This window comes from Pangasianodon hypophthalmus, chromosome 1 (genome assembly GCF_027358585.1).
Source record: "Pangasianodon hypophthalmus isolate fPanHyp1 chromosome 1, fPanHyp1.pri, whole genome shotgun sequence".
Lineage (NCBI taxonomy): Eukaryota > Metazoa > Chordata > Actinopteri > Siluriformes > Pangasiidae > Pangasianodon > Pangasianodon hypophthalmus.
The window spans coordinates 31,114,876-31,259,054 of record NC_069710.1 but is presented as its reverse complement, the minus strand read 5'-3'; the positions used below and the strand labels follow the sequence as shown (position 1 = coordinate 31,259,054).

General features: G+C 38.4%; 3 protein-coding genes across 4 annotated transcripts in view; 2 read left to right on the top strand and 1 right to left on the bottom strand.

The window, feature by feature from the left end:
• The window catches only part of galnt11 (UDP-N-acetyl-alpha-D-galactosamine:polypeptide N-acetylgalactosaminyltransferase 11 (GalNAc-T11)), a 29,484-nt gene extending 26,214 nt beyond the window's left edge, over window positions 1–3,270 (bottom strand). Inside the window, exon 1 of the mRNA XM_034305851.2 lies at window positions 3,124–3,270. The gene's annotated coding sequence lies outside the window, so the exon portion shown is untranslated. The remainder of the gene's footprint in view (window positions 1–3,123) is intronic.
• Window positions 3,271–21,859: 18,589 nt separating this feature from the next.
• ptchd3a (patched domain containing 3a) lies at window positions 21,860–27,621 on the top strand. The gene is made up of 4 exons (XM_026944739.3): window positions 21,860–22,576; window positions 23,769–23,890; window positions 24,732–24,877; window positions 25,961–27,621. The coding sequence occupies exons 1-4, from the start codon at window positions 21,860–21,862 to the stop codon at window positions 27,619–27,621; spliced, it is 2,646 nt and encodes an 881-aa protein (XP_026800540.2).
• Window positions 27,622–33,349: 5,728 nt separating this feature from the next.
• Window positions 33,350–135,527, top strand: gpr158a (G protein-coupled receptor 158a). 2 transcript variants are annotated; one of them, XM_026944884.3, is made up of 12 exons: window positions 33,350–34,572; window positions 58,666–58,771; window positions 79,169–79,271; window positions 84,297–84,499; window positions 88,705–88,773; window positions 117,872–117,981; window positions 123,173–123,411; window positions 123,852–123,990; window positions 130,728–130,833; window positions 131,152–131,298; window positions 131,427–131,510; window positions 131,942–135,527. In XM_026944884.3, exons 1-12 carry the CDS (start codon window positions 33,767–33,769, stop codon window positions 133,859–133,861), a joined length of 4,032 nt encoding a protein of 1,343 aa, XP_026800685.3. In that variant the 5' UTR covers window positions 33,350–33,766; the 3' UTR covers window positions 133,862–135,527. The 2 variants fall into 2 exon arrangements, with proteins under 2 accessions (XP_026800685.3, XP_026800686.3); XM_026944885.3 differs by lacking the exon at window positions 131,427–131,510 and having other exon boundaries at window positions 33,351–34,572.
• The last annotated feature ends 8,652 nt before the right edge of the window (window positions 135,528–144,179 follow it).

Sequence of the window (144,179 nt, the reverse complement as noted above, 5' to 3'; positions counted from 1 at the left end):
TGAGAGGATAGTGAGAAGAAGGCGAGAGGAAGGCGAGAGGATAGTGAGAGGAAGGCGAGAGGATAGTGAGAGGAAGGCGAGAAGAAGGCGAGAGGATAGTGAGAGGAAGGCGAGAGGAAGGCGAGAGGATAGTGAGAAGAAGGCGAGAGGATAGTGAGAGGATAGTGAGAGGATAGTGAGAGGAAGGCGAGAGGATAGTGAGAGGATAGTGAGAAGAAGGCGAGAGGATAGTGAGAAGAAGGCGAGAGGAAGGCGAGAGGAAGGCGAGAGGATAGTGAGAGGATAGTGAGAAGAAGGCGAGAGGAAGGCGAGAGGATAGTGAGAAGAAGGCGAGAGGAAGGCGAGAGGATAGTGAGAGGATAGTGAGAGGATAGTGAGAGGATAGTGAGAAGAAGGCGAGAGGAAGGCGAGAGGATAGTGAGAGGAAGGCGAGAGGATAGTGAGAGGAAGGCGAGAAGAAGGCGAGAGGATAGTGAGAGGAAGGCGAGAAGAAGGCGAGAGGATAGTGAGAGGAAGGCGAGAGGAAGGCGAGAGGATAGTGAGAGGAAGGCGAGAGGAAGGCGAGAGGATAGTGAGAAGAAGGCGAGAGGATAGTGAGAGGATAGTGAGAGGAAGGCGAGAGGATAGTGAGAGGAAGGCGAGAGGATAGTGAGAGGATAGTGAGAAGAAGGCGAGAGGAAGGCGAGAGGATAGTGAGAAGAAGGCGAGAGGAAGGCGAGAGGATAGTGAGAGGATAGTGAGAGGATAGTGAGAAGAAGGCGAGAGGAAGGCGAGAGGATAGTGAGAGGAAGGCGAGAGGATAGTGAGAGGAAGGCGAGAAGAAGGCGAGAGGATAGTGAGAGGAAGGCGAGAGGAAGGCGAGAGGATAGTGAGAAGAAGGCGAGAGGATAGTGAGAGGATAGTGAGAGGAAGGCGAGAGGATAGTGAGAGGAAGGCGAGAGGATAGTGAGAGGATAGTGAGAAGAAGGCAAGAGGATAGTGAGAAGAAGGCGAGAGGAAGGCGAGAGGATAGTGAGAGGATAGTGAGAAGAAGGCGAGAGGATAGTGAGAAGAAGGCAAGAGTGGTTTTGTAACTCAGTAGTTGATCTACGATAAAGAGCAGCGGGGCTGTGGAGCCGGAAACACACAGGACACACCACACACACTGCTGAAATAATCTTCTCCTCCGTCTTTGTGTTTACGGTTTTGAGTAAAATGTCACTGATTTATATAGAGACACATTTTCTAAACTGAGACCAGAGACGTTCTTGCACATGTGTCTGATCTACAAACCTACAATTCTGCCTGGTGTGATGGGGAGACCGAGAGACCGAGAGACCGAGAGAGTCGTTTCTGTTAATTAAAGCAGCGAGTTTACAATGTGACAGCTATAAAAGAGTCAATCTGACTCGCTGGAATAAATACGGTGCAAAACAAACCCATATGTTAACTGCACACTGGTCTGAATCCTGAATACTGAATTAAATCCCACTTCAGGCGAGACATTACAGACAGAAATAAGGCTTTTGGTCATTTTTCCAGATTTTTAAAAGATAAATTGCATCTGCAGAATGTCTTCTGTTAAACTGTAATAATAAAATAAACAAAATTCAACAGTAATATGTTTATTTAACTGTTTTTCCAACTTTGAAAAAGTTTTTAAGCCCCGCCCACTTCACAATCACCTAATCACGTCCTACAGTATATCTCTGAAAAGCTTGTTTTCTGATAGACTTGTCAATTCTCATGTCGTTATGATGTACTGTACATCATAATTTCATTTATAAAGTTCATAAAATCACACTAACTGCAGTGGAAACGCATGGAAGCACATTTGTAAAATGTTTTCCTGAAAATCATTTTTTTAAAAATATATATTCAGAAACGAAAATCTCAAATTTTACATGTTCATCCCTATCCATTAAGTAGAAATTTATTACACGAGAATTTATCAAAATATTTGGATTTATAAAAGATTTTATACTGAAAAAAAGAGAAAGGTTTAAAAACTATTTTAACAACAATGTCTGTTTCTTTTTTCCTCCTTTCTGCATCATGCTGTTAGAATAAGACAAAATATTTCAAACTTCAGTTTGGTTTTTTTAGGTTTTCTTGGATAAATCATAAAATTTAGAAAATTAGTGATATCAATTTTCATAATAAAGCAGGCAGAATTATGCCTATTTAATTAGATGAACCTTCATTTGCATAAATAAGTTCAAATACTGATCATAAACTCTAAAAATGCATAAAAAATATTTTCCCATGATTATGATCTTCTTTCTTAAACAATAAAAAAGAGATAACATTTTTGGCTTTGTAAGGTATGCAAATATAATTTAAAAATGATATTTTAAAGTCCATATTCAGAAGGATATTGCAGAGGGATTTGTTAACTTTGATAATAGTTGGAAAATAAACCATTACTATTATTAATATTATTAAAAAGATTTTCATTAGTAAACAATAAATTAAGAGTATATTCTAACAATGTATTACTAAAAAAAAGCCTTTTCCTGGAGAGTTTATTTATAGAGAGAAGAAAAATAATTTATTCTGTTTTTTTTTGTTGTTGTTTTTTCTTCCGCTGTTTTAATAGCTATGCAAATTTATGCATTTTTAATTGAACTCTCATTTGCATAAATATATTTTTTTAATCCCAGTCCAGAAATACTTGTAAGAATTGCAGCAACCATCTGGCAAAGACTGTGATATCTATACTTAATAATAATAATAATAATAAAAAAAAAAATAATAATAATAAATTGTCCTAGGGTCTTTATTCAAGCAAAATAAACCTAATTAATTAGACTACACTCCTAAAAACATATTTACAAACCTCTAAAATAGGAGTAACCTCAAAACAGTTGCTACTCGAAAGCTAAATAAACTAATAAATGAAGTAATTTGAACATTTTCTTTGAAACAGCACATTAATAACCATGATGATCTCCATAACAACCAAACACTGCCTCGCTAGCTAGCTCGCTAAGTCGCACCTACACCCTTTATATTTCATTTATTTATTTATCACACGCGTGCCAACGTCTATCAAGCGTCTGCATTAGTTACTACAAGCATGAAAATGTCGCTGAAGCCTGCTGCAGTGAAGTTTAAATATCTCTAACACATATAAACACTTACTTGGTAATGGACATGGTGTGTTTTGGCCTCTCCGCGCAGGCACACTGCGGCTCCTTCTTCTCCACATCAAAGCACCTCTCCGATTTCTGTATTCGTCCACCACGGACCAATCAGAGCTCAGAGATTACAGACAAGGCGGGGCCAAAACCCGGAAACGTGCTAGGGCAACATGCGTGCGTTCCTCTACGTGACCTCTCTTCCCAAGGCCCACGTTGGTAGCTGTCGTAACCGCCTGATTAAAAAGTCACGCTGGACGTACACTGAGTGGGTTTAAAGTAATGTCCCTTACCTGAAAAATACTAAAAAGGTTCTTTAATGCTTCTTTGATAATTAAGGGTTTTACTTGGGACACTTTCTTATAGGAAAAAACGTTTTCTACATAGAACCTTTAAGGGTTCCTCCACCCTTGCTGAAAATGTGATCAGCTACTAGCTGCTAAAACTGGACAAACTGTTAGAAAAGAAACCAGTACTAATGCTACACCATAGACAAGACAATTTTAAGAAAATAACACAACAATAAGGCAATTAGCACAGTATTTCCAAACATTTATTTATCATTTTAGTTAGTTGATACTAGTTGATTTTCTTAATATGTTAAAAACTGTTGGATTTATGTTAAATTTTATGATGAAAAATTATGTTCTTTGTTAAATAATAAAACAAGAGGATATTCTAACCACCCTTTCTCTGAAGAGACCACATCTAAATACTAGATTTTTGGTTTTCTTAGGTATGTAAATGTGTGCAACTATACATTTGCATGTTCTGCCCGTTCTTCAGGGGTTTCCTTCGGGTACTCCGGTTTCCTCCCCTGGTCCAAACACATGTGTTGTAGGCTGATTGTCGTTTCCAAATTGTCTATAATGTGTGTGTGATTGTGCCCTGCGATGGGTTGGCACCCCGTCCAGGGTGACCCCTGCCTTGTGCCCCAGGTCCCCTGGGATAGTCTCCAGGTTCCCCACGACCCTGTGTAGGATAAGCGATACAGAGAGTGGAAGGATGGATGTGTGCATATTTAATTAGCTGAAGCCTCATTTGCATAAAATAAATAAGTATTTTAGTACAAACAATTCTTGTAAGAAAACAGTAAAGATTAATTGTAATATCTGTTTTTTTAAAAACCTTATTCTAATGTCGCGTCTTGATGTAGGATGCCAGAGGAAGAACATGTCTGAACTCGGAAGATTATATCTATTTATACTCAGACCTTATCAGTAATTTAGTTACTTTAGCAACCCCTGCTTCTCAGTAATGAATAATTAGACAGGGCTGTATATTAACTCTCAATGTTGACCATTACAAATTATTCAAACGCCCTCTACCCACGGGTCTCTCCCCTCTCTTCCAGGAGAGAACCATGGCCTTGGACTTGGAGGTGGTGATTTGCAAACATGTGATCTACAGACTCAGTGTTATTATATGTACAATATGCGTACAGGTTTTCTGTTTTGCTTTTAAAAATAGAAAAGAAAGACAAGCCTCATTACTGTTCAGTTTAATTATTTAAGCTACCAGATTAATTATATGTAAACTCATATGTAGGTTCATCTCAGCTGGTGAAAAACAGAGAAGTAATAAAATACTGTCATGTTGTGGGACATCTGATACAAAGAACAAAGCATTTTAAAAGCAAAACTTCTTAACTTTTATCACCAGAGTTTCAGCTGTTCTTTAAGTAGCGCTGTACAGTAAAAGTTCATCTTGTCCTCGTAATCCTTTGTGTCTGAGACTCAGAACAGATCATAATGTCCTGAACCTGTAAAAAGGAGATTAGGGCAGGATAATCATATGCTAATCACACTCAGTCATCACACTCCTCACAAAAACAATCCGTGTGAACAAGTGTGTGAGTGTAAAATCTTTCCCATATATTCTGTGTATAGACAATAAAGATTCTATACTCACACTTACTGGCCACTTTTCTAGGAATACCTACTAATACTGGGTCTGACCCCCCTCTGGTCTCAGAAGAGCCTTAGATCTTCATGGTATGGATTGCACAAAGTGTTAGAAACTTTTGCTCCATGTTGACATGACTGCATCACACAATTGCAGCAAATTTGTCAGCTGTACATTCATTCTGGGACTCTCTCATTTTACCACATCCCTAAGATGCGCTCAAATCTGGGGAGTTCAAGGAACCAGTCTGAGATGACTTGTGCTTTGTGACTGGTCCATTTTCATGCTGGAAGTAGCCATTAAAAGATGGGTAAATTGTGGCCATTAAGGGATGCACATGATCAGCAATAATACTCAGAGAGCCTGAGGCATTCAAACAATTGAGGTGTCCAGTGTGTGCCAAGAAATCATTCCCCACACCATTACACCACCACCGGCAACCTGAACTCTTGATAAAAGGCAGGTTGGGTCCAGAGATTCATGCTATTAATGCCAAACGCTGACCCTAACATCTGCAGCAGAAATCGAGATTCATCAGACCAGGCAATGTTTTTCCAAACTGGAGAAACAGAAATACAGAAAACTGTGCAGTTTCTGTGAACCTCTACCCACTATATCCTCAGATTCCTGTCCTTGGTTGACAGGAGTGGAACCCAATGTGGTCTTCTGTTGTTGTAGCTCATCCACCTGAGTTATGGTGTGTTCTGAGATGCTTTTCTGCTCACTATAGCCTTCCTGTTAGCTCAAAACAGTCTGGCCATTCTCCTCTGGCCTCTTCCATAAAGAGAGAACTGTGGCTAACTGGATTTTTTTAATTTATTTTTTTTTATTATTTTGCACTATCCTGAGTAAACTCTAGAGGATCTTTAACTGAGGCTCTTGACCTGCACCTGCATGATTGTAGACATTGCATTGCTGCCAGGTGACTGGTTGGATAATCGCATGAATGTGAAAGTGTGCAGGTGTTCCTACTAAAGTGGCTGGTTTTATATGCAGGATACTGTACAAAATCTCACTGTAGTGTCTGCAGTTTAAAGTGTGGATCTTTAAGTAGATCAGAGAGCAGTTTCACTCCTGATGCTTCTGTTTTATTATATTTAAGATTTAGATGCAATTCTATTTCACCCTTCCTAACAGCGAGGGATTGGTGTTTAACAATTAGATACAAGTCATCCACAAGTCATCCATTGTCAATGGCTGTCTGTTCCTTTATACTTCTTGCCTTGTACACAGGCCAGAACTTTTTGTATGTCTCTCTGCACCACAGCTGTGCATTTCTGCCTCTAAAACTCAACAACTGATTCTGCCAACATTGCACAGAATTCAGCTATCAGACCAAGCAGAGTCTTGCTTTTGGCACCAAATGCCTTCTCAGCTTCTTCCTCGCTCAGATCTGTTGTCCCAATCAGACAGGATGATATGGCACCCTCAGCAGCGTTACCAACACCTGTGGGTTTGGCCTCTAAAGAAGAATTGCAGGCTCAGGACTGTGACCCAACAGTTTGAGAGATGCTCCTGAATGCGGAGACCCCAGTACATTGTATGTACATAGTACATTTTCTTAAGAGGAAACTGTTCAATTAATGGACCCAGTGCACTCTCCAGCAATAATACTAGTTTTCTGTAGGGAATCTATTGACCTCATAGTTCTCCATGAAGGGAAACCTGATGGGAGTTCCTTGTTATGCCCAGTGCATGCGCTCTTATGTGGAGTGGACAGTGGCAATTCAGTCATCAGATCAATTGTATGTCTATGGGGGAAGGCATGGGAAGTACCCCTCTCTAAGCAGAAACTGGCCCACTTGGTGGTGGATGTCATCATATCAGCCTATAATCAGTGTCGTTGCACGAGGAGCTTCTCCTCATCATATGTAGCATAGCATGCATAGTTAACATTGCCTCTTCCAGGCCCTTCTAGTGCAATGAGTATGGTGCTCATATCCAAACCTTGCCAGTCAGTCGTAAGTTAAGTCAGTTCCTTGTGACATTGTGTTATAGGTTATACAGGTGGTATACCCATCCCTGGCAATTAGGAGGGGTGAAGTTTAATGCAAGTTACATCTGTTACTGTGGTTATGTCAACAACAAATAACCATTTGGGTGTCTTGTCTCCTATAACTAGGTTTCAGGGCCAGATAGTTATTGACAGTGGTATTTTACGTTGATGACTTTCACCTCATGTTTTTGGGGTAAGGTCTTGGTGCACACACAAAAACACACACATACATATTATGCTCCTTAGTCCATGAAGTGTATGTAAGAATGCAAATAATAATGATAATAATAATAATAATAATAATCATCATAATAAAATAAAATCCAGAATGCTGTACTTCTATTTCATTGTTTGTCACTTTTGAATTATGTAAAGCAAAAACACAGAACGCAGATTTAAACTGTCTGGATAACTATTACAATAACTGCTATGTTATTAAAATTATACTACAGGTCAGATAATATTTTATTTATCCATGTAAAAGCCATATAACAGAAATGCACAATGTAAATGTTTGAAGATGATCTCCAGTTTACAGTGTGGATTCTCCAGTCCAGCAGAGAGCAGCAGCACTCCTGTGATGTCCAGTTCTCTCACATTGGAGGAGTCTGAGCTGAGAACTGAAGACAGTATTCTGTAAGATTACGACCACACATACTGGGAAAGAAATGATGATATATCAGAACAGTAACATCTGAATGAGTGTGTGTGTGTGTTGGGGGGTGTGTGTCATGGTAAAGTTTTTATATCATGATGGTAACCAAATGTCCCCACAAGGATAGGAATGTCTGATAGTCTTTACCTCGTGGCGACATTTAGCCGGTCACCAAGAGGGAAACTGCTTTTCTACAGTTTTTATTTAAAAACCTTTCTAATTACTGATATACAACTTTTCTTATTTACTTACTCTCTGAAAGTCTTGGGGATCTCTCCACTCTCTGCTTCACATGTGTGTGATTATTTTATTGGGCACGGTCTGATCAACTCTTCTTTCTGAGGATCACTGAACCCTCGTACCTGTATTACCTGGTCTACACACTCAGGAGGCATCTGATTGGCTGCTCCTGGTCGAAAGGTTATCCAGAGGAGAGCAGAGGGAAGCAGATTCCCCTTGATGAAGTTCATCAGGAGCACATCTACTGAGGCTGACTTTGTTACATCTCATAAACTTGCATTGTTCTGGAAAACTAGAGAAAGCTGAAATTCATCTAGACCATTGCATTAAATTAAATTAAATGGAAGTGGAAACATGAAGGTGATGTCCTGTTTCGCTTTTCCTTCAGTCCAGTCCAGAATGAACTTCTGCACAGAGATGATTTTTCCAACTCCAGAAATTCCTTTAGTCTCCTCAAGACAGTCGAAATACAGATTTGGTTAATAGTTATGGTTATGGTTAATTAGCGGAATTAACCACATTAAATCTGTGATTCCTACAGGTTACCCATAATTAACCATAACGCTGATGCAAGTAGATAAAGTAGATAAAGCAAAAATACAACCTTCATCCTTTTACTATGTTGTCTACTTTTTGGACATTCATTAGACATTCATTAGGTTATATTACAACATATAACCACCTTAAATACAGACTCTAACTGACGTGTTCAGATTTTACTTCTTTAGGGGTCTGAAAACAAAGAGAGCCTTCAGAAATCTATATTGTTTAATCACAACTGCACAAATCACACCAATACATGTACAAACAGATGTTTAACTCCATCATATTATAATTAAAATATGTTGCCAATTAATTATTATTTCAAGTCAAGTCGAGTGGGTTTTTATTGTCATTCCTCTATAAAGCTTGCATACTCCAGGACCACAAGGACTACATAAAGTGCAAATACACAACAGAGACGAGTGCAGGACAAAAAATACAAAGGACAGAACAATAAATACACAAGACAATAAATACACAGGACATGGGCTGTAAATTGTAACCTATTTGTAGGGTAGTGTTCCATAAAGTGACTGATGCAGCTGTGTAAAGTGCAGGTGTGCAATGTTGTTGAGTCGTACTGGGTTAGGGGTTTGACTAGCCCAGGTGAGCGCTGGGAGGCAGCGGGGTGTTGAGTAATCTGACTGTCTCAGGGAAGAAACTGTTGTGGAGTCTGCTGCTGGTGGTGGTAGCATGGATGCTCCTGAAGCTTCTGCTAGATGGCAGGAGGGTGAAGAGTCCTCGAGAGGGGTGAGAGAGATTGTCCGCAATACTGGTGGCTTTGAGGATGCAGCAATTGTTGTATGGGGTGTCAAACTACAAAAGTCTCCATACATAAAGGAAATTAACACTTTTTAGCAAAACGTAACTTTATTTACAAACCATCCTCTACATGATTGGCATTTCTTTGTAAACACACGGAGTCGTCTCTCCCATTCATGATGAACTCGTGTTCACACATCTGATGTAATGTATGTAACTGCATGTCCATTGCACCTTGCGACAGCTTCCTGATCCAGCCATGAGAATGATTTCAATACCTTCTTCTTTTGTCAAAGGCATTCTGAAAGGCTAGCTGAAAAAATATATATAATATAAACTAAGTATGAAGAATCTTGGAAGACATTTTGGTAAAGTGTTAATTTCTCTTGTGTATGCAGACTTTTGGGACACCCTGTAATTTGTTCACAGATATGATCACACATCTTATATAAATTGTTTGGAAGCATTTACAAAAGAATAGGATTAAGTGTCTCATGTCTCCCTCTACTGGCAGGAATAATCAGTGCACTTTTGGATCCCAACATTTTTAGTGGTTCAAATCTTCAAAATGTCAGTGTAACCTCCAGAAACTGCCAAAAAAGACAAAGCAGTCTTAAAATAAAAAGAGTTTATTGCATGACAGAATTGAAGCACACAGCAGGGCAAAATCATTGGCTGAGATACATTATCATATATTATTCAGTTAATGATGGTACAGGCTACAACCCTGTAATGAATATTCATGAAATTAGATAAGACACATCATCTTGTTTTTAGTATTTTGTCCAAGTGAAAGATTCAAATCTTCCACAGACCCAGCACAATTGAAGGGGTGTACTCATATTTACATTGTTTTTACGCACTCAAACCTTTAGTAAATCTGGGAAAGTCCAGAGATCTTAAGTCAGTAATGTTGATCTTGATGAAGAAGCTGGACGCAATCATGTGAGATTGGCACTGATTTTAATATCACAGAGTCACTGTTTGAGGCATTGGTCATAACAAAGGCAGACAGGGTTAACACAGGCATACCCATGATCAAAACCTGGAACTAGGAAAAACCAGGGGAAAAAACTCAGACTTATTGGACATAAAGCACTATAAGACTTCATGAAGGAACTAGGACATGTGAGGATATAAATATTGTATGCAAACTGATCAGAAACTAATACAAAAAAAAAAAAAAAACATAGCAGCACTGATTTGTGCCGGAAGCCGGGCAGCGTGCAGGGGAATTACATGGCAGGAGCTTGTCTAGACTTCTCACTTGTCTTGTAAAGATTTTTTCCTCAATAATCTTTCATCACTTCCCTCATGATCCTCTACATTTTACAATACTTAACAATGTGGCATGGATTGCTACCTTCCTGATTTTCCTTAATTTCTTCACCAGTTTTATCTCTTTCTTTCTTCTTGGTCACACCTCCAGTTGTTCAGTTATTACCTCAGTCTATCGTGTGCCATTGAAAAGAGGCTGGTTGTCCTTTTTTTTATGTTTTCTAGCTCCTAACTCTAATTCATCATCCTCTGTGTTTTAGGAATTGACCCAAGTCGACTTTGAAGTAAGGAATAAAACACTCTGTGTCATGTTGTTACAGGAAAAAATTCAACTATGGTATAGTAGGATGAAGTGGAAGCACCACCCTGAAGCTGATTATTTTCTTTTAACAGCACATCCTGAAGTGTTTTATTCGTTTTATGCTACAGCTGTATATCTTTTCAGGCTAAAATGGCAGAAAGGAGTGATGCAGCAAATAAACGCTTCGATGGCCAGCACGATCACGCTTTTTACTTAATTTATTCTTACTTTCTCAGTGAATAAATTATACAGGTTAATTAAACATCATCAGTTAAAGAATACTTCCAAAGAGTCCATCATTTCGTGATTACCTTAAGCATTTAGAAAACTCGTATGCTGTAGCTTTAGCTGTATCTTTTCCATGGGATGTGCTTGATAAAATTTTATTGCCATCATCATTCATATGCCTGAGGGGATTTAGAAGATGATCAATTGTTCACACTTTAAACAGGCATTGTTGCTTGATATGCTAAAAACTATCCAGTTTTCTTGCCTTGTTATGATTTTAACTTGTCTAAGTTTCTCTCTGTACTGATTTTCCTCAATTTCTTTTTTAGACTCTGCTGGAAATCTATTCAATGCACCTCTCTGTCCTTCTCCCGCTCTACATCAGAGAGATATTCTCAGGTGTGTATCGATGTTCTCACTAATGAGGCAGGAGGGTTTCAGTGAACAGGATGTTCAGATGTGTGATGTGTCTGTTCAACTGTTTCTCTTAGTCACCATCTTCCACATCATCAGACACAGAATCAGATCCAAAAGAACATTACCGTTTAGTGTGTATGTGTGTGTGTGTGTGTGTGTGTGTAAACAGGTGGAAAGGAAGGTCAAGAAAACTCAAACTGATTTCTCTCTCTCTCTCTCTCTCTCTCTGTCTCTCTCTGTAAGTAAATGTGAGTTTATTCCTCACACCGTGCATCTCTTCTGGATGTGTGAAAGGAGAAGTGAATGATGCTCCAACCTGACAGGTGAGTGACAGCTCTGAGAAATGCAGAGCAGCGCTGCGTCCTGTTCCGGGAGGAAAAACAACTCGACTCAAACTTCACTACAACTCAGAGATGAAATATTTGTGTGCAGTGGAGAAATACATGTGGCGTTCTTTGTGGATAACACTTAATATCAGGATTTATCTCTAACAGGTGAGAAATCATCAGTATGATCCCATTTTTACAAAAGTTTAACCAGCAGTGACTCTCAGACAGTCCTGGGATTTGAACTGAAATCCTAATGGTTACAGAGAAAAGTGCAATAATAATCATTTTACATTTCTTATATGTGATCTGAGTAAAATCCACCATAATGAAGTTGGACGGAATCCCTAATAACTTCCTTTTTGTTTTGGCTTGGTAAAAATTTGCCTTCAAAGTTCCCTGTAGTTTCACAATAAAGTATTGGCACCCTTGGCTGTGTTGGGGGATGCAAGCAACCATTAATGCAAGTTTGCTCTTTATAGTTTCTGTCAAACATTAAACTGCATTGCACACACAGTGGCACTGTACAGTAATACAGACTGCAGTCAACACTTTACATAAACTTTACGTTTGCTGTCAATTTATTTAAGGTTTACATTGCTAGTATGAACATATTTATTTACTGTATCTATGACTATATAGCAACATGTAGTTAAATACAGTAATAATAGTAACATAGCATATTTATCACACACACACACATGAACACACCTTCAGAGCCGCTCTTTTGACCAGACTGCTTTAAAGTTGGAATGCACCTTTTATAGGTTTTGTGGTTGCTAAACTGTGTACACTGATGTGACAATGAAGTCTAAAGTCTGGTCATGTCTGTGTTTGGGTCATGCCTCACCATTAAAACAAATTTGCTGTTTCATGTTTAATATCGAATTTTTTTCAATCAATTTGTCAGTGTTTAATATGTTTTATGATACTTCATTACATATGATCTTATTTTATAAGTACCTTTATTGTTTAATGTGTTTGAGATTTAGTAAGTCATGTGAAATATTGTGATTTGTCAAGTATTGTGGAGCACTTTGTAAATAATAAGTAGAAAAGTGCTACACAAATGAAGACTATTTAATTAATTAATAGAAATGCTGCAGCATCTCACATGCATTATTCCAATTAAAATAATAATTAAAAAAAGAATAAAACGAGCCCCTCATTAGTCACCAACCACTATTCCCTAGAGAAACTCCTACTTTCACAGGTAGTGTTACTGTTAGTGGTACTGTTAGCAAGCCGAGTCACGCTTTTTGGTTGAAAACTGCTCAGTGTTTCTACTTTGTGTAAGTAATTATCAGGCCTTTTCATTTTGTCACTCAGGATATGAGCATCTGCCAAATGACTGAATGTAAATTTAATCTTCTTTATTGGACTCAACAGATGGTGCTTTACCATCAACAGTTAACGCCATAATGGCGTAAAGCAGGGATGAGGAGTGTCCAGCACTGATCCTGAGAAAAGAACAGAAATCCTCCTCACATGGAACTTGATAACCATTTATGCAAAATGTATTTCAGCATGCTATAAAACACTTAATTGGATTCTTCAGGCAAAGGTGTTTGTCTATAGGGATTGTTTGAGGATTTAATCCTCTGAAAACCTTGAATAATTGTAGGCAAATGGTTAAAATCATGTATTGATTTTATTACATAAATATCTGACTGCAATGCACAATTTCAGTTGACTGAATTATCTGATACCAGTAAGGCACCTTATTCCAATCAATGAACTTTAGATAAAAAGTTGGAAAGGTAATTTGTTGATCTGTTGATTACTACTAATTTGTAATAAAGCTTTTCACGAAAATGTGACTTAACGATTTCAGAGTCTTTTTATTCTAAGCGTGTAATGTAAGACAAAGTTACTCGGCTAGCTCAGAGATTTATTTGAAACCTGCCTTTAAAGTTTCTTGTCAGAGGTTAATTTAAACATTTAAAGTTCAAGAGTATTATTTGATTTTCTCTGGGAATTTTTCTAACTTACTAATTTCTAGAACAGCCGAGTACTAGGAAAGAAATCAGTTAAACAATTTATTAATCCATTATGAAAAAATGCAATAAGTTAAATATAAAAACAACTCAGATCTCCCTTCAGATCAGATGATAGATTCCCCCAGTGACTTAAGCAGCTGAAGTGAACACCACCTCCATCATCAACAGTATATAAAGAAAGGTAACATTAGGTGGCTTAACCAAGTACAGTTGATTGTTACATATTATCCTGAATGTTACCTATAGACTGTAGCAGCACGTTATATTTAAAAATGCTAATAGCTGCTACTAAACTTTCCATGCTGTAAAACTTCAAGAGATCTGGCTAGCTAGTTTAGATCACTGATCTAGCTAATGGCTAACCTGTACATGTTTCCGCAGGTTGGATGTTGAGCTGTGAAATGCTCATTGGCTTGCACAATTTTCAGATCATCACGCTATTACTTTTGAAGCAATAAAAACTGAGGATATCGGATTAATTGGGTCAGGGATACTCATCTACCTCCACTGAGTCAGACTGAACAATTGGCATGTAGACTTCAGGCAGGATAATAATTATTTTAAATGTGAACATATTGTCTTCTGGGGTTAAATGTATTATTATTTTTTACACTAACAGTGATGATCAAAAATAAATGTAACAACGTTGAATAGTTTCTTTTTAACAAACTCAAGTAACAGAACTACTATTTAATTCAACTCAAAGAAGTACCTTTACATTTACCACATACTCATGTTCTGTAAGAAATGTACATGTAGCTCCTTCTTTTGCAACTAACTCCATCAGGGTATAATGACAGGTATCAGTAGTAGAGGCAGATGCAAATGCAGGCAGGTTTATTACAGGAAGCAAGACAGAAACAGACAAAGATGAAAGACAAGAACTATAAAGATAAGATATGAACACAAGGCAAGGAATATAAGGACTATAGACACAAGGGCACAAGCACCTGACAATGAGAGGCACAGAGTCCAGAATTTAAACAGTCATACTAATTAGGTGAAACAGGAAACAGGTGTACGTAATCAGTAAGGCATGTGACTTGGTCATGTGATGTGGCCCTAACCCTAACACTGTCATAATAATTAGGTGAAAAAGGAAACAGGTGTACGTAATCAGTAAGGCATGTGACTTGGTCATGTGATGTGGCCCTAACCCTAACACTGGGGATGATGGGTAGCATAATTCTGCACCATACAGGCACAAACATGACACATCATTAGTTGTAAATATTTATTTTATATTTATATTTCTGTAAAGCTGCTTTGTGACAATGTCCATTGTTAAAAGCGTTATACAAATAAAATTGAATGTAACTGAATTGAATTATTTATTATTTATACATGAGACTGCTTTTTCAGAACTAAGAACTTGTGTTTAAATATGGAGGCGCAAAACATTTGGGAAATTGCAAGGAACGAGAGTTATTTATTTATTTATTTATTTTACTGTATCGCTCCTTTGAAAGTTTCAGCAAGAAATATAAAACTCCTTAAGAAGTGATATAAGTAAGTAACTTGGTAAGACTTTCTCTACAGAGTTGCTAAAACCTTTATCATTAGAACTAATGAGTTGTATTTTGGAATTTGTTATTCTGATTTGAATGTTGTTTATCAGTACAGGGAAGCATGTCAATATTCTCCTTTCACTTATTCTACATATCTGCTACAGTAGACTGAGTTTAGGTTGAAATATGCTGGAGTATTTCCTTAATGTCTTTTACTAGAACGTCATTACTTTTTGACTCAATGACCAGTGCTAGATGTGTTAATCTAAAATAAACACCACATTTCATCACACATTTATTGTTTAACACTATAAAATAGGACATTAAACACAGACCGATTTGTCTGCCATGCTGTTTATTGCATTCTCGTTACTATTTATAGCATTCCATTACGTACGATCATAAAGAAGAGCAATAAAACAAGGGTAATTTAAATATCAAATTGCTCAAATTGCTCATTACAAAATTTTCCTGCACCCTGGAACTGAATTGGACTTAACTGGGATCTTATGTCATGAATCTAAAAAAAATAGTTGTGATTGCATAAGTATTCACCACGTGTTGCTGTGAAACAGAGTCACATAGTTAGTTGAATGGAGTCGATACACCGGTGTGCAATACACCTGTTCCCAGAGTTTGTTAGAAAACAAACACATTCCTGACTTAGAAAAGTCCAGGACAAGGTTCTGGAAAAGTATCAATCATGGTTTGGTTATACTAAAATATCCCAAACTTTGAAAACCCCACAGAGTGACATTATTAAAAATGAAAATAATATAGTACAACTGTGACTCTTCCTAGAGAAGACCGTCCACCAAAAGTCAGCAAGCAGGTAAAGAGGGGATTGGTCAGAGAAACAACCAAGTCAAACGATAACACTGAAGGAGCTTCACAGGACAACCGTAGCCTCAACAAGTGGAACTCAACACCAAGGACATCGACAAGAATGCCTCAACCACCAACAAGTCTAGTCCTTTCAGACATTAGAGCTCATGCTATGGAGCTGCTTTTCTTCAGCTGCGACTAGGGCTCTAGTCAAGATAAATACCAACTATCAGATACCAAATTTATTTTAGCACAAAACCCGCAGGCCTCTGTTAGACAGCTGAAGAGGCAGAAAAATTTCACCTTCCAGCACGATAACGACCCAAAGCACAAATCCAAGTCAACAAGGAAATGGCTTCAGAAGAAGAAGATCAACATTTTGGAATGACACATTCAGAGTCCAGATCTAAATCCTTTTAAAAACCTGTGGAATGACTTGAAGAGGGCTGTGCACAGGAGATCCTCTCACAATCTGATAGATCTGGAGCATTTTTGAAAGGAAGAGTGGAATAAAATTCCTAAAAAAAAAGGTATATCTTCTCTTATCTTATCTTATTAAATCAAGATGTGCTAAGTTGGTAGAATCTTACCCAAAAACACTGAGAGCTGAATTACAAGCAAAAGGTGCTTTAACAAAGTAATAGTTAAAGGTTGTACACACTTATAAAACCAGGTTTTTCCCCCTAAAACTTTCAGTTTTTCACTTGAACTTTGTTGGTTGCTATATCACATTAAAGCTGTTAAAAGATCTGATGTCTTGGATTTACCTTGTTATTATTTACAACACAAAACCCTGCAGTTTTAACAGGGGTGTGTAAAGGTTTTATATCCACTGCAGTCTATTATATGGCTATAAAGAGCTTTTTTAAATTTAAGCTGTTCCTAGTCAGCTAAAGTTATATATGTGTAAAATATACAGTAAGTGTCAGTAACCATGTCAGTGTCATTGCAGTCGTGAGAATAGTGTACCACCACCATATGTTAGATCGGGTCCTCAGTGATCCTAGGATGGTCCACATAGATTGGGTGATAAGCTGTAAATAGCGACTGATGGGCTAATCAATATTTATATACCTACAAAGTGACCTATGTGGTAGTTAGACCTGATAAAACGGCCAGTGAGACGATATACACTGATCAGTCATAACATTAAATCCATCTACCTAATATTGTGCAAGTCCTAATTGACCAGTCGAGGCATGGACTCCACAAAACCTCTGAAGGTGTGCTGTGGTTTCTGGCACCAAGGCGTTAGCAGAAGATCCTTTAAGTCCTGTAAGTTGCGAGGTGAGGCATCCATGGATCGGACTTGATCAGCTTCTTCCATTGCTCCATGGTCCACTTCTGATGCTCACGTGCCCATTGTAGGAGCTTTTGGCAGTGGACAGAGGTCAGCTTGGGCATTCTGACCGGTCTGCTGCTACGCAGCCCCATATACAGCAAGCTGCAATGCACTGTGTTCGGACACCTTTCTATCAGCCCATATAGACAGCCACCTAGGGTGGCACGTGCTCGGGGCGGCATGCGGCGCTGCCCACACACGCAGCTTTCAGACATGCTCTTCACTTCTTTCTAGTTCATTTGAAGCAGTTTTCCACAGGATTGCGTCCGCTCTCTGTTTGGCGTGGTGCGCAGGGCCCCACTCATTGAAAATTAATTCTTTAGAGGCCCCTTGTGGTACACCTCCCCTTTCTGCTGCCCCTCAAACCTCTGCTGCTGTCTGTCTGCTCATGAAAAGTCACCTGCAGGAAGCCTCAAATAGGGGAGGGATGAGATTTTAATAGTGCAACACAAAAAAAATTACTAAGTGAAATCGCAAAATAAAATGCTTTTCTACCTCTGATGTACATCCAGTGATGTACAGTTACAATTTTCTTGGATTTTTGCGAAAGAATAAATGACAACAAGAGACTGACACACTGTACACCACAAATGTGAAAAGGTTTTCCTTTGATTGATTGACAGGGCAGAACGGGATGGGTGATGTTTACAAGCGTGTGTGACCTGATGAGAAGAGAAACTCTGAATGAGAATAAAACATCTGAGAATGAAAAGATCAAAGCCATCAGGATTTCAATTTCAGAAAAAGAGAAAGGAGGACGATGAGAAAGGGAACAAAGATAAAGGTATGCTATGTATGTCATCCCATACAATGTTTTGCATTAACTTTATTAATGTGTAATTTTGCAGTGCTAGCTATGCTAATGCCATAATAGTCAGCAATATGTATAAGACCAGATCACATGAAAGTTTGGACTGTGCATTATAACAATTTTAATAACCTAAATTGCCGAATCAGTAAATGCATTATTATTTTAATGTTATATTCTCATATTGTAACAAGCTCTTTTTTGTCCATGTCATTTGCACTGCAGTGGCACTCCATTATATCACAATCTTATTGCTAGTATCATACCTCATGCACTGTGCCACCTTTTTGCACATTTCTGACTCTGAGTAGAAGCAAGGTGACTTTATTCAGCCATTTCTCTATTTATTTATTTATTTAATTGTTATTTGAGTTAAGTTGAATTGATTATTGTAAATAGTTCTGTATTCAATTGTTGTATTTATTGTATTCGTATTTTAATTTATACTTTATTTATTATACTGGGGGGAGAGGGTATTGAGGGGCATCTAATTTTGCCTTGGGCACCAAGTAAGCCAGAACCGCCACAGGTGCCACTGTAACGAGATAATCAATGTTATTCACTTCACCTCTTCAAGTCTGCTACTCTAACCATTAGGCCACGACTGTCTGTGGGGATTGTTTGAGGATTTAATCCTCTGAAAACCTTGAATAATTGTAGGCAAATGGTTAAAATCATGTATTGATTTTATTACATAAATATCTGACTGCAATGCACAATTTCAGTTGACTGAATTATCTGATACCAGTAAGGCACCTTATTCCAATCAATAAACTTTAGATAAAAAGTTGGAAAGATAATTTGTTGATCTGTTGATTACTACTAATTTGTAATAAATCTTTTCACGAAAATGTGACTTAACGATTTCAGTGTCTTTTTATTCTAAGCGTGTAATGTAAGACAAAGTTACTCGGCTAGCTCAGCGGTTTATTTGAAACCTGCCTTTAAAGTTTCTTGTCAGAGGTTAATTTAAACATTTAAAGTTCAAGAGTATTATTTGATTTTCTCTGGGAATTTTTCTAACTTACTAATTTCTAGAACAGCCGAGTACTAGGAAAGAAATCAGTTAAACAATTTATTAATCCATTATGAAAAAATGCAATAAGTTAAATATAAAAACAACTCAGATCTCCCTTCAGATCAGATGATAGATTCCCCCAGTGACTTAAGCAGCTGAAGTGAACACCACCTTCATCATCAACAGTATATAAAGAAAGGTAACATTAGGTGGCTTAACCAAGTACAGTTGATTGTTACATATTATCCTGAATGTTACCTATAGACTGTAGCAGCACGTTATATTTAAAAATGCTAATAGCTGCTACTAAACTTTCCATGCTGTAAAACTTCAAGAGATCTGGCTAGCTAGTTTAGATCACTGATCTAGCTAATGGCTAACCTGTACATGTTTCCGCAGGTTGGATGTAGAGCTGTGAAATGCTGATATCATTGGCTTGCACAATTTTCAGATCATCACGCTATTACTTTTGAAGCAATAAAAACTGAGGATATCGGATTAATTGGGTCAGGGATACTCATCTACCTCCACTCATTACTTTTTGACTCAATGACCAGTGCTAGATGTGTTAATCTAAAATAAACACCACATTTCATCACACATTTATTGTTTAACACTATCAAATAGGACATTAAACACAGACCGTTTTTTCTGCCATGCTGTTTATTGCATTCTCGTTACTATTTATGTGCGTCATTCCATTACGTACGATCATAAAGAAGAGCAATAAAACAAGGGTAATTTAAATATCAAATTGCTCAAATTGCTCATTACAAAATTTTCCTGCACCCTGGAACTGAATTGGACTTAACTGGGATCTTATGTCATGAATCTAAAAAAAACAGTTGTGATTGCATAAGTATTCACCACGTGTTGCTGTGAAACAGAGTCCCATAGTTAGTTGAATGGAGTCGATACACCGGTGTGCAATACACCTGTTCCCAGAGTTTGTTAGAAAACAAACACATTCCTGACTTAGAAAAGTCCAGGACAAGGTTCTGGAAAAGTATCAATCATGGTTTGGTTATACTAAAATATCCCAAACTTTGAAAACCCCACAGAGTGACAATTATTAAAAATGAAAATAATATAGTACAACTGTGACTCTTCCTAGAGAAGACCGTCCACCAAAAGTCAGCAAGCAGGTAAAGAGGGGATTGGTCAGAGAAACAACCAAGTCAAACGATAACACTGAAGGAGCTTCACAGGACAACCGTAGCCTCAACAAGTGGAACTCAACACCAAGGACATCGACAAGAATGCCTCAACCACCAACAAGTCTAGTCCTTTCAGACATTAGAGCTCATGCTATGGAGCTGCTTTTCTTCAGCTGGGACTAGGGCTCTAGTCAAGATAAATACCAACTATCAGATACCAAATTTATTTTAGCACAAAACCCGCAGGCCTCTGTTAGACAGCTGAAGAGGCAGAAAAATTTCACCTTCCAGCACGATAACGACCCAAAGCACAAATCCAAGTCAACAAGGAAATGGCTTCAGAAGAAGAAGATCAACAGGGGTGTGTAAATGTATACAGCAAGCTGCAATGCACTGTGTGTTCGGACACCTTTCTATCGGGCTATATAGACAGCCACCTAGGGTGGCACGTGCTCAGGGAGACATAGGGTGCTGCCTAGCTATCAGACATGCTCTTCACTTCTTTCTAGCTCATTTGAAGCTGTTTTCCACAGGATTGCACCTGCTCTCTGTTTGGCATGGTGCGCAGGGCCCCACTCATTGAAAATTAATTCTTTAGAGGCCATTAACCAACATAGGAAAGAATACACACACAAAAAGAAAAATAAATCCAGGGACATACCGTCATTCACAAAGGCATGGCAAAAGACTGGGGAAAAATGGCAGAGAGAATTGCAGACATCATTAGGAAAGTTTAAGTTTACTTTATTTATTTGTCTGGGACCATGTACAAAGGACTTGTAATTTCAAATTCAATAAATATTGCTGAATATTTTTGTGCTCATTTTATGTTGTTCCACCTGGTTTTACCAAGGAACTATCTCGGTAGGAGTTAGGACAGAGAAATTTGTCAATTTTATTGCTGAACTCCTATGCAAGTCCAAAAGAATAAAGTACACACTTCATTTAAATGGTAAAATAAAGAATAAATAGAAGACAGGATTCGATCCCACAGAGGCATGACCCCTAGTTTGGGAACTCCTGGGTTACATTAAAAGCAGATACCTGTGATTACTTTATCCAGTAATAGAATGCAGACATGATTGATTGATTATTAGTGGAGTGGAAAGTGGAATGAATGTCTAAATTTACATCACATTCAGAAATGCCTTTTGTAATTACCATTACCTTTAGACCATTTTTATTACAGTACTTAATAGGTACTTGAGGATAGAGTAGGAAAAACCCTGAGTGTCATTTATTGTGTCATATGCAATTGTTAAGTGACAAATTACTTCCCTGTTGGTCCTTCCAAAAGAGGCTGGGTCATAAACCACTCAGGAGACATATAAAGCCAGTACAAAGAATCAATCTCCATTCAGAATAAATGTTCCTACAGTTTCATGCAGATAGCCCTACACTGTTTAACGTCTTTATTCTTCTCGGAGCATCATGCCACGCTGTCGGACTGACTGCATTGAGAAGCCTTTCTCCAGGCTCTTTGAGAAGCTTGGGCATGTGGTGGGTTCTTCTCTTGAGTGGTTCATAATCATTCCTCTGCTCATGTCCATAGGCTTTGGAGGAGGCCTGTTTTTTCTCGCCGAGCTCGAGGATAATGACATAGAGACCCAGTTCACACCTATCGATGGATTATCGAAGACAGCTAGGCTTTTTGTGATGGAGAATTTCCCAAATAATGACTCCATGTTCTCAAGCCAAAGACTCTACACCGAAGGGAAGTACGCTGTAATGATCCTGTCTACTGAAAATGGAGGCAACATTCTCACAAAGAGTCCATTCGAAGAAGTCATTCGCATTAACAAAAAAGTGACTAGTCTTTCAGTGAAGGTTGGACAGAGGCAGGTAGGCTTCAAGGATCTGTGCACCACCATGGATGGAAAGTGTGTCAGCAATGCCATAGTAGACATCTCTGAAAATAACGCAGACAAAATTGGACAGATAAATATAACCTTTCCAGTGCACACTTTCAGAAACAAACCCATCTTCCTTGGCTCTGAACTTGGTGGTGTGAAAACATCTGGAAACAGGATTCAGAATGCCCAAGCAATCAGACTTTTCTATTTCTTAAAAAACGTCCCCAGTTCTAATGAGTGGCTGAAAGAATTCCATCAAGTTCTTTATGCTGAAGCAAACAGCAAGAAAATCAAGGTATGATACAGATGATGCTGATGGACAAAATAATTCATTATCTTCTTATCAAGACCCATAACCATTACATTATACCACAGCGCTGTTGAATTTTTAAATTATGATTAGTCAGAAGGTGTTGATTAAGTTTCTGTAACACAGGTTTGTATTAATGCTCTCATTCTAATACATTATCATTTCTGAAATAGTAACAGCTCATTCCCAGGGCTATGTACATTTGACATACAGCACTGTGCAAATGTCTTAGACACCCTATTTTTTTAGTACAAACTTTGTTATAGATTTTTATTCTACATTATTGATTCAGTACAAAAACTTTTTAGATTCCAAACATTAGTTTTCCAGCACAAAATGAAATGTTACAGAAAAATGTTTGTATGTCAGTAAAGAAAGCAGCAGATTCCATAAGAGACACTTTTCAGATAAAAACATAATGAAGGCTGCTGGGTTTCGCTGCAGAAATAAGAAGCGAGTCGACAGTCAAAGTCTCCAGAAGAACTGTGGCTGCTTCTGCAAGATGCTCAGTAACACTTCCAGCTCATTTCCTTAGAAAACTGCACACATTGCACCTAATTGTACTCTTTATAGTATTTTTTTAAAATGTAGAAACATTTATTTTCATTATTTTTGAAGGCATCTTTGCTCTACAGTACTGTACATGGATTTTAAAAAAAGCATGTAACTATTGATATGTTGACATTTTCTGTAAGGAGATGTTTGTTTAACATTTATGGAAGGAGTCTCCAGTGTCTTTATAACAATTTTCCGGGCAGTCTTCAGGACAAGCTGGATTTTTTTTTTCCGGATTATTAAGTTCAAAAGAGAAAAAAGAGAGAACAGCTTATATAAATGGATAAAAAGTAAATGTCATTCTGTAATAAATTTAAAAAATGTGTAATCATTAGCAAATTGCTGTGGTATGAATGTATGTTACACAGGGTTGATAACAGTAACCCAGCTTCATCACACCACCCTCTTATTTTCCTATAACAGCACACCCTGTCATGGTTAATTTTTACTTACATTTAGTGGTAAAACCTTAAAGTGCACATATTTGAGCAGGACTGGGTTTGAGTAAGAGATCTGAATAATATCTGTCTTGTTTATATAAAATCCGCTGATAATATGAGGTATTTAAAATAATGTTTTATTTACTCTTTTTTATGTATCTTGCTCTTTTCCTTTTTTGCAGATATCTCACTTTACCTCACTGTCCAGGCAGGAGGAGGTGCAGAAACACACTACTGATGGCCTCCCGTTTTTCTCCATCACCTATGTCCTTGCAATTGCGTTTTCCGTAATATCATGTATGCGGTAAGTAGGTTTTTGAGAACGGTTCTGAAATCTGTCCAAATCACCCATGACCAAATCAGTACACGAAATGTTAATGAAATTAATGAAATGTTAAGCCTGTGTATTGTTAATTAGAAGGAAAAAAGAGCCACATTAGAAACACATACTGACCTGCATTAACATCATGAATGGCAAAACAATTGTTTTTCACAATGTCTAATAAAACTATAAGATTATGTCTCATTAGATTATGTCTCATACTCTTCCCAACACATATTCACCTCCTTTGGTCCAGAATAGATGTGGAACAACCCCAAAACAAGTTCATTTCTGTTCTCACTTATATGATAGCAGCTATAAAAAGTCGTTTCTTCACCACCATCTCTTTTCTCTCTCTTGAAGGTAACGACAAAAAAAAAACAAACAAAAAAAAAAACAAAACAGCTTGTTATGCTACTGAGAAACAGCAAAGCATAAACTCCTCTGTCTAGAAAATATTGGACGACATACAGCTCTTCCTCTAACACTGGCGACTCCTTCCATAAATGTTAAATACAGAAAATTTCACCATTTCAATGATTGTATGTTTTCTTTGTTAACTAATAACACGTTTTTAATCTGTTTATTATTAGCGTTGGATTACATGGAGCGTCCACCAGATGTTAGAAGTTGCTATGTAATTTGTTAGCTACAAAATTGTAAATTGTTACTATAGAAAAAATAACAAATGAGAAGAAGCGCATTAATATAAACCTGAACTACCGTCAGAGCTGCTCTTACAGAAAATCACCTTCTGACCAGTGAGATTTGAGAATTCTTCATGTGAATGCAGCAATTTTAATGTTTTCTATCTGTCTTTTAGATTGGATAACGTGAGGAACAGGCTGTGGGTGGCGTTTGTGGGCGTCATTTCTGCTGGACTGGCCGTCATCAGCAGTTTTGGCCTGTTGCTGTACGCTGGAGTGCCGTTCGTCATAACCGTGGCTAACTCACCGTTCTTAATTCTGGGTAAGATATACAGAACACAGAAACATTATATATATAAAATGTAAATACACCAGGTGTACTCATATTTAAAATAAAATAAAAACACTATTTGAAAAAAGGTTCCTCATGGGTTATTTGGATAGTTAAAGGTTCCTAAAGAGATTCTACAAAGATCTCCTTCTGATAGAGAAATACACTGTTGTAGTGTTCCACATACAGTGGGCTCTTTAGGGGGTCTACCAGAGGGATAAACTGAAAAACCCTTAAAATGTCTAGATCAAACCTGCAATAGCTTCTGGTGACAAGTCATAGACTCTTTAAATTCTTCTTCTTCTTCTTCTTCAAATCATTCCAGCATAGTTTCTTAGGTTTGTTCCTCTTAGAAAATCCTACAATAGAAGGCTTCCTTTCCAGAGACGGTTTTAAGCAGAACCCCTTTAAAAGACTCAGAACCCTTAACTAAGGCACTTAGACTAACTTAGACTGAGTTTCTCAGGTGAGACACTCACTACACTCTTTTTTCAGATTTTTGGATAAATTGCGTCTATGTATATATCCATTCACTTACACTGTCATAATAAAAAAATGTCACTCTTTTTGTCCACTTATGACCACCATATTATCTGAACCACATCACAATCACATCATGTGATATATCCCTGGAAAGTGTTTCCTGAAACACACACAACTTTTTTTTGTGTACAGTGCATTGTATTTTCTTGTTTAAACAATAAATAAATGATTTTTAAATAAAATACATTAAGAGAGTAGAACTTTGGTTTTGATAATTATACACATTTATGCATGTTTAATTAGAAGAAGCCTCATTTATATCAACAATCAACTGAAAAAAGACTGATTGTGATATCAATTATTAAAAAATTACCCTATTGACCTGTAATGTCTCACCTTAAAAAACATTGTTTTGACAGTGTTAAAAATGGAAGATGTTATAAATAAATGTAAATGAATTGAATAATTTAACTAAAATTAGTTACTGCTTGAGTAGAAGGAATGTCAGAAATAGATCATGCTCCAGATTTTTTTTAATGAGAGTCCTTGAACCACACTTGGTTAACTTTTTGAGCTGTCTCTGCCTCACAGGCATTGGTGTTGACGATATGTTCATCATGCTGGCCAAATGGCAGCAGACCAACGTCAGAGACAGTGTTGAGAAGCGAATGGCAGACACTTATAAAGAAGCCGCCATGTCCATCACCATCACGACGCTCACCAATGTGCTGGGCTTCTACATCGGCCTCATGAGTGACTTCGCATCCGTCCAGATCTTCTGCCTCTACACCAGCACAGCCATTATATTCTGTTTCCTGTACAACATCACCTTCTTTGGAGGCTTTCTGGCCCTCAATGGGAGGCGAGAAGCTGGGAACCGACACTGGCTGACCTGCCTGAGAATCCCATTTGAGAGTCCGGTGGGTAAATCCAAGGCGTACGCCCTCTGCTGCACAGGAGGAGACTATGACCGGCAGACTGGCACAGAGAAAGAGCAGCCAGTTAATCATTTCTTCAAAAAGTACTACGGCCCCATTCTTACCAAGACACCAACCAAGGTGTGTGTGATATTCCTGTATCTTGGGTATCTCGCTGCTGGGATTTACGGGTGCTTCCTTTTGGAACAGGGGATCGAAATGAAACATCTAGCAGCAGATGACTCCTACGTAATCACGTTTTATGATGAAGAGAAGAAGTACTTTTCTAGTTATGGCCCAAACATCATGGTGGTAGTGACTGAGGAGTTTCCGTACTGGGATAAGTGCAGAAGATCTGAGCTAGACCGCTGCATGGAAGACTTCAACAAGCTCCATTTTGTCAACAAGGATCTGTATACCTCTTGGCTTGACTATTATGTTACATTTACTCAAAACACAGGACAAGACGTAAACAATGAGACCGTTTTTAAAACCAATCTGCCAAACTTCTTCAACCTCCTACCTGAGTTTGAGCAAGATGTGAACATCGTGAACGGTACAATCATTGCCTCTCGTTTTTTTGTGCAGACTATAAACATCGTCAACGCTACTATGGAGATAACGATGTTTAATGAGCTTAGAGACACAGCTGAATACTGTAAAGCGGCAAAACTACTGGTGTTTCATCCCATGTTCATCTACTTAGACCAATACACCGTGATAGTGAGCAGCACTGTTCAGAACGTGGGTGTCACTGCAGCGGTCATGCTGGTCATCTCACTTATCTTGATCCCCAATCCTCTGTGCTCTCTCTGGGTCACGTTCTCCATCGGCTCGGTCATCACCGGAGTTGCTGGCTTCATGGCATTATGGAAAGTCAATCTAGACTCCATTTCCATGATCATTCTGGTCGTGTGTATTGGTTTCACTGTTGACTTTTCAGCCCATATTTCCTACTCCTTTGTCTCCAGCAAGAAAGAAACCGCCAACGAGCGGGCTATCGACGCCTTGTCTTGTTTGGGGTATCCTATACTGCAAGGCGCTTTGTCCACCATAATAGGAGTCTTGGTGTTAGCTGGCTCCAAGAACCACATCTTTCGAACATTCTTTAAAATCATGTTTCTTGTCATGGTGTTTGGTTTGCTGCACGGCATTGTGTTCATCCCGGTCTTCCTCACGTGGTTTTCCTGCAGCTCGAACAAGCGTCATGACAATCGTGAGACGTGCAATGAGGAATACTCGATACAGAGTATAAGGACAACACAGACTCAAATATATGCCACTCAAAATTCTAACCAATGGTCAGGAGGAATGCATGACCCTGACTGTCCATGAAAATCAAAACAAAAGTGTACAAACTTTATTTTAGAAATACATTATCTTTACAATGCACTTCTAGAAACATTATTGTACATACTGTATGTAGACTGTTTTTGTACTGTAGCTACGTTTGGTCAGTAGTGTTGCTACAAAAGCAAAGCTATTGATTTAAGTGCAATAAATCAAATAGCTTGTAAATAGTTACATTTATTTTAGCATTCAATTGTGGATTAGCAGAAAAACACATTTCAATGTACTTTAATGCAGCTAAACTATACTTTTTAAAGCTACGCTTTTACATGGATAACACTGAATACACTGAATACTGTATTTAGAAAGATGTTTTTCTGTTAAGCTGATATACTTCAATCTGATATTTCATATAATAAATGAAAGGAACCAAGAATAACTCTTAACTAAGTTTATTCTGATATCTAAATTCATTTGTGGAAAAAAAAAACCCATAATGCTCCTCACAACACAACCTCCTTACCTTTAACACTGAAACATTTACATATAAGCTGGCTTTATGAAGTTTCAATTCATAGATCACAGACTCAGTGTCCCTGGTTTTATATTGTCTGTGTCCTCGGGTTACTGTCTGTGTGGAATTTCATGTTCTCTCTGTGTCCACGTGGGTTATCTCCAGGTTCTCCAGATTCCTTCCACTGTCCAAAAATATGCTGCTAGGTGCATTGGCTGTGCGAGATTGCCCCAGGTGTGTGTGAGTGTGTGAATGTGTGTGCGTGTGTCTGCATGGTGCCCTGTGATGGCCTGGTCTCCTGGCCAGCATGAATTCTCCCACCTTGTGCCCAGTGTTCCCAGGGCAGGCTCCAGATCCACTGCCACCCTGCCCAGGATAAAGTGTTCTCTCATGTCTGAAACCTTGCTAGCTAGGTGTGATTTCCTCACACAGTGAATGTCAAAATATCGTCAAGCTGATGGGTATTTACGTGTTGTAGTGAAACAGACATTAAGTCTAATCAACTCAGTTTGTCATCAGATAGTGGCTGTCAAAATGTCTGCTCCGTCACATCATCATCAAAACAGAGAAGACACACTCTGTAGAAAGTTTTAAATTGTTTAAAAGGCCTAATAAAAAGACATCAATATCAACAAATTGAGGCAATATAACAGAAGTGAGTGAATGAATCAGTGATTATTTTTCATTTTGTATTTTATTTAACTTTTATTTAGCCAAGTATATCTCGTTGAGAATAAAAATCTTTTTTTCAAGTGAGCATACAAAGTTTCATCAAGCAAACAGACAAAGCAATGATACAATTCAGTTAGCATAACATCTTAAAAATGTTGTACTATTTCCCCACCAGTGTTAGCATGAGATCAGTGGAGTGAAGAGACGACGAAGAGGCTCGTGTTTAAACACAGAGAATGACTTTTTACCTCAGGCGATGAGACAGAGACTGGTGCAATGTTAACAATGCTGATAACTAAAGTGAGAACTCATTTCACATGGTAAATTTAGCTGTAATGTTGTTGTTCCATCAGTAGATTAGGTGACAAATGTAGAAGTACAGTATGTGTGGCGTCTTTCAGTGGAAATGAAATGAAATCTTTAAATGTGATTTTCTCCTGAACACTTTTAGGGGTAATCAGAATGTTAAATGCTAGAACTTTACTTGTGGTTGAGAAATGTGCAACAAGGAATCATATTTCAGTTCAGGAAAGCCTGTATATAGTAGTAAATGTCAGTATTTGACCATGTGAAGAGTTTTCCCAAGCCACCACACATTACACATTACACTTCAAAATTAGTAATTGTGCCTTCACTCCATTTTTTGGTCCATTTTTCAGTTTTGTATTCGCGCATCATGTCACAAATTCTTTAATTATGGTTTCGTAAATTGGAGAAATAAACAGCCATCAACAACCAACCAATCAGGTCAGTGAGGTCTCTTCTTGTTTCCTCTGCATTAGCATTCGGGTGTTGTAGCCCTGGTGTGTGTTTTGGGGCATGGCTTTAAAGAAAACACTGAAATAAGGGGCATGACTTTATTAGTGGTTAAAGTTAGCAGCATGCTAGGGAATTATTTCCGCATTAAAACTTTACAGAGCATAGTATTGGCATTGACGTTCTTATTTCAAACCTACATTAAGAATTAGATTTCAGCCTACACTCTAATTTGTGAAATGTGGAACACAATGTACATGGCATTTCTTTTCCATAGTAACCTGAGGAACATGTTGTTTCACCACCAGAGGTCACCATCTCCAGAATCCTAACCTGTTCCCATGGTTACCACTGATCAATCTTCTCCTGTTTGCAATTAACGCTCATTAATCCTTTTATTATCCCTTACAGAGAAGTCATGTGTGAATGATCACACGTAAAATTCACACATTTTAGACACTTAGATCATTAGAAAATGCCAGATAATTCGATGCAGAGTTGGTTCAGGACTTTTCTTTTGGGGAAAAAAAAAACATTTAAGCATTTTAAACATCATCATTTTTTGATATCACACACAGGTGTAAATGCACCCAAGTCTTTCAATAAGATTTAAAGCTGACCACATAAACCACGTCAGGTCTGGTGTTAATGTTAATTAAATAAGTGCAAATCAATCTGTCTAATAAACTAAAAACCCTCTCTCAATACATCATGGCATTATGCACATAACCCATGACTGCCAAAATGGATGCCTTTTAAAGGAATTGAAAACAATTTTTGATGCAGCGTAGAACAACTGAACACAAGGAACAGCACAGGAAGTTGGTTGTGTGCTGTTTTGAGTTTGTGTGTACTGTATATATACATGTGATACAACAATTCGATTTCAATCATCTCTGGTTAACCATCAATCTGAAACAACCAGAAAGACATTCCAGACACCAGACGTATGAAATGAGGAGGTGTTTTTCAGGGTCTTAGTTGTTTATGTATTCTTTAGTGGGAACCTGAGATCCATACCTGACATATAATTCGAGTCCGGTGAACGATCTCTGATTGCTAGGCCACGAAAAATCCAACCGCTATTTTGTAGGACAATCTGATGCTGATGAAACTGAGACCTCTCTGGGGGAGGAAGGAATCGAGTAAAAAGCAAGACTAGCTCTTTCTAAATGGATTTTTTGGCCATATAGTCCTCGGGATCTGCTGTATGGAATGCTAAAGCACAAAATGTGTTTTAAATATTCATGAATCCATAAAAGTTTATGGGCACCATAGCGACAGGTCTGGGTTACACAGCAGCCGAGGAGAGGAAGGAGGAGATCTGCAGGAATGTACAGTACTTCAGGATCAGATCAGGACAAACGTCACCCTTTTCATTGCGACGATGAAGGAAACTAACCTGAAATGTTTTAGCTGCTAACTAAGGCACGGATTATTCAAAAATAAAGACATGTACAGTATATAACCACAAATAAATGCTGAGTATGGAATAAAACACTCTGTGTGATGCTGTTGTAGAAAAACAATCAACGACGGGTGACGTGATGAAGCGGAGCCACTGTTACCATTGTTACCCAAAGTTGATTACTTTTTAATAAAATGCAAATCCTGAAGTGTTTTATTCCTCTTATACTACAGCAATTTGTCAACACTTACAGTTTTTTTATTTATTAAAGGACATTTCACACTTTTTATCCATTTATAGTTACATTTAAAGCTGTCACACAAGTTACTTCCTGATCTCACTTACGTTATAGCAGCTATAAACAGTCATTCCCTCACCAGCTCCTCTTTTTTTCTCTCTCCTGAAGTTAATAAGACAAAAAAAATCAAGCAGCTTGTCCTCTGTCCTGAAGATGTCAGGAAAAAAAAACCCTGAGACTGGAGACTCCTTCCATAAATGTAGAATTCATACCAGGAACATTTTTTTTTTTTGCAGATGTTCCACAATATAATTATAAATTAATAAAATGTAGTGTGTCGTTCTTTAATTCATAAAAATATAGCTAATTGTTGGTGACTTGCTGTAGTATTTGAGGAATAAAACACACCAAGACATTCTGTTCTAGGAAAATAATCTATTTTGGGAGGTTAACAGTATCTCAACACCATCATACAAACCTGTCATTATTATTTATTATTATTTTTACTGTTTTATTTTCCTATATCTATTATTTTCCTATAAAAGCACAATACATAGTTTTTTATTCCTAACTTTCACACACACACACACACACACAGTAGTAAAGTATATGTAGCGAGAAAGTCCAGTGTATTTCAGTGGGTCTTATCAATTAGCCGTATATACGACAGATATTGATGGCATCACACACTGTTGCACACAAGAATTTACGTAAAGCCCCGAGTGCTGCTGATACTCTGAGAGAGAAATAGGAATGTGTGTTGTGATAGTGACATTATTGTTCCTGTACATGAAAGCAGTCGTGAGATGATGACTCACTGCACCATGATTCACAACTTCAGAGTGGCTTTGCAGTGCGGATGCCAGCAACATGCCAATCAACCGCTACACACCCTGATCAAGCTGAGTACCAGGTTTCACATGAGAAAACTTCTTGTGTTTATTGACTGAAATTGTAATACACTAGATTATATTCCTGATGTTTGTATGCTTCTCTGTATCGTGATTAGAATTTGGTGTAGAATATTGGCTCTTAGCCCTGCAATGGATTGCCGTCTCATCCGGGGTGAATTCTCCCACCTCACACCCAATGTTTTTCAGCTTTTCATAATTTCAGCTTTCATTTCCTGACTTTTATCTCTAGAGGTGTTAAACAACTTAGAACATTTTGTTTGAACTCACACAGAATATAGAGTATATACCACAAGATGCGAACCATTCATGAGCAGTAAGAAACAGAAGGTCTGAAATGAATTCACAAAGAAATAGAGAGATGAGCCACAAAAGTTCTGGAACCAAGATTAACCTCTACCAAAGTGATGGAAAGGTCAAAGTGTGGAGAAAGAAAGGATCTGCTCATGATCCAAAGCATATAAGCTCTCTGGTCAAGCATGGTGGAGGTAGTGACATGGCTTGGGCTTTCATGGCTGCTTCTGGAACGGGCTAATCACTAATCTTTTATCTTTTATATGGAAATGTGAGTGTCGTGTACCTTTAGAAATTTCCAAAGTACATAGCTGCACTTTAAGGACCACTGATGTACTTTATAATGTATAGTGAATAGATGGATGGGGTAGAGGGGTGCCAATACTTTGTGCAGTCAGTAATTTTACACATACAAAGCATGTCTATATACATATATAGAAGATCTATATAATTATATATATATATATATATATATATATATATATATAGATATATATATATATATATATATATATATATATATATATATACACATTCGTATTTTTTAAAGTTATTTTATTTTCCTTCATTGCATTGTGCAATTTATTTGTTTATTTATTTATTCTAAGTTTTTATCTGCCTGTCTGTCTATCTATCCTGTTTTTTAAAAAAATTTTATTCCTTTATTTTTCACTTACTGCTCATTTATTTATTAATTTTATTATTATTATGTTTTTTTATGTGTGTATATTATAATAACTAATGTAATGTATAAGTATGTAATGTATATTATAATATATATATATATATATATATATATATATATATATATATATTTTTTTTTTTTTTTTTCTTTCTTTAACACTTAGAGTTCAGCACGCTCCTCTGCTGGACAGCGCCTTGGCGCGTGCCGAGCTGAGGTAATTGACAGGTGAATTATCCACACAGAAATCAAGGAGGGAGCGGCTGCACTAGCCAATCAGATCACTCCGGGGGCGGGGCTTACACAGCCAACGGTGTGTGCTGCCGTTTTCAGTGCTTTAACTGAAGCGCTGCTCGGAGGAGGGCGGAGTGTGTTTGCGAGGATACCGAGCCAAAAAAATTGAATTATTTCTATATTTTGTACCGAGCAGAAGACAGAAATCCGTTTCGACGTCCGCATGGATTGGATCTGTTTATCAGAATCGGAGGAAATCTGATCTACACAAAGCGACGAAGCGACAGGATACTGTTGTAACATCACACATCACACAGCAGCGAGACAAATGTAACGGTGTGTTAAGGAAAAACAACAACAACAAACCAGCAGAACAGGAAGCAGGAGTCAGGTGGGACTGCAGCCTCTACAGGTGCAGGAGGAAGAGGATGCTGTGAGATCGGTGAGGCTCAGACGCTGAAGCTCGCGCAGGTTGAAGGATATGGCGGTGATCAGACTGTCGCTGCTGCTGCAGGTGGGCTTCGTTGTGGGCGCGCACTGCTCAGCTCTGGCACCGAGAACGGACGAGCATCATCAGCTTCATCATCAGCATCAGTATCATCATCATCATCAACATCAGCAGCAGCAGCAGCAGCTCCAGCATCAGCAGCTGCCGAGGGTCGTGGCTGCGTTTCTGCACACGGGCGACCCGTCCGCGCTCGAGCGCGCCAACTGCACCGGGAGGTACGAGCTGAGCGTGCTGCGGGCCGGGACGCGCGCGCACCCGCACCCCGCCGCCCGCCCCGCGCTGCACGCTCTCACGCACGCCGCCAGCTTCCTGCGGGCGCTGCTGAGGGAGCGGGAGCGGGAACGGAACCTCGTGCGCGACCTGGAGTGGTGCCGCGCGCTCGTGCGTAGCGTCGTGGACGGCGACGCCAGGATCTACCGCGCCGCCGTCGTGTTCGATGCCACGTCCGCGTCCGCGTCCGCCTCCGCTGCCACCGGCTCCGCGGCTCACCCGCCGCGCGTCTTCCTCCAGGCCACGCGCCGCGGCGGAGACGTCGTGCTGCAGGACCTGTCCGCGTCGGCGCGCGACTTCTTCCGAAACGAGACCGCCGACACCGAGTGGTACCACGCGCACAGGCGCAAGACGCGACACGGGGAGGAGGGTCACGTGGATGAAAGCACGCACGTGAAGTGGTCGGCTCCGTTCCTGGAGTGCGAGGCCGGGAGTTTTGTCCCTCGGTGGCTCCTGAGCTTGTCCACAGGCTTTCACGGGCTGAAGCCGAACCTGACGCCTGAGTTCAGGTGAGGAGTCACGTGATGTCATTGTGCGTTTGAATTCATTCCTGAACCACTGCGCATGCTCACAAATCTCCTAACACACCTGAGCCAGGTAACTGATGAGTCCTCACTGCCTTCTTGACACCTTGTGAAGGAAAAGTCCACACTGAAACACATTAAATATGCTTATATTCACATATCTGTGATGTGTTTAGTGATTCTGCTGCTAAACTGTTGGCTAGTGCTGTATTTCTGTCATTCCTGAGAGAAGTTAGGGGTTGTGTGTTGCTCTGACGTCACAGGGGGGCGTTGTTATTGCTAGCACAGTTCTTTAATAGCAGAAAAAAATATCCACAACAGTCAGGTTTCTCTGTTAGCTCCTAAACACAAAACAACAGCAGACTCTTCTCTCAAGTGTAGAAGTAGTGGAGTCGCTGGACTCAAAGTCCCAGGATGCACTGCAGTTATACAACACAGAGACGCGGCTCGGCTAGTTAGCGATCTACGAGATGATGAGTGCGATGGTGTTGATGCTGATATTAGCGTGAAAGTTGAAGCTTTGGAAGTTTTGTTGGAGCAGAGTGTGCAGATGTGGAGGTGAGAAACCTGGACAGACTAAAGGATTAAAGCGCTGCTGCATCACTGCCTTTAAGTATTTAAGTGATGGAACCAGGGCTAAATCCCACTGCACCACTATCATCAGGTAGTTGAAAAGCATTGTGGGTAAAAAGATGTTTGAACTCAGAATTTCATCACAAAACAAAGTTTTCGATGCTATTGAAGATCATTAGATAATTATGAAGATTAATGTGCAAGTCATTCAGGGTGATTTTTTCTCTTTCCCTTTTCCTGCCAGAAGAGAAATGACCAAACGATGCTGGACTCTTTTCCTCCAGGACAGAAATTAGGGATCCCCGGTTTAGTCTGTTTGATAATTAGCAAAGCAATGTGACTCTACTTGAGGTTGAAGGAATTCGATTCTGCAGATCTTTATGTTTTCTGCTAAAGCCGAATATGTTCCTGTTAAACCTTGTGCTCCAGGTGGCCGCTCACGTGACGTATTTACGAGTGTGCCGTATTGAGAGTTGTAATAAAAATGGAGCCGAGATCTCAGCAGGCTTCCAGGAACTGAGAGAGTACACAAAAGCAAAATAAAACCTGGATTATATTCCTTGTGAGATGAATTCCAGTGAGACGTGAACGCGTAGGTTGAAATGCTGTGATGTCTTTTTAACTGTGTATGTTGTTACACCTATCTGCTCATCCATCTTTCTGCTGTTTATCGGGTGGAGGATGTTTCTAAAAATAGCTGCAGATGTGCAGTTGAAGCCGCGTGAGGAACCCACCGGCATCGGCTAATTAATTCCTGAACACATGACCTCATTGTGCACAGCATTGTCTTGTGGAGATCATGTCAAATGCTCATCTGGTTCATGGAAAGCCAGGAAGATGTTTTCAGGGAATTCTGGCTCTGGGGTCACTACACAAACTGCTAGGTTTATAATAAAACAGTTATGTGTATGACACAGACAACAGAAAGTTTTGCGTGGAATTAAAGAGATGGTTCTGTAGCACAATTATCAGTAATATGATTCCAAACTGAGTGTCACTTTGAACACATTTTCACTGTTTTGTTTACTGCTGGTGTTTTAGATTTTAAATATTCACAGGAAATGCCTCTGTTTGAATCAAAACAGATTTAAATTTCCTAAATGATTTGCACGTAGCATCTGTTCCCTGGTGGTCTAGCGGATAAGGATCCCGCCGTGGCCCGGGTTCGATTTCCGGGCAGGGAACCAACCCAGCCACTGGGAATGCACTCTCAGTGCCGGTCCTAAGCCAGGATAACATGGGAGGGTTGCGTCAGGAAGGGCATCCGGCGTAAAACCTGTGCCAAATCAAACTTCCGGGCCAATGATCCGGATGTGGCGACCCCTAACGGGAGCAGACAAAACAACATCAACAGCATTTGCACTTAGCATCTATTTAAAATGTTACCATTTTCCTGAAAATAGAAATAGTTGTTCTACTCAAAACATGAAAAATTGCATCAATAATAATAATAATAATAATGATAATAATAATAATAATAATAATAATAATAATATATTGCTAACAGGATAAGCTATACTTTTGACCACACCACAAATGTCCTTTTAAATACCAGTTTTAATAATTTTCTGAGATATGCTAACTCAAAGAACATAAAAAAGTAAATACTACTAATACCACTAAAAAAGTATTAGTAGTATTTACAGATGAACCATTCTTTAGCCTGAGAATCTCTTAACTCAATGCTAGTCTTTATTTAAGAGGATTTGGGGGTCTCTGCAATTCAATTCAATTTTTATTTTTATTTTTTATTCAATTCAATTGTTGAATTTTCTGCAGGTGTTTTCTTCCTCTTATACCACAGCAATTTACCAACATTTCATTGTTTTATGAAATAAAGAATGGCACACCATACAGTTTATCAGTTTATAGTTACGTGTAATATTGTGGAACGTCTGTGAAAGCAGCTAGTTCCTGTTCGCACTTATGTTACAGCAGCTATAGACACTTGTTCCCTCACCAGCCTCTATTTATTCTAAAAAAAAAACACCCCTCGTCATGTTAGAAAGAAACCACAAACACAAAATGTAACAAAGAAAACTTAAAGGTCCAGCTTTACCTCTGACTGTTACAAAGCGCTGACACTGGAGACTCCTTTCCCTAAGTATTAAATAAACATCTCCTTACAGAAAACTGCAACATATCAACAATTATATCAACAAACTGTTTTTAATCCATAACTATAGAAATGTTAATATTAATATAAGCCTGTGATTTGCAGCTGCACTTCTGTCAGAGCTGCTGTTACAGGAAATTAATCAACACCTTCTGACCAATCAGAATCCAGCATTCAGCAGCGCTGTGGTATCATGACTGTTCCGACCCATATCAGTCGGCCACAGCATGACCGGTGTCTCTCCCCAAGCCAGACCCAAAACAAGACACACGCAATACAACATTAGCCAATAATTTATTTTATTTTTAGGATTATTAACTACCTAAAACAGTCTAACAGTAACTATAAATGGATAAAAAGTATGACTTGCTACTTTTTAATAAATAAAAAACTTTAATTGTTAGAAAATTGCTGTGTTTTAAGAGGAATAAAACACTTCAAGATGTGCAGTTAGAGGAAAATAATTGTAAGAGCCATATGTTATTTGTTTCTTATATAGATGTGGAATAAATAATTGTGTGTGTTAAGCAATTGTAAAGTAATTATAAAAGTAAACAATTTAACATGTGTATTATATTTCATATTGACAATGATGTCATTTCCGGCAAGGACCGTTAGTTTTTTTGATGCAATATAGGAGCGAGACAGTTTTTTGACCGTGTAACATTTTTCCAGTTAATTTTGTTATTAAACTTTAACTAAAGAAAGTTACTGGACTACGGAATGTTATTCGAGTTCAAATCATGCTCACACATGAAGAAGAAGCAAGAAAGATGAGAATTTAAACGGATTGCTATCACAATAATCAAGTTCTGAGTGGTATCAGTAACTCCGCTCCGTCACACCTATGATTATTGTCCTGTAACTGCACAGCACAACAACGTTCCTTATATATTTAACATACACAATACTGTTATCATGTACACTAAAAATGTCTGTGTTTTAAGTCAGGAAAGACGGTATGGACAGCTGTCTTCTAATTTGCAGGGAAGGTTTTATGTATCATTTTTTTCCTCCAAGCAAATCCAATCCCAGAATTCCAGTTAGCAAGCAGGACCTCTCTGCTTAAATCATGACATCATGATAGTAATTCAATCTGTGATAACTGGTTCAGCAGCTACTGACATAGAATTAGCACTTGTGACTCAATTTTAATAATAATAATGAAAACTTAGTAACTAACTAATAAAAACTAAAATAAAACACGAATCTAAAAGTTTGTGAAATGATGAAATGGAAATATAAGTAACATCAGACGAGATTATATAGTGCAGCAGAAAATAAAGTGCTACACAGTTATCAGAGAAGGAGAGGATGTTAAAATTCGGTCTCTAATGTGATGATTTGAAGACTCTGGTGTGTGTTTCCGGGAACGTGGACTGATGGTTATAAGACAGAAAGTGTGGTAATGTTGTGCCAAATGTTCTTCCTCTACGCTGTGTGTTCTCCACGGGGAGTAACCGTAACACACCGGCTAACAATGGAACAATACGACTGCTTCCTCCACACACACTAATTAATCCCACAGGTACAGGCGACTGTGGCGCAGGTTACAGTCTATCTGCATTACACGTCCTTAAAAACTAGCACTGGACTCCGGATACAGACATAAAGCTCGTGTTTGTGTATTAATCTGGGTCTTTCTTTTTTTTTTACATTATTATTATTTCACATATTGATTTTAAGATGTTTTCTTACAAAAATAATCATTTTCTCTTATTTCTGTTTACATTGTAATTGTCATAATTGAAGAATAAAACACTTCAGGACATGCTATGATAGGAAAATAATCAATGAAATGGTGGTGTGATGGACCGGAGTTACTGTTATCACCCCTTAAGTTGATTATACTCCTATAACAACATGTCCTGAAGTGTTTTATTCCGCTTATACTACAGCAACTTGCCATCTTTGCAATATTTTTATTTCTAAAAGATTAACCGACTTTTTTATGTGTTTATAGTTACGTTTAATGTTGTTGAACGCCCTAAAATCAGTCGTTCCCTCACCAGCCTCACTGTTTTTCTCCTTCTTGATGTTAATGAGACAAAAAAAAATCACAGCTTGTCATGTTACCGAGAAGCTGGAAAGCTTAAACTCCTCTGTCTGAAGATTTGGAAGATCTCTGAAGAACTGCTCTTTCTGAAGATCTCGGAAAAACTTAAAGTTACAGCTTTAAGTGTTGACACTGGAGACTCCTTCCATAAATGTTAAATAAACATCTCCTTACAGAAAATAACGACATAGCACTTTTGCAGTTAAAGGCTTCTGTAAACTTTGGACTATCTTGTAGCTTTAGTTAACTGAAAAAGTAACGTTTTGCAGCAAGCAGCAGAGCACATTAAACGTCGTCGAGCCTGCTGTGTGTTGAGCTACAGTACGTTGTTCCTTGCTCCACCTAGTGGATATTGTGTGAAGCACAACAAATGAATTTAAATTCTAAGAAGCGTGCCTGCAGGGTGCCGCGTGAATCCACGTGAAAAAAACGCTCATTAGTAAAGGCCAAATCTGTAGGGGAAATTAACACTTTTTAGCAAAATGTCTTCCAAAATTTTTCATGCTTAGTTTATATTATATATATATTTTTTCAGATAGCCTTTAAGACAAAAGAAGAACATATTGAAATCATTCTCATGGCTAGATTGGGAAGCTGTCGTAGGTTGCGCTGGACATAAAGTACTAAATAAAGTTACATTTTGCTAAAAAGTGTTAATTTCCCCAATGTATGGAGACGTTTGGTACAATTATGCCCTCTTGTATAGAATTTAAAATGAAGACAATTACTTTATTTAAATTAGACTAATAGAAGACTGTCTATCAAAAGCTCTATCGTAGCCTAGTTTGAATGTAAATGGCCACTACGTACGAGTTTACAAAATACTAAAAGATGAACAGTTGCATTGAGCATCATAGTTTTTAATGGAAAAGGAATACTCTTACTTCATTCCATTTCCAAGAAACAAAACTTACTTTTTACTCCTTACATTTTTATTTAGACTTTCAAAGTACTTGGTACAAATCACAAATGTTTTATTCTCAGTTTAGCATCCAATCAGGTTCATCAGTGTAGAAAAAAATGATCATACGAATCATACAATGTCAACATGTCAATGAACGAATCATACAAAATCAACACCAGCTGTGACCTTCTCATGCTACACAACATAGTTAGTGCTATAGCTATCTGTTTGTGTTTGAATAGTGATAATCCAGCACACTGCAGTGTTGAATCTGAGGATGCGCGCCCCTGGCCCTACCTCAGTAAAACATTTCATTATGCTTGAGTAAACAAAGTCTCGTATAAAATAAATCCCTAGAAGGCATGAACTCCTAATTTTGCTAACATTAACTGGTTATATTTTACTAAGTTAGCCTGTGTTCTATGCTAATGCAAGGTTAGACTAGCGTCAGTTCCAGTAGCTAACATAATCAGCTAGGCAGCAAGCCAGATTCTAGCTAATGGTAAAATTATAAACTTACAGAGATTGTATGATGTTTTCAGGCAAAGCAGTGTAGTTGTTATAGAACAAAAATCTTCTAAGAGGTTTATATAAATAATAAAAGTTACTTTTTACATGAAAACATGACTCATCAGTTAAAAACATTTACTTTTTAATACCTGAGTAGTTTAAAGAGTAGCAACATTTTTTTTACTTTCACTTAAGTACATTTTTGGCTTGGATTCTTCCACTGTAAACTGAGTATGATTTCAACATATTATCTACTGTATATTTTCACTTAAGTATAAATTCTCAGTACTTTGTCCACCACTGTTGGCAGTTAAGCACTATGTACTTTAAGTTTTAACTCAATTGCGCTCAATGTATAGTTTAGGATCAACTTCAGACCCTGAGTCATGATCAGACTCTTTCTCACCTGGTGCAGTTGACTCTGGAAGTTGTTATGTGATAAAATGTATTCGATAAAATGTTAATCAACCTTCTATTAATCATGATCACCCTGAGTCTTGGTGACTGGGATTCACTTCATTCATTATTGGGCCACCGTTTTGTTTTTGCTAGTCATACTAGTAGATTTATTTCAGGTCTGTTTGATTTGGCCTCCTCATGCTGTAACGCAGAACCTCAGTGTTTAGGTCTATATTTAGCTGGCTCTTCTTTAAATTCCACTATACTTCCTTTGGTAATGAGTTAATCCGAGCTCTGTGGTCATAACGTCACAGCCTGGTTGTGTTGAAGACTTCCTTATTAGCAAAGATGTCCTTAATCTGCTGCGTCCAGCCCCGGGGTCCGAGCTCCGAGCTCCGAGCCTCCCTCCCAGATAACGCCGGTCAATACGCCAATGAATAAATAATGAAAGATGTACAACAGCGACCGGGGGCCATCTTCATTATGGCCTTCTAACGCAGCGCTTGACACCTTCACATTAATTTTTGCGAGTCTGAACATTCCAACGTTCCAAGCAGCTTATCCTGGCAGATAACCTGCAATGATATTTCACTCCTGAAACAGCCAGCGGCGACGAACGGTCGGTTGAAAAGTTAATTGCTTCCATTACAGTCGTTTTGCTATCTTGACAACTCCTATTATGCAGCGTTTTCTCAGACGATCGATGCCGTAGATCATCCAGTGCGATAACACTGCGGAGAGATGGAACCATAACACCTGTACAGGCAAAGCAATCAGAAAGACATAACGGGATGGTAAATGTAGGAGGAAAATATCTCTCTTTCTCTCTTTCTGTCTGCCTCTGGAACAGGATCTATCCAGCAAAACAAACGTCAGGATAATAATAATAATAATAATAATAATAATAATAATAATAATAAAGCGAAACATCATGGTCCATTTAAAATTTTACCTTTATTGTTATTATTATTATTATTATTATTAACAATAAATATTACAATAATAATAATAACGACGACAAGGGCGAAATTATTCTGTTTAAAAATTTACCAATCTTTAAGTATTTTAATGTAATTTAACAATAAAAACACCTTAATAACTAAATAATACATATTTTTATGCTAGCAAAATGATTATCCTTTAATTTAAGATTTGGTTATAAAATATTTACGAGTAAGTAATATGCAATCTAATTAAATTAACTAAACTATTAACGTTACTAATTAAAGATTAATTATTAATTATTCATTAATGATCAAGTCATTAATAATTAATGTACACAATTTAAATACATTGTGTATAGTGTAATAATGTTGAGGTATTAAGTTAAAAACTTTAATTAATGCCTAATAATAAACCTTTATAAAAAAGATTCTGCATTCAGTTATGATTTAATTTTTAATTTATTAATACTTGACCACCTTGACAAGCCGACCTTCAAATATTTGTTGAAAACCAAAGAAAGGTTGGAAACAACCTTTAATTAGTAAGCTATGAATTACTTGCTTGTAAATGGTTCAGTAAATAAAAGTGGCACCAAAAAAAGAGATAAGATTTAAATTCAAAGTTGTCTGATGTTGTAGAAGTGCTGATGATACTCACAACACTCTCGGCAAACCTATTCTTGCATGATTTATCCCAATAAGTACGTAACAGTGTCATATTGACCACCTCAGTGTAGCTCTGTAAGTCTTTTCTGTTTAAGAGTGAAATGGCCCTGTCTTGGGAATGGTATTAATATAAATGTATAAAGGTAATAAAAGTTCATTTATGAGGCAGCTGGGCCGTATTCCTACTCGCACAACTACTTCATTTATTTCAGAAATTTCTAGCATGGCCTATTTTGTTCTTATATTTAGCTGAATTGGCCATAGTGGGATAGTGAGAAAAACAATGAAAAAAGCTGGGTCAGATCTTTTGGGAGAGCTGTAGAGTATCTAGGTATGAGAGTAAAAAACGTTCATTTCTTACTGATTATTTTCAGTGGTGTTAGAGAACTGGAGATCGGCCCTCACTCAGCACTTTGTTCCAACCCCTGATCTGATCCGGCTAGTCGTGTCTACAGGGACCTCTTAGTGTTACTGTCAGGGGTGTATGATTTAAACTGGAGCTAAATTCTGTATGAAAGCAGGACACTTACACTCAAAGACACTACATGAGATTAATTCAGTCCACTAAAGGCTCATTTATGCTTGATTTTAACTACGTGTATACAAGAAGGCTGCTGTATGTTTCCTACTGTTGCTTGGAGCATAGCTTGTGCACATCCTCAGAAATGAATGTAGTACTAACCATACTAACCATCCAGTTCATGGCAACAGTCATGACGACAGCGTAAAGTTTAAAAGAGAAATAGAGCTTGTCATTGTATTTAACATCACTGCACATAAAAGCGCTAAACATTAAGGTTCGACTTGGAAACCTGACGAACAGGGATGGATTGGCTTTGATGTGCGATCTAGTGGACATCGCTTTTAGTCCTCCAGATGCACATAAGATATGCAAGCGAGTGTGTGAACAGTGCCGCTCGTGCTGCCACTGCTTCTGCATGCGCACACAAAGTAATGTATCAAGTATAAACCGGCTGTAAGTTCTGTTTAGCAGTTATCTGTGTTTGTGGATGCAAACATACTATACAGTGCTGAAGGAAAAGTGAAAAGGCGGTGTAGAGAAAGCACAAGAATAGAAAAGATGGCATATGCTGCAAAATTTGTTTTTGTTTTTTAATGAAATTTTCAACTCCAAATCGCTGGAGATTGAGAACGCGGTATATTATGTCCACGTGAGAACCCTTTCTCGTTTGTTTTATATTATATATAAATATATATCGCAATATAGATATTAGATTTATTTATCTGCACCTGATCCGGAGTGTTCAGATGGCAAAAGTGGAAGGCTCTGGTTCTGAAGAAGACATTTTAAAGAAAAAATATCTCTCATGAGCACACAGATGCAGTCCTGTCTGACCTCGCTGGAGAAATTCAGTCTCCTGGGAGAAATCCATCCGCCTCCATATTAGCCAGATTTAGTATGACTACATCTCTCCGTCTGGACCGAATTTAAATCTGAAGATTCAAAGTGTGTTTTAAAATGCAACTCTCTCTGAGCAACATGAGAAGAAGAAACGATGTGATGCTGAAACCGTGTGCTGTCATTCCTCTGTTCAATCTCAGGACAGCAGAAATGAACTCGTATTCAGTTATTCTGATAAAGAAATAATCTCAGGTCCGCTTTAACTCAGCTGGGACGCCGAGACGCTCGGCCTTAGCATGATCACAGCGTGGAGTTTAGCGGGTGGAGAGAGAGAGAGAGAGAGAGAGAGAGAGAGAGAGAGAGGCAGACGTAATGGAAATGCATTAAACTGACAGAGCTAATGCACCTCTGTCTCGGAGATGCCGAGATCGCTTCAGCTTCAGCTTCACTCATCAGAGCACACAGCCAGCCTGAGCTCCTTTACTGCCTCAGATACACTCCCATTTTACCTCCTCTCACACAACCACTATACACTTCCATCCTTTCTTCCTTCCTTCCATCCTTTCTTCCTTCTTTTCTTTTTCTTTCTCTCCCTCTCTTGTTCTTGCTTCTGCTTTTTACCACCTGTCACACAACCATTGTACCATTCTTTCTTTCTGTCTGTCCTTCCTTCCTTCTTTCCTTCCTTCCTTCCTTCCTTCTTTCCTTCCTTCCTCTCATTTTCTTTCACTCTCTCCCTCTTGTTCTCCTGTTGCTCAACTATTATATGCTTCCTTCCTCTGTCTGTCTGTCTCGCTCTCTCTCTCTCTCTCTCCCAGCTCAGCCAGTCTGCATTACCCGAGCTTATGGAGCATCGCTGTTGTTTTTCCCCCGTCGTTTCCGCTGGCCCTTTTAATGATGTGCAGTTGAAACAATGTGAAGTGCCTGATTGCTTTTCCAAACTTCTTCTTTGATGATGCTTTTGGCTTAACTGAGAGACAGGATGAGGATGAACAAAAACATCATCAAAGCTCTTCTTTTATTATCCGGGACTTTTAATGAGAGCTGAGCTTACAGTATTTCTGGCACTGGAATATTGAGGTTTGCTGATCTAGATACACTGACCTCAATATAAATACAAAAACATATTTTAAAATATTGAGCTAAAGCAGAGAGGAGATCTGAGATAAGACAGAGATTGTTTTAAAGCATACTTCTGTAACACCTCTGTTATTCTGCATAACATAGCAAGCTAGCAGTGGGTCGGTTTAGTGGAATGTCAGTATTGGGTATCTTGCGATACTCAGAGCTCTGATACTACCAAATATTAAAAATTTAGTTTGTGTCATTATTAGTGTGATGCCACATGCTGTGATTATTAATTGCCTGTTAGTCCTAGTAAAGGAAGCATGGTCTGTTTACCTGTCAGATTCAATAAAGGAGGTGTGGCCTCTGTGCATTCAGTCTCAGTAATGAGAGCATGGTCTCTGAGCTTCAGTTCCACTGAAGGAGGTGTGACCAGTGTACCTGTCAGTTTCAGCAAAGGGGGCGTGGCCTATGTATTTGTCAGTCTTGTTGAAGAAGGCATGGCCTATGTGCCCGTCAGTCTCAATGCAGGGGGTGTGACCTGTGTACCTGTCAGACTCAGTAAAGGAGGAATGGCCTATATACCTGTCAGTCTCAGTGAAAGGGGTGTGGCCTGTGTACTTGTCAGTCTCAGTGTAAGAGGTGTGGCTTATGTACCCGTCAGTCTCAATGCAGGGGTTGTGGCCTGTGTACCTGTCAGACTCAGTGAAGGAGACGTGACCTGTGTGCATATCAGTCTCAGTAAAAGAAGGTGTGGTTTGTATAACTCTCAGTCCCAATGGAGGAGGCATGGCCAGTGTGTATATCAGTCCCAGTGAAGAAGGCATGGCTTCTGTCAGCCTTAGTGAAGGAGGTGTGGCCTCTGTGCATGTCAGTCCCAGTAAAAGAGGTGTGGCCTCTGTGCATCACAGTCCTAGTGAAAGAGGTGTGGCCTCTGTGCATCACAGTCCTAGTAAAAGAGGCGTGGCCTCTGTGCATCACAGTCCTAGTAAAAGAGGCGTGGCCTCTGTGTCTGTCAGATATGGTCAATTTTCAATACAATGGAACTGCTTTGATTCACATTGCATCACACTGTATCCCATCTAAACAGATCTACCTTGTTCTCTGTTGTCTGATCAGGCTGTTGATCATTTATTAAAAAAACCCACCTGTCAGTGAGCACATGGGTGTCTCACTGCTATTCTGCTCCATCCCTCTAAACAAGATTACAGGATTATAAACCCAGAGGATAATCTGAGTTAGTAAAGCTGATGATCTCTCTCCAGCATTGATCCTGTGTTATCTCTGTTATCTGATATTATCACAGACATAATCGCTCAGATCCACAGCATATGTCTGATCTGTCACCTACTGACCTCTGCTGCTGAGCTTGATAAGAGTCAGAGCCGGGGTTTTAGCCTCATCGCAGCAAAACTATGAACAACATAGAACAATTTATGAAGTCTGTGGATATTTCACCATTGTCAGTGTAGGAGAAAGCTGGAGTCGCTGGTCTGAAGCTTCCGAGGCCTCAGTGCCTGCTCTGAATGAATTTTGGGATGTGACTGTAGACCGTATCTTTCTGCTAAGGTCATTTGAGGACATCCAGTGTTTTGCCTGACTGGGCAGGCTTTATATTTCAAATCTCTGAAAAACATGTTTTCAGTTTTGGTCTTTAAATGACAGAGTTATATCAGGGATGCATTTCTGAAGCTCAGAATTGGTTTCCAAAATTTACTGCTGTAGTTCTTTCAGAAACACAATTAACTACAGCTCTGGTGATAAATATCAGCCATGTTATGTGATGTTATGTTATGATCTCTTAAATACTTTTAGAACAAGAAAACATCACCCCATGTATTTTCAAGAGTAATAGCAACTAGTACTGTTTAATTCTGAATTCTGATTGGTGCAAATAACAGGTTTATATTACTGTGTTCATTCTAATGCATTATCTTTTCTGAAGTAAGAGCTTACACAGGATATTTGTATAGCGGACACTTCACATAAACATAGTTAAAAAAACATGTATAATTGTTGATATGGTTAAGTTTTATGCGAAAGAGATGTTTATTTAAAATGGAAGGAGTCTCCAGTGTCAGGGCTTTGTCACAGGTAAAGCTCTAACTTTAAGTTTATTGTTATTATTTCTCATGACAGACGTGTTGAGTGTTGAGGAATGAAATATAGTTTCTCCAGGACATGGTGCTACATTTACCATGAAACAGCAGCAGACAACAGTGCAAACAGTCAGACAATAGACTATACACAACACTATACAACTATTAATCACAGGGGAGTAGAGTCTAGACGGTAGACAGTGGATAAATTACCATTGTACATGTACAGTACTATTACAGTGCACAGCAATAGGGTTACGTATCTGTGTATAAAGTGAACGAAGTGTTCCTCAGGTGTAAAGTGGCTATGTGCTGTAGGCAGTGCAATAGATGACATGCTGCTTTTTCATCTTATGAAGTTCAAGACTGAGAAACAAAGTGAGGCTGGTGAGGGAAGGACGGTTTGTAGCTGTTATACATAAGTGAGAAGAGGAACTTGTTTCATTGCCGTCCCACACTGAAAGCACAATCAAGAAATAAAATGTGTTTCAAATCAAATTGCTGTGATATAAAAGGAATAAAACACTTCTGGATGTGTTGTTTTAGGAAAATAATCAATTTTGGGATGGTAACAGTACGCTGTGAACTGCGCTTCATCACACCACCCTGTCATTAATTATTTCCCTGTAACAGCATGCCCCATCATGTTTTATTCTGTACTTAAATGACCCTTGACAACAGGAGTCCATGGCAGGAAGCCATATATCCTACCATGTACCTGCCATCTGTGCTTTGCCAGCCTTAAAAATCTCACAAAAGACATAAAGTAAAGTAATAAACATCGCCCAGTCATACAGAAGATTTCTTTTTCATTTCTGTCAGGTGAAAGATGACCGTCCAATGTCACATCCAGCTAACTATATCCATCAAACGTAATTACAGCCATTTTTGCATGAAAGGCAGCAATTATTTTTCTCGCGTCTAGCCTGAATGATATGACTGCTACCAATCACGTCGCGATCTTGTGATTTGACGTCAGGTCCGAGTGACCTTGGACGATTCAGCGGCACGGCCGTGGCTTGATGAGCGCAGGATCTAAAATTAGCTACGGACGCAGAGCTTCAATTAAGGTGAGTGGGGGGAACACACTGATGTCAATCCTACCTGCGTGTTCTTCACGTCGTAATGAATGAAACAAGTGTGGGAGAGGGAAAGACTGAGAGAGAGAGAGAGAGAGAGAGAGAGAGGAGAAAATGGAAAAGCAAGCAGAGAGATGGCTGAACATGAAAAACACTAAAAGACACAAGAAAACACGGAGTCAGAAGAGGCTCCTTGTCTCACACAGAAACCATCTGCGCTTTCCCTGTCTCAGGTTTTTATTGTTGAAATGAATGATTTGAAATTTTGTTCTGCCTTTTTTCTTTTGTGTTGCAGTTCTGAGGGACTACTTTCATTAACAGAAAAACTGGTCATAAAATCATTTTAAATCAAAATGTGTTGTTGAATGGAGGATTTCTTTTGTAAGTAGCTGTGGAGTAAACAAGTCAATGAAAAGCCATTTTTTAAAGGTTTATTTTGGTATACCACAGTGCTGTTTAATTCTCTATTCTGATTGGTCAGCAGCTCTGACAGTGGTTAGCATGTCTATGGTAACAGCTTACACAGGGACTTGTATGGGGGTGATACGCATAAACAAATTTAAACATAAACATGTGCAGTCCTTGATATGGTAAAGTTTTCTGTAAGGAGATGTTTACTTAACATTTATGGAAGGAGTCTCCAGTGTCAGTGCTTTATAACAGTCGCAGGTAAAGCTGTAAGTTTCTATTTTCTGACTTTAAGAGAGAAAAAACTGCCAGACAGAGGTGAAAAGAGACACTCTTGCTCCCCTGTCAATCATAGCGAAACTAGCCAATCATGGACATCTGTGAGCTCACGTATGCAGAAGAGGGTGGATAGCACTTTCCTCCAAATGTGTTATGCTGCCCTGTGATACAGCTATACACTATTGTTTATAGCTGCTATACCACAAATGATAACAGGAACTAACTTGTTTTATGGATGTTTATCAACATTAATGTAACTATAAATGGATGAAAAGTATGATGTCATTCTTTTGCAAATAAATAATGGTAAAATTAATCAAATTCCCGTGGTATAAGAGGGATAAAACATGTCAGGATGTGCTGTTATAGGAAACTTCGTGGTGGTAACGGTAACTCCACTTCATCACACCGTGTTTGATTTCTTAGATTTTAGTACAACAGCTCATCCTGTCATGTTTTATTCCTTATATTATGTCTGTCAGGCAGTCATTTTATATTAAACTCCAGACATCTTGAGGATTAATACAAGCCCAAAACTCTCCTGCGTGAAGCGCTACGCTCTCTTGCACTCATTTCCCACATGCTAAACACGGCTGCCGGAGTGTGGGCTTCCCCGCCGTCTCCTCACTCGCCCCCGGCATGGGTACCATATGCCCACTCTGGCTCGCTGGCAGGGAGGAGGCTCTCTGAGGGTAAAGGGAGAAATGGATGAATGAGTCCAAAATGAACCAAATGTTGAGTTTTTAAACATGGCAAGTCTGCAGGGTGCTTTCTCTACAGAGAGCGGATGGTGGCTTCGAATGATGCTGGACCACCTGAGTGCAAACGGAGGTCATAACTATTATTACACGATTCAGTGCAGAGCACATTACCAGCTAACGGCCTTTTTTGTGATGAAATTTAAAAAGAAAAAAGTAAGAAAGTAAGAGTATGTAAAGTCTGTCTTTTTCCCCTCCATATTCTAACATGTGCTTCCTCCGGGACATGATGAAAGACTCACAGGACAGCGCTGTCTGCCGTCTTCCTCATACATGAGCTCACAGACACCCACGATTGGCTAGTGTCTCTGTGATTGAGAGGAAAGAGAGAGTGTGCCATTCTTCCCACCCGATTTTGCTATCTTGGACTTCTGGCCATGGATGGCTGTGGCTTTTCCACCACTCAGGAGCCTGGAAAAGTCATTATAAAAATTGTCTTTTGCTTTCAATAACCTTTCAGATCACTTTGCATGAAGTGGAGAGGTGTGTGTGAGACTGTTTTGTAATCTCACTCCCGCCCACTTCGAATAGAATTCCTCTGCAGGTATATTTTTTGTCGTTTAAAGCTAAATAAAATTGAAATGTAATCCTTATGCTGTGACAGAGTGGATTCATTCGTGACCAGCGCTGGGCGAAAGAGTGCTTTCTGAGCCACGGGTTGCACATCACTATCCAGTCCCACTCAGCTATTTTAGAGTCAGATCAGCAGTGCATGCTGGCTCAAAGAGGCTAATCCTAACTTTTTGCCTTGAGTTGAACATAGCGGAAAAACGTCCCGGATGTAGACACTGATGTAGACACGCATCTTTAACCAGGAAAGGTTGCTCGTTGAGCTATAAGGATGTCTCTGTTGATGGACATGAGCTTCCATGCTGCATGCTCTCAGTTCCAGTTTGAGCTGAGCCACCAGAGCGTCCACACAAGTGCATTTTAAGAATTGGTGCGTCCTTAAATGTGTAACATGATACACAAATGTATTATTTTGCACATTTATTGCACTTATTTATTTATTTTCATCATTAACAGCAGCACTGAAGCTGAAAATATAAATGAAACAATATAAAAGAAGTCGGATCTTGTGTTTTGTTGTGGTCTGTGCTGGAGGAATGTCTCTCAATTATGAATCCAATGATAATTTCACACAGCTAATTGCTCGACACTTTAACCAAAGAAATGAGATGACTTTATACTTTTATATACCTTTATACTTTTTATATTATAAATGCCTAATAAAATGACTTGTTTGACACTGAAAAGGAGGAAAAATATTATATAAATATAATAAATGAAAATGTTATTAAAAAAGATATCAGAATCACAAAAAGATATCACAATATCTCAGAAAAAAAAAACATCATGACATAATTTATGATGATTTTAATATTATGTCATCGTATCACCCAGTGATAAAGACATAATATTATTATATTATATATTGAGATGAGGTGTAAGTGGGGAGGAAAAGTTCCCACTGCTGCTGTTTCTAACACCTGATTTATCTTATGAGCTAGCTCTTACACCCTTCACACATGAGAACAGATGCTCCGGAAGCAGGAACGCTTGGAAAGTGTGCGCCGCAGTGAGCCTCCAGCAGTGCGGTCAAAACCAAATAACCGAAGCCCACACAGGGGACTTTGCTTACGGCAGCCATTTGTAGTCGTTTCAGCCTGAAGTGCTGAAAAACAGCTGCTTTAAAGGCTCTTTCTTAACAGCCAGTACTGAAGGGAGCAACTTCCACAAGATTCTGTGCAGTGCTTTTATTTGAAATGGGAAGAAAAAAAAAACGTAGGTCCAGTTAGATTAGGAATCATATTAATAGTGCATTTGGTAATAATTTTACCTGCATACTGAACTACAGCATATAGCTTTCTGTCATTTTAGCAAATGTTTATCTCTTCCAGATGTTTAGCTAATGTTAGATAGCTAATATTTTAACAGTAATCTGTCTATTACTAATTTCCTATACTGGTTCTTGTTTGCATAATTTTTAATTGAAAGTGTGGTATTATTAAAAGACGATTAAAAAGTTAGATTGTTGAACTATTTTTTATTTCCTTTATTTATTTATTTTAGCATTATGAGATATTCGCTGGTTTTCAATGATAAGTTTCAAGTTGATACATGAAAGATATACAGTGGGGTCCTGAGACCGCTAGTGAAAATGCTTCTATTTTCCATTCTTTTCCAATTTAATACAACAATTTTATACAATTTAATACATCACAAATTATATTATTGACAACAACCTGAGTGAAAAGTAGAATCTTTCATACATGAATTTCAGAGTTTAATGACAGTGTGCACTCGAGCTGGCATGGAATCCACACGTTTGTGCAAAACCTTATGATCCATTTTAGATCAAATCCATCAGAGTCTCGTCTGATCACACGCTTTAATAGAAGAGACTAGACATGAGGAAAATCTAACCTTTTGTACAAAGCAGTTAACATGCTCGATATCACACATTTTCTTACATTTAAATAGAGGCCTAGAAATAGTGCAAAATCTTGAATATTAAATATACTTGAATATTAAATATATATATATATATATATATATATATATATATATATATATATATATATATATATATGTGTGTGTGTGTGTGTGTGTGTGTGTATTTGTATATATACTTATATATGTCATGTATTTGTACCACAGCACTGTCGAATCCTGGATTCCGATTGGTCAGAAGGTTGATTAGTTTTCTATAACAGCAGCTCTATAACATGACATGCTGTGTTTCTTTTTTTTTTTGACTTCAAGAGAGAGAAAATAGAAAAGGTGGTGAGGGAAAGACTGTTTAGAGCTGCTATAACGTAAGCGATAACAGGAACGAGCATGTTTCATACATGTTCCACAATATTAAATGTAACTACTGTTTAAATGGGTTAAAAACAATGAGGTTTTTTAATAAGTAAATAAGTAAAAAATATAATCATTGGCAAATTGATGTGGAATAAGAGGAATAAAACACTTCAGGATGTGCTGTTATAGGAAAATAACTCTAATCTGGATTAATCAGTTTGTAAGGCATATTTGGTATCACAGTGTATGTGTGTGTGTGTGTGTGTGTGCACTGTACAGTACAGAAATACACTGGACTCTATTAGATCGTTCTATAAATAGACACAGAAAGAAGGTAAGTAAGGGTAATGTAGTCGAAGAGCCCCTCAGATTTACTCTCTGCTCTATTCTGTACTTTAGAGAGCAGAAAGAAAGAGACTGGAAGTAAAGTAAGGTCAGAAAACCCTCAGGCAAGGCCACGCTCAAAGTTATTAATAAGAGCGAGTGCAATGAGGTCTCTCTCTCTCTCTCTCTCTCTCTCTCTGTGTGTGTTTCTCTGTGTGTGAATGAACACACACTCCTTAAACCTCTCTCTGTGATCTAGCTTGTGTTTTTGAAGTGATGTATTTGTTTTATATCAGAGCAATTTGCCAGCAAGTACCACTTTAATTTGTAATTTTTATCCATTTTTAGGAACATCTTTGAAACAAGTCCTCATTTACCTTACAGTAGCTATAAAAAGTCATTTCCTTACCAGCCTCTTTTTTCTTTTTTTTTTGAAAAAGCGCCAGAAAAGTTACAGCTGGAGTTCCGACTAGGGCTGGGTAATATGATATGGCGAAATGATCATATCACGATTCTCAAAGACATTTCTACAATACATGATATGTATCACCATATACAGTATACAGTTGGTTTGCTAAGAAACTTACAGCAAAACATAAGCATTGCATTTATAACATGCAACACTTTGTTTGATGAGATGTATACTTAATGCCTAGAAAAAAAAATTAACACCGAAAAGGAGGAAAAACAAATTCTGTAAAAAAAAATGACTATTTTACAGTTTTAAAGGAATTTTGTAATCAGATCAGCTGCTTCCAATCACTTTGTAATTATCCTTAAAAAAAAAAATTCAAATAGATGTCATGATTTCTATGATACCTCAAAAAAGTTGCGTAAGTTATTCTACTTCTGACTGGTACAAATGTTAAGCTGAGCTGAGTGCAGTGTGTTAGGTATATGATGTGTAGTGAAGCTGAGCTGAGTGCAGTGTGTTAGGTATATGATGTGTAGGTGAAGCTGATCTCAGTGCGGTGTGTTAGGTATATGATGTGTAGGTGAAGCTGAGCTCAGTGCAGTGTGTTAGGTATATGATGTGTAGGTGAAGCTGATCTCAGTGCAGTGTGTTAGGTATATGATGTGTAGTGAAGCTTAGCTCAGTGCAGTGTGTTAGGTATATGATGTGTAGGTGAAGCGGAGCTCAGTGCAGTGTGTTAGGTATATGATGTGTAGGTGAAGCTGAGCTCAGTGCAGTGTGTTAGGTATATGATGTGTAGGTGAAGCTTAGCTCAGTGCAGTGTGTTAGGTATATGATGTGTAGTGAAGCTGAGCTCAGTGCAGTGTGTTAGGTATATGATGTGTAGGTGAAGCGGAGCTCAGTGCAGTGTGTTAGGTATATGATGTGTAGGTGAAGCTGAGCTCAGTGCAGTGTGTTAGGTATATGATGTGTAGGTGAAGCTGAGCTCAGTGCAGTGTGTTAGGTATATGATGTGTAGGTGAAGCTGAGCTCAGTGCAGTGTGTTAGGTATATGATGTGTAGTGAAGCTGAGCTCAGTGCAGTGTGTTAGGTATATGATGTGTAGTGAAGCTGAGCTCAGTGCAGTGTGTTAGGTATATGATGTGTAGTGAAGCTGAGCTCAGTGCAGTGTGTTAGGTATATGATGTGTAGGTGAAGCGGAGCTCAGTGCAGTGTGTTAGGTATATGATGTGTAGGTGAAGCTGAGCTCAGTGCAGTGTGTTAGGTATATGATGTGTAGGTGAAGCTGAGCTCAGTGCAGTGTGTTAGGTATATGATGTGTAGGTGAAGCTGAGCTCAGTGCAGTGTGTTAGGTATATGATGTGTAGGTGAAGCGGAGCTCAGTGCAGTGTGTTAGGTATATGATGTGTAGGTGAAGCTTAGCTCAGTGCAGTGTGTTAGGTATATGATGTGTAGGTGAAGCGGAGCTCAGTGCAGTGTGTTAGGTATATGATGTGTAGTGAAGCGGAGCTCAGTGCAGTGTGTTAGGTATATGATGTGTAGGTGAAGCTGAGCTCAGTGCAGTGTGTTAGGTATATGATGTGTAGTGAAGCGGAGCTCAGTGCAGTGTGTTAGGTATATGATGTGTAGGTGAAGCTGAGCTCAGTGCAGTGTGTTAGGTATATGATGTGTAGTGAAGCTGAGCTGAGTGCAGTGTGTTAGGTATATGATGTGTAGGTGAAGCTGAGCTCAGTGCAGTGTGTTAGGTATATGATGTGTATTAAAGCTGAGCTCACTGCAGTGTGTTAGGTATATGATGTGTAGTGAAGCTGAGCTCAGTGCAGTGTGTTAGGTATATGATGTGTAGGTGAAGCTGAGCTCAGTGCAGTGTGTTAGGTATATGATGTGTAGGTGAAGCGGAGCTCAGTGCAGTATGTTAGGTATATGATGTGTAGTGAAGCTGATCTCAGTGCAGTGTGTTAGGTATATGATGTGTAGTGAAGCGGAGCTCAGTGCAGTGTGTTAGGTATATGATGTGTAGGTGAAGCTGAGCTCAGTGCAGTGTGTTAGGTATATGATGTGTAGTGAAGCTGAGCTCAGTGCAGTGTGTTAGGTATATGATGTGTAGTGAAGCGGAGCTCAGTGCAGTGTGTTAGGTATATGATGTGTAGGTGAAGCTGAGCTCAGTGCAGTGTGTTAGGTATATGATGTGTAGTGAAGCTGAGCTCAGTGCAGTGTGTTAGGTATATGATGTGTAGTGAAGCTGAGCTCAGTGCAGTGTGTTAGGTATATGATGTGTAGTGAAGCTGAGCTCAGTGCAGTGTGTTAGGTATATGATGTGTAGTGAAGCGGAGCTCAGTGCAGTGTGTTAGGTATATGATGTGTAGTGAAGCTGAGCTCAGTGTGGTGTGTTAGGTATATGATGTGTAGTGAAGCTTAGCTCAGTGCAGTGTGTTAGGTATATGATGTGTAGTGAAGCGGAGCTCAGTGCAGTGTGTTAGGTATATGATGTGTAGGTGAAGCTGAGCTCAGTGCAGTGTGTTAGGTATATGATGTGTAGTGAAGCTGAGCTCAGTGCAGTGTGTTAGGTATATGATGTGTAGTGAAGCTGAGCTCAGTGCAGTGTGTTAGGTATATGATGTGTAGGTGAAGCTGAGCTCAGTGCAGTGTGTTAGGTATATGATGTGTAGGTGAAGCTGAGCTCAGTGCAGTGTGTTAGGTATATGATGTGTAGGTGAAGCTGAGCTCAGTGCAGTGTGTTAGGTATATGATGTGTAGTGAAGCGGAGCTCAGTGCAGTGTGTTAGGTATATGATGTGTAGGTGAAGCGGAGCTCAGTGCAGTGTGTTAGGTATATGATGTGTAGTGAAGCTGAGCTCAGTGCAGTGTGTTAGGTATATGATGTGTAGGTGAAGCTGAGCTGAGTGCAGTGTGTTAGGTATATGATGTGTAGGTGAAGCTGAGCTCAGTGCAGTGTGTTAGGTATATGATGTGTAGGTGAAGCGGAGCTCAGTGCAGTAGGAGGCAATGCTGTGTTTGCTGCTCCGGCCCTCCTGCAGAGTGTGAGTGTGAGTGTGTGAGTGTGAGTGTGAGGGTGTGATCACCTGCGGGGAGAGACGTGCTGTCACAGCCCAATCTGACAGCGCTGGAGCTTTACACTCTCAGCACAGTTACTCTCTGTACCTGGGAACGGCATGTGACTAAGAAAGAACTAAAACGCAGCACAGCAAACACACCAGCAGTGTAAAAGTGTGTGCTGTATGAAGAGAATGTGTTACAGCTATTAGCACTGCGTCAAGCAATAAAATGTAGAATATCAGCAAAGGGTTTGAGGGTGATGTGGTGTTATTAGCTCTTATTATTATTATTAGTAGTAGTCTATCTATCTATCTATCTATCTATCTATCTATCTATCTCCCTCTCTCTCTGTCTCCCTCTCTCTCTGTCTGTCTCACTCTCTTTCTCCCTATTCTTCCTTCTGTTTTTATCATTACCTCTCCCTCTCTCTTCTCTCTCTCTCTCACACACTATCTCTCTATCTGTTTGTCCTTCTGTCTCTCCATCTATCTCTGTGTCTGTCTTTCTCCCTTATTATCTTTCTCTTGTCTCTCTCTCTCTCTGTCTCTCTCTCTGTCTCTCTGTAGTCAGAGAGGCGTTTCATGACTTCATTACAGGTAGAGAACCTGCGTGGCGTTTTATTGACCTGAGAGCATTATGGGATGCCTAACGATCTGCAGCAGCAGCGAGGGGTGAAGGACATTAATAATAGAAACTCATAAACAGACACAGTTCACTCCTCTTCACTGAAATAAGAACTCGTTACAAAGCACTTCCTTTACTCGTGCAGTTTAAAAGTAGCTGTTTTAAAATGGTATTATGACTTTTCTTAGCTCCATTATATATTTCTATAAAATGTGAGCTTGTTTTGATTATTTATTGTTCTAAGATGAATAGGTTTATATTATCATGATATTTTTTACATACATGCTTCAAAAGAAATCCCTGGATTCTGTTCATCATTCTTTAAGATCCATAACAAATGGCAGAAGTTTACACTGAAGATACATTGAAATATTTTTGCTTATAAAACAATTCTTGGTCACTTTCCTTTGTATCTATCACTATTGTTGCAAACAAAAAAAAACATTTTACAATTCATGTTCTTACAGTCACGTCAATTTTGACGTTCCATCGTTAAGATCATAATTCGGTAAGAAAACTTTTAGTTATAGCGCCCCATCATCAGAGAATGACTTAAAGAAACATCTGTAACTTATGCAGTTAATTTTATTATACTATATTGTAAGATATTTGCAGTATAAGGGAAGTGTTTCCTGTCTGTAATCGTTTCACAGTGCTCTTATTAGTGTTACTTGTTATGTCTAGTATCAGAATATTGTTTATGGTAATTGTTGTGCTGCCTTTGTGGCTAGGGCTCACTTAAAAAAGAGATTTTTGTCTCAGTTTGTGGTCAACTCCTGGTCAATTAATTGTGTGGCCTAGGGGGCGTGGCCGAGTGTTGCATGTGAAGGGGTGGGGGGCGGATTCATGGAGAAGGAGTGGGTGAGAATACACCTGTGTGATTGATGTTGTTCTTTTTATATGCTTCGTGTCTTGCAGTGCAGAGAGAACTGGTGGTGCATATTGAGTGTGTGTGTGTGTGTGTGTGTTTTAAAGATTTTTTCAGTTAAGCTGAAATATTTCTGTTGTGCTTAAAAGCTAAAATAAACGTAACCCTGCTCTCTCTCTTACTCTCCTAATTCTCCTCACCCCCACCAGGGTGCAACAAAAGGTTAAATAAATAAAAAATAAAAATAAATGCTGACGTAATTTAGTTTTGTTAAACTGCCGTGTGAGTGTGGAATGAAGTCATATTCAAAGTGTTTTGGAGCACATGTACGTGTGCTGTAGTCTAACGTAGCATTTGAGGTGATTGGTTAGAATTTGGGGCACATACACCATGAAACATCAATCACTTCCTACAACAGCGCAGCACTTTCATTTTTATTTTCATTAGCCCTCTGGTTATCCTCGTCTGTGGCAGTGTGTGTGTTTCTGACTGTAAGTCTGTCACGGCGCTTGTGCTTTTGTCTCAAAGAGCTGTTGCTCTCATAAAGAACCTCTCAGGCTTCAGGCGACACATTTAGCGCCTGATAGCGGCCGTAAGGACTGAGAACGCTCCGTGGAGCGAAGCTTACATTTCACTTAAGACATTTATGTTGTTCCAGCTGATTGACTTGCCTTCTCTGCTCCTGAGGTCATAATTGATCTCTCTCTCTCTCTCTCTCTTTCTCTCTTTCTCTCTCTCTCTCTCTCTTTCTCTCTCTCTCGTAGGGGAGTTGTTCGTTTGGATATCAGCCTGCAGGACGTGGATATCGATCAGTGTTCCACTGACGGCTGGTTCGCAGGAACTCACAGGTGCAACCTGACCAGCATGGAGGTGAGACTTCTAGTTCTAGGTGCTTTCCTCTGATTTCAGGTGTCAGACATTAAATAAATAAAGAAATAAAGAAAGACTGAATAATTATTTCCGAACTGAAGGAGCGTTGGGAGCTTATTACCCTGTTAAGCTTCATGAAGAAAGAAGCAGCAGTGTGTGTCATGCAAGAAGAAACACATTTAACACCTCTAAATGACTCGGGTTTATTCACACTCCTGTAAACAGCATGATTAGAATGTCTATTTCTGCTCGCAGTAGGGTCAGTGGCTGGAATGTGTTACCAAAAAATGTATAGAATATGCTGCAAATGAGCAGAGCAGAATAGAGTAGAGTAGAATCAAATAGAATGTTATATTAAATAATATATTTTAATATAATAATAGAATAGAATGGAGCAGAACATATATGTTATAGAGTATGTTATATAATGTTATAGAGTACAATACAATAGAATACAATAGAATAAAATGTTATATAAAAGAGTACATTAGAATAGAATAGAATAGAATAGAATAGAGCAGGGAAGAATAGAGTAGAATGTCATGGAAAAGAATGAAATAGAATAGAATGCTATATTGTTATTTAATGTTATAATGTTAAAGAATAAAATATTATAGATATTATCTATAAATAATATAGATATGAATAATATTATAGAATATAAGAGAATTTAGAAGAATAGAATACAGTAGGATAGAGCGGGATAGAAGAGAATAGAATGTTATATAAAAGAGTAGAATAGCACAGGAGAGAACAGAGTAGAATGTTATATAGAATAGAATAGAATAGAATAGAATAGAATAGAATAGAATGTTATGGAATATAATGGAACAGAACAGTATGTTATATAGAGTTGAGTAGAACTGAATAGAATCGAGTAAGCTATATTAGAGCAGGATAGATTAGAATAAAATTTTACAGAAAAAAAGTAGAATATAATAGAATGTATTAGAGTTGAATAGAATAGAGCAGGTTAGAACAGAGCAATATAGAGCATAATAGAATACGATAGAGCAGTATTAACTATATTAGAATAGAATGTTATATAAAAGAGTGCAATAGAATAGAGTAGAATGGTATAGGAAAGAATGAAATAGAATAGAATGTTATATTGTTATACAACATTATGGAATAGAGCATGATAGAGCAGAATAGAATAGAGCAGGACCGAAGAGAATAGAATGTAAAATAATAGTGTAATAGAATGTTATAGAATAGAATAGAATGTAAGAGAAAGATTAGAATAATATAGAATCTTATAGAATATAATACAATAATTAAAAGCATAATAGAATATTACAGGAGAGATAAGAATACAGTAGAATTTCATAGGGTAGAATATTATAGAACAGAATAGAATATAATAGAATAAAGCAGAATATATTAGAATATAATATTATTGGAATATAAATTTATAGAATATGATACAGTGGAATTCTTTAGAACAGAATGCTATAGAGTAGACTAGATTAGAATGGACTAGAATGTAATTTAAGAGAATAGAGCAGGATAGAATAGAATGTTATAGAAATTAATATAATAGAAAAAAAGGAATAGAAATGAAATGATTTTCATGGCATTTTATAGAATGATATAGAATGAAGGTAAGTATAGTGTGTAGTGTATCTATGGAACAGAAATGATTTTTACAGAATAGAATGTTATAGAATATTATAGAATTTGAGTATAAGTATAGTGTATAGTATCTACAAGGAAAGGAGGCTGAGAATCAGTCAGCAGTCAGTCAGTGAAAGCTGAAGTCTTCAGGGGCTTGTGGATTTGGAATGGAATAGAATAGAAATGATTTTCACAGAATAGCATCTTATAGAATATTATAGAATATTATAGAATTTGAGTATAAGTATAGTATATAGTATATGTAAGTAAAGGAGGCTGAAAATCAGTCAGGGGCTTGTGGACTTAGAATAGAATGGAATAGAAATTATTTTTTCCTACAGAATAGTGTTTTATAGAATGTTATAGAATATTATAGAATGAAGGTAAGTATAGTGTATAGTTTCTATAAGGAAAGGAGGCTGAAAATCAGTCAGCAGTCAGTCAGTGAAGGTTGAAGTCTCCAAGAACTTGTGGATTTGGAATAAAATGGAATAGAAATGATTTTCACAGAATAGCGTTTTACAGAATGTTATAGAATATTATAGAATTTGAGTATAAGTATAGTGTATAGTATCTATTAGGAAAGGAGGCTGAAAATCAGTCAGCAGTCAGTCAGTGAAGGTTGAAGTCTTCAGGGGCTTGTGGATATGGAATAAAATTGAATAGAAATGATTTTTACAGGATAACATTATAGAATGTTATAGAATATTATAGAATTTGAGTATAAGTATAGTATATAGTATATGTAAGTAAAGGAGGCTGAAAATCAGTCAGGGGCTTGTGGATTTAGAATAGAATGGAATAGAAATGATTTTTTTCTACAGAATAGTGTTTTATAGAATGTTATAGAATGTAGGTAAGTATAATGTATAATATCTGTAAGGAAAGAAGGCTGTAAATCAGTCAGCGGTCAGTTAGTGAAGGTTGAAGTCTTCAGGGGCTTGTGGACTTAGAATCAAATGGAATAGAAATGATTTTCACAGAATAGCGTTTTATAGAATGTCATAGAATATTATAGAATTTGAGTGTAAGTATAGTGTATAGTATCTGTAAGGAAAGGAGGCTGAGAATCAGTCAATAGTCAGTCAGTGAAGGTTGAAGTCTTCAGGGGCTTGTGGATTTGGAATAGAAAGGAATAGAAATGATTTTTTTTTACAGAATAACATTTTATAGAATGTTATAGAATGTAGGTAAGTATAATGTATAATATCTGTAAGGAAAGAAGGCTGTAAATCAGTCAGCGGTCAGTTAGTGAGCGTTGAAGTCTTCAGGGGCTTGTGGATTTGGAATGGAATAGAATAGAAATGATTTTTACAGAATAGCATTTTATAGAATGTCATAGAATATTATAGAATTTGGGTATAAGTATAATATATAGTATCTATAGGAAAGGAGGCTGAAAATCAGTCAGGGGCTTGTGGACTTAGAATAGAATGGAATAGAAATGATTTTTTTCTACAGAATAGTGTGTTATAGAATGTTATAGAATGAAGGTAAGTATAGTGTATAGTTTCTATAAGGAAAGAAGGCTGTAAATCAGTCAGCAGTCAGTTAGTGAAGGTTGAAGTCTCCAAGAACTTGTGGATTTGGAATAAAATGGAATAGAAATGATTTTCACAGAATAGCGTTTTACAGAATGTTATAGAATATTATAGAATTTGAGTATAAGTATAGTGTATAGTATCTATTAGGAAAGGAGGCTGAGAATCAGTCAATAGTCAGTCAGTGAAGGTTGAAGTCTTCAGGGGCTTGTGGATTTGGAATAGAAAGGAATAGAAATGATTTTTTTTTTTTACAGAATAACATTTTATAGAATGTTATAGAATGTAGGTAAGTATAATGTATAATATCTGTAAGGAAAGAAGGCTGTAAATCAGTCAGCGGTCAGTTAGTGAGCGTTGAAGTCTTCAGGGGCTTGTGGATTTGGAATAGAAATGATTTTTACAGGATAACGTTATAGAATGTTGTAGAATATTATAGAATTTGAGTATAAGTATAGTATATAGTATATGTAAGGAAAGGAGGCTGAAAATCAGTCAGGGGCTTGTGGACTTAGAATAGAATGGAATAGAAATGATTTTCACAGAATAGCGTTTTACAGAATGTCATAGAATATTATAGAATTTGGGTATAAGTATAGTATATAGTATCTGTAAGGAAAGGAGGCTGAAAATCAGACAGCAGTCAGTCAGTGAAGGTTGAAGTCTTCAGGGGCTTGTGGATTTGGAATAGAATAGAATAGAAATGATTTTTACCGAATAGCATGTTATAGAATCTTACGAATCTTATGTTAATGTTATAGACGTCATAGTCATTTACAATGCACTAAAAACAATTGGAAATGCCATTAGTAACTCCGCTTGTCCATGAAAGACCGCTTCATTCTTTATCAGAAGTGTCTCTGAGTAGAACGAGAGAGCAGCGGGAGGTTCTTGCTATTAAACTAGAAAGCAGCAAAAAGGTGAAAGCCACACTTCATATACAAAAATCACACCTGATGTTTAACGGGTCTCTGAGTTTAACTCTGCTGTTGTTGGAATCCAGCGTGAATTCAGCGGGTGAAGAGTTTAGGGGCGGGGCATGTGGACGCTGTTTACCTGGTGTTTGAGGATGATTATTAAGAGCAGCACAGGGTACAAAAGGAACCTCGGCTGCTCTATAATGTATGTGATGTAATGGGTTGCAGGAATCGCTCTGAATAATTAAGCACGCGATTTGTCTGCACTGTCTCCTCTTAGACGTGCCACTGTGCAGAGGAAGTGTGTATGTGTGTGTGTGTGTGTTTCTGTGTGTGTGTTTTTTCCCTAATATACTGAAGTCTTAGTGCCCAGAACTGATTCTATTTCATCGGTTATCAAAATAAATTGACAATATAATTCTTGTCATTTTGTGGTGTCACTCAAGAACACCTCAAAATTGTTCATTCATTAAAGCAAACACAAAATGGCCGTGTTGTTTTACTCGTATGAAAGATACAATGCTCTGTAGATCCTGTTAGTAAATCAGTTTTGCTGGGTCTGAACTACAAATGTTGCAGGAATGTTGTAGGAATGTTCGTAAAGGTTCTCCAGAATGCCCAGAAAAAGAGCAGAAAGTTCCTAGAGTGTTCTAACCTAAATTTGTTAACAGAAACTTAAAAGTGGACCAAATTGGCTTCAGTTGTAACAATCGTGTTTTAATTTTTTTTTTTTACCTGCTTATAAAATCCCAGTTTCATAGGAACTGTCAACATTTTTGTTTAAATGAATTTGCATCAAAGGATTTTACTTACGTAACCAATACTATCTGTTCTGATTTTGCTAGACATCTTTCGCAAAGGCAAGACAATACCAAACATCCACATTCTCTCAGGAATAAACCTTTAAGTAAGGAATAAAACACTCTGTGTTGTGCTGTTAAAGGAAAATAATCAAAGACGGAGTGATGTGAGGAAAGCAAAGTTACTGTTACCTCCACAAAGTTGATTGTTTTCCTACAACATCTCAAAGCGTTTCTTCAGCACTTTGCTAGTGATTAAATTTATTAAAGAATGACACTTCATACTTTTTATCCGTTTATAGTTACTTTAAATGTTGTGGAATGTCCATGAGACAAGTTATTTCCTGTTCTTGCTTACATTATAGCAGCTACAAACAGTCTCTCACCAGCATCTCTTTTTTCTCTCTCATGACAAAAATCACAGCTTGTCATGTGACCATGAAACAGTCAGAGTCGAGAATTCAACAGCGCCGTGGTATAAAGTACATAAACTCACAGATAAAGGATTTTTCAAACTGATAAAACAATTTCATCTCCATTTTAGATTGTTGTAATCTGTATGAACTGAGTGAACTTTAGCATCACTTTTTGTGAACTGTTGCAATAAAAACGGTTCGTGATCGGAGATCGTATGTACGTGCTGCATCACTCTACTTCCTCTGTTTTTCCTCTTTCCCTTACGGTGTGTAATTGAACTCTGCTCTGAGTGGCCTGTAGTCGATAGCTGAGTGTCCTGATCCCGCTCTCTCCGAGATTTTTCCGTTTGATCAGTGGTGATGAGCAGGCAGAAAGGCAGCTGGTGGTTGGAAAAGCGCTGCTGTTCCTTTTAGCGCTGCTGGTTATAAATAGAGCTCAGGACCGCACGGTAATCAGGAGTTTGTGCAGTCGTGTTGTAATGCGATAAAGCCGTCTCATTGTGCCCGGGGCCCTTCTTATGCAAACAAGCCATGATTCTCTCTTGTTATCTCCGGCTCTGCAGTACGTACTGCTAAATCAGTTTATTGAATGCTTCAGAAGCACCAGTGCAACCATCAGCGCTCCGGAGATTCATCAGAGCTGCGCTACAGAAAAGATGCTGCGACGTTTGTGAGTGCAGAGTCTGGTTATTTTGGGGTTTATTATTAGATATCATGCTCAAACTGGCTGCAGTGAGAACACAGGCACATGGATATCACATGGTCATTATTTCAACAACTCCAGGATGAGGATAAAAAAAAGCCCACCAGAACACAAGAAGAAACTAAATGTACAACATGGAACTAGAAAACAAAGACACTAGTGTCCCACTAGGGCAGTGGTGGCTCAATGGTTAAGGCTCTGGGTTCTTGATCAGAAGGTTGGGGGTTCAAGCACCAGCACTACCAAGCTACCACTGTTGGGCCCTTGAGCAAGGCCCTTAAGCCTCTCTGCTCCATGGGGCTGTATCATAGCTGACCCTGTGCTCTGACCCCTACTTCCTAACCAGCTGGGATCTGTGAGGAAAAGGATTTCCCTGTGCTGTAATGTTTACTGTATGTGATAAATAAAGGCTTCTTCTAACCCCAGGAACAGGAGGCTGCTGAATGCTAGGGCTCGCAATTCCTTTTGAAAATTATTTTCAAATTTTTTAGTTTTTAAATACATTGAAATAATAAAAATGAGCCTATAATATTATATTTCCAGAAACAAAATGAATATTAGCAATAGCCACAAGGATTATTATAGGAAAATAATCAACAACTGGGTGGTGTGATAAAGAGGAGTTACTGTTCCCACCACAAAGTTGATTTTTCCATGACAGCACATCCTGAAGTGTTTTATTCCTCTTATACAGCAGTTTGTCAATGATTACAGTTTTTTTTTTATTACAGAGTGTTACATTGTACTTTTTTATCCGTTTAATGTTGTGGAATGTCCATGAAACTAAATACTTCCTGTTATTGCTTATGTTAAACAGCCTCTCTTTTCTCTCTTGAAGTTAATAATAATAATAATAATTAAAAAAAAAACGCTTGTCATGTTACGGTGTCAACTTCTCTGTCCTGAAGATGTCAGAAAACTTAAAGTAACAATCTTTACCTCTGACACTGGAGACTCCTTCCATAAATGTTAAATAAACATTTAATTCAGAAATCTGCACCATATCAATGATCCCGTTTTAAACTTTTTATGTGTTGCGTCCTCTATACACGTCCCTGTGAACGAGCTGTTACTATAGAAACGATAACGTATTAGCGCGAGCGCATTAATATAAACCTGTGATTTGCAGTGCACTACTGTCAGAGCTGCTGTTATGGAAAATGAATCAATACCGTCTGACCAATCAGAATCCAGAATTCAATGGAGGGATGATATAGTAATAATACCGAATAAATATTGCACAATGATTCAAGTGGAGAGATGATTAAGTTTGTAGTCACATGTTGCACGATGTTCCTGAAACAAAACAATGTAAACATCTTGAAAAGCATAATGTTAATGTGAAGTGTGTATAGTGCAGTAAAATGTGTGTGCATTAAAGCACAGGCCGGTTCTTTGCGATGAGAATGAACTCTGAATGTTCTTGAGACAGATGGTCAGTGAAGCTGGCATGAGAATCAGACTGCCATGAGTGAAGAGATGAGAATAAACAAAACCTTCGTTTTTCTGAAATAGCAAGATGTTCTTTTCTGTGTCTCAGTCTGAGCCAATTCTCATGGTTTTTTTGGACTGGTTTTTAGATATTAGACATCATGCTGTTTATACTGATGTTAGGAATTTCTTGTACTTTTATACAGAGTCTTTCTCGTTATTACATCCGAATCTGTCGCTGGTCCAGGAGCCACAATAATTCCACATCTGGATCCAGTATGTTGCATCAAATATCAGCCCAGTGGGCTACTTGCGCATCTGCTTCCGGCTCGTCCACTATAATAGCAATGGTCCTATTTACACCCGGGGTCTGCAGAAGCTCCCAAAAATCAGTCAGCAACGTCCATCATTTATGTAAGAACACTTGCAAAGCTCCTTTTAGTAAGCTGGAGAAAGGCGTCAGACTGTATGCTTCATCATACATTAACAACTGTAAAGGTAAGAAAATACCTCTTAATAGAAACGAACACCTAAGCTAATGTTAGCACAACACTGTGACTTTATTGTAAGACTGAAACAAACAGAAGTTGCTGTCTCACTGTACTGCCGAATGTAAACAGCGCTACCAGAGATGTGAGATTTGCACTATTTATTGAATATAAATATTCAATTTTCAATTACCTTATGAGCTATGCAGAGCAGGACAAATGCAAATAATGTGCCACGAATGTGGACGACAGCACTGAGACTGAGAACTGTAGATTGAAATGTGATGTTTTTGTGTGTAAACGATGAATAAAACTGCTTAGCAGAGCTTTATGACTCTCTGTATCAGTCTTTATTTTGCAAAGGGTCAACTGATTTTCTTACCCACTTTAAAGTGCAGTGTTCCATATTTGTCCTTCTATTTTGGAGTATGACAACTGTCTTACGCAGTGTAATGTTGCAGCTGAACAATCATGTGGCACTGCATCAGCAACGACAAAAACGGATTGCTTTCTGTTTGTTTTTCTGCCCTTTCTGTCCTCTCGCCATCGGAGCATCTATTTATAGACTGACTGTGAAATGAACAAGCGAATTACGAAAAAGAACAATTTCATCCAGAGAGAGAGAGAGAGAGAGAGCGAGAGAGAGAGAGAGAGAGAGAGAGATGGCAGAGTGAGAAAGATCTATCTATCTATCTATCCTTTAAAATCTTTAGATAAATCTATCTCGGTTTAACAATGTGTTAAAGTAATAAAAAATAAAGAGAAGATTTTTCGACATAAAGCTCATGCACCTAATATATTCGCCCTTGTTATCTTCATATGTATAGCACCTTTTATAAATATTTACACTCATTAATGGCTGAAGTATAAATGGCTACAGATCCGACTTAATGGTAAGTGCACACTGTCTGCAGCGCTTGGTTTTATTTGTTACCAAGCCACTGTAACGGGTGAGTGAACAAACACCAGATGTGTTATTTTAATCTTTTAATGCAGTTCGGCTGCTACTTGTTGCAAGAGCGCTGACAGCTTGGGAAAACTTCTGCCAGAAGGTTTTCATTTTGTTGTTTTTATTGTTTTTATCTTTACAATCATCCAGATTTGGTCACCCATTATAAAGACCAGAGATATTGCTATAAATAACGTTTCAATTCAGGAAAATATAGCAGATTCCTCATTACATGCAGGTGGCCACTCGGATGATGTATGTCTATGATACGCACTTCTTTACTCCTTAATAAGGATATGTTGAATGCAGTAATGAAATAAATGAAATGCAGGTGTATTGGACCAGCAAATGAACAGAAATGCATGGGACCAGAACTAAGAAGCACAGGAGCATTTTAATGTTTCATGCTTTGGGAAGAGGATACAGTGGATATCAGTGGTTGAATTGCTGAGTGCTGATCTTCAATAAAGACAATTTCTTTCCTAATCTTAAGACAATTGTCAGCAGTCAACTCCATCTATTCCTCATATTTGAGGTGTGCATCCAAGATTTTCTGCTTTGCTTTAAACATCCTCTTTCAATCTTGATGTGGATCCACTATCAGGAAAGATGTATATCACCCCACAGCTGCTTTCTAATGCCTTTATAAACACACCCCAGTGATGCATAGGGTCATCATGAAGTCTGAAAGCCAAAAAGACAGAGACAGTGAAAAGAGTATCTTGCTATTTCAGAAAAGTGAAGGTTTTTGTTTATTCTCATTCCTTCACTGTAACAAGCTGCGTTTTTTTTTTGTTTTTTTTTTTTGACAGGAGAAAAAAAAATGAGATGTTGGTGAGGGAACAACTGTTTATAGCTGCTATGACGTAAGTGAGAACAGGAACTAAATAGTTTCACAGATGTTCCACAACCTTCCACAAGCAACTAAAAATGGATGAAAAGTACAGTGTGTCGTTCTTTAATAAATACATCAATGCAACCTCAGTCAAATTGCTGTGGTATAAGAGGAATAAACACTTCAGGACATAACAACTTCAGGGTTATAGAAGTAACTCCATGCCATCACACCACCCTGTTATTGATTATTTTTCTATAACAGCATGGTTTATCGCGTTTTACTCCTTTCATAGTGTATGTACTTCCTGCTCTTCTCTGACGGCCCTGTCCTGCTCAGGCTACAAGTGCTTTGGCATCAGTACAAGTTGTGAGTGGAGTGTGTGAAAGTGAGTGATTGCTCTGCTCTCAGACACTCTATAGTCACTCGGGCATGGGACGAGCTCTCGAGCTCCGGCTTAGAGCGCTGCCAAGCTAAACCCACAGAGCCAGGACCAGACTTTTCTTCATCTGTCTCAAACTCTTCCACCTCTGTACTGGGTCAGGGGCCCGGCATTGAAAAAGTAGCTGGCACATTCATAGTCCTCGCCTGCTGGAAATTTCCACCCCCAACAATTCCCAAACACCTATAGATCATTGAACACATTAACATTGATGTGATTATTATGATCCATGTGAAGGGAGCAGGATGAATGGAGGCAGCTTCTTTATTGCTAGCACATCACACTGCACTGCAGGTGCTCGATGCTAATGCTTAGCCAAAAAGATACGACTTACGCAGGGGCTCTCTCTGTGTTACGAATGAGCACTAGACTGTGCTTTAATCACAGCTCAAAGCTTGCAGCTTTTTTCTACAGTCATCCATCAGCTGTCAGAAGAGTAGCAGTAAATGACAGCGTCCATCTTCACAACACGCACAGCATCCAGGCCATTTGTCTTCATTCAGCATTCCAGTCCAGTTAATCTGCTCCATCACAGATGCCACAGCAGCAGCAGCAGCAGGCCTCGGCCATATTAAAATGCCTGTCAGCAGAAAAGCTCATAATTGCCTCATGTTGATCAAATCAGATCATGGATATCTCAAGGACCACCCAAGGCTCGCCACATATTAGGTTATAAATATGCTAAAGTCAGCTGCTGCTAATGTATTGCTTGTCTCGCATAGAACACATCACAGACATCATGAGTACGCCAACGACTTGATGCAGTACTCATTAGTGCTACAAATTAGCCACAGGACGGTTGGTTAAACTAATAACGATACAGTTACAGTCAATAGAAAATTGCAGTAATAGTTGGATGAGTGACAATGAAGTTGTGATTTGATGATGGATGGAGGGTGGGGTAGATGGGGGGCATGCTTTTGCGAGATACAGTATGATTTTTAAATACAATTTAAAATTGCTAGCTACCAAACTGATAGAGTAATTAAAAATCAATTATAAAACAAATAGCAGCTGTGATGTGAACTGGAGAGTCGTATTGAATGCAGGACAGTCGCTAATGTCTTCTAAAAAAATGCTAGATTTGTCACTGGCAAAATAAATAAAGTCACTAAAAAGGTCTAAAAAAATCTCCAAATCTAGTGACAGAGTCATTAAGTTGGCAACACTGGGTAGCATGTCTAGCACAGGATTCAATTCAATTCAATTTTATTTGTATAGTGCTTTTAGCAATGGACATTATCACAAAGCAGCTGCACAGAAATACATAAATTCTATTTCACAATGTATTTCACAATTGTACAATCTAAATAGTATGAGCTGATCTTCAAAACATGTATCTACAAGTCATCTATCTTTACCTCAAGATTAATGGACAATGATGGTAATAATGATGCTGACCTCAGCAAATTAACAGTTTCTCTCTATTTTTTTAATATAGAATGCCCTAAATGCCAGACACTAGGAGGATAAATGATGAATTGACAATCATCTTATAAAAAGTAGCACATTACAGTGTGATAATAGTATTTGATAAACAGCAATAATTACAAGCAGTGTCTGGCACTATGCATTCTGAATATGTATCTGCGTATTAATGTGTGTGAAAACTGCAGCAGGTGATATAGTGCATACATCAGATCTTAATGTAGGTCTCACGTGAAAAACTAGGCTCAGACTTTTCAAGTTTGTAAAGTAAGTACATGTGAAAGTACTAATGTGAAAAAATACCAGTTATACAACAGTGCTTGATGTTAAGATATATTATAAATAACCATTTACTTTCAGATCAGAGGTAAAACCATTATTAGATACTCTATGTGTTCACTCTATGCAGTCAGATCTGCATGTATTTACTGGAGCAGCTTGGTAGTATTTAATGTTGTGTTTCTAGCATTAAAACAACAAAACACTTGTAATTTTTACAATAGTTACTATTTGCTTAGATATTCAAATTGCAACGTATGCATTAAGTATTACTTATAGATATTGTGGGTAATTACTGCATTATAGCACCAAGTACTACTGTACAAACCAGGCACTTTTCACATGAGAAATTATACGCAAAATATGGACCAGAAATTACTGTAATAACCTCATACTTTTCTGTTAAATCCTGGTTACTCATCGTAGTGTAAAATAAAGGGATACCAGTGTATCATCCTCAGCACACTGGATCATTAATTGCATTACATTTACCACAATAAATTATTGCTTTATTTATTGGATGATTTGCCCTCAAAAATAAAATCATTAAGCCTGTCAGTTTCTGTAATTAGCATATCTGGCAGTTAGACTGCTCTCAGTAGCGAGTCTACATCAGTAATAGATATTTTGGGAAATCTATTTAGGGAGACAAATTGTGCGTAATTTTGTGTCTATTTCAGATACCGAGTGAAGTTAATTTGAGGCACGGACATTTAATAATAACACAAGCAATATGCTGTGAACTTGTATTTACCCAGAAGTACAGAATATAGCACTTCAAGAAAGGAAACAGCTGATTTTTCTCAGGAAATGAAGTCAGATCATGTGAGACTAGCACTGGTGCAGGATATGCTATCACACAATAACCTCTGTATAAAGACTGAACTAAAAAAGACTGAGTACACTGTCATTCACCCTTCCTAAAGTTTGAATATTTATGATATCAATATGGACACAAGATTTTGTTCCCCAAAGGTGCAGTAGCTAATTTTGTATCATTATCTGACAGGATCAGAATGGACACGTCTTATTTTAGACACTATTGAATAATTAAGGAAGGGTGAGTCTTTGTGGACAAATGGCCAGTTTAACTCCGGTATGTTCAGTCAAATAAGTTGAGTTAAACATAAATAAAATAAGAAACAAGAACACACAGCGGCACAGTCTTTATGGTCTTAAAGCTTCAGGGTCTCCGGTTTGATCCTGAGCTCAAGGTACTGTCTATGTTTCGTATCACATGTTCTCCCTGTATCTGCATGGGTTTTCTCCAGGTTCTCTGGTTCCTCCCAACTCCCCAAAACACACTGTAAGGTGTATAAGCTATGCTAAATTGCCGCTAGGTGTAAATGAGTGTGTGCATGGTGCCTGTGATGGACCAGTGTTCCTGGGATAGACTCCAGATCCACCGCCACCCTGACCAGGATAAAGCGCTCAATATGAATGAATGAAGTGGGCAAATCCCACAAATCAGACTTCTAGAGAATCTGGATGTTTTCATCACTCATCACGGCTTAGAACTGCCTACGACTTCTTAGAAGTGTTTATGTAAAACCGCAAAGCTAAAGTTAACATTCAAGGCTGATTAACTGTCATTAAGTATTTAGTAGATTACATTATAAAATTCTTGTAGGCTAATGTAAATAAAGTCATTGAAGGAGTAGCTGGATCATTATGATCCGGTTTTCCATTTTGATTTGCAAAGCGTTACGATGTATTGGGGCAGTTGTAGGGCCGGCTTTTGACTTGGGTTGAGATTCTGGGGTTAAGATTCTGCCCTAATCACTAGATGGTTCAAATCCCAGAATCGTCAAAGACCCACTGTTGAGCAAAATCCTGTCTTTGACTACTCCCACGTGTAATTGTTTTTGGGAAAAATCCAATGCCTGCCATATGTAGAAATGTGAATTATAGTATATATGAGTTCTGCTTTACTTTCATACAGCTGTTTACCATGTCTTGATTATTGCCTGTCTCTGTAAGCTGTTTCATTTTTAGATTATTAAATGCTTTTAAATGCATTTATGTCCACTTTGTCTATTCCTGTGATACAAGTGACAACAGTTTGTGATCTAATAATGTCTGAAAGCCTCACCTGTGTAACAAATCAAACCTCCTGTGTTCAACACAATCATGAGCTGACGTAAGACTTAAAAGGAGATGAGATTATTGCATCTAAGCATTTGTCAGATGGGTCTTTGTTAAGCTGTAGCCTCCAGCTCTTTCTCAATACCAGTCTTTGCTTCAGTGCTGATTTTACATGGAAATATTTTGAAGATTTATACACATGCCTCCAAGCTGCTGCTGCATTCGTACTTGAATTAAACTGGATCACATCACTGTGGAGAAAATCAAATATGCAAATTTTCCATTGGATTCAGCTCATTTGCTGTACTGGCTGAATAAACGGACTAAAGGAGAATTACTTCTCTCAGTGTTGTGCTGAGAATCAAAGACAAGTGACAAAATTCAGCCATAAATTCAGGAGGAGTTCCACTGACAATGTACTTCACATGCGCCTTGTCAATCACTGCTGATGACATGTAACGCATGTGTGTGAAAAATATCAGCGCAAATGGACATCAAATTTAGGGCGTGTGTCACTCTGTGTAATCACCTGACACGAATGTCACTGATTGGCTGAATGAATCTACAGTTTGTGTTAAAAAGAAATCAGCCCCAGCCTCCCTTTTCGCTCCTTCGTACCATTTTCTGTGTCTTTCGTTCAGCTACTGGTGGTGCTGTTGCGCTCAAATCCACAAAATCTGATGTGGATACCAAAAATGAAATCTTATATTGATGCGTTTTTCTGTTTGAAAGACAGCAGGGTTTAGCCCTGCTAGCACATTTAACACAAGCAGCCCTTGATTGCACTAATAATGGGAAAGTGCAACCAAATCATGCGAACAGTGAAGGGAAGTGGATGGTGCTTTTTGCATGCCATCATGCTGATGAAAATAACATGCTGCTGACAAAATAGATTGACTCTTAGCAATGGTGGTGTTGTTTGCTATGTGTTTAACATTCATTAATAACAGTTCTCTATGTCAGAATGCTTCAGCACTTTTACTCCTGCTGCACGAACTCAGGAGACGTAGACCTGATACCTGGATGGAGGGAAAGATGCAGCAGAATTATGTGCTAGATTAGCGAGGAAAGCAGTAGCTCAGATAAGAGGAGAGAAAGAGAGGAAGGTCAGGAGAGGACACATACACACTATGGTCATGCTGAGCCTTGGCTTTGCAGTGTCAACAAGTATTTCTCGTTTATACCTCCTCCATGCTTCTCGTTCTGGCTTTGACTCTCTCCAACTGTTCTTTGTCATTTATATGTTGCGTTCTCTCCATCTCTTTATTTTTCACTTTCTCCAATTTCAAATCTCACTCACAAACTTTTCCCACTTCACCGTTTCAATTTCTCTCCATCACTATCTGTCTCTTCCATCTTATCTATATAGCAAGTCCTCCCACTCCTTCTTGACTCACTTTTTCTGTATCCATCTCTTTTTTCTCTCACCCCCTCACTCTCTCTCCACCTTTGCTCACTCTGTCTCAGTCCTCCGCTCCGCTCTCATGCCCTCGCTGAGCAGGCCCAGTTTTTGACTGTTGCCCCAGACTGACCCGTGGCCTGTCAGCTACATAAATCTCGAACCCTTTAGATCTCTGACCGCCTGTGAAGGTCCAGAAAACCGCTGCGCACAGTGCTGTATTTATATTTAAGACGTTCAAAAGCACCCTCCTGTTGTTCCAAATAACACTTTGAAAGCAGATCTACATCACAGCCGTACAGTTTTGCTCTCACAGCGGTGCACTAGCCTGGTCTGTCTAATGCAGGCTTCATCTGTGGCTTAGAACGGGAAATGTAATGTATCTCAGACATATCGAAGAAGCATGAGTTCAGGAAATGTTAATTAGAAGCTTATTTATAGGACAGAATCAATATCAAAACATTGGGTTGAAGTAAATGGAGGGAGTTGTGTTTCAGTGTGGCCTTATGTAAGACATATCATTCTAACGGACCACAGATACAGGAAGTGGAAAAAGCTCTCGCATGATACAATCCAAGCTGAGCAGTTGAGGGTTAAAGGTAGAGGAGTACATCAGGGCTGGGATCCCATGAGGAAAAAAGTCATGACAGTGGGCATTTTTACTTTCTTGTACCATTTATTACCATGAGATTGTGGTGCTGTTTGATGCATTTATTCATTCATCACCAGAAACTGCTTTATCCTGGTCACGGTGGAATAAATGACTCATTTGTTTATATTTTTTAGAACTATTTTTAGAAGTTCATCAGAAAATATTACAGGTAGCTGCAAGCAATAGTAACGGTGGGAGTGAGTGGGATTGGTCAAATGTTCTGAAGGAGTGGGTGGGATTGGTCACACATTCTGTAGAAGTGAGTGGGATTAGTCAAACTTTCTGAAAGAGTGGGTGAGATTGGTCAAACTTTCTGAAGGAGTGAGTGGGATTGGTCAAACTTTCTGAAAGAGTGGGTGAGATTGGTCAAACTTTCTGAAAGAGTGGGTGAGATTGGTCAAACTTTCTGAGGGAGTTGGTGGGATTGGTCAAACTTTCTGAAGGAGTGGGTGGGATTGGTCAAACTTTCTGAAGGAGTGAGTGGGATTGGTCAAACTTTCTGAAGGAGTGGGTGGGATTGGTCAAACTTTCTGAAGGAGTGGGTGGGATTGGTCACACATTCTGTAGAAGTGAGTGAGATTAGTCAAACTTTCTGAAAGAGTGAGTGGGATTGGTCAAACTTTCTGAAGGAGTGAGTGGGATTGGTCAAACTTTCTGAAGGAGTGGGTGGGATTGGTCAAACTTTCTGAAGGAGTGAGTGGGATTGGTCAAACCTTCTGAAGGAGTGAGTGGGATTGGTCACACATTCTGTAGAAGTGAGTGGGATTAGTCAAACTTTCTGAAAGAGTGGGTAAGATTGGTCAAACCTTCTGAAGGAGTGGGTGGGATTGGTCAAACCTTCTGAAGGAGTGGGTGGGATTAGTCAAACTTTCTGAAGGAGTGAGTGGGATTGGTCAAACTTTCTGAAGGAGTGGGTGGGATTGGTCACACATTCTGAAGGAGTGGGTGGGATTGGTCAAACCTTCTGAAGGAGTGGTGGGATTGGTCACACATTCTGTAGAAGTGGGTGAGATTAGTCAAACTTTTGGAGGAGTGGGTGAGATTGGTCAAATTTTCTGAAGGACCAGGTGGGATTGGTCACATTTTCTGAAAGAGTGGGGATGATTAGTCCAACTTTCTGCTGGAGTGAGTGGGATTGGTCATTTGTAGGATTGGGCAGGATATAGGAGTGGGCAGTCCAGTCCAGTGCGCACTAGTTAAGGATCTCACTGGCTCTCTAACAGGCCTGGGACTTGAACTTATTAGTGATTTCTAAATGTGGTAATTGTTTGTTTAATCTTTTCCAGGGATGCAGCATTCATGCTCAGTTCATTACACTGCTCTCATTTTACATTTTGCATCTATTTTGCAGTAGATGGACCTACTACAGGCAAAGTTAAATTATGCGATTACCTAGGTCTATTATTTAGCCCTTTCTTCATGGCTTTCTCAATTTGAAACATGTCCCACATTTTTTCTTTTCTCTCTCATATTGAAACTGAGTGGATTACAAGTGGCAAGCTTTTGAGCCCCTGAATCCATCCTGCATCCCTTCAGATGGTGGAAAGTTTGTCAGCTGGGAAATTGTAGAGAGCCAGTGCCATCTGTGCCGTCCTCACCCGTGTCCTGCCGTAACCAGACTTCAGATATACCACTGAAAGCTTGACTCTACATATCTATCAGTTTAATCAGTGCTATCCAGAGGTGTAGCTAGAGGGCGATTATAGTTTTGAACTCCCCTGTAGTATTTTTGACAGTATTTGGATGGCTAACATAACACACATTAAGGGCACCTTATAATAAATGTGTTTTGGATAGAAATTTGGCTATAATTAGTCGTCATTAGAATGCCTCCATATTTACCTGCTCCAGTTGTCAAAGGAAACATCTAAACCAAACTAAACAAACTAAACTTGTTATTTCATGATAGTATGTCATTATTTTAACTTAATACTGTATTATTTTGACATAATACCTCATTACTTCAAGATATTATGAATATTAAGATCATGATTTCTAGTTTTTATGTCACTTTATTTCAAGATATCATGTAATTATTTTGACTTTACATCTCATTATTTCATGATAATATTTTGTTCTTTCGACTTAATTCCTCATTATATTATGTCATTATTTCTACATACATATCAACATATCATTACTTTGACTTAATAACTCATTATTTCAAGATATAGTGTCATCATTGTGACTTAATATCTTGTTATATGATTATAGTATTTTGCAATTTTAATGTAGTATCTTGTTATTTAGACTTGTTATTTCGAGATGTCCTTATTTTGAGTTATACTGTTATTATTGTAGTATGTTGTTATTTTAACCTAATGCCTTGTTATTTTGACTTAATAACTCAGTATTTCAAGATATTATATCAATATTTTGACTTATTATCTCATTATTTTGACATAACTTATTTCAAGATTCAAGTTTTATGTCATTATTGTGAGTTATCTGATTATTTCAAGACTTTGTCATTATTTCTACTGAACCTCTCATTATTTTTGAAGTAATAACCTGGTATTTCAAGATATTATTTCATTTCTTTGACTTAATATCTCGTTATCTGAAAATAGTTTGTATGTTATCTCATTTTTGATTTAGAATCTTGTTCTTTAAAGATAATGTTGTATGATGTTATTTTGACTTACCCCATTATTTCAAATTAGCTGCTCATGAATTCAAGTTAATATCTCATTATTTCAAAGTTTTTAGATTTGTATTACACGATTAACTTCACAAACTCACTAACTAACATTGTGAGATGAATTTGGATCCATCTTCCCGAGCTGATTCCTGAATATGCATGACTTTTTCTGTGTCTGTGTTTTTGATGTCCTTTTGTTTTGCTTTTAAAGAAAAAATGGTAATGCAGATGATATGTAACATTTATTACAGAATTTGCCAATATGAACTGCTGCCTAGAGAAATATTCAGATGAGATTTCTTTCGAACTCTTTAATTAGGTAATTACCGTGTGGCCTTAAATGATAATGATCAGACGCTTATGACTTTTTAAAACATTTAAATTGTTTGGGGTGATTAGTTTCACAAACACTGGATCTCATTTTGTACTTTCACATAAACGCCTCCAGCTAAAAATGCCCAAATGAATTCCCAGCACACAACAGCATCTATCTGTCACGCTGCATTAACTAGAGCGCAAATGCAATTTTTAAGCTAATAAAGTAATCTGCACCCAAATTAAAAGGAATCTATTAAAATAGTTCTTAATTAATATGGAGTTCAGTCTCAAGTCCCGCTGAGTGTCCAAATAGTTTCCAATCTTGTCTCCATCCTTGGTGTGAATAGAAAGTAGATTATTATCTTCCAAACTCTAAAAGTGGGGCTGTTGTCCCATGTTGGTCTGGCACTTCACCTAAATGCCAAGCTGTCATTTCAGGAGAACTCGGAGAGTTATGAAGAGGGCCAGGAATAGACTCCTCTTAAAAGTTTCACTTCTAAAAGTTTGGTCTCTATAAGCATCCTAGAGTTTGCTCCTTCATTAAACCAGACCATCAGGGAGTGCTGGAGTGTTTGCTCTTAACTCGCTGATAGAGACATGTTCATGACCTCCTTATCTTACTGTTAATACTAACACCAGTGCAGTACCTTGACTAACACATGAGCTTTGTTTAGTTTTCATTATAATTTTGTTACCTATAATAATGTCATATGTGATAATAATAATGTCATGCAACAGGCTAACAACAAGCTACAGTCTATTTTATATAAAGAATAAAACACTCCATGTCCTGCTGTTCTAAGAAAATAATCAGTGATGAAATGAAGCTACTGTTCCCACATTAACAGCATGACCTGAAGTGTTTTATTCCTCTTATACCGCAACAATTTATACCACAGCCAACTAGAACATTTTTTAAAATTCATTTAAGAATGACACATACTTTTTATCCATTTATAACTGCATGTGGAATGTCTGTGAAACACATTAGTTCCCCTTATTAACAATGATAACAATAACTTCCTTTTATCACAGCCCCCTGTTGCTGATTATTAAAGGTCTGACCAATCAGGATGATGCTCTGTTATTACAGGTTGTCAAGCAGATTATCATGGAATACATCATCGTGGACTCGCTGACAAAAGTTGACAAATCAGACAGAAGACCCTAAAAAGTCGTATTTTAGCCTGCCATCTTTCTGCAGTGGAGATTCACCTCTGATTTGCATGCTACCATTGATTTCTCCAGATCTGAGCCCTGTGCAAAACTCTGTTTGATCTTGTAATTGAGAGAGTTCCCCTACTCATTTGAGCTTACGCCAAAAACAATGCTAACACTCTCCCTGGGGAAAGTGTTGGGAAGCTGAATGTTCGTCTTTAATGTTCATTTTGCTTTGATCAGGCTGCATGTATGCTTACATTCAAACCCTTAAGTTCATCTTCTGTTTGTCTCTCAGTGCCTCCCCATCTCGGGTCACGGCTTCGTCCTGGACAAATACAAATGCCAGTGCAAGAGTGGCTTCTACCATCCCAGCAGAGTAGCCATCAACGGCGTCAAGAGTAAGTCCTCAGACAAACACCTTAATCTGAACTGATTTTTATAGATATTATTAGAAAACCAAACCACTAATTCACACATCATTGACTCACTGTACTGTATACACTATGCCTAATGATTAACACTAAAATACTTCAACACAAATGCATACAAAGTGAAGAAATATAATTCTGTGTATTTATCAATGCAGAGTCAATATGTAATTCTTATACTGTATATGGTAATTAGAATGGGGCAAACATCATTATTGCTATTATTTTCTTAGAAAGTGACTATTTAGGGATATGAAAAATTCAATTGCGTATGATGTTGATTTCATTGCTCTGTGTGTTACCCTTATGGGTGTGATAGAATAGAGGTCACTGGAAGCAGGTGCAAGAGAGAGATCAGTGCATATTTCACGTTTCAGAGCACGGGTGTTTTCACGAAAAGAAACTAAAAGAAAATAATACTGAACTAACTGACACACAGGCTCAGCAGGATGCTGTCAGCAGGATTCTAGCACTTGCTCTCATCTGGCATTCAACAGTTCACTGTAAGACGCACTGTGTATACATATATTAGTGTCCCATTAATCACACACAGGTGTAGCCACTCACTCATTACCTGCTTGTTCTCTGCGCCTCCTTCTTTGTCCTGTAAAATCCCTCCAAAAATTCTCAAATAGGACGCTTTAAACTGAACACATAATTTAGGGCACAGTCACCACGAGGGCAAAAAACTGAGCTTACAATATTGTAACGGGTTCGCAAGATTGAATTCATTCATTTATTCATCTTCAGTAAGAAGCTATTCTGGTCAGGGTCTCAGTGGATCTAGAGCCAATCCCAGGAACACTGGAAAACCAGTACAGAGCCTAGTAGGATTACTTCTGACTAGAATAACCAGTCAGAAGACCCAGTGATTTACTGTGCTGCCTCTAGAACAGATAAAATACTCCTGCACTTTTCACACTGTTGAATAAGATTCAAACAATTGAATAAGATCCTCGGATTGGCTGTGGTGCGACCTACCAAAGACGGTTTATATGGAAAGTGATGCGGAAAGTAAAGCACCAGGCAGAAAGATAAAGGAAATGGGCCACGCTGACAAATGGTGGCTTACAAGTTAGCCTGAGATTTCTAGTTTCAAATAAAACTCCATCTCTCTTACTCAAAGATTTAGGATGCAGTGATGGTTTAAAGACTTTAGAGATTTCATGGGACCAGCCTGACAGAATGGCGTTATTCTTAGACGCTCTTGCAAACTCTCTCCTCTGCTCTGTTCTCTCCTTCGAGCACCACACTAGCTCTTTACTAAAAGTACCTTTCCTCATCACCACAAAATCACCTGACTTCGATTTTTACTTAGTTTGAAGAATCATAAACTCTGCTTCATACTGTATACATTAAGTACTGTTTCATAGCTGCTATAACATGATAACAGGAACTAACTTGTTTCACGGATGTTCCACAACATTAAATGTAACTAAACGGATGACATGTCATTCTTTAAACACGTATAAAAAATTGTTGCCTTTAGCAAATTGGTGTTATAAGAGAAATAAAATGCTTTGGGACACAATCTTATAGGAAGATAATCAACCTCAGGGTGGTAACAGTAACATCAGCTGCATCACACCTCCCTATTGTTGATCATTTTCCTATAAGAACATGACACGGGATGTTCTATTCCTTACTTATTAAATTACTTGTAGGTAAAGTACTTGCTTCCATTTGATTTATCCATTCAAACTGAGTAATTGAGCTAATAGAAAACTAAAACTAAAAATTCAGAATCCAAACGTTCAGGCTTTTTGGTTGATGCTGTATACAGTAAATACTCCTCTCTTTGTATTTGCAAAGCCGTTCCTAAACTGCTGCACTTTGCTTCACTAGCAGCTTGTTCATTTGTTTTAATCATAAAATTGAACATTATAATGAAATGTTTGTCATGATTAGATATTCTTTTGACTGATATAGTCTAATTTGAATATGAACGGCTACTATGTTAAAGTTCATAGACCTGAATATTAATAATGGCACCCAGTGACAGTTTTAATGTAGCTTTAAGTTATATTTAAAAGCCTACACCTAAACCCTTGTAGATGCAACATCTGCTGTAAACAAAACTACTGTAATTCTGTTCAAAATAAAGTTCATGTTTACTGACTATAAATGTGTTTTAATTTTTTTTATTTAGTGAGAAGTCTAATGATTTCTTTATATAGGAAGTGTTTTTTGTAGTTTATGAGCATATCAGTGAATGAGATCGTGGGATTAAATAAAAAAATAAAAATGGAAATTTTTACATCAGGCAGCCCAGCAAACATTATCATAGGTCAAACATTTTACTGTTAACGTAATACTATACTTTATTCTGTCATTACTCAAATGCACATTAAGTTTCATTTATCTTTTGTCGCTGTGGTTTGTTACTAAAATGCTGTTTTTGCAAGAGAGCAGCACATACAAGAGATGGATCATTTGTGTTTAATCTAAAGCACTGGTTTTTGGTCTAACTCGACAGACAGTTGCTAACCGCTTCCCAGTCGGGGCGTGTTCCTGATTGGTTGTTGATGTTGAAATATGTCACTTTGTGAGACAAAGTTTTGATCTACAATCACATTGCGCCCTAGTAGTTACAGTGTACCTGGTGTTCCTTTTTAAATTCAAGAAATGCTGTAGAGTGGAAAACACACACACACACACATTCATACTTACTTTCTTACAGAGCAGAGAAAGAGAACAGAGAGAGACGACAGGAAGGCTGAGAGAGAAAGAGAAATAAAGAGAGCAGTAATATGATAAGAAGTGGTGAGTGTAGTGTATACGGAAACTTTCAGCAGTAGTGTGAATCTCTTCAAACTCACGAAAAAAAAACCTTCTGTTGGTTTTGTTTTTTTGTCTTAGCATGCTCGGCCTTCGTCATGTCTGTCGTGTCTGTTGAATTGAATTGTAGTGACAGATTCTCAGTGAAACATCTACCACGACACAGCGAGAGGAAAAACAAATGAACCGAAACACTTGTTTTTAGAAGCGGCTTTGCTGAGAGCAGATGCTTAGTTCCAGCCCTAAGCACAGTTTCATCCAGGATTACTTCAGGTGTGATTAATAGAGTCATATGGAGAAATAACTAAAGTCTGTTGAATAAAAACACACCTGAAGCTCCGCCTTCTTTCTAGTTAACCTCTCCCAAAACTCCAGCCCGAGTTCTCAGAGCTCTCCTCTTTTTACAGCTCCAAAAACCCTCTCCATGTCATTTAGGAGCAAAGCATTCACTCATTCTAATATGTTATTGTTTATGGTTGACGCTCTACATAATCTAAAGCTAACTTATAATAATTTTAAAAATTATTTAGCATTTAGGGAAGGAGTCTCCATTGTCAGAGCTTTGAGGAGTTTAAGCTTTACATTTTCTCAGTAACATGACAAGCTGCTTTTTTTGTATTCATCTGAAAGAAAAAAGAGAGTCTGGTGAGGGAACAACTATTTATAGCTGCTATAACGTAAGTAAGAACAGGAACTAAGTTGTAACTCTGTAATGTAACAATAAACAGATAAAAAGTATGACCTGTCATTTTTTTCCTAAATAGAAATTGTTAGTGTTGACAAATTGCTGTGGTGTAAGAGGAATAAAACATTTTGAGACCTGCAGTTATGAGAAGATAATCAACTTGGGGGTGGTTCCAGGAACTCAATAACCGTGTCACTGATTATTTGTGTATACCAGCCTGACACAGAGTATTGCATTTCTTACTTATTAACTTACCGTAAGGAAAATGACTTGCTTCCACTTAATTGAACCGGATGATCTAACCTAATCAGATGTTCTTTGACATTACGTGATAATGAGAAAATATTTTTTCTTCTAAAGAAAAAAAAATCTATATTCCAGATGCAAATAACATGCTCCTGTGAGAAACAATGTACAATATAAAACAATATAAAATGGAACTACAGTCACACTGAGATACTGTAACACTCAGACACTGTAATTCTGCAGCTCTGTGATACACTAACACTGAAACTGATACTGTAGCACTCTCTTACACAGAGGTGCTGCTATCCCAGTGTCTATACATTTCTACATTTTAAAATAATGAAATATAAATCATAGATTGTTATATAAGCAGTAAACACACCCTGTTACCATCCTGAAGTGGGTTCTTTTAATATAACTGCATGGTGTGAAGTGTGTTATTCCGCTTATACCACACTGATTTGCCAAAGATTACAATGTTTAATTTATTAATGAAAGACACATTGCATGTTTTATAGTTACCTTTAATGTTGTGGAACATCTGAGAGACACATTAGTTCCTGTTCTCACTTACAGTACATTATAGTAAAGACAAATAATTGTTCCTTCACCACTCTTTAACTTAATGAGACAAAAACAAACAAACCAAAAACACAGCTTGTCATGTTACTGAGAAACAGGAAAGTGTAAACTCCTCTGTCCTGAGGACTGTTACAAAGCACTGACACCTACGACTCCTTCCTTTGTGTGTTTTCCTTCATTTTTTTAATCAGTTTATTATTAGGCTTAGATTATGTGAAGCGTCCACCGTACAAGTCCCCGTGAACGAGCTGTTACTATAGAAACGATAACGTATTAAAGTGAGCGCATTAATATAAACCTATTGTTCATGTTATATGCTGTTATACACAAATTATACACACCTTCTGACCAATCAGATTCGAGAATTCGACAGAGAAAATGGATATGCTGTAAATTTAACTACTGCTGGAGAGAGAAGAAAAGAGGCAAAAAGATGAAGGTGGAGGGAAGAACGAATGACTGAGAGCTAAATTATTTAGCTGGAGTAAAAATAATGCTTTTAGGGCATCTGTTCAAGAAACATGCTACTTCTAAATGTAGAGTGGATGGGTTTTTAAAAATTGAAAGGTTAGGGAAAGCTATTTTGGCATTGTATTGATAAATTCCTCGATGTGGTCTAAACATTTTAAAAATGGAAATATCCTCCAGTTGCACTTTTCTTTACTATAAGAGTAGTGTGAGATTTTTTTTCTTTTCCTCTTTAGGGAAGGCTGTGAGCACACAGGACCCTGCGGGTTCCAGCCTGTGTCTGCCCTGTCAGGAGGGCTGTGTGCACTGCAAGGACGATACACCATGTGTGGCTCAGGGTGAAGGATATCTACGTATCGCCGTGCTGGCCTTCCAGGGCATCTGCATGCTGCTGGACTTCATCAGCATGGTGCTGCTTTACCACTTCCGCAGGAACAAGGTGAGCGACGGTTAATGTAGCGTAACTGAAATACAGTAACACCATAACAGAGTGCACTATATGCATTTACACTATAATGTACATTAATAATACTATTATATGGTCGAATAATGGTGTACTTGAGTCCTGGACTCAGCCATCTTTAACTTGAAGCTCAACATGGACTTTAACGTTTTATACAGAAGTGTAAACAGGCTACGTTAAAATTACACTGAAAAATGACATATCTTAGTGGAAAAATCTTAAATATGGTTGTATCTATAGAATATTTCTTATTATAAGATTACAATAAATCAAATATAAGATTATTAAACCTACTTCTAGACATTTTTTTTCACTAATTTCATGCATGAAATAGTCTTGTTCTATTGGCAGATAATTTTTGTAATTTTAAGCATTTACATATTTCTAAAAAGAAGCAGAATTATCTGTAAATAGAATACAAAAATTTAAAGCTTGACAATGTCCATCATTTTTTTTTTAATATTTGATTTATAATATTTTCATAATAAGAAATATTAGATAAATTTGATAGATATTCAAGATATTTTCACTTGATATCATTGTTTTTTTTCAGTGTAAATGCTTCTGTTCACACATGAGCCTCCTGATAGTCCTGTATCTCATCAGTCTTTCTGGGATTGAAACTCTGTAGAATTTCTTGTGAAAAGGCACGTGTGTGGTTGAATAGTAGTTGCAGTGCTTATTTTAGCCAATTTATTTCTGTGGTTTCAGCACACACTTCTTTTTATTGCTGTTCATTTGCAGATTGTATCATCCAGCGCGATTTCTGTAGTCCGTAAATTGAGTTATACAGTATTTTGGGAAAACTGTTAATATTAATAAGCTGACTCACTATCAAATTAGAGTAAAGCCGTAACCTCTGAGCTAGCCGTGTGGAAAATGGTGCAAATGTACACAGTTAGTTTCTTGAAAATTTGCTCGGAAATTCTCCGCAGGCTGGAGAAGAGCAGGAACGGCAACACACACCGCAGTTACCAATGCCGGTCAGCGGCTCATGTAATGATTCCCATCGATTTGGTGTGACCTTTCAGTGCATTAGACCATAAAAATCCAAGGGCCTTTAATATTTGATGAGTAGCCTTGTGTGCTTTTGCTGATTATGTTGTTTAGTTTAATAGCCTTGTGAGTTTACAGTGTGCTTTTTGCTCATGGCTTTGCTCGTATTCTGTAGCAGAACAAATGGTTCACTTCAGGTCACCTCTTACGTTCGGATGTAACTGCAGACCCCATTACGCAGAGATGGTTAATTCTACATGGAAAGCACGGCTTCATCTTCATAATCTCGGGTTTACGGATACAGTGAGACCTGTAAAAGTGTTACAAACTGACAAGCTGAGTAAAAAAGAAAGATATCCCAAAGTCTAAAAGGTTCTATGCAGAAAGATTGGAAGATAGACAGAGATGGCACCTGTCCAGTGTCCTGTAGGTATCAGGCAGATGTCAGCAGAACATGTTGGATTAGATATCAATGATGAAAATATGAAGAAATTTGATCCGATTTTGTAACTGACCAGTGCTTGTAGTGTGACGCTACATAGGACACAAAATAAATACATTAGCCACCTAAGTTAATGTAAGAACTTGCTATTTAGCAATATTGTTGTGGAATTACAGTTACATTACAGTTCTTCTTCTTCTTATTTGTGATTTTGCACAAATTCATGCTGATTTTTTTTGTTTTTAACAAATTTAGTTGGTTCTATTTTCACAAAATATAAAATATAAACCACACTGTGACCCATACACAGTACGTACATCGAATAATACGTAGTAGAGTGGTTTATTCAAGTTGAGGACCTAAGTGAAGTGCTTGAATTGAAAATGACTCATTTTAAAACCTAGCAGTTACTAATCTGTGAGACCTTTTTTTTTTTACATTTAAAAAACAAATGACTCTTTGCTGAGGTGGAAATTTTAGCGTCACCAGTATGAGAAGATAAAATAAAAAAATTCCTCAACGGTTAATATGGTACTGTGTTATTAAGTTATACACAGAAACTGTAAGGGTACCGCCACAGGGACAAACAGAAGCACCCTTTGGTGTGCTATTTGAAACTTTTTGGGTTTTTTAAAGAATGTACTAAAACTTAGTACATGGGGGAAAAGGATATCTTAACTTATAAACCAATATTATATTATATTATAATTTTATGATTACCACTCACAAGTAAACCCAGGAAATATTTTAGGGTAATTAAAACCTGAAATCCCCCACCAAGCTATGCTTCTGTGTCATATGTACATAGCTTACGAGTGTGTTTGATTTATATAATGCTGATGTTTTTCAGTATATTCACAAAACCAAGGTGATGCAAATGCACTGTGTCTGTTTTGCTGACTTTTCCGAAGTTCACTTGGAAGTTGGGAAATATTTTGATGGGAATACCTAGTGTCCCTCCTCCAGACTCACAGTGGCTTGTGTTAGAAGAGACTGATCGTGTGTTAAGCCTTTAATCCCGACATTCCCAGTAACTCTGTCGTTATGTGGGTGATGTGTATTTCGGTAATGTCAGCATTTAGACTCACTCTGGATGTGCGGTAGATTTGGGAAAGATCTACTGTATTCATCCGGGCTAAGGGATGAAGTCTAAACAGAGGACAGCTTTCAGATTGAGCTTTTGGTTTTTTTTTTTGTTTTGTTTTTTTTCTAGTTTAGTCACTGCTCTTGGGGTCTCTATTGGTTGTTTGATTGCAGAGTGCCTGGCAGGTCTTCGACACCTGTTACTGATGAAAAGCCTTATTTTTCCTTTCTTATTTTCCTTCCTCTGCCTTCACAACTAATGCATGCATTGAGTGTTAGAAGAATAGCTTTTTTTTCCTGTGTCTGAAATAGACCATAATCTGGAGTCGAGTGCTCAGCGGTTATTTTTGGTGCTATTTTCTCATGAAACACGGCTGTGCGTCGAGAAAATCTATTCACATGCATCACTGCTTGCCCTCCAGTCACTTCTGCTCAATCATATTATTCGGGAGCTCTCGCATAAAAGAGTACGTCTTATTCACAGAAGGCATTAGCCTGTGAGGCGTACATTAGGGGTCTGTAGTGAAGAAGAGATGTACTGTATAGGAGGATATCTAAACCTCGGCTCTGTGGATGTCATCATTTGCGTTTTTATTTAATGAAGATGTATTTAATGGAGTTCACACTGATCTGAGATGTAACAGAATACGACTATATTATTTGGATTGAATAAATGTTAAAAACAGATACAACTACAGATATGGATATATTCACACTATTTATTTATTTATTTATTTATTTTAGAACAAGAGGTTTTTAGACGAGAGGTATGTATTGGACTGGCATTCCGTTTTTACTTTCATGCGTGCGAGTTTTCTGACTAAGAAAGACCACAATCATGAATATAAACATGAATGTGTGACACTTGATGTGCTTACAGTATTCATCCTTAGTAACTGCCTGTTCAGGGTAACTGTGTAGTTTATATTTTATAGTATGTTTATATCCTGTTAAAAACAAATATATATATATATATATATAACTGCATGAGCAAAATAATTAAACAAAACATTCCCATGCACTTCTCTAGTTGAGACCAATTATGATGAAGTGATGAAGCAGAGGTTGAAGAAGTGTCAGAGCCAGAATTCATACACCGTGCTGACAGTGGTTTAGGTGATTGGGGTTTAAGCCACGCCCACTTCAGGTAGAAATCCAAATACAACTATAGGTATGGATATTTGTAGCACTGTAGCACAGATTCAGAGAGTGTCATTAAGTTATAATCCTACTGTTCTCATTGTTCATCTGTTGGCAAACTGGGATAATTTATAGTCATTTGATAAAAGATACACTAGACACAGTATAACACATGATCATATAGAAGTGTGGGTTTTCTGAATTCAGATTTATTATAATGTCACTGGATCTACTATGGATGAAATTATCTCATAACCACAAGCTCAATGCCTCATCACTGACACTTGAAAGGACCCAACACATTGAAGAACGCTGGTACTCATACTCATATTACCTTCAATGCAATGAACACAGACCATGCTCCTGTTTTGTATTTTATATCTTCTAGTTCTGTCTTGTACGCTTTGATTTCTGCACCATTGTAATAGAGGTCTTGTATTCAATACACCACCTGGAAAATACATAGAATAAATGCATCTCAAATGAGTCATGTGTTTCCTGTCCATCTTTTGTTTTCCAGAGCATCAGGGCTTCAGGTCTGGTTCTGCTGGAAGCCATCTTGTTTGGAGCACTCCTTCTCTACTTCCCTGTAAGTCTCCCGTCCTTTAGCTTCGCTTTGGTTGACTCGATGTAATTCCTTGGCAGTAGGTGTGATGTATGGGCAGGGAATTCAGGTCAATAAGAAGCTGTGCTGAAATCATAACTAAGAGATTTTTGAATGAAAGAAATAATTAAGAGGCAAAACTGTCACCTCCATTAGCAAGTATGGTGAATATCTCATATTCTGCTTAAATATGAGATAATAGCATGGATATGAATTACATCATTATCTGATACAGTTTGAGACACTAGTTTGGTTGGTAATTGTCTCATAAACTCATGGATGATGAGATAATGGAGGTACACTAATTAGCAGACTATGAGATAATAGGAGTAGCACTAATGTATAAGATACTAAACAGCATTGTATTTGTCTCATAGTTTGTTAAAATATGAGATAATGTTAAATGGTAATGATCTAAAAGTCTACTGAAGTATGAGATAAAATGGTCAATGGTAATTATTTCATACTGCGTATGCTGAGATAATTGGAGTGATGGTAGTTATCTCCTAATCCAGAGAACAGTAGATATCTCATAGTGTCCTAAAATATAAGGAGTAAATTCCTTATAGTGTGGTAATTTTTGAAGTAGTATAGGTGATGTAATTATCTCCTGGTCTGCTGAACTAAAAGTTAATGGTAGAGGTAATAGCTTACAGTCTGCTAATGTATGAGGTTATAAGGTGATGTTAATTATATCATAATTTGTTAAACTATGAGATAATTGGTGGAAGGTAACTAACAGTCTGATTATGTTTGTGATTATAAGGTTGTGTAATTTCAACATAATTTATTAAACTATGAGATAATGGGTTGATAGTAATTATCTTGTAGTCTGCTAAACTATGAGATAACTGTGGTTGGCAGTAAATAAGAGTCTGCTAATGTAGGAGATTTTAAGGTGATGTAATTTATCTCATAATTTGTCAATCTCTGAGATAATGGGTGGATGGCATTTATCTCAAAATCTGCTTAGCTATAAGATAATAGGGAGGTGACAATAATTATCTCAACCGTGTGCTTTACTTTGTGATAATAGAGGGATGGTAAATATCTCAGTCTTATAAATATGAGATAATAAGGGTGATGTTAATACTCTGCTACAAATATAATCAAGACAGGAGGGGAATGCTTGGTGATTGAGTATCATGAAGTGATTTATTCCTGTTATTCCACACCAATTTGCCAACTGCAAGATTTATTTTCGAATGACATATTGTGCTTTTTATCCATTTATAGTTGTGTTTTTAGAATCTCTTGAAGTTTATATGACAAAACATTCAGATTATCCTGTAAAGAGAAACCTAAAAGCATAAACTCCTCTGTCCTGAAGACTTTCCTGTGTCAGACTGCTACAAAGCGCTGGAAATGGAGACTCCTTCCATAAATGTTTGGCTGCTTACAAAAAAACTTCGCATATCAATGACTGTATAGTTTTCTTTGTTAAATAACATGTTTTTAAACCATTCATTGTTAGTCTTGCATAATGTTGAGCATCCATCGTACAAGTCCAAGTTGTTACTATAGAAACAATAAGGTAGTAGAACCAGTGATTTGTCTTTCAGCCAGAAATCCTGTCAGAGCTGCTACTAACACTGGTATAAGCAGTGTATAGAATGTGCACTATGTAGTATACAGTATAAAAGCTAGTAGTTTAGAGTCTCATGTCCTGACCCAGAACATGGTGGAGATATGGATATTAACCGAGCTCTGGGTTGTTTTGTGTTCCCTCCACAGGCTAATTCTCTTGTCCCCTTTAGCACTTACCCCTAGGTGACATTCTATGTGACAGCAATACACTTTTCAAACCACAGATAGTGATCTGTAGAGGCAAACCTCCCAGTGAAAATGACTTGCTGTTGTGACACAGCTGTATTAATTCGAAGCGCCCGTCAGTGAGAGTATCTTGATACCAAGGTCCAGTGTTAAGACAAGATACTCAATAATCGCAATTAAACAGCAATTCTGTGAGCTGTGGGCCTAATACTGAGTGGGAAATGTAATTAAACTGAATTGATTTAGACGCTAGAAAGCAGAAAATAAATAAGGTGAAGGAATCTCTGTTAGATTGATGTGGCCCTTTTTATAACATGGCACATCTAAAAATATTCCCGTTTCATTTATTTCCTTTTATGAGTCACATGAGCAAAGCCAGGATGTCGTAATTGTCTTCTTTGGACACAGGCTGCAGTAGTGACGTCTTATTTTGATTCGGGCGTGTATCTGTGTCACTGCTTTCTGCTTAGCCCATGTAAGAGGCCAGAGGCAAGATGTCTTACATGTTCATGGGCCAATAAATATGCACACTCAAAGCCCATCACAGAGAGAGAGAGAGAGAGAGAGAGAGAGAGAGAGAGAGAGATGGGGAGGAGGCTTTCCCTATCTGCTCATGCTCTATGACTTCCAGTCTAAAAATAGCATCGACAGCACGCTCCCTCACTCCGTCTGAATCCCTCTCTATCCGTGTCTTCATATGTCTTTATATATCTTGAATTCTTTCTCTTCCTGCTTTAAATAATTCCAGGCTTGGCAGTATGATTAGAAGAATAATACATTTCTCTCTCTCTTTATTCTGCCCTTCTGTTCACATGTTATAACTTCACTCCTTCCTGGCGTCTGCAATGAGACAGGGGCTGTGGTGTGTGTGTGGAAACTAAATCACACACACACACACACACACACACACACACACACACACACACACACACACTGGTTGGAGGTTTATCCATGGCATGCCAGTTTTTCATTGAGAGAGAGAGAGAGAGAGAGAGTGTGTGTGTGTGTGTGTGTGGGTGCATTGGCTGTAAGTGGTTTCTCTCGAGTGATTAAATCCAAACCACAGTTTGCATGTGTGTTTCTCAGAATGTGTTGTTTACGATCTTTTAGTTGTTTTGAGTCCTCTTGTTGGGGGTACGGTGGCTTAGTGGTTAGCCTCGCACCTCCGTGGCTGGGGGTTCGATTCCTGCCTCCACCCTGTGTGTGCAGAGTTTGCATGTTCTCCCCGTGCTTCGGGGGTTTCCTCTGGGTACTCTGGTTTCCTTCTCTAGTCCAAAGACATGCATTGTAAGCTGAATGGCATTTCCAAATTGTCCGTAGAGTGTGAGTGTGTGTGCAGTTGTGCCCTGTGATGGGTTGGCACCCCGTCTTCCCCGAGTTCCCTGGGATCAGCTCCAGGCTCCCCGCGACCCTGTGTAGGATAACCCGTACAGAAAATGGATGGATCGTCCTCCTCTAGGTCTTTGGTAAAGTAAAAAATAACTAATGTGAGCTTTAGGGCTTGACAATTAATTGACAGTCATGCTCAAACTTTTGGCCATCCTAAATTAATTGAATATCATGAATATACAGCCATAAGGAATAAATTGGTGATGGAGTGGTTTGATGAAGCAGAGTTACTGTTACCACCCTGAAATTGGTTATTTTTTCAATAACACCACATTCCAAGGTGTTTTATTCCACTTATACCAGCAATTTGCAAACTTTTTAAAAATTAATTAGAGAATAATATGTTGCACTTTTGTACAGTGTATTATTCTTTGTGGAGTGTTATAGCAGCTATTAACACCAGGCTCTCTGTTTTCTCTCTCTTGAAGTCAATAAGTCAAAAAGCTCGGCTTGTCATTTTACTGTGAAACTACACATTAAGTTGTCAGAAAACTTAAAGTTGCAGCTTTACCTCTGAATGTTATAAAGCTCTGACACTGGAGACTCCTTCCATAAATGTTAAATAAGCATTTATAACATATTAACTTACACAAAACTTCACGCATCTGCCGTACACGTCCCTGTGAGTGAGCTGTTACTATAGAAAAAAATAATCACTGATCAGTAAATGTTGTGGAAGTGAAATGAATTAGTTCCTGTTCTTACTTACATTATAGCAGCTATAAACAGTCATTCCCTGACCAACTTCTCTTTTTTTTCTTTATTGAAGTTAATGAGACAAAAACACAGCTTGAGCAGAAACTCTTCTGTCTTGAAGGCAGCAAAACGCCCACAAACAAATTAGCACCAGATCCACTAAACATATTTAAACATCATAAATGCATTGCCCATAGGCGTGAATGAGTTTCCAGTGTTCATGGGATAGGCTTTGGATCCACCACCACCCTCATGAGGATAAAGTGCTTACTGAAAGTGAAAAATGATTCAGGGTGGAGTTTTCCTTTAACTGTCTCAAGAACTCTTGAATAACCTTTTTCTCCCTAATAACAGAGCCACTTCAGACTCCTCCTGTTGTTCTCACTCCCCTCTCTCAGACTCCAGTCTGTGTGTGTGTGTGTGTGTGTGTGTGTGTGTGTGTGTGAAACTCTCACACCAGGTAAATGCCCCGTTTCTTCCCCGCCACTTCTCCTTCTGGTGACCTCCTCTTCCTGCCCCTTCCTCAGCAGCGCTGCTCATCAGGAGGTTAATGAGAAACAGTGTGGCCCTGTTCTAAAGTGCCTCCACCGGCCCTGAATGACACGCTGCCTTTTGTTTTTGTTCAGCCTACATTTCAGCTGCTGCCACCCCTCCGCTTTTAAGTGGATTAGAGAACTCCCGTAGATCTGCGGTCTGTCTGACCAAAACTTCTGCTCTGATTGCTTTCCATATGTTAGCGAGGACTCAGCAGGGCGCCTGGGTGTGAATCTCAGCATGGCAGACTGACGCTGAGTGCTGGACGGTGGAAAAAAGAAAGAGAGAGAGAGAGAGAGAGTAGGTGGATGCAATTGAGAGGTTTTGGCCTCAGGTTTTCTTGTAAAGCTGGTTTTAACACTGTGCGATTTCAGCAGCCTTTCAAGGATATTACTCATCAGACTGTATGAGATGATCGCAATAAGAACTTAGCTGAATTCTGTAACAGACTGTGCGATAACGTGTGTTCTCCATGTTAAATTATGCAATCGCGATCCTTATTACTACGTTCTGTTTACGTCATCAATTGTGAAAGCATGATCCTCCTTCTCCAGATAGAGCTTGATTTTTTTTTTTTTGATGTATACCCATTTCTTACTTAGAATTTTTAAAATTGTATAATAACTTGAACTGACTTCTTGAAGTTTAAACAAAAGGATTTAACTTGAACTGATTCCTCCATCACAGTTTAGAAGCATTAAGGATAGCAGGAAGTCTCTGCAACAATGACTGTTGTATTTTTACTGTGTAAAACTCGTAACACAGAATTTCTGACGTCTGATTAGGAAAAACTAAAGAAAATGCCCTCTCAATTTGGAATTCCTGCTCGGAAAGGTCTCCTCAACCCCGAGTTCAGCATGTCACCCTAAATTAACATGGCTGCTCATAGCATGAACCGTAAACAAAGTAGCACTTCTTTAGGCGTAAATGACTTATACTGTATTTACAAGTATTTACTTTAGTTCAATTAACATACAGACTATTGGCTTGTTAAATCTATCTATCTATCTATCTATCTATCTATCTATCTATCTATCTGTATCACTGGCTATACAGTTTGCTGTATTGAGGAGGAAAATATACATCGCTCATCACAGTTAGCTGGCTAGTCTGTTGCTGACAAAACACGAAAATGTAGGCGTCCATGATTTTTTCCCCACTTTGTAGCTCGAGGTTGAAAACGACATAATTTTGAGTTCTGACTTTCTTCTTCTGAGTTAAATCAAACGCACCATTTGAACAAAATCATGTGGCCAAAATCAGACATGACTCAAGCTGAAACACTTGGACGCCAGGGAAGGTTAGTTGTACACACACAGCTTGTGTATTTATGTTTTTCCAATAATCATGTCTGGAACAGGAAGCCTGGTCAAACAACCTGGTAAACCCAGTCATCATAAACACATCCATAATGATCCACAAACAGACACACAAAGCTCAGGAGCAGAAAATAATTAACTGGAAGTAAACACGAGGCACAACACTTCGGTAACACATACAAATACAGAAACAGTCGTATGTATACACTGAGAATACAGCACTAGGACACAGGTCAAAGAAAGCAGATATTCATTGTGCACATGCTTTTAATTAAAGGTAATTTCGACAGAATATAGTCTGAGCACTGAGCTGAGCAGGTTAGGGTTAAAGGTCTTGCTGAAAGAAAGACAATAAGCTTCATGCTTCCAGACACTGTCACTATACAGTATTGGGTTATTTCTATGTGCTGAATCAAGTGCTATTTTGCAGGCTTGCAGCCAATCAAAACATGAGAGACATATTCCTATTAGTAACTGAAAAATTTGCAATGATCACATGAATAATATTTTTATCCCAGCTATCTTTTGTACGTCCTGTTCATTATGATCAGCCTTAATATATTCACTATATATTCGACTATTATTAGATAATGTCAGGGTTGTGCCAAAGGGGACAGAACTACACTACCCATCAGCCCCAGCACATCACATGGCCTCGCTAATCACTCTCACCTGTGTCTTGTTATGCCTTGTTAGCACCACTATAAGTTCTAGTTTTTAGTTTCATTGTCAAGCTTTTGTTGTAGTTGTTGTTTGTTGTGTATGCCACATTATTGCTTATAGTCTTTATGTCTCTCGTATCCGCAGTTCATGTTTATGGTTCTTGTTTTCACAAGGTTTCAGTTTATTTGAATCTTTGCCTTCTTCTCAATTGTATATCTAATCAAATTATTCAAAACTGTATATTGTGTTGTTTCTTGCTTTTATACTGTGTTAAATTACAATTGATGGCAAAGAAAAAATGTGCTTTGCCAGTTTGTATTATCTATCAATTGATTTTTTTCATGTTTAAAGGAAATGCTTGTCTTTAAAGGTGATGTTCTAGATACAACTGAAAAACTCCTGTCTTGAAAACCATATAAACAAAAATCTGGCAACCTCAGAGGTGTCAACTGCATGTGGGTGATTTTAATAGTTGGACCACCCAGAAATTCAATTCAATTCAGTTCAATTCAATTCAAGTCTTTATTGCACTGCACAATGAAATTCTTTCTTTGCACTTCAAACTAGCCAAACACTATGCAGTATAAATACAAAAAAAAAAAAAACTGATGAGAAAATAAGTAACATGTAAAGGTGCATTCAGTAAGATCTGTCAAAATGTCACAAGATTAGGTCTCTAAAAATTAAATAGGTGGAGTTGAATAAGATCTGAATTATTTATTTATTTCTTCAGCCCGTTTATATAAAGCTCCACCCCAGAACCTACGGTGGTTCGACTACATCTAGCATTAGCAAGGACTGTCATGACATCACTTTTAAGCACACTTAGACATCTAGCTGCTTGAAAGTTGAATTATGACACTATAACCACACAAAATTCATCTCATAATGATGTATAAGGATGTTCACGAGTGCTGTCGCTGTTTATTCGATTTATTTTGTAAAGCCAGCCAGTCAAACAGTTCAACACTTTATACAGATTGAATTTACATCCCTGTCTGCTTTTACTGAGTTTCTTGTTGTTAAAGTTCTTTTTGGAGGAACTAAGTGAATTTTTTTGCTCACATGAGAATTGTCTGGATGCGCTGGGCACTTGCTGATTTTAGACTGAGATGTGGGCAGAGTGAAGGGCCATTGGGGGAGGGTCTACAAAATGACTGACATGAGGCCAATCCAAACACAAACAAGCATTCTGGACCAGAAGACAGTTTTCCCAACTGGGTTTCTTAGTGCTAAGGCCATTATTTTTTATCATGGTCTATATATTTTTCCACATTTTTTGAACGAGTAAGAAATAAAAAATCAGATATTGCATCTTTAAAGATTTAAGGAAGACGTTTTAGTAGTAGTGTTAAGCACCTGTGTAAACTTTGAACTTAAGTTGCTGATTTTGAATAGAAGCAAACCTTTTTCATCAAACATGGCTGACCTTATAAACATCTGGGCTGGGGTGAGTAAAAAAACAGTGTAAATTAGATTTCTTCTTTTTGCTGCATTTCGTTTAACCAATGAGCTACATCCATCCATCCATTCTCTGTACCACTTAACCTATACAGGGTTGCAGGGGAGCCTGAAGCCTAACCCAGGGGACACGGGGCACAAGGCAGGGGACACCCTGGACAGGGTTCCAACCCATCACAGGGCACAATTGCACACACACAACCATTCACACACCACAGACAATGAGGAAATGCTAGTCAGCCTACAACATGTCTTTGGACTGGGGAGGAAACCCTGAAGCACATGCAGCACATAGAGAACATGCAAGCTCCACGTGGAAGTGGGATTCGAACCCTCAACCCCGGAGGTGTAAGGCAAGCATGCTGGAATATCAAGGAAAAAAATTAGCAGAGAAAAGTTTGCTAGCGCAACATGTATAATTTTCTTGAATGCAGAAAAATTGAAGCGGAGCATATAGAGGAGGATACGTCGAAGAGGACGAAAGTGAACTTTATTGGCTACACCGGTAATAAATGCATTATCAACAGGGCTTATTATAATTATTATGTAGTAGTTACAGTGAATGTTTCACATAAATTCATACCCACAAATTGTACATACTGTATATGTTTGAATCCAGGTCTACCCAGACTTGCTGATGTGGTTTAGGACACAATAGGACTTTCTGTAAACAATAGACATGAATACTTTTTTAACTAAAGCTAGCAGATCATGAAAGACAAAACATGAAGAGAGCTAGGAAGAAAATGAGACTTAGCAATCGTAACCCTTTGGTTTTTAGGTGCTATATTTCGAGGTTCGTTCATTATTAACACCCTCTTCATGACAATTTGGCTAGCTGTGCGCCTACTATGGTGGAGTGTGGAGCGGATTTCCTCATCTTGTCCTTACATCCTTTTATATAATTCTGTATAGCCGTGTGAGTTACACACTGGGGATGTTTAGAGAGTTTGCTTCAGTCATCTCAAACAGGACATATATATATACATAACGTATACACGAAACTGCTATTGCGTCAATGCGCGTTCACACACAGACCTGCAACCATTCACATTCAGCACATGACTCCTATCTGTATTAACCTGATGCACCTCCATGAGTGTGTGTGAGATCTCCATGGACCACGTGAAGACAGAACAGGGATTTGAGAGACTTGTCTATATGCTATTCTTATGGCAAGATTGTGTGACTCTACCAAGAACAAAATGCATGTAATTTACACCGAACTCAACCCAGGGGACAAAAGTCATTCCCACACAGTCTAGTGCCACAAAGTGGCAACAGACACACGGTTAGCGAATTACGAGGTGTAATGGACTTGTGGAAAAACACTATAAGATCGAGGCTGAGTGAGATGAGAGTGACGTTATTGTGACAGCCAGCATCCCGGACCTGCTTTTTCACAATTTCACATTATCACCCAGAAGATTAATGTTAGTACTGCCTGAAAATGGTTTGATCATTTGACCTGAGTGACGCACTCTCAGCTGTTTTTTTTTTTTTTCCGGTTGTAGCAGGGAGAAGAGAAATTGCTATTAAACTCTTGATGTGACCTTTTATGGATCAGTCTACGCTATCTCTTGACGTCATTGCCTGCTAGTAAGACGCATTTTATTATTCCTGTCATTTCATGTTTTGCTTAAATGTGAAAGAAGCCCAGAGGTCAGCATGCATCCAGATGACGGCGATGACTATGTGCTTCATGAAAGATCCACGTCTGAATAGAGCTGAGTGGATTTGCTCTTTGATCTCACAATAGTGCTGCTTTTCCTGCAGCGATTTTTGAGGAAATGGCCAGAATGTCATGTGTAATCGAGCGGCCCTGCTGATGACCACAATAGCTTTCATCTATCTGTAAGCTCCATAAGCATCCACGCAGCAGAGAGCTCTTATTAGCCATTGCTGTGGTAATAAGACCTTTTTTTTCTTGGGGTCTATAATATTTACAATCGTTACCACTGTATGTACTGTATATCTATCCTAAGACCAAGGGCTACATGAGAAAACTGAAGTAGATACACAACTGAAAGTGTAGATAACAGACACTGGAAATTGGTTTGTGTTAATTCTGTATTTATGTATTTATATATTTCTGAACTGACAGGAAAGCTACAGTAGCTCAAATAACCACTCTTTACAACCGTGATGTGCAGAAAAGCATCTCAAAACGCACAACATGTCGAACCTTGAGGAGGATGAGGGTCAGCCAAGAACAGGAATCTGAGGCTACAGTGGGCACAGGCCACTATATAGCTAGCATAGCATCTTTATCTATAAGCAGCTCATGAGCTCATGTGCTCTTTAGCTTCAGAGTCTATATCTGAGCAAGACCTTGATTTATTTCCACAGGCTGTGTGTCATTCAAGTGCTCAAGGTTTCCAGGTGGATTTCAAAAAAATGGATCATCTACACAATGCTAATCTGAATACTTTCTACAGTTAGTATGTTTCATAGCATGGATATTCTTAATACAGAGACAGACAGGGAACTGAATTGATGTCTGTCCTTTCAGCACACGTCTTATAGTCTAATACTAATGCAAAAAATAAAAGTAAAATAATAAACTGCTCCATGTTTTGCATCAACGACATCACTAAAAAGCCAATATGTCTGATACAATACGTCTATCACAACAAACTAATGGAGCTAATTCAATCAGAACTATATAATCTGATTCAGTATAATGTGATTGTCACACATCACAAATGTGAATATGATCTACTTAATAAAATTATAATACCAAATGGCATTATCAATTAAAAAGTAACTGTAAGGAACATCATTTACAGTCAGCCACGTTTTTAACATTTAGAGTATATTTGTCATATGTCTATCTGCGTAATGCAGAAAATCTGATATTCACGTAAAAAGATTTGATTCATACTACTCAAGTACACAGTATGTTTTGGCAGGGATGCTGGGATAATCTTAGAAGACTTATAAACTCTAGAAGGCTTATAAATTGTGATTGTATTAAAAGTGCTTTTCTTGCTTTTTATAGCATTTTTTTTTTATTTTTGCAAGGGTATTCTGCACTCATGTCCTGCCATTCCAAAGCAAACATCTTGTGATGTTTATCCAAGGTGAATTAGAGCATAGAGTATAAGATTTTTGTTGTTCCCCAGGCTGTGGTGATGGAATAAAAAAAAAAAACTGCTTGGGTTTTCAGATCAAAAACTGTGGTTGGTATGCTTTTGATATCTGAAGGACAGGTGACTCATGCATCATTAATTGCACAGTCCAACTGAGGACAATACTTGCCTTCTAATTCCAGGCAGACTAGGCTAATTTGTGAGAAGGCTCATAGAAAGCTATTTGTGTTCAAAATGGCATATTGTTGGCCTCCTGAATGGCGCAGCAGAAAACCAATTGTCCGAAGATTGTGAGTTCAAACCCTGATGATGCCACAACCATCCATGGCAGAGATTCCAAAATTGCAAAGCTGACCATGCTGAAAGGATAGGTCCTTTCCATCTAGATAATATAAGAGTCTCCCCCTTATCAATCAGAGTGACACTAGACATCATGGGTATCTGTGAGGTCATGTTCAGCTGCACTGGAAGTGTTTGGACATGAGGAACAGTTTGGAAAAATGTGCTGGCTTCATGAGTCTCTGAGGAAGCATGTGCCAACCATCCCCCTGTTGGTAGCTGTCGTGTGATGGAGTGAGTGGGTGGGAATTGAGAAATGACTAAATTCCAAAAAAACATATTGTTAAACTCTATTCAAAGGCAGTCTGTAGAACAATAGACGTTGTGAACAACATGAATATTTCCAGTTTTCAAAGAGACCAAGACATACTGGTTCATCTCAGGTTGAATTTCCCAGCTAGAGTTACCACCTTGATAGGCACAGATTGCCTTCCAGGTACAGCTTCTTGCAGCTGTCTTTATGATTGAGGGCTTGAACATTGTCCATTCAGACTCTCAAGGTAGCTTCTGTGGATTACATGGTAAATCTGGCTGGCACCTGAACCAGGCTTCAAGTCTGATGATACATAAAATTGATTACTGATCTTTGGATTAAGGTGCTCTGATAACAAGTACACTTTTGAGCAACCTTGTGTTTGAACAACCTTTCAGTTCCTTCCAATCACTCGCCTCCAAGTGTCTCCATTATTCCCACCTTTATCCCCAGCTTTGAATTCTCCCAGTAGCACTATGGCATTGCACTGGTGGTGGTGGTGATCCTGCCTTTTTCAGGCTGAACCAGACCAAGTTCTGTGGGTGGCCTGGTCGTAAGACACTCACCTGTGGGGGTATTTAGGATCACTCATTATCTGATCTCTCACCTCTGACCTATTCACCAAGGGTGTCCATACTGGGAGCATTAAACTCTGAATGCACACATTTTACAAAAAATTTAAGCTAAAGCAGTATATACTTGGACTGCATACTACTAAACCAAATAGTATGTAGTATATAGTATATACTGGCACAGTGTAAAGTGCACTCCTGCTGCCTGAGATAGTGCCTGATCCTGTCACATTTCTGCTCCTGTCTCTCATCTTGCCCTCTGGACCTGCCGGATTCATCCTGATACTACTTCTCCTTTGAGTTTTCACTTATGACTCATCTGAACTTGTGCTTCAAATCTGCTTGCTTCAGTGGATAAGATCACCTGGATACTGTAGATTTGTACCTAAGAACTGCCGAAGATAACTAAGAGTTTGCCCTGTGCTAATTTCAGGACACTTATTCACAATCTGCTCATGGTGAACATCCTTTCTTCACATTTATTACTGTTTGTCTTTATTCTTCTATACCTGTATACTGTAGTGATTTATAATCCCACTATCCAGTGTCAACCAGAAGAGCATGGGTTCCTTTTCGAGTCTGGTTCCTCTCAAGGTTCCTTCCTCATGTCATCTCAGGGAGTTTAGATTGCTCATTAGGGTTCTAAATCTACATATAGATTTCAGTAAAGCTGGTTTGTGACAATGTCTATTGATAAAAACAGAACACAAGTAAAATTGAATTGAATTGAATATGCCAGTATGACATTTGAAACACAGCCATGATTTTTTGTTTTGTGGTTAGTGGTAGGAAGGGGGGTGGTGGGATGATTGACAGTTAATGATGATGCACTGTGATGAATAAGTCCATTCAGCTGTCGTTATGGTGAATGGAGTCACTCTGCATCTCCATGCTTTCAGAGCCCAGCTGTGCTGTCTGGCTTCACACTGACTCATGAGGCAGCACACACTCAGCTGAGCACAGACTCAGTGAGCTAGCTAGAAACTGAGGGTTGTGACTGCATGCTGCTTTTTTGAAATTAGCAGAAAAGAGCTGAATATATTTCTTGAATAAATTCAATTAAATTCAATTTATTTCCGTAGTGCCTTTAACAATAGATATTGTCACAAAGCAGCTTTAGATCTCCAGTGAACAAGCCAGAGGTGACAGTGGCAAAAAAAACCCTCCCTGAGATGACATGAGGAAGAATCCTTGAGAGGAAGCAGACTCAAAACAGAACCAGTCCCCTTCTGGCTGACACTGGATAGTGCGATTATAAATCAATGCACTATGCAGGTGTAGAAGAGTAAAGACAGTAAGTGTGTTTACAGGGTATTCAGTATGAGCAGATTGTGAATAAGAGTCCTGGGATGAGCACAGGACAGTCTTTATGATTACAGCTGCAGTTCATTGATACAGAATCCACGTGAGCTTATCCACTAGAGCAAGGGTGAGACTTGGGCATAAACTGATTTTGAGAAGTGCAAATCCATCTATATGTCATCTGTTCTGTTAGACACTGCTTGAAAGAAGCTTTTCATTTGCGAACCAGATGCTAAATATTTCTGAAGACTAGAACTGCAGTCTGGATTATTAGTCATGCAGTACACCATGAAACATTCACAGTGATATGTATGCAGTGACACACAGACAAATGTGTAGTCTGAAAAGGAAATGAATAATGTGGATGATTTACTGTTGAGACAGCGTGATTATTGGCTTTCTCACCCCCAGATTCTCACTCTCTCTTTCACATTCTCCTTTTCGCCTCTGCTTTTCTCTTCCTCTCTGCAGGTCTTCCTTCTGCTCTTCCTCGCTATTCAAGGCTTGAATGACAGCACTAATAGAGTGATGGTGAACTCTATCACACGGGTCCGACAGGGTCGCGTATTTGAACGCCTTTACCACCATGATTGACTGCAGTGTTATCATAAAGCTCTGCCTTGGCTCTTCTGTGATGTGTGTGTGTGTGTGTGTGTACTTTCACATTCACATGCTATCTCTTAGGTTTGTGCCTGAGATATTTTCTTGTTATTTTTTTTTGCACAAAGCCTGAGAAATGTATGGAAAAAAGGCGGATTATGTAATTGGGTGCCTTCTTTGAAAGCAGTGAGGAAAGCCTTTCTCAGAGAAGGCCTGAAGGAGGAGAGGCATTAGGCACAGCTTTACCCCAGTGTTATGTAAGGGGAAATAAAAAACTCCTTTATGTGGCTCTGGCCTGTGAGTGACCTACACTCCAGGGAGCTCCTAATGGACCGTACGCATGTATGTGTTTGCACAGTTGTAGTAGAGTTGTGGAACATACTGTTCTCTCACATGGACACTACAGAGGGCAGTAGATGGGGGCCAGAGCTCATATGAGTGGTGTGGAACCTACTGCTCTCTCAGGTGTACTATATATAGGGCAGTATGTGGAGTTTTGTGATAAATTGGTGAAGGCCGTGAGTCCTCTGAGGGTTGTGGAACATGATGTTGTCTCAGGTTTACATTCCACAGGGCAATATCTGGAGGCTAAAGTTCAAATTTAAGCAAAGGAACATAACATTCTTCCATATTTACACACCTGAGGGCAGTATGAGGAGGCCAGAGGTCACATGAAGGTGAAAGCATGTGAGCATTAAGTGGAGGTCATGTGAAAGTTGTGAAAAATACAATTCTCTCAGGTTTACACTCCACAGGGCTGTATGTGAAGGCTAAATTTCACATTTGGGTGGTGGAATATAATGTGTATACCTACCAGGTGTACACTTCTAGGGCCAGGATGTGGAAATTAGAGGACATATGAAGTTTGAAATACCGTTCTTTCTGTTTTACATGCTGAGCAGCAGTATGTGGAGATTATATGAAGGCTATGGACGATGATGTTCTCTCAGGTTTACTCTTTAGATGGCAGTATGTGGAGGCTAAAGTTCACATTTGGGTGGCGGAGCATAACGTTCTTCCAGGTTTAGACTCCCAAGACCAGTACGAGAAGGCCAGAGGTCACATGAAGGTTAAAATCCTGTTCCTTCTGTTGTAGAAGCCTTGTGAGACGTATGTTGAAGTCACACGATGCTCATGGACCATGATGTCCTCTCAGGTTCACTCTCCAGGTGGCAGTATGTGGAGGCCAAAGTTCATATTTGGGTGGTGGAGTGTAACATTTGTCCAGGTTTATTCTCCTGTTGGCAGGATCTAGAGTCAGAGGTTGTATTAAGGTTGACATGCTGTTTTTTTTTCTGTTTTAGAAGCCTGCAAGCTGAATGTGGAGATCATATGACAGTTGTGGAACATACCGGTCTCACAGGTTTACACTCCACAGGGCAGAATGTGGAGGTCAACTGTCATGTTAAGGATTTAGAACATACTGTCCTTCTGGGTTTGTATAGACCCGTGATCATATGTGGTTGTGGAATATAATGTTGTCTCAGGTTTTCTCCAGAAGGCTGTATCTGGAGAACAAAGCTCTTACGATAGTGTGGAACATAATGTTCTCTTGTCTTTTCGCTACAGGGGGTACTGCTCACTCTTTACTTGGTGTTTCCATTTCCAAAATGCCATATTAGAACTATGGATTATAATATTCCTTTGTGTTTACCCTCCAGAGGGCAGTATGTGGAGGCCAAATGGAATATGCATGTTGGAGAACATTCCGCTATCTTGGGTTTGTGTAGCCCAGAGGTCAAACCAGGGCTGGGGAACATAGGTTTCTCTTGTGTTTATGCTACAGAGGGCAGTATGTGCAAGGCAAAGGTCATATTGGAAAATACAGTTCTTTCTCTTTACCTTTCAAAGGTCATACAAGGTTGAAGAACATTAACTGGGTTTACAGTGCAGATGGCAGTATGTCGAGGTCAGAGATCATATGAGGGTCACGGAACATACTATTTTGGTGTAATGCTTCAGCAGGCAGTATGTGGAGGCAAAGATCAACCACAGGTATATCCAGATAAAGGTCATTGGACCTCAGGAGAACATGGAACAAGGGAATTTGAGCTGTGCACTAGAAACAAAAAAATAATTCTCAGAAAGCAGTTGAGACACAGACAAACAAACAGGCACATCTACACAGACTATGACTACAGAATGAGACACAGGGGAGACAAACCAGACACAGCAAGACTAATCCTGAGGGACCGCTGGTAACAGTATCAAAGGGTGTGGAGCAGGAGGAGCTGGCAGAGAAGCTGGAGACACCATGAAGCAAACAAGAGCTAATGACATGTTAACTCAAGGGTGTCCGATCTTATCCACAAAGGGCTGGTGTACCTGCAGCCAAACCGGCTCGACATCCCTGCTTCACCTGATTCTCACTTCTATGTCATTCTAATCACATTAATGTGATTAGCATGTTTATAATAACAGAGATGCTAACATTGCTAATAGCAACCAAAACCTGCAAGCATTAGCTTCCATCTGTTATGTGTGCTTTTAACATTTTAATACTTAGCATTGATTTTTAAAAAATCTGCTTTAGGTTTATAATTATCGGCAAACCATCTTAAATAATTTTTCTATATACCTTATACCTTATAAATTACACATATGCTAGCTTTGGTCTTTTACAATGACTAGGAGATTATGTAGAATTCTTAGGATTAAGCAATCAGGCATGTCATGTTACATTTTATTCAACTATTGTTTTGGATTTTCCAGGTTTAAATATTGGCCGTGAAAAGCACACTTGCATGTTCAGTTGAGTTTAAATGAAGTGCATTAGCTAGCTACATTAGCTAGCTTGGGTTTATAGAAGGGTTGCAGTGGAGAAGACAGGTTTTGTTTGATTTCGGAATTATTACCAAATATAATTAGAAGATGTATGCATGTAAACACATGTAGAGGTGCTACATGCTAACTCACGCCGCTATTAAGTACCTAGCTGAAATGATAGCCATACACTGGGATATGTAGGCATGTACTATATAAGTGCAGATAATAAGCTCTTTCCTATTGATATCCTTTAGGGAAGTAGATACAGTGGCAATCCCCCCACCATCACCAGGTTTCTGTATGTTCTCTTAGGAACCATGCTGATATTCCAGCACTTAGCATTGATTATTAATAGAGTGTTTAAAAAAACGAGATGGAGAGACGGATCTACGCATAGCAACCTTTACTGCCATTGCTGCCTTTACTCTGTACCCTTCCTCTTCCCAGTAATGATGGTGTAGAAAGAGCAGCCAAGCCTGCACTGCTTCTCTAATAGCTTTCTCTGAAACCAGAGATGTGTAGACCTGAGTGTGTGTGTGTGTGTGTGTGTGTGTCTGCTTACTGATAGTAATGTGAGGGCTGGCTGCATGGTATCTTACTGCAGATGCATAATGACTCAACACCTTATTTTGAAAATTCTGTATCATGATCATGCTTACAAGATTTTGGGAACCTGATAACATTTTCTTTGACACACATTGGCTAAGGTTTTGGATGCTCATGCTTGAAATAGCGAACCTCATTTGTCACACTGAATACGAACAAATTTATTCGTAAATCATTCGCAGGAGCATTTTCACACGGACAGTGGTGTGCTCAGTATTCCTGAAGGTTCGGGAAAAATTTTTGTATCCTACAAGAGCTCAGGAGTTTGTGTAAATATTGCGTATAAGGAGACTCACTAATGTGAACCTCGACTGATCAGCTTCGAGTCGTATCATTGTCGATGAGATGCTGCGATTTGATGTACGGATTACGCTGTCAAGCGTAAATCACTGAGTTATTTCAGTTACAAACCAATTTAATGAACATATCACAAAACTCATTCGTGTCATAATGATGACTCGAAAGAAAGCAATCCGAACCATATCCATAAATCAAGAAACATAAAATGAGGTAATCAATTACAAAAGTAATGGCACCTTATAAAAGGAGGAAGCATTAGTGTTTGTCTGTGGAAGCTGATGCGCTGCAGTAGCCGAGCTGCATTACTGGAAGATTTAGCGCATGCTGTGTTTAGGAGACGCTCTTTCACAGTTTAGTCATCATTTTGCCATTTTCAGCTCTCTGTGAGCCTTGCCTTTTATGGAGTTCTGTGGGAGTGGCTAAGTATAAATCCATTGTGCTTTGAAAGCACTTGCAGACCTTCCAACTTTTACGCATTTCACATAGGAGCTCCGCTTTTGTCTTTTTTTTTTCCTCCAATGAAAACGGCACATAAGCCAGTAGACATATGAACCTGAAGTGATTGAGAGGTGTGTGTTTTGAACTCTCTGATATCAGTTGACCCCCTAGAAGCCCCACCCCCCTCCTCCATCTTGCATTAGCTATCTTTCATCTCGCCTTGATTTTCTCGCTTGAATGACATGATGCCCTCACTTTCTGTCATGGTAAATGGAGAATGTTTTGAGTTCATTAGTGTGGAATATAATCTATCAGTGCACGTCTGACTTTGCTAACATTAGACAAGTATATAATTAACATCAGTTAACCGTATTTATTAGAGACGCCACTGAAAAAATTCTTCCAAAAACGGTAGAAAATGGCAGTTTTCCAGCTGATTTGTGAAAGAACTGTACTGAAAATGTACTGTGTCTCAGCCTCCAACACCTCCACAGGTATAGACAGTTGGTGATGGAACATGGGAGAAGTACAAATATTTAAGCAATATACACCAGGACAGATTTCTTAAAGTCTAGATGGTGGCTGTAAATTCACAGTGAAGCACTCACACATATTTTTTAAATGGTATGCGCCACATTTCAGTTATTACCGTTGATCATCCAGCTCTTACTTATGTCTCTGGATGGAGAACTGGCTCTAGGATCAAACTGTACATCTTGACTGTTGACCTTTTTTAATGCGTCAATACACACAAGCACCTGAAGGACCTAAATATAGACTCTGTACTACATCAGAGGAAGTCAGCTAGGATCATTAGGATGTAACTAATGGCCTAATGTTTCAGTAGAGAAAATGGCTCCAGGCAAATGTAGGAAATGTCAATCTGAGACTCTGTCTCACTCGTTCCTTATACTGTGTCTTCCTTTGTGCTGCCTTGTTTTTGTTAAATGCCTGATCTTTCATGAGAGCAGAGTTTTGGGGGATGCTTTAGTACCTATTTAAAGAAGTCATGCTTTTTAAATAGGTGCTCTTTAAATGTGACATGCTTGATATTGGATGTGTTGCTCAATAATCCGATGCAAAAGATTAGGAGTAAATACTGTAGCATGGTAACCAGCTACAGTATCTGGTGGACTGGGAGGGGTGCGGACCTGAGGAACGTTCCTGGGTTAATGCGGATGACATCCTGGACCCCTCTTTAGTAGAGGATTTCCATTGCCTCCACCCCAATCGGCCCGCTCCGAGACCACGGGGCCGTCCACGTCGTAGAACACCAGGAGGTGTTCCTAGAGGGGGGGGCTCTGTAACGTCACCACCGGCACCGGCCGGCTTTACAGGCCGAGTTGGCCTGCCACAGCACGGATGTTACTCTGTCTGAATATATCACCAAGGCTATTCGTCTGGACAACCTCCTCCGCCAACAACGACGCATGTCTCGCCCACACTATGAATCCCGGTTTCGGGAGGACCACTGCAGACCACGGGAGGAGGGGCCGGAGCCTATGCAGCTGGGTGGCACCAGAGTCTCTCAGGACGAGTGTCAACGTCGGGCACGCCGAAACCTCTGTTTCTACTGCGGGGGAGCTGGCCACCGGGTTAGCAACTGTCCCGTGAAACCGTCTACCTCCAAGGTGGGATGCGATTTCATATCTTCCTGTATGACACTGAAAGTGACGGTGCATTACACTCAGGGTACCATTGTGGTTCCAGCGCTAGTGGATTCCGGGGCGGCCGTCAACCTGATTTACCAACAGCTCGCAGAAGACCTTCATATCCCCACACTGCCATGCGAACCACCCTTGCGAGTGACGGCCGTCGACAATCGTCCCATCGGGGGAGGCCTCACCACCCATCAAACCCATCCGCTCACCCTACAGGTTGGCCTACTTCACTATGAGGAGACAGCATTTTACATCATCCCCACTCCTTCGAATCCCATCATCCTGGGTTTTCCCTGGCTGCAACTCCATAACCCCGTCGTGTCCTGGAAGGAGGGGGAATTAGTTAGCTGGTCACCCCACTGCCAAAATCACTGTCTTCGCAGGGTCCAGTCACTGCCATGTCTCGCGACCTCCATTGAAAGCCCGGACACACCAACGAACATCTCCATACCTCATGAATACCAGCATCTTCGAGAGGTGTTCAGTGAAGAGATAGCCAGACAGCTCCCCCCCCCACCGCCCATGTGACTGTGCGATCGAGCTGCTACCCAACGCGATACCCCCTAAGAGTAAGGTTTACCCCCTTTCTCTCCCCGAGACCAAGGCAATGGAGGAATATGTCAAAGAAGCCCTGGACATGGGCTACATCCGACCCTCCACTTCTCCTGCTGCAGCAGGATTCTTCTTCGTTGAAAAAAAGCGAAGTATTCTGTAACGCCTCGTCCGAGGCGGGTTGTGTAGGATCCATAAGCAGAGATTAAAGCAGATAAATCCGAAACGACAGGCAAAATCACAATCAGGAAACGAGAGCAAAAGTCCGAAAAAACCAGGAAGTCAATCAGCGAGAAAATATAATCCAAAATCGCAAGGCAAAGGCAAAAATCCGAAAAACAAACCAGGGTCACCAGGAGAAAAACCGTAAACAATACAAAAGGAAACGCTCAGTAATGTCCAGGAAACAATACTTCGCGTCCTCATGTGGTGAACGCGCTGCTTAAATGTCCCTGAAAACCCCGGAAGTGTTTCTCAAGGGTGGAGTCAAAACTCAGGTGAGGGCTCCCTCTGGCGGGCAGGTGCCGGTGGTGACGTTACAAGTACACAGTTATAGAAGGGAATTATTTATAATCGCACTATCCGGTGTCACCCAGATGAGGATGGGTTCCCTTCTGAGTCTGGTTCCTCTCAAGGTTTCTTCCTCATATCATATCAGGGAGTTTTTCCTCACCACCATCACCTCTGGCTTACTCATTAGGGATAAATTCATACATTTACAATTTATTTTGGTTTAAATTTGACTGTAGCTTTGTTAAAAGCGCTATTCAAATAAAATTGAATTGAATGTTGAGTTTTAAAGTTTGGCGACCATGCGGACATCATGAGGACACGCCCATTTCTGCGATTTATATCATGTGAATCTATTATAATTACTACACAAGTCCACCAGGAACAGACATGTTTCTGGAAATCGTATCCCATCCTGAATCCAGATAGTACAGTCGACGCTATAGCAGTTCGATTCAGCATTTTTTTTTTCTTAGCTTCCAGAATGCAGCAGCTGAGTTTGTGTGTGCACGAGTGTGTGTGTGTGTGTGTGTGTGTGTGTTTATTCCCCAGCATATCTTCTACTGTTCTGCTCTGCTTACGCTGCAGTGAAATTTTCTCTCGGGGCCTTCTTGTCCGTCCACCGACTCGGAGCCGACCAGCCAAAATATCCACGCTCCTGCATCTCCTGCTGCCATTGGGAAACTATTAATGTCTGCACTAATCGGATTAACATTAACAATCCCGCAGGGGAACTCGTGCCACATCTGCCGCGCACTGATAATTATACGGCCTCAGGTGTTTGGTCTTTTTTTTGTCTTTCATGTTTTGGACGCGGCTTTGCCATCGCAACACATCACATGTTTTGGCTCACCTTTGGGCAGCTGCGCTCTTATCCAGCACCCACCCACACACACACACACACACACACACACACACACACACACACACCCACACACAGGGTCAGAAGTGAGGTTACTCCATGGTTAATTCATCTTTTGTTGTCTCATGCATCAATTAAAAGGCCTAATAACTTTTCACAGAGTGTCAGTGGAAACGCTTTCATCTGCTCAGCGTGTTGCTCCTGCACTGTTCAGTTAACATAAAGACTTTCTCTAAAGACAGATTTCAACGCTTCACTCAGAAATACAACATTCCTGATAATAACTGAAGAATAAGAGAAGTCACGTGAGTTAGCGTCATTGAGATGTCATTAATTCATAAATGCGTTATGAATGCGTTATCAGTGCTACACTCCTACAGCCCTAATGTTCCCCATTGACTCAGTGTGTGTTCCAGCCTCGTGTTCCTTCTCTCACTGTGGAAAAAAGTGATATTCCCAGTGCACTCTGTTCCTAGGAACCCATGTATCATCATTTACATTTCCCTAGAAAGCACCGCATGTTCCAAGAACATTTGTTTCATCAGCAATTTTTTTATTTTCATTTTTTTTAAAGCACCCTGTGTGTTATCACTCTTTTTTCAACAGCACTGTCTTTATCATCAAAATGTTTTTTTTACTTTTTTTTATACAACCCTAGGGTTCAACACTGTTTTTTATTAAAATTTTTTTTTATTTTCAACCCAATATTTTATCACTGTTTTTTAAACAACCCTGTTTTTTTTTAAATCATGTTCTTTTTTTAAAACAAGCCTATGTTTCATCTCTGATTTATTTATTTTTTCTCTAAACAATCCTGTTTTATCACTATTTTTAAACTTTTATTTAAAAATTTTTAAGAGCTCTTTTTTTTATCTAAAAGCTTTTATTACTATTTTAAAATGAATTTTAGACGAAGTTTTTTTAATTTTATTTTATTTATAGATATTTATAGATTTTTTTTAAATTTCTATTTCCTATTTCATCACTATTTTAAATAATCCTGTTTAATGACTGTTTTTTTATTTTTATTATTTTAAACATCTCTGTTTTATCACATTTTATTTTAAAAAATCTTATGTTTAGTAGGTTTTATTTTAATTTTTTAAATTACCCTTTGATATTTATTTATTTATTTATTTTCAAAAACCGGTTTCATGCCTTTTCTTTTAATTTATATTATTTTAAACATTTCTATGTTTCAGCACAGTTGGTAAAGGTGTAACCTTTCTGAAATCTTCAGGACAGAGGAGTTTACGCTTTGCGGTTTCTCAGTACCATGACAAGCTCCGTTTTTTTGTCTTATTAACTTAAAATAGAGAGGCTGCTGAGGGAATGAATGATAATAGCTGATATTACTTAAGTGAGAAGAGGAATTAACTTGTTTCCTGGACACTCCACAACAATGTAACTATAAAATGATAAAAAATATGATGTATCGCTCTTCAATAAATACATTTTTTTAGCATATTATAGGCAAATTGTTGTAGTATATAAGGAATAATCTGTTATAGAATAACAATGAACTGTGGTAACAGTGACTCCGCTTCACCACACCATGCTGTCGTTGATTATTATCCAATAACACCATGATGCAGAGTGTTTTCTTTATTAATTACTGAGGGATTATAATATGCATTCATTATCACACACATTAGCATTTTTGTGTATGGAATATGACGTTAACGTTGGCTGATTATTTGCAGATCTGAACAACTTTAACAACTTTTTTCCCCGTTTTATGAATCACAAGCCAGCGAGAACTGCTGTTTCTACAGCACAGATTCACTAAATGTCACATTCTTTCAGAAACCCATTGTGAATTTCTTTAAGGCGGCGCTGCAGTAAAATAATTTCTGTGTAATTAAATCTCCCAGTGCTGAACTCGTGTTGCGCTCATTACGATCTGATTCAGAAGTGCTGAGCGTCTGAAGAATGCGTAGCAGTTTGTGTGTGTGTGTGTGTGTGTGTGTGTGTGTGTGTGCGTGTAGGTCGAGTGCTCCAGCTTCTCATTAGGAAACAGTTTTCCTCACAATCTCTCTCTCTCTTTCTCTCTCTCTCTCTCTCTCTCTCTCTCACACACACACACACACACACACTCACACATATTCAGGCCACAGGAGTGTAAAGTTCTTACCACGCATTTATTAAACAAATTTACTTGGAAACAGGATAAGGTTAATAGAAGCAAAGAGCAAACAGCTTTTCACATGGAAAGAGCATCCTGCTAGATAAAAATCTCCTCCATTTTCTGGCATTTAAAACGTTTTTCATAACAAAACGTAGCCTTATGCTTTCAAAAGTTATGAAGATTAAGGTCAGGATTACAGGAGGAGTTAACACTCACATCATAGATTCATATGAAATTCAGACCGTACTTGTTTGAATTTTATGCCCATTTTTTATGAGCTCAGTTTTGGTAGAAGCACAAAGTCAGCATTTTCTTTCTCTCACAGATGTGTGAGGTCTTTACAGTGTCTTATTTATAACAGAACAGTAGTGATGGAGTGAGAGTTAGGTTTTGAGAATTGAGAACAAGGTTCACAGCTGACGGTGACATTACGTCAAATCCATCATCACAACACAAAACAACACTTAGATGACAACATCTATGATTCAGCATTTATGTAGGATTTAAAAAAAAAGGCCCTGAAGCAGGAGTCAGATCAAACACAAATAAAATTCCCCTGGCAGAAAAGACTGGGAAAGGACACTGGAAGTGAAAATCACACACTCAGCTCAGAACTTTGATCTGTGAATTTGCAAATCTCAGTGTTATGCATCAGTAGAGAACAAAATAGCATGTATTTCTCATTGCTGTGTTGATAACCAGGTCATTTAACTGTAAAGACGCAGGTTAAAATGTCCAATGCGTTATCAGTAATTGGTGGAGAAAATCCCACCCCGAAGAAGAGCGGAGAGAAACGTGCTGAGTCCACGAGCTCAAAAAGGTGTTTATTATGCCATAGAAAAGAGAGAGAGAGAGAGAGAGAGAGAGAGAGAGAATATACTCTCCTGGAATATCATACAAGAGCAATTCAAATAACATGCTGACTTCAAATCATAGCTACATCACTTCATATACTGCACAATTCTAGCACGTGATTGGTTCTGGAGAAAAGGAGACTTCTTCTTATTGCTAAATGATCACATTAATCTAACAAAGGAGGAGTAAGGACAGGGTCACATGAGAATACCGGACTACAGGTGCACGATAAAACTGCCTCACCCCAAGAAATCAGAAACTAAAACCTTGAGGATTGAGGATGACGAAAACATTGCAACCTCAAAAATGTAATAAAGACAAAATCGTGAGGTGAATCTGTGCTCGAATGATGAGTCCAAACGGAAGTCAAAACAGAAATCAAAAGATTAAAACATAATACAGGTAATACCGTTAATAAGACAAAGGATAAACTATAAGTAAAAATTCATCTTCTCCAGCAATGAAAGTCAAATAAAGACCATTCAGTGAGCACTCGGGCCCTGTGAAGGGGGCGGAGTCATTCAGGAGCAGACCACGCCCACTAGGATTGAAATGTTTCATTTGAAGATAAAGGTGATCAGTCAGAAGAGTTATAAAGAGAAAGTGATACACTACGAAAATGAATAAGAATAACTTTACAACCCCTTGAAGACATGTTTGTAAGGACCATGGACAATGTGGTGTAAACACACACACACACACACACACACATGCACACACATGCACACACACCCACATGTTAATGAAACACGACATGACTAATTCTCATGACCCAGGTGGCAGATAGAGAGTTCATGTTCATGAGTTCATTTAAGCAACTCCAACCTGATCTCTTCCTGAGGTGTAACCACAATACAGTCGTTAGATTTCAGCCGGAGATGAGCTTCCTGCTCGTGTACAGGGACCGTGTGCAGGGAAGCAGTACAAGCTCAAAACCAAATAGAGCAGGAAGGATGAAGACTGGGAGCCACAGCTGCGAATTTGTGTTTCCATCAGGGTTCAGAGCGAGTCACACAAATCTGTTCGCAGTGATGTGATGGAATGGTTCGCTGCTCACTAATTCCTCAGAGTCTATCCAATAGAGTTTTGCACTGCACCATATTAGCCAGGGTTTAACCTGTTAGTCATGCTGGATGGATGGATGTTACGGTGTAGTTTACGGATGAACAAATGGACACATTTTATTAGTACAGTGTTGAGATAATGTACGTTTGAATCAGGGGTATAAATGAACTAGCAATGCTTTTTTCGGAGATAAAGAGACATCAGTGGAAGGTTTCATTTTCAGCATCTTTATCAGATTAAAGTGGATCCATCGTAAAGAAGGTTATTTTGGATTTTTGTGGAACCAAGGTTGTAAGAAAAACATAAGAAGAAGCGAGAAGTGACGCTGGGGCTGATTTCTTTCTATTCCAGACTGTAGATCCATGCAGCCAATCAGTGACAGTCGTCTCGGGTGATCACACAGAGTGACACACCCCTAGGTTTGCTCTCCATCATCAGCAGTGACTGAAATACAGTCGCAGGTGTAATGAACATGATCGAGGTGGATTATTTACTTATTTACTTATTTCCTCAGGGACAGACTAAAAGTACACTAAGCACATATTGTCCAATCAAAGTACAAATTACACAAAAGGACGTATGACAGAGGTAGTGTTTTGTGGTTTGAATTAAAAATTTACAGCTTTTCTGTTTACTGTGTTTGGTATTCGGAGAGAACGCGGCATGAAACATGTAACCAGTAGACCATTACTTGAAGAAAAAAAAAAAGAAATACTAAAGTGCTTTGTCATTATTTCGAATTAATAACTTGTCATTTCAACATATCTCATTATTATAACTTAATATTCAACAGCCCATAATATTTCAATAAGGCTAATAAATTTAATATTAGCCTATAATAATAATAATAATAATAATAATAATCATTTCTATTCCATGTGCTGTTTCTCAGATAGTAATTAATCCAGATGTTGCTTCAGTGGAATTCATTTGACACATTTGTACTGTCTATTGAGTGCTAATTCACTTAAATGAGTTCAGGTATGGGAAGTCAAATATGAAATAATGAGATAGGAATAAGACTCTGAAGTGTGTTATTCTGATTATACCACAGTGATTTACCAATGACACGTCACGTCACGTCACGTCACTTTTTTTATGGTTTCTAGTTACTTTTAATGTTATGCAACATCCATGAGACAAGTTTGCTCCTGTTATAAGTTGCTATAAGTAACCATAAACAGTCACTCCCTCCTTTCTTTCTCTCGAAATTAATGACACACACACAAAAAAAAATGCAGCTCGTTATTTTACAGAGAAACAGTAAACCGTGAACTCCTCAGATCTGAAGACTCTCCTGTCCCAGAAAACTTTAAAGCACTGTAACTGTTACAAAGATTTGAGAATTCAACTGTGCTGTGGTATAAATCAAAATAATGAGATATTAGTTCACAATAATAACTTCAACTTTTTTTTCAGGGTTTCTCTACATTACAGACATGAAACACTAAAAAAAAAAGAAACGAATGCAGCTGCTTATGTTTAAGTGTCTTTTATTACACACCACTCAACACTAATAGTTTCATAGCTGAGATTGTGTATCAGATTATAGCCTCACGTTCTGTGGGGGGACACTGGATCATTGGCTCCCTGCAAAAACTCAAGCAATGTAAAGAAAAGCTGCACATGGCAAAAGAATCCAGAAATATATACAATATAATTAGGTCCCTGAAATAAATTGTCATCGCAACAACCTAAACATTATTCATAATAAAAGTAATAATTCTGAAATACTCAGCAGTTCCCGGAATAGGAATTCCCATTCCTATATCCACACCTACGGCGTTTAAACAACACCATTAATTGAGAGTGCAAGGCGTCTGATCTGAGTGTGAGGAACGGTGTTTATTAACAGAAAGCGGGAGGTGTTGTGAATTGAGCGCACACAAAGCTACAGTTTTCGCGAGTAACTCGAGCATGCAGAGAAGCTTTCCCATATGAGTGTAGAGGGCGAAACTCTACTCGTGAGCCAAGTTGAATTTTGAGAATTTGGGGGCGGAAATAAGACACATATTCCCACTACTGTGATTGGTCAATCTTAACCAATCCCCTTTGTTCCAGAAACAGACCTTGATCTCACTCAGTGTAGTCATGTTGCTCAGCCACTATATGAGATAAGATAAGATGAGATAAGATAAGAGAAGATAAGATAAGATTGCACAGGCAACAAAATTTAGTGAAGCAGCAATCCAGCCAGCACACAGTTACAACATGATGCCACATCCTTTGTATATTTCAAAATCAAATAAAAATAAACTACCCTAGGTAATTCAAAGAAGAAGAAATGGTATACAATTGTATAATATACAGCTTTTAGTGTACAGCGGTCAGTGTGAAGATGAGGTAGTACAGCTGTAGTAGATATAGTATTGATGTCTGTAACAAATGAACAGCGAGAACAGAATACAGTTTAGTGCAAATACTATTGTATAGATACTTCTTACACATATAACTCTGCACTAGTTATATGATGGTTTGTTATAATTATTCGTACCATCTCGAATGGGCTGCTTGCACTCAGGGCTGTGACGTATTTCCGGTTTCAAATAGAACGAATCTCAGCAACGTCTAACCTGTGTTTGTTTGTTTCAGTCTTGCAGTAAAGTCATGGTGTTGGGCTGATGTTAGCTTGGGTGTTCATTTCTACTGTATCTATTAATAGGTATTTTCTTACCTTCATAGTTGTGTGTTTTGATGAAGCATCCAGTCTGACGCCTTTCTCCAGTTACTAAAAGGAGCTTACAAGCAAGTGTTCTTACATTTATGATAAACGGCATTTATGGGGAGCTCCTGCAGACACCGGGTGTAAAATAACGTCTTTGCTCTTATAATGGACGAGCCAGAAGCAGAAGTGCTGTCTTGGTTATAAAGTGTTTGTTCAACTAGCCCATCAATAACTGTGGTAATTAACAGAGTTTTAAATGGCTTGTTTTTATAGTGATCCTGCGGTGTGATATACTGCTGCATCTCACTTTGACAGCAGCGTCTGATCTCTGAGCACAAACAATAATATGTATGTTGTTGAATAAGGCCAGATTGGACATTAATATAATCATTGGATAAGTAGAATGTCTAATCCAAGTTGCCTGTGCTCACATTTAATATACCAGCTGTTACTGATGTGAATGTTTACTGAAATCCTGAACTCGATTTATTGAACAATAACTGGGACAGATAAAAGAACAAAATACTGAAGATATTTTGATTCATTTGTTTTCACACAGACCTCAAATCTAAAGATAAAACAATTTGTGGCTGTTGAGAACTGCTTATTTTCACACAAGAGATCTTTATGAATATGGAAATGTTTGTCTCTATAAATGTTGTTGTGTATTTGGTGTCCACAGGGGGTGGTTCTTTACTTCCAGCCCAGTGTGTTTCGCTGCATCCTGCTCAGATGGGTGCGCATGCTCGGCTTCGCCACCGTGTACGGAACCGTCACGCTCAAATTATACAGGTACCCGTCACATATTTTACTTTCTGGCTGCATGGATGCTTTTCTCGTGCATATACTTCCAGTCAAATGTTTTGGAACCTTTCTTATGTTTAATAGTTTAAAAACATTATCAGAAATGAAATGAAGGAAGAGAAATCTGTGTGTAAATTATTCACTGCTTGCTCTCAGAGTTTTTTATTAAAGGCAGGAGCAAAGATGTTAAGCATGCAACGACAGTGCTAGTATTATCTGTAAAACATAAATATATGGTGCCTGAAGTGTCTAATTAAAGTGATTAGATTAGAAAAAATAATTAAGGAATAAAGCATAAAGCGTCATGCTGTTATAGGAAAGTAATGAATGCCAGGGTGCTGTGATGAAGTGGAGTTACTTTCACCAGCCTGAAGTAGATTATTTTCCAATAACAGCATGTCTTGAAGTGTTATTCCTCTTGCCCCACAGCAATTTGGCAACCATTACAATTTTTATTTACGAAATATTACACAAGTAATATTTTTATCCATTTATTGTTACGTTTAATGTTGTGGAACGTCCATAAAACAAGTTAGTTCCTGTTATCAGTTACATTGAAGTTAATAAAACAAAGAAATTAAATGTGTTACCAGGAAAAGCATAAACTCCTCTGTCCTGAAAACTTAAGGAGACTCCTTTCATAAACTTCACAATCTCAGCTTTTATACTTCTGTTTTACTTGTTTATGTGGAATGGTCACATACATATGTAGAAATGATAACGTATTAGAACGAGCACATTAATATAAACCTGTGATTTGTAGCTGCACTGTTGTCCCAGAATTCAGCCACAGTGACATCCGATGGATTTTTCTCTGCCCTCTAGACATATGACAGAAAACAAGCACACATCAGCCATCTCGTCTTGTTTAATTGCTTGTTTTGACTCACCCTGACCTGGCCATCTCATTTCCCAATGTTTAATAGTAGCAGCTTACCATGGAGATTAATTATAACCAGGCTTAGGCTTTGAAATGACACCACATGAGTTATAGGTTTTTGATCTCTGTCTGTAGGAGATGAGGCGGAAGACACACACCTACACACACACACACATAATGACACACACGCTCGCATGTACGCATGCACGAACACACGCTTTAACACCCCCATGAGCAACGGGTGACTCACCAGCATTTCACGGTCAGTCGTGTTAGTAAATGTCAGAAGTCTGCCATGGGCTCTGCCATTTCAGAGCGATCTGTCGCAGGACGATAGCTGGGGAGGAGAAACAAATGTCATCAGACAGATTGGCTAGAGCACGACGAGGCCAAAGAACCATCAAAGACAAAAAAAAACAAAAAAAACACTGCGATACGAATCAATCATATTGCCGTAGAAATATTATCAGAATGACGCAGAGTGGAATGTGTACAATGCATTAAGTTTTGTGATATGTACAGAAAGCAGTGTGTGAACTATGTACAGATTGAACAATGTAGAACAGGGAAGTCAAACGTTTGGCCTCTGGCCTGATAAAAGTTGTCATCTGGCCCACAAATGAAATCAAAATTGTCTTATGGACCGTAATTGAATCAAAAGAATTGAATCAAGAAAAAAGAAACATAAGTAGAAAAAGAAATATTAGACATATTTGCCCATATTCAAGCTATTTTCACTTGATATCATTCTTCTCAGATGGAATTCTTCATGAAAAATTTGACACACTGCAAAAAAGTATATCTTAGCAAATGAAAATAGCTTGAATATGGGCAAATGTATCTAATATTTCTTTTTTCTTTTTCATTTTTTTGTTTTGACTCAATTAAGTAATTGATAAAGTACATAATTTATCTAATATTTCCCATTATAATTTCCAAGCTTATAATAAATCAAATATTAGATTATTCAGCCTGTTTTTAGATGCTTTTAGTCATTTCAAGCTTTAAATCTTCTAAATCCATTAGCAGATCATGTTGCTGTTGTTTCTAGAAATACGTAAATGCTTCAAATTTATAAATGAAAGATAATCTGCCAAAACAACAAGACGATTCCAAGCTTGAAAGTAGTCCACTATGTCTAGAAATGGGATTACTAATCTTATATTTGGTTTATTGTAATCTTTTAATAGGATATACTAAATAAATGTGACTATATTCAAGATATTTTCACTTGTTAAGACGTCATTTTCTGCAGTGCACTAACTTATGGGCTTCACAACAACGGAAAGGAATTCTTATGCAATCACAACTTTTATGTGATTTTATTATTTGTGAATAATTAAGCAAGCTCTATACAGCAGAGTTTCCCTCCACTTCAGTATCGTGGGCTACTTTGTGTAGATTCATGACGTATATTCCTGCTTAATTCCGTTTGAGTTCCAAGTTATGGCAATATAAAATGTGGAGTTCAGGGAGGGGTGAATACTTATGCAAGGCTCTGTGTATATACTGTATAATTTGGATTTATTTTTTTTTATTTATTTAATCATTTTGTAATGAACTGCAGTCTGTTCATGTGTTCTGGAGATGATATTCTGTATGTTTTTGCATTTCAGATAAATGCTGATAAATGGACATACAGTATTCATGAGCAGTTGACTTTGGCTAAATCTAATATATCCTGTTACCTAGAATGAGTTTTATACCCCTGGTATAGAAATCCTGCTTTATTTTCATTTATTTCCATGCTGGTATGTTCTTCTTCAGCCCTAATATCTGGAGCAGGTGTGTCAAATTCAATATGCCTTAAAAGGCCAAAAAAAAAAAACCTAAAGTTATTTTGTTCTTATTTTTGAAGGAATTATTATAGTGCATCTATTCTCTAATCTAAGTATGGGTAAGTAATATTTAGATAATATTGTAATATTTATTTTTATTTTAGAATAATTCATGGAGCAGCTTCTTTACTCCTGCAGTAAGGAAAACTGTAATAAGCAAAACAATCTTCTGACTCCTGACGAGCAGCTCTGCTCTCCTTTTACTCACAGTTAAAGCGGGTTATAAAAAGTAATCGGTGATGCGTGTTCCTTACTTAGTTCGTTAGGACTGGAGTGTACTTTAGAGAAGATTCACGGCCTTGTTAAACCATGTAGAGGATGGCTCTGCTGCAACTGTGGGGCAGAAAAACAAATAACACCCGGCACTTAGGTCAAAATGGGCACAATTTATTACATTTATCGAATGGTCGAGACAGCAGAGGCAGAAGACGAATGTAGAGAGCCTCGTCCGGTGGGACATGAAGTCTGAAGCCTGGAGCCAGACCTTGAGAATGAGAAAAGCCCTTGGGGAAAGAGGGATGAGAAATGAAAGACAGATAGATGGCTAGATTAGAGAGGGAGGGAGAGAGAAATGAGTGAGAAAGACAGAGGTGATAAAAACAGATGGGAGAGAGGGAGACAGAGAGGAAGTCTGGGAATAATGGCTGAGAGATAATGAGGTCTTTGCCCTCTGTATGTAAAGATGAGGGATGAACATACGGCCCTGAAGAAGAATGCGTCAGGTGGAAGTGTCACATAAGGCTAATGGGATTCATAATTAAGCTAGCTGAGACGAACAGCTACACAACTCTAATCATGACAAAAGCATGGTGGCCAGACCAAGGTGAGAGTTAACACATCGCCACGATCGTTTTTTGATAGAGCCTGATTAAGGCGGTGTGGAGGACAATTTATCAACGTGACTGAGAGTGAGTGCGCTAATGGGGACGCCCCGACGTACGCTAAATGACTCCGAGTATGTTCTGATGAGCCGCAGGTTTAAAGGGAGGGATTTACCACAGTTAATGACTATAAACTATACGTAGAGAAATCCCGGAGAATAGTCATTACACAAGACACAAGAAGGCATACCTCAAGGGCGTATTTTATGCTCTATATGTTTTTATTTACACCATCAGTTTTACGATTTATAAGACAGACATTTATTTGTTTAAATATGGCCTGCTTAGTAAGCATGATACTCTTCCCGAGACTAAATCTAAAGCCCTTAAAATCATTGCCCTTCAAAACTGGTGTCATCTAATTACCCTGGAAATAAAAGTAGAAAAGCCAAAATAAAAGTAGAAAAGATTGAGAGTAGTTTTAAATAATTTAATACAATTTTCATGCTTTGAAATGAGATATTTTATAATTACACCACAGCGTGATTGAATGCTCGAATCTGATTGGTCAGAAGGTGTGCATTATTTGTGTATAATTGCACGGCTCAGACTGTAGTTCCAGCTGTAACAACGAACAACATTTTTATATTAATGCGCTCGTTTAAATACGTTATTGTTTCTATAGTAACAGCTCATAAACAAAGATTTGTTCTGCGGATGCTCCACCTAATCTAAGACATATAATAATGAGATTTTTTTTTAAAAAAGGTGTTGTTGTTCATTGTTAGGAGAGATTTATTTAACATTTATGGAAGGAGTCTTGGGTGTGAGTGTGTGTCATTTACCAATAAATTAAACATTGTAATCGTTTGCAGATCGCTGCGGTATAAGTAGAATAACACATGAGTAGAAAAAAATATTCCAAACTGTGTGATTATACCACAATTATCGACTTTAGTGTTTTAATGGCACTCCTCTTCAAGTTGTGCTGTATCACACCACCCTGCTATGGATTATCTGCACTGAACACTTTCCTGGTTTGGAAAACCTGAAGTTTCAGCTTTACGTTCGATTGTTACAAAGCACTGATACTGAAGACTCCTTCCATGAATGTGGAAGTCTTCAGTATCAGAGAACTTCACAAACATGTCCCTGTGTAAGTCGTTACTATAGAAACGATAACGTATTAGAACGAGAGCATTAATATAAACCTGTGATTTGCTGCTGCACCACTGTCAGAACTGCTGTTATAGAAAATTAATCAACATTTTCTTACATAAAGCTCCTCTCACAAGCCATTATTAGCATTGTTTACATTTTATTGGATTTATAGAGTTTATAACTGGGCCAGTGCTTGTTTTTGGCTGGATTTGCACAGTAGACAGCACAAAAGAGCACAGATTGGAGAGTCTCCATACTTAAGAAAACATACTGTACATAACTTGGGGTTATTTCATGTCATGTCGTTTTATAGTATGTAAAAGATAATGCAAACTTTCCAGACATAAGAACATAAAAATTCATATGGAACTTAAATGACAAATTTAACTATATACGATATCTATCATCTTTCTCTCGAACACATCCTATATAAAAGAACACTCTCTTCCTTCCATGCTTCCATCTTGTTTTTCCTCCAGGGTTCTGAAGGTGTTCCTGTCTCGCACGGCTCAGCGGATCCCGTACATGACCAGCTGGAAGGTTCTGTGCCTCTTGTGCATCATTCTCCTGATTGTGCTCTGGTTCCTGGTGGCGTGGACTTTGGCCGTGTGCCAGAACCCAGACTGGCACTTGGCACTGATCACCGTGGGCTTCACCCCAGAGGGTCTGCAGTTCAGTATGTGCCTGCTGGACCGCTGGGATTACATGATGGCAGTGGGTAAGACAGCGTCACTTTGATAGCTAGCACAGTGTGTACTCCTTACACTATACTGCTCAGATATTTAGATAAACGTACTAGAATCCATTAAAATAGAGAAACATATTTCATAACCCATAACATTCATAACCTAGATCACCATAGCTCAAAGAGGGGAAAGAGCAGTCATTTTATATAAATTTAATCTTAACTTAAAGATACTTTGGGGTGGACAGGACACATGTCTGCTGTGCCAGGGCTCAGGATGGCAGATCTATAAATCCCTGGACCGGCTTCATCCACAATCGTCTGACAAGCAGCGTCCGGGGTATACAGGCAATTTTGGCAAGCTTTGCCTTGTGTATTGAATCTCTCTCTCTCTCTCCCTCTCTCTCTCCCTCTCTCTCCCTCTCTCTCTCTCTCTCTCTCTCTCTCTCCCTCTCTGTGTCTCACACCTGTAGCTGAGTTCCTGTTCCTCCTGTGGAGTGTGTATCTGTGTTATGCCGTGAGGACGGTGCCTTCAGCCTTCCACGAGCCGCGCTACATGACCATCGCAGTGCACAATGAGCTCATCATCTCCGCTATATTCCATGTGATTAGGTAAGACCTTCTAGAAGAACAGGTTGATTGTTTAATAAACAAACAAACAAGCATACACATAAATTAATAACATACTCTCCAACTTGCAGTTATCACGCAGGTATACAATCAACCAATCACGTGGCAGTAGTGCAATGCATAAAATCATGCAGATACAGGTCAAGAGCTTCAGTTAATGTTCACATCAAACATCAGAATAGGGAAAAATGCAATCTCAGTGAATCGTTGGTGCCAGTTTGAGTATTTCAGAAACTGTTGATCTCGCTCACAACACAAGTCTCTAGAGTTTACACACAATGGTGTGAAAAACATCCAGTGAGCTGCGGTTCTGTGGGCTTGTTAATGAGAGAGGGTCAGAGGAGAACTGACAGGAAGAGCTGACAGGAAGTCTACAGTAACTCAAATAAGCACTCTTTACAACTGTGGTGAGCAGAAAAGCATCTCAGGATGCACAACATCAAACCTTGTGGTGGATGAGATGCAAAAGCAGAAGACCACATCAGGGTCCACTCCTGCACAGGTTCACCTGAACTGCACAGTGGAAAAAACTTCACCTGTAGCTCATCTTTACAGATTTAAAGCTGGTTTTAGTTTTCTGAACTCAGTGTGCAAGGTTCAGCTGCAGGCATGCATGAACAATTAAAATGATGTAGTATTTCGAGATAATACAGTAATAATAATAATAATAATAATAATAATAATAATAATATTAGTCCTGAAAAACATGCATGTTGAGCAGAATTGCTCTAAAATATTGAATTCCCGTCATTATTAGTCTGTAGGCGTGTTCAAGAATGTAAAGTAAAACTGATTGGACAGTTGTTTGTGTTAATGAAATGGGTTAAAATGCTGTAGTCTTTAACTTTTGAATGATTTTGCTAGCTTTTTTCATCGCTGTAAAATATCTTAAATATCTTGAATCTTGAGTGAGAATAAATCAGGACAAGAAAGAGATCTCTTCAGGGTTTGTATGTTTCTGAAGCCAAATTCTCAGTTTTGACTCCTTTAACCTCAGAAATCTCTCATCTCCTTTTAGTTTAATGCTATTTCTCCTAAGGAATTTTATGAGAAACATATGTGACAGAGTTGATACCTAAAAGAAACGCCATGAATGAGAATCACCATTAAGTCTCCTGAGCCATCATTGAGCAATAGATTTTCCTCTGGGTGCTCACCTGAGTAGAAATGCTTTAATCCAAACTCAAAACCAAAAAAGTAGTCTATAAATAATGCCAGCTTAGACCTGAATGCATTCTGTGCTCAGAAAGTTCAGGAGTAAAAACCAATGTGGCTACCGAAAAACAGCCAGAATATTATTGTACACATTTAAATAAGCTATTTTACAGTTAAAAGGGTCCCTGACTGCAAAAGTTTGAGAAGCCCAGTCTTACAGTGTGGAAGTTTAGCGAGTGTACTATCAGTCACACCCAGATAGAGATATTACAGGTTACAGCTGACATCAACCAAAACACTCCCAGTTGGTGCCACGATAATTGGAGCTCTCTGCCTCCGAGTGACTGCTGTGTAATTAGGCACGTCAGGATGATCCATGCTTTGATACTGCTTCTATAGTTTCAGACACGGGGAGTGTGTGCATTTTTTATTAGAAAGTTACTGTAATTAGAAACCAAGTGTCTCTCCTACGTTTCATTCATCTGGGTTTTGTAAGCTGTGAGAGAACTTATTGTTGATGTATATACAGTATATATACTTATATATACTGTATAGTATATATGTATATATATGTATATATATGAAATTCATATCACAGTGCTGTTGAATTCTCGAATCTGATTGGACAGCAGGTGTTGAATTGAATTCGTACGCTACTAAGAATCCTTTCTAGAGTTAAAAAAAACTTTGAAAAAGAGACATGTGGTATGCTGTAGTCCTCCAGGGCTTGTTTTGGACACCGTGGCTGTAGATGACCCACGTAATGAAGGGAACACATGTCTGTGAGAGACAGAAGGGCTATCACCAGGAACTCCCTCGATCCTGTCATCCTTCATCACTCATCTCTGATCTCACTACGACTCCATTTATTTCTTTATCCCTCTGTCTCTCTAACTCACCGTCTACTCACATTTATCTCCTCCTCTCCTCCATCTCGATCACTCTATCCCTTCATTTCTGTCCATATTTCTACCTAATTGAAATAAGTGACTTAGCAAAAGCAAAATTACTCCTTTAGTATATTGTCTCATGTTTATTATATAAGTGTTCAGTTTAACACTCTCACTTTTGTTTCATATTATTCTTGAATTCTTTAATCGATCAGTCGATTAGTTGCAATCACTAATTGCAATTATGTTGCAACTTCCTGCTCAGTTTTGGAATATTTTGAAGGGGAAATTTATTCAGCTAATATAGTTGAGTGATGTACATTTTTCATAATCTATAATGGATGAGTCACAGAAATGAATGTTTCAAGCTTTAGACGTTAAATGGACACACATTAATGCAAAAAAGTACTTTACTGATTATATTTCAAGATAAAGTGGAGTTATAGTGGGATAGATAAAATGCTTGTTGCTGTGAAGGAAACTTAACTTTGTTTAACTGCCTTTTACTTTTACTTTACAGACATATTTGTAAATGTAATATCAGAGGAACCCAAATGGTGCTCCAGTCGTGGTATGGCCCGTGAGGGTTGTGTAAGCTGCAGGGAAATCAGAGCTCTCTCTGTCAGGAATGTGGCGTGAATATTTACCAAAGATCAAGAAGAAGCACACTTGAAAGCTTTACTCTGAAACCTCTTGTGCTTTCTCTGCTATATCCATAATATTATAATAATAAAAGCAAAGCATAATTTAAAAAAAACCCAAGGCATAGAGTTAGCTGAGTGTGCGTATGTCCCTTGATCATTAAATGTAATTAATGAACAAGAGTAGCTCCGCTTCTAGGCATTCTGGGTATTATGGAGGTATTTTGGCCTTCATTGCTAAAATTAGAAAGAGAGCCAACTCATCTATAACAAGTTCCTTTACACCACAGCACTGCTGAATTCTCAATTCTGATTGGTCCGAAGGTGTTGATTAATTTTCTATAACAGCAGCTTTGACTGTAGTGCAGCTGCAAGTCACAGGTTTATATTAATGCGCATGTTCTAATGCATTATCGTTTCTACAGTAACAGCTCATTCACAGGGACTTGTACTGCGGACTCACCACATAAATGGATGTTAAAAACTTTTGTAAATTTGTTGATATGGTGAAGGAGAGGTTTATTTAACATTAAGGAAGGAGTCTCCAGTGTCAGTGCTTTGTAACAGAGGCAAAGCTGAAACTTCAACTTGAGAAAGGCTTCAGATTGCAGTTTTCTTGGTATATAACAAACTAATTATTTTTCTTATTACCTTCAAGAGAAAGTGAGGGAATGAATGTTTATAGATAAGATAAGATAAGACAAGATAAGACATTGTCTGAAAAACATTGTCACTCCTAATCGTTATCCTGGTAAGCACTGAGCGAGAAAAAAACCAGCCCTGGCTTCTGTTGTCCAAATCCCAGGTGTTATCACAACAAGCACAGCTCCAATGCTGGAGGAATAAAATATAGCACACTCAGGCAACAGCACATAAATTTACAGGAGCTTAATATAAACACGCTATATCCTGTTTGTGTCTCGCTAACTGTCTGCAGTGGTTGAGAGGTTTAGTGTCTTCACAGCACTGTTATTTATCCATAAAGCAGAGCGTCGCTATCAATCCACCTGTCGAACCAACAGCACAGCACATGACTGGAGGCCTCTCCATCACACCTGAAGCATTATGGGTCGCTTTTACACAGACAGCTTAAGCCTCGTCGTGCCCTGAAAAAAAAAAGAATTTCAAGGGTGCCTCTTATGGACCCTGCTGCTATTAAATTACGGTGTCAAGTGGGATTTCCAGAAGAATAAAAATTTTTTATTCGACTCGGCTGAAGCTACATTTTAAAAAAAAGATTTTTCAAGGACAGCATGGTCTCTAATTTCTTGTTCCCTAGCTTAGTGTCCCATAGTTTGTTCCCTAGTTCTCTTGCTCCCCAGTTTTCAGTGTCCCCTAGTTTCCTGCCCTCTTACCTCGCAGTGTGCTTAACCTCTTTACCTCCTTACCTCTTGTTCTCTAGATTAGTGTCCCTTGGTTTGTTGTTTTCTAGTTTCCAGTGTCCCCTAGTTTCCATGATCAGTAATTTCCAGTGTCCCCTAGTTTGCAAGATAAGTAGTTTCCGGTGTCCCCTAATTTAGAAGATCAGTAGTTTCCAGTGTCCCCTAGTTTCCAAGATCGGTAGTTTCCAGTGTCCCTTGTTTCAAAGATCGGTAGTTTCCAGTGTCCTCTAGTTTCCAAGGTCGGTAGTTTCCAGTGTCCCCTAGTTTCCTAATTCAGTAGTTTCCAGTGTCCGCTAGTTAACAAGATCAGAAGTTTACAGCATCCCCTAGTTTCACTGTACCTTACCATTCAATGTCTCTAAAATCTTGTTCCCTAGCTTAGTGTCCTGTTGTTTGCTTGTTCCCTGGATTGTTTGTTCCCTAGTTTCTAGTGTCGTCTAGTTCCACTATTCACTAGTTTTCAGTATCCCTTTCCAGTCTCCTATTTCAGAAATGTCCAGTGTCCCCTAGTTTCCTTGCTTTTTACCATCGAGTGTCTGTAATTCTTCCCTATTTTAGTGTCCCATAGTTTCTTTTTTGTTCATCATGTAGTGTCCTTGTTCTCTTGTCACCTAGTTTCTGGTGTCCTCTTGTTTCCAGTGTTCACTGGTTTCCAGTATCCCTGAATTTCTTGCTTCAATACTTTTCAGTGTCCTCTAGCTTCCTTGCACCTTTCAATTCAGTGTCTGTAATGTTCTTGTTCCCTAACTTAGTGTCCATAGTTGTTCATTTTCTAGTTTCCAGAAATTCAAAGATAATAATAAATAAAGCCAGATACTGTATAAAAACAAAGATATGTACTTATGTTTAATATTTAATCAGTTTTGGAAAAATACTTTACTTGAGAAAATGTCAAGCCAGGTAACAAAGTAAATGAAAAACCAACTTTAAGTGTGTTAGTGTTAGTGCCACCACAAGCCTCCACAACAGCTTCACTCCTCCTTGGCATCTAATCAAGAAGTCTCTAGAACTGTACTGGGGCAATAATATATTTATAATATATATTTATATTTGTATATTATTTATGTTAATACATTTGTATTACATATATAATATATAATAATTGGCAGTGTGAATCTAGCTTAATATGGTATGTTGCTCCAAAATCCCCCATAGGTGTTCAGGTTGAGATCTGGAGAGTGTGAAGGCCAAAGCATATAATTTGCATCATTTTCATCCTTATCAAACCATTCAAATGTTTCACTGTAGGATAATGTTTAGCAATGATGACAAAGGAGACAAGTGGAGCTAAACCATGCTAACAAAATAAATAGTTAAATGCCCCCACATTATAACAGCGCGACCGATTTTTTTCCTTTAATTTGTCACCAGTGTGAAGTAATAAGACTTTATTGTGGTGCATCGCTCACAAAAAAGCTCTGACTCAATTGCTTCTTTGATTGAGGGCTATAGTTAAAGACCCTGTCTAACAGCGAGAGAGCAGTCTGAATGCAGATGAAAAGGCTGCTATGAATACCACCAAATGAATGCCACCAAAGCATGTGAATGAGAATGGGGCTCATGTTCTGCTACCAAAAAAAAAAAAAAAACCCTCTAAACTGCTAAACCTGCACTCTCAAAGAAGGGACTGCACTATTACGTGTCACTTGAATGGAAGATTGAATGGAAGGCAGTGTTTTGTTGACTTGTTCAGAAGGTGTTGATTAATTTTCTCAAATAGCAGCTCTGACAATAATTTATATAAACACAGGTTATATTAATGCACTCATTTTATGTGCTGTCATAGGAATATAATCAACTTTACTGTAGTCACAGTAACTCTGCTTAGTGTGAGGTCGCATCACGTCACCCCATTATTGATTACTTTCCTTTATCAGCTTGTCCCAAGTGTTATATTCCTTAATTAAGGTACAACAGTGGCCCTTGAGGTGTAATTATATGCATTGAATTAACTATACAAGTACACTACATTTACCTTTCCAGATGAAATTACAGGTACAAAATACATCCCCTTGAGGGTACCACTCCAGTGACAAGCAGTTGTACATTGTGGATAATCATTTTATATGTTGAGACATGGCGGTTGAAAATTGGAACTACAAGTCAGCTATATGGCCAAATGCATTTGGACACCAGACCATCACCCCCATATGTGGTTCTTCCCCAAAGTGTTGCCACAAAGTTGGAAGTACACAATTGTATAGAATGTCTTTGTATGCTGTAGCATTACAGTTTCCCTTCACTGGAATTAAGAGGCCCAAACCTGGTCCAACATGACAATGCCCCTGTGCACAAAGTGAGCTCCATGAAGACATGGTCTGCACAGAGCCCTGACCTCAACCCCACTGAACACCTTTGGGATGAACTGGAACATCGACTGAACCCCAGATCTCCTCACCAACATCAGCGCCTGACCTCACTAATGCTCTTGTAGCTGAATGAACACAAATCCCCACAGCCACACTCCAAAATCTAGTGGAAAGCCTTCCCAGAAGAGTGGAGCTTGTTATAAGAGCAAAGGGGGAATAAATCTGGAATTGGATGTTCAACAAGACATGAGTGTGATGGTCAAGTGTGCACATAGCTATGGCCATACAGTCTACATAATCAGTACATTTTGTGAACGTATTTTTCCGTCTGTTCATTTGCAGATTTACTTTTGCATCGGAGCTGCACCCTGATTGGATGCTTATGCTGTTCTTCGCTCATACTCATTTGACAGTGACAGTTACACTGGGGCTCTTACTCTTCCCAAAGGTAAACTTCCGTAAAAATCTTTATTCAATCAGTACTTACCAGTGGGGGTGTCAGTGTGGTCAACGGTCTTGCCAATGGCCCCAATAGTTATGGGTTTGTTTCATCAATACATGTAAATCAAAGAACCAATTTTCACACCGATTAGTGCAGTGTTTAATTCTTACTTTTATTACCATTTGTCTTTGGAAATGGAAAAAATACAACAACACAAAAACAATGGACAAGTGATAAACTAAAAACTTGTCACCTGCTAATGTAAATGTAGGGTTAAAAGACTTATGGATTACAGCTTTATGAGTTCTCGTATACATCCTACAGTTTCTGTTTGCGGGGACACACCTGAGGGATGACATAGCAACTGAGGCCTATGAGGATGAGTTGGACATGGGACGGTCAGGGTCATACCTGAACAGCAGCATCACATCTGCATGGAGTGAACACAGTCTGGACCCAGAGGACATACGGGTTAGTATACACTTTGTCTATTCTGCGCTGTCTCTCTGCTTTTCCATATACCTGTAAATACACATTTTCATAAACTCCTTGTCTTATCATTGATAAAATAACTGAGCCATGGCAGTTTTTTATTGCAGACACCAGACGAAATGGGCCAGCTCAGTTCTATTAATGGCTGTGGCGTAAGGTCTTGCGACAGTCTTTGGGAAAAATATACCAATGTGAGCAGAGGTTTTTGTTTCTTTGTTAGGGCTGAAGAAGTCTCTCACGACATTGTCAATGGCAAGTGTAATTTTTGAAGGGGTGTAAAAGGGGTTTCTGCTTTGGTGAAGAGTCTGTAATGGGTTTAAACTAAATGAATCCAAAAATACTTGAGACTGTTTCAGACCTAACAATAGAACACACAAAGTGTCCATATTCAATACTGTCCCAGACTGTCCTGTTCTTAGTCACTGTCAAATAGCATGTTATAATGTTCAAACATCTGTGTGGCACTGTCTGTAGTTGCATACAATAACTCATACTGCATGTTTTCTGTGCAATAGAGTGTCTGCTTATCTGTTTTTTTTTTTTTTTTAATTTTGACCTTATATCAAACACATTTCACTGCTTAAAGTGTTTCTATATTTCCTTTCTATATTGTTTGTCACAGGAGGAGCTAAAAAAGCTATATTCTCAGTTGGAGATCTATAAACGGAAAAAGATGTTGGCCAACAACCCGCACCTGCAAAAGAAACGCAGCTCCAAAAAAGGCCTGGGGCGCTCCCTCATGAGACGCATCACCGAGATCCCAGAAACTATGGGTCGCCAGCATAGCCGCGAGGACAAGGAGCTAGGCGAGCATGGTAGTAACCGCAACAGCATTTGTGTCCTGAGGAAGAATCCTTTCGAGCCATCACATTCAGCAAAACCTGCCAAGGAGGAGTCCCTGAAGAACAAGGTCTTCTCCCTGAAGAAGTCACACAGCAGCTACGATCATGTGCGAGACCAGAGCGAGGACTCTAGCAGCTCAGCAACTGATAAGATGGAAATATCCACCACAGAGGGATCTCTTCTTGAAACACTGATGGGTAAGAAGCTGGTAAAGAAAAAGTCATCGGAGAAGATTGACGTTGCCAGCGAGTCAACTGAGTCAGTTCCTTTGGTCTGTAAATCAGCCAGCGCTCACAATCTGACGGCTGACAAGAAACCTCTTCACCCAAGGACATCCATGTTGCAGAAGTCACTCAGCGTCATTGCCAGTGCCAAAGAGAGGACCCTGGGTCTAGCGGGAAAGACCCAGTCCATAGAGGACCCCAACAAAAATATTCAACAAAAGAACAAAGAAGCTAAAAGCCCTGTTGAAAATGAAGAGAACTATACCAAGATGATCATCAGCCAGTCAGTAGAATACAAGCAGACAGCTGGCAAAGCTGGAATAATGAAACATCAGGTTAGTGAAAGTCAACTGTCCATCTGCTCTGAGCCAGCGAAAGGCAAAGACGTTTATAATATTTCTGAGGTGTGTCCTTGGGAGTTAGAGGATTTGCCCACTCCCTCAGAGAACAGGGTACAAAAGCATGTGTCCATTGCTGCTGAAGAGTCCACCACGATCCACTCAAACAGCACCAAGGCAGCCAAACAGCAGAAACAGAAAGGCACAGGTCAGTCACCTTCATCAACCCGACGACCCAACCAGAAGCCCATTGACAGAGCAGATATCTGTTCTTGGGAGGAGGGTAGTAAAGAAAGCCAAGGTCAAACAGACGGGACAAAACCAAATTTCTCCAGTCAACCTGCTCAGTCTCAAATACAGACATCTACAGACAGAACCAAATCTCAAAAAGCAGATGTATGTCCATGGGACTTTGACGAATTGCCAAAAAAATCTATAGACTCAACTTACTACACTGATCAGGGCAGAAGCAAAACTACGTCTGCAGAGGCCAAAACCAAATCAAGCACAGCTGTGACGGACGTCAAAGGCAAGGGCACTATTCTAACTGAGGGAAAAGCAAAAGATATTCTTCCTGAGACAAAATCTTCAGGAAGCTCTCTGCAGACATCTTCCAAGGAAGACACCTGTCCATGGGATTACGAATCCACAAGCCCCACCTTGGAAAAGATTCCCAGCCTTTCTCAGGTTTCTAAAATGAAAGAGACCACTGCTACAAAGAAGGGTACAGCCCCTATGAGAACATTCCAGAAAGAAAAAGAGAAGACAAAGGGTACAGAAGATGAGAAAGTCAAAACAAAGTCAAGAGACAAGTCTTCTTCAGGTAAACCAACAGAGAGACCTCTCAGCCAAGCCAAACTGGCTGAGATTTGTCCTTGGGATGAGGACAGTAGTCATGACATGGGTGCGATGGAAAAACAGAAAAGTCCAAACACTGCAATAGGGAAAACCAAGCAAGCTGCTATATGTCCGTGGGATTTTGAAGATCCAGCAACAACTAAAGAAGTGACCAGAAACACTGGTTCCTCTATAGCGAAACAGAGAAGTCCAAATTCGAAAGGAGTTCCTAGCGGTGCCAAAATGGCAGACGTATGCCCATGGGACTTTGATGACCAAACGTCAACGAAAAAAGCATGACACTTGATCAATATGGACAACTAAAAACGTAGTTCTCATCGTACGTGCATTGTGTCATCTTATAAAACCCTGGAATACAAACTCTAGATATCATTTATGGTGACTTCTGGGAATAAAATTAAGTCGCACAAGCTGCCTTTCTTTACAATATTTTTTTTTCTTTGTGCTTTTTGAAAAAAAAGAAGAAATTAAAACTAAAAAAAGCAACAAAATCATCAAGCATTCCAGATTCTTACAAAGTACTCTTTAATCACAAACAGTAGTCTGAGAATTATGCAACTCTTTATGTGCAATGTAGAACAACCTGCCTTCCCTCATCACATATATCCTTATTTATTATTCTGAATTTTCTTAATTCCATAATAGCTGCATCTGTAGCATGGTCGTTTTGACTATGTCAGTCATATGGGATTGTACAATTAATTACACGTTCCTGCAAAATCGGAGCGCCTGGAAATAATCTATGTATTTTAACAATACTCAGAAGGAGCATGCATGAATTGTCTTAGGATAAGCATGATCTTTGGTGTTTTATGTCAAAGTTGGTTTGGAAGTGACGTTTAAGAAATTGCCAAAGACAGAAGTGACGTACAACGGTATCGTGTGAGTAATACACAAGAGTACTCAAATGCATATCAAATGCAAATCTCTTTACATTTCTGTTGTGAACCCAATTCATGTGGTTGCTTGTGGGGAAATTAGCCTGTAGCACTTTAGTAACTAGTATATTCTCTGAAAAAAAGAGGTGTGTGTATGGACATACTGTCACTGCATCCATGTTAATCGAATTATTTGTGTTTATTTATCGGGTCATTCTCACACGGAACGTGTATGTAACCTTCTGACACACATTGTCCACTATAGTTGTAATATTCCTTTAAGTCAAAACACCCTTTCAATGCTTCCAAATTTGCTGGTATGAATGTGCCTATATGAAGAGTCTTGTATCAGTCCTACGTCGTATTAAGGGAAAGCACAGCTCCTATCCCTGTCCTGTGTTTACCCAATTATACGCTGAGAGTCAAATAAGAGCCAAACCAACACATTTCATAACTGACGAAAATGCAAATGCAGTCATTTTAACTGGAATTATTGGCACCCTTCAGGAAAATGAATATATAAAATGAATAATACATGCCATGAGTGATATTTTAAACATAAACATATAAAGTAAAGCCTCACCCCTGGTTCATATTAGCAAGTGACAGAAAAAAACAGTTGACTATTATATTTAGATATTTTTATATTTATATATTTTACATACAACAGGGACTCACGATTTCTGAGCCGAAGCTACAAGCGACATTTGAACTGAGATCTTCTCAACTATATGCAAATTGCAAAAATGATTCCTCGGACCAATCCTATGGCGCATGTGGTACGACGTTTCTTCAGTTCCCCATTCTCACTTACGTTCCCACCTGTAATTAGTTCCCATTTCCTGTTTGATGCACAAAATGTAAGAAAAGCGTATAACCCTGGTTTCATCTCACCCTGCCATATACTTCTCTTATTAAATGTGTAGAGACATTACGAAGATAAATAAAGCTTAGAAGGAAGTAGTAGAGATTGTAGGCACCTGAACAGGATAAAGTGGATATTGAAGATGAATGAGTGAATGAATGAATGATTTCATCAATCTTCACAAAAGCCCCTAAAGCGTTAATGATCCAACACCTCTTGAAAAAGTTCAAGAGGTGTTGGATCATATCATAAAAGTATATATATATATATATATATATATATATATATATATATATATATATATATATATATATATATAAGCTTTTTTTGCATTTTTTTAAAATTGTGTATAATATTTAATTTTTGCAATACATTTTTACCATGTCTTGATGGGTGCCAATAATTCTGGAGGTGACTGACAGCACTAACTTACTAACTTTTCTCCTTTAAAATGTTGCAGCCTCTAAGAATGGGGCTCAGTCATTTGTTTAATTATTTAAACAGTTTTTAACAGGCTAATGTCACAGTTATTATAAAATGATTTTAATGTTCTGCGCTATTCCAGCGTAAGACCTCGCTGTTTTTGTAGCAGCATCTTGATCATTTCCTGTGACCTTTATTGTGATTTTAAAATGATTTACTGCTAGAATGTCGTTACACAGGCATTTCGTCATCATTACTGGATCAGCTAATGTTATATATTCGGCATGAACCGTTTTACAGCAGGACGCCCAGTATTAACAATGCTCAGAGTGCTTATTATAAAAGATTCAGTCATGGCAGCGTCATGTCAATCAGCAGGTATAATGTTTATTGATGTTAACTAAAAATAAAAAGCTCCAGTTTGTACACTCTTAGAAAATTTAATACGATTAAGGGTTCTTCAGTCGTCCCTCTATGTACTGTAGAACCAGGCCCGTGATCAGATACAAAATTTTAGTGAAGTCCACAATGCAGAAATGTGTGTTAGATAATATAATGACAATGCCGAACTTGTACTACGTCAACTGCTATCCCTGGTACGTTATCCTTCCAGTCCAGTTACGTTAAATATTACAAGTTAGATGATTTCTAAATTACGTTACTTTCCACTCTGCCGTCAGTACAATAGTTCAATTCAATACAATAATGATGAACTTTATCATGCTCGTACAATGTTATTAATGAGTAACCTTAAATTAAACTAAACTGAAAATTAAGCTAATATTAAGTGTTTATTTATAGCAAGCTGATTTGGCTGGTGATGTTAATAATATACATAAATGATCAAACAAACAAATTTAGGTTTACATGTTATAACCTGTCTAATTGCTGTCACAAATTCTGAAGCTAGTATGTGCGAGTAAAATCATTATTGATAAATCCAAATCAGCAGGCAGAACAATCAGATAAACATAGGAACTCTGAATCGACAATGAAATCAACAAACAGCCTAAACATCGCAACAAGTATGTGGAGAAAAAGGAACCTAAATCCCCAGAGTTGAATTAACACCTTGAATGTTGATTTAACTCTTTCAGAGTTCAACTGAATAAATATAATCTAATATATTAGCATCACTGCTGATTGGGTCTTGGCCTGGACGTTTTCCCACATAGTAGACTACGTTCTGCTACAAAAAAAAAAAAAACAGCCCTGAAACCTTCGCAAACTACCAAGGTCCAAACTGAAACATGTTCTTACCCTGCAACAAGTATAACCTTTTCAGGAAGCTAAGACCCTTATGACCCTTGAAGAACCCTTTAGTTTCTAAGAGTGTACCTATTTGTATAAGTACCAAAGAGGTTGAAAACGCTACACACACTCCATAAAAGAGTAATCTCCGACATTTTAAATGTCTTAGCCGTTGTATGAGCCCGTATCTGTGTCAGAGCTTCATTGGCTGATGATAATTTAAACAAAAAAAAAAAAGACTGCTACGTATATTTCTGAACCTAGGATGTAATGCATAATCCAAATTGGTCACTTAAGACTTTAAGAAAGGGTTTTAAAAAAATACAAAAAAATAAATAAAAAAGCCTGCTCGTTGTGTTGTCCACTACTCGAGTGTGGCGTCCCAGACTATAAAAACAACAGTGTGGTTTAGATGTTCGTAGTATAATGCTAGATGGACGTGTGAAATCTTGCCATCTTTGTCACATAGAGAATGTTCCTGGGAATGTTCGTTGTTTCGTAGTGCATCTATCTAGCGTGCCCGAGTCTGTCCATCAACTCTCCAGTGTGCCGTACGCCGTGAGCGCTCCACTCGTCTGTGACCTGCTAACCTACAAAGTCTTAGTAAGAACTTTAGTTTCATTTTTGTTGTTTTATTTTTGGCTATTTGTGTCCATTTAGTTTTCCCCTGACCCTTTATGTGTGTGTGTGTGTGTGTGTGTGTGTGTGTGTGTGTGTGTGACTCACCGGGGAAACACTACTAACTACTACCACTTAATGCTGTAATGTCTTAACTATCGCTCTCGTGGCTTCTGCATGATCCGATGAAATTAGTAGGACTGATGTTACACTGCCCTTGATAGAACTTAAAAAAAAAAGAATCATAAATTTTACTTTTGGTCTTTTATGGACTGTTAACCAGTTGCATAGTGAGTAAAACTGTAACTAACCCACTGTAATTTGTGGTTGTTATAATAAATGCTGTATGACAAGCTAATAGCATACACTTAATGGAGATTTGGTAGATTTATATGGTGTTATATTGTGATAGCATGTACATAAAATACCTCCTCTGCAATAAATATTTATATACAAATGATTTGGTGGTGTTTTGTTTTGGAGAAATGTGCTTGATCATAATGGTGGTTTAAAATGATTACTTCTAAAATTATGTAGAAATAAGGAGAGCTTGAAGTTGTGAACAAAGCTTGACTGATGTTCAGTCCACAATGATGTGGGTTGGTTTATTAATGTTTATTAATATTTATTTATTGTTGTGGTAACGTCTTCACTCTGATTTTTTGTTTTGCTTTTAATGTTTTATGTTTTAATGCTTATTATTTTATTTATAATCTTTTATTATAAATTGCTTCTCTCCTTATACTCAATTTTTTTTCTTTGTCAGTTTTTACAATCATTAATAATAATAATAGTAATAATAATAATAATAACAATATTATTATTATTATTATTATTGTTATAATAATTAGTAGTCGTAGTAGTAGTAGCAGTATATAAATAAATAAATAAATAAATAAATGATTCAATCAATCAATGAAATAAATTCTTGACATATTCGTTTAATTTAATCAAATTAATGTCTGTTCATCATTATTAAAAAAAAGGATACTCGATAATAGGACAATGTTTGAGAACGAGAAAGCATGCACTGTAACAAACACTTGGAAACATCACGAGAGCTCACTTGGAGTGAGACTTCGCATCGTGTGTGTGATCAGACGTCTCGTGACCTTGACTGTGGTGGTGGCTGTAGCTGATGGGAAGTGGATTATGAGGTCATGATGAACTCTGGGAAGCTGAAACCAGCACTGACGTGGCACAGCTTTATTCATTTAATTTAATCAGATGAATCATTTCACAGAGAATGGAAACATCTCTGTTCCTGGCTTGAACCCAAAGAGGTCTAAATGACGTTTGACAACTTTTACAGGGGCTAAAACTTGTTTTTTTCAGCTGTGGAAATTTGTTTTTAAAATTATCTGTACCTTATTTGTGAAGATGGGTCTCATTAAGATGTGAGAGAAAGAGAAAAAACAGATAAATAGATGAGTCTGGATATAGACCTTTCAGATCTTCATTTTTTTTAACCACACACACACACACACACACACACACACACAGAAGATCGATGCAGCAACACAGCCTTCAGTGTGTCACTCTGTCAGTCTGTCTAGGTACAATTGACCTGAGATGTTAAAGTGTGTGAGAAAGAGACGACGAGAGAAGCAATAATGAGACACACAGTGCTCTGCTGAGTGAAGGGTGTGTAAAACAAACACACACTCTTCTGGATTTTATACCAGCGCCTTACACTGAGCTGACATCAGTTATGCACATACAGTGGAACTATAAACATTATAAACCACAGTGAAGGTTTATATTAATGCACTCGTTCTAATACATCATCGTTTCTATATAGTAACAAATTACGCAGGAACTTGTACAGCTCCACATGTGATATGGTGAAGTTTTCTGTAAGGAGATGTTTATTCAACATTTCTGGAAGGAGTCTCCAGTGTCTGTGCTTTGTAACAGTCAGAGGTAAAGCTGGAACTTTTCCAACACAGGAGAATCTTCAAGACATTTGCACTTTGCCTCAGGCCTCACCACACCAACCTGGCATTGATTATTTTCTTAAAACACAAAGATGTCATTAACGCTGTTGAAGCATCTCTTCACTGGAAAGACGAAATCTTTGAGTCCGATGATGCTCAGTGATGATTAATGATGCTCAACAAAATGACTGTCTTACAGTAAAGACAATAAACAGCTCCTGCAGTAATGCACAAGAAATCTGCAGGTGAAACATCTTGAGTGGGTGCATGCAGAAGCACCGTGGCTTTTACTAGGCCAGTTAATTAATTCTCTTTATTATTTTTGTCCCATCTGTAGAAGATGACTTGAGGTTGCTTATAATAGGAAAATAGTCTATATATAAACATCTACTATTTTGATTATTAACTACTTTCTCCTCCTGCAGCCTCAGAAGCCTCTTTGCTTGCAGAGCTGATGAAGTATTTTTTGTAACATCCTGTGTGTCTTTTTAAACAAGTGATTTTACACGTGTTTCATTTCAGTTCATTAATGAGCAAGATTTGCATAAAATTTGACACATTTAATGTGAATTTGTTTTAATCCAGTGTCTTACATATCTGTGTTAATGACTTCTGAAGACATTTCTTTGCTCTTTGAGGTTCCTTGCATGAATTAAATTTGTGATGTTATGAAACCTGTTCTTATTGTTGGGGTCCATATGTGTGAATGGTTATGAAGAGCTAAAAATGGAGGTAGACAAGTGTTGTTGCAGATCTCCCCCTCTTTTCAGGAATAGTTTGTTCCAGTAAGGATCTAGGTATCATTTTCTTCTCTTTGAAACCAACCATCATTATCAAAGGTGCTGCAATCCCGAGGATTTTTTCCACTAGAACTAATGATGTCTCTCAAATGAGTGGTGAATTAACCTCTAGATTATAACAAGTTTCAAGGTGCTTTGATTTCCTCCTGCTAATTATTTCTACATAACTTGGAAACCTAGTTATTGCAACAGTTAGATCATGTTTGGTGTAAACTTTCTCCGAGACAATAGAGTGACCCCCCTAGCTTCTTCACCTTTATTAAAGCTTTCTCCTTGGCACCATTCTCCCATGATGCATTTCTGACTCTTCCGTTCCAGGAGTTTGTTTACTTGGAGACGGAAGGAAGAAAAATGCAGTGCTTTAAAAGCCTGCAGCATGGGAGCTACTTCAGGATATTCATATTCATGCTTTGGCTCGGATCCTGAAATGCTTTTATGGAGATGCTGTAGTCTCTCTGACGGAGATCAATAAAAGCTCTGTTCAGCTCGGTGAAAGTGGATAAGATGAAATCAGACTCTGTCTCCTCAATGCCATTGATATCACAGTTGCAGTGGCCCAGTTCAGGAAAGCAGTATTGTATTTTCTTGGTGTAGTTGGTGAGCAGTCCTGGTGCTGTAATTAACCACACATGGTGAAACTTACTCAAACAAAAAAACAAAGAAAAAGCAGAAAAGATTTTGTTCTGTGGCACAATAAGTAGTATTGCTGCCTCACTGCTCCAAGGTTTCTGGTTCAATTCTGAGCTGCTGTGGAGTTTCATGTTCTCCATGTGTCTCTGGGGTTTCCTCTGGGTTCTCTGGTTTCCTTCCAGCTCCCAAAAACATGGAAGTCTATTGGTGACTCTAAATTACCCCTCGGTGTGAATGACTGTGTGTGTGTGGGTTTGTGCATAGTGACCCACAATGAACTCGTGTCCCATCCATGGGAAAATGTCCCCGCCTTACACCCTGTGTTCCCAGGATAGGCTCTAGCTCTAAAGTGTCAGGCTATAAATGAGAAGCCAGTAGGAATTTTCCAATTATCATTTCTACCACTGTAGCGGCATTAAGTGTTGAGTAAAACTCCTTCAAAGACATTTAACATCACAAAACAACACGAATGCTTTCACCAACAGAGCTGTAATCTTTATTTATTGTGCAGTTTAGGCTTTTCAGCTCCTACTTCGTGCGAATCACAACCTTCATTCATTCAACCTTCAAGCTCAGAGTCGATCGTCATTTTTTCTTTTTTTACAATGAGAAAGTATCATCTTTGTCATCTGTATTGGATAAAATCTGTGTACCATTTGTATACCATTTGTGTACTGTTTGGGCTGTTTTCACGATACTGCTCGAATCATTTCAGTGACTAAACACTGGTGTTTTATTTTCAGTGCAGCTGCATGGACACTGGAATTATAATCTGCTATAAGGTAAAGACACAGTGAAAGAATATACACAAATGATTTTAGCATCGATCTCTCATTTTGTGAGCACTCTGCATGTTGAGCAGTCAGTCAATACAGCAAGATTCGCCTCCCACTATGGGCTCAAATCAATATCTAATGGGTCGTTACAGATGTTATTCTGCGTTGCATAATTGTGCAGTGGCTCATTTAGAATGGGTCCTTGTGAACTTTATTATGGATTGTGTTGCATTATGACAAGAAGATCAAGAGTAGAGGCTAGATGCTAACAAATGCATTGATTTTAACTTGTTAATCAGTGTTAAAAGCAGTGCTGTGTAATTTGTCATTTAAAAAGTTTTTTTTTTCAGTCTGAGAACATGAACAGGTAACGCTGCAACCCTGTGTAGGGTAAGCAGTCCAGTAAATGGATAGATAGCTAGCATTCTTTCTTTACTCTGTGTAATTTGTTTGTTTAAGCAAATTTCCATATCAATTTAATTATATGAAACATCAGGGTGCACTCACTCCTGTTGTTCCTAGGATAGACTCAGGATGCACCACAACTCTGACTAGGCACTTACTGCTGAATGAATGAATGAACCATGCTAGCTTAACTAAATACTTAAATTAAATTTCTTTTCCTGAACTGAATAGCATCACTTTATTTGTTCACTACAGACACTCTACAGTCAACAAACCATCTATAGCAACTAGTGCACTGCAATCAGGATGCAGACCCAGCAATGTAGGACTGTAGTCAAGACCAACATGGTCATGTCCAATACAATTCCAAGACCAAGACTAGCTGTGATTAAGGCCAAATCTTAAGGGGGTCAATGCCAAATCAAGATTGAGTCCAAATGCAAATGAGATCAAGTAAAGATAGAGACCGAATACCATCAGATCCTTTTCAAGTCCAAGCATTTGTACATTCTGCCAATGATTAGGCTGTTTTCTAGAAGTATGAATTACTTTTTGTCAAACTTGCATGCAAAAACAAAAGACAACACAAACATTTTTTTTTACTCTTGGTTGAAACCAAGACCATAGTTAGTGAGAACAATACCCAAGACCAAGACAAGTCCAAGTACAAATTCCAATAAGTCCAAGACAATGCAGAAAACATCTCAAGACCAGACTTGAGTCCTACAGACCTATAGCAAAGTATTTCAGTGGACTGAACTGAGCACTTGAAAAAATTTACTGTAGCAGTGACAATAAACCTATGAAAAAACTGGTCATAGTTCTGCAGCTCTGGTTTTCTAACATGACTCACCTTCTGTAAAAGATCTGATAACAGATAAATGACATGCATTTATGTAAATTATTTAGCTGAAGTTAGCTTATAGGAGCAGAGACAAGATACAGTGACATTAGCGCAGAAAGGGATTTTTCATTTTATTTCCCCATGAAGTCGCTCAGGATTACCCTGTCTGACTGTGTTTGTGTAAAAATGTACAAAAATAAAATGTACCTTAATTTTAGAAAAGATTCTGTCATATTGTGTTCAAGTATTTGTATTTAGTCAATGTCCGATGAGGACTCAATCCTCAGAAAGACATTGTTTAAGAGAAATATGACTCAAATCAGCTCTGACCTGATTTGTTTGTTTGAAAAGAGCATGACGCATGAATCAGGACAAGGCTATGGCTGATTCTAAAAGCTGTTATGTCGTGCAGATTAATGAATCACGAGTCTTTGTGAAGGCAGGAGGTGGTGGAGGTGGGAAGATACAATGATCTGCTAAACAGGAGATTCATCTTTCTGTTTTGATCAAGCAATGAAGGGAGCATCACAGATCACCAGTGAGGTCATCATTCTTATAGAGATAATGAGTCACACACCAGGGGTGTTAGCATGGTAGCATACACAGTCAGTGAATTAACCTGCAAGCTGTCTGTCATTATTATTATTATTGGGAGAACTTCATAGTACTTCATAGTTCTATCTCTCTAGATAGCTGGTTCAATGAAACTTCCTTCCTTCACTGTCTGACCAACTAGTGGGCCTTTGGCTTCTTAATCTGCTAAGTAAGATGGATTTTAGCTGTGCTAATTTGTTAGCATTTTTCATGATACATTAAGCCATGAGAGTCAGAAGGTGCAAAAGGTGCAGGCTCTTTATTAGTACCTGGAATAATGAAGACAACAGCAGGGGTAGAGCGTTTTCCTAAAGAATCTCATCTGCAACCCCCAACCCTGCGCTGGTAAACCCTTCTAATTAGTGTTTGAGACTCAGACACTGTCTCAATGATTAATTATGGGTTGAAAACATATTTGTTTTTTCAGGCTTTTTTTGTTAAACAGATTTTCTCTTATGTAATGGCACAGAACTGGGGAGTTTGTGTGAATAGAGAGTTATGGTCAAATGGGATGTTGTACTGACGGTGTGGTGACGCCAGTGCCGACATTGCAATTGACAGATTTAGATGCTGATT

What these genes read in the sequence shown, in the direction of transcription:
- ptchd3a (XM_026944739.3), top strand. Translation starts at nt 21,860, where the DNA reads ATGCCACGCTGTCGGACTGACTGCATTGAGAAGCCTTTCTCCAGGCTC. An exon ending in CAAACAGCAAGAAAATCAAG is followed by an intron (nt 22,577 to 23,768) that starts GTATGATACAGA and finishes CCTTTTTTGCAG; the next exon opens with ATATCTCACTTTACCTCACT. An exon ending in TCCGTAATATCATGTATGCG is followed by an intron (nt 23,891 to 24,731) that starts GTAAGTAGGTTT and finishes TCTGTCTTTTAG; the next exon opens with ATTGGATAACGTGAGGAACA.
- gpr158a (XM_026944884.3), top strand. Translation starts at nt 33,767, where the DNA reads ATGGCGGTGATCAGACTGTCGCTGCTGCTGCAGGTGGGCTTCGTTGTG. An exon ending in AACCTGACGCCTGAGTTCAG is followed by an intron (nt 34,573 to 58,665) that starts GTGAGGAGTCAC and finishes TCTCTCTCGTAG; the next exon opens with GGGAGTTGTTCGTTTGGATA. An exon ending in GCAACCTGACCAGCATGGAG is followed by an intron (nt 58,772 to 79,168) that starts GTGAGACTTCTA and finishes TTTGTCTCTCAG; the next exon opens with TGCCTCCCCATCTCGGGTCA.